At 45.9% G+C, this 115,921-nt stretch overlaps 9 protein-coding genes across 9 annotated transcripts in view; 7 read left to right on the top strand and 2 right to left on the bottom strand.

Annotated features, from left to right (window-relative positions):
• Positions 1 to 19,798: 19,798 nt before the first annotated feature.
• LOC308157478 (beta-crystallin B3-like) lies at positions 19,799 to 21,616 on the top strand (the record flags this gene model as incomplete). Its single annotated transcript, XM_080531035.1, has 5 exons — positions 19,799 to 19,873; positions 20,105 to 20,223; positions 20,456 to 20,588; positions 20,982 to 21,124; positions 21,373 to 21,616. The coding sequence occupies 5 exons, from the start codon at positions 19,799 to 19,801 to the stop codon at positions 21,614 to 21,616; spliced, it is 714 nt and encodes a 237-aa protein (XP_080387161.1).
• A 4,527-nt stretch (positions 21,617 to 26,143) lies between these two features.
• On the top strand, positions 26,144 to 27,849 carry crybb2 (crystallin, beta B2; the record flags this gene model as incomplete). The annotated part of the gene is made up of 5 exons (XM_080530844.1): positions 26,144 to 26,206; positions 26,452 to 26,570; positions 26,973 to 27,105; positions 27,241 to 27,383; positions 27,681 to 27,849. 5 exons carry the CDS (start codon positions 26,144 to 26,146, stop codon positions 27,847 to 27,849), a joined length of 627 nt encoding a protein of 208 aa, XP_080386970.1.
• A 561-nt stretch (positions 27,850 to 28,410) lies between these two features.
• On the top strand, positions 28,411 to 30,583 carry ctu1 (cytosolic thiouridylase subunit 1 homolog (S. pombe)). Its single transcript, XM_080530839.1, has 3 exons — positions 28,411 to 28,566; positions 29,046 to 29,546; positions 29,740 to 30,583. Exons 2-3 carry the CDS (start codon positions 29,051 to 29,053, stop codon positions 30,273 to 30,275), a joined length of 1,032 nt encoding a protein of 343 aa, XP_080386965.1. The 5' UTR covers positions 28,411 to 28,566; positions 29,046 to 29,050; the 3' UTR covers positions 30,276 to 30,583.
• A 2,089-nt stretch (positions 30,584 to 32,672) lies between these two features.
• pxnb (paxillin b) lies at positions 32,673 to 46,661 on the top strand (the record flags this gene model as incomplete). Its single annotated transcript, XM_080532674.1, has 11 exons — positions 32,673 to 32,801; positions 40,576 to 40,784; positions 40,871 to 40,959; positions 41,102 to 41,241; positions 41,481 to 41,673; positions 41,821 to 41,941; positions 45,200 to 45,361; positions 45,495 to 45,668; positions 45,792 to 45,873; positions 46,065 to 46,213; positions 46,395 to 46,661. Exons 1-11 carry the CDS (start codon positions 32,789 to 32,791, stop codon positions 46,659 to 46,661), a joined length of 1,599 nt encoding a protein of 532 aa, XP_080388800.1. The 5' UTR covers positions 32,673 to 32,788.
• A 5,885-nt stretch (positions 46,662 to 52,546) lies between these two features.
• LOC308158931 (piwi-like protein 1) lies at positions 52,547 to 63,034 on the bottom strand (the record flags this gene model as incomplete). Its single annotated transcript, XM_080532648.1, has 20 exons — positions 52,547 to 52,663; positions 53,145 to 53,292; positions 53,403 to 53,528; positions 55,728 to 55,881; positions 56,047 to 56,117; positions 56,218 to 56,321; positions 57,344 to 57,544; positions 57,649 to 57,721; positions 58,066 to 58,253; positions 58,484 to 58,598; positions 58,723 to 58,840; positions 58,942 to 59,068; positions 59,166 to 59,274; positions 59,514 to 59,711; positions 59,825 to 59,905; positions 60,555 to 60,676; positions 61,273 to 61,487; positions 61,649 to 61,777; positions 62,232 to 62,334; positions 62,966 to 63,034. The coding sequence occupies 20 exons, from the start codon at positions 63,032 to 63,034 to the stop codon at positions 52,547 to 52,549; spliced, it is 2,568 nt and encodes an 855-aa protein (XP_080388774.1).
• A 2,673-nt stretch (positions 63,035 to 65,707) lies between these two features.
• Positions 65,708 to 67,736, top strand: LOC308158634 (tubulin alpha chain, testis-specific-like). The gene is made up of 5 exons (XM_080532314.1): positions 65,708 to 65,843; positions 66,104 to 66,252; positions 66,360 to 66,512; positions 66,682 to 67,209; positions 67,434 to 67,736. Exons 1-5 carry the CDS (start codon positions 65,723 to 65,725, stop codon positions 67,725 to 67,727), a joined length of 1,245 nt encoding a protein of 414 aa, XP_080388440.1. The 5' UTR covers positions 65,708 to 65,722; the 3' UTR covers positions 67,728 to 67,736.
• A 1,182-nt stretch (positions 67,737 to 68,918) lies between these two features.
• On the top strand, positions 68,919 to 88,580 carry gcn1 (GCN1 activator of EIF2AK4; the record flags this gene model as incomplete). Its single annotated transcript, XM_080531428.1, has 58 exons — positions 68,919 to 68,936; positions 69,624 to 69,726; positions 70,440 to 70,503; positions 70,775 to 70,906; positions 71,111 to 71,219; positions 71,417 to 71,515; positions 71,648 to 71,782; positions 71,892 to 71,960; positions 72,131 to 72,239; positions 72,494 to 72,568; positions 72,748 to 72,876; positions 73,056 to 73,106; positions 73,363 to 73,461; positions 73,552 to 73,725; positions 73,852 to 74,004; positions 74,199 to 74,291; positions 74,398 to 74,473; positions 74,635 to 74,794; positions 74,890 to 75,079; positions 75,254 to 75,378; positions 75,574 to 75,752; positions 75,949 to 76,042; positions 76,312 to 76,425; positions 76,521 to 76,719; positions 76,857 to 77,006; positions 77,307 to 77,488; positions 77,667 to 77,747; positions 77,893 to 78,036; positions 78,126 to 78,250; positions 78,449 to 78,638; positions 78,789 to 78,859; positions 79,434 to 79,599; positions 79,769 to 79,963; positions 80,134 to 80,380; positions 80,492 to 80,613; positions 80,770 to 80,884; positions 81,055 to 81,234; positions 81,361 to 81,581; positions 81,703 to 81,771; positions 81,869 to 82,007; positions 82,225 to 82,421; positions 82,574 to 82,716; positions 82,867 to 82,984; positions 83,117 to 83,332; positions 83,498 to 83,662; positions 83,775 to 83,936; positions 84,119 to 84,211; positions 84,463 to 84,606; positions 84,799 to 85,068; positions 85,218 to 85,331; positions 85,438 to 85,668; positions 85,799 to 85,992; positions 86,094 to 86,208; positions 86,529 to 86,625; positions 86,827 to 86,975; positions 87,126 to 87,236; positions 87,430 to 87,651; positions 87,817 to 88,580. 58 exons carry the CDS (start codon positions 68,919 to 68,921, stop codon positions 87,940 to 87,942), a joined length of 8,013 nt encoding a protein of 2,670 aa, XP_080387554.1. The 3' UTR covers positions 87,943 to 88,580.
• A 342-nt stretch (positions 88,581 to 88,922) lies between these two features.
• rab35b (RAB35, member RAS oncogene family b) lies at positions 88,923 to 96,115 on the top strand. Its single transcript, XM_080532616.1, has 6 exons — positions 88,923 to 89,195; positions 91,869 to 91,919; positions 92,192 to 92,315; positions 94,906 to 95,030; positions 95,172 to 95,296; positions 95,782 to 96,115. Exons 1-6 carry the CDS (start codon positions 89,144 to 89,146, stop codon positions 95,908 to 95,910), a joined length of 606 nt encoding a protein of 201 aa, XP_080388742.1. The 5' UTR covers positions 88,923 to 89,143; the 3' UTR covers positions 95,911 to 96,115.
• Positions 96,116 to 102,485: 6,370 nt separating this feature from the next.
• Positions 102,486 to 115,921, bottom strand: part of bicdl1 (BICD family like cargo adaptor 1) — a gene marked incomplete at both ends in the record, with an annotated part of 21,414 nt that continues 7,978 nt past the window's right edge. Inside the window, 11 exon segments of the mRNA XM_080532574.1 lie at positions 102,486 to 102,674; positions 103,020 to 103,078; position 103,081; positions 104,319 to 104,439; positions 105,018 to 105,148; positions 105,334 to 105,477; positions 105,612 to 105,830; positions 105,929 to 106,108; positions 106,476 to 106,622; positions 107,998 to 108,009; positions 108,471 to 108,587. Of these exon segments, the coding sequence (XP_080388700.1) occupies positions 102,486 to 102,674; positions 103,020 to 103,078; position 103,081; positions 104,319 to 104,439; positions 105,018 to 105,148; positions 105,334 to 105,477; positions 105,612 to 105,830; positions 105,929 to 106,108; positions 106,476 to 106,622; positions 107,998 to 108,009; positions 108,471 to 108,587 (1,320 nt within the window).

Genomic DNA, 115,921 nt, shown 5'->3' with positions numbered 1-115,921 from the left:
ATGAGGAGTCGGAGTGCACATAGAGAGAGGGACCGTCAGAGCTGGGTGAGTCATACTGCTCTGTTTTTGTGCACAAACACTGACACAATTTCTGAAACTCACAGCTGGACATGTTTAAGAAATTAGCTACTGCTACAGTGTTGTTAGACTGCTTCAACATTGTAATGATTTGCAGTAAGCCCCTTGATTCTATGTTACACCGTTGTTTGAGTTGTTTCTCACGGAGCACCCTAGTGATATGGCAAAGATGAGGTGTGTATGTGTGTGTCTGTGTGTGTGTTACAGTTGGGTGGAGGAGGAATGCAGTTAGTTCACTGGGAGAGGAGAATTGACTGCAGAGTACTGAGAGTAATGAGTTGATGAGTAATGTGAACGGCATGGCCTCACTCACTTCACTTCTTTCAATCATATCCACCCCTTCTAACCTCAAAGCAGGGAACTCGGCCCAATCTGGTTCTCAGGCCTGTAATTCCGGATTATAGGAGTGAAATAGTTAATAAGTACATGTGCTCACTTCGACAGCACCCTGTTTGCATAACTGAAGAATGTCTGGTGTGAAATGGCCCATAATGGTATTAGCATTCCTGTAGCCAAGCACCTGTCTAATACGTTTGTGTTTGTAATCCTTACACTACAGAGATCATCCGTTTACTGTACCATAGAAGGACAGACCAGCTAATGCAAACATTAGCCAGAAACATGCCAGAGAGTAAGCAAGTGTGTATTGTATATGTGAGTACTGAACACCAAGTAAATCCACTTACATGGCCAGGGCTCAAAAGAGATGAACATCTCAATGTGACTTCTCTGGTTAAATAAAGAGATGAACATCTCAATGTGACTTCTCTCTCTGGTTAAATAAATAGATGAACATCTCAATGTGACTTCTCTGGTTAAATAAAGAGATGAACATCTCAACGTGACTTCTCTGGTTAAATAAAGAGATGAACATCTCAACGTGACTTCTCTGGTTAAATAAAGAGATGAACATCTCAATGTGACTTCTCTGGTTAAATAAAGAGATAAACATCTCAATGTGACTTCTCTGGTTAAATAAAGAGATAAACATCTCAATGTGACTTCTCTGGTTAAATAAAGAGATAAACATCTCAATGTGACTTCTCTGGTTAAATAAAGAGATAAACATCTCAATGTGACTTCTCTGGTTAAATAAAGAGATGAACATTTCAATGTGACTTCTCTGGTTAAATAAAGAGATGAACATCTCAATGTGACTTCTCTGGTTAAATAAAGAGATGAACATCTCAATGTGACTTCTCTGGTTAAATAAAGAGATGAACATCTCAACGTGACTTCTCTGGTTAAATAAAGAGATGAACATCTCAATGTGACTTCTCTGGTTAAATAAAGAGATGAACATCTCAACGTGACTTCTCTGGTTAAATAAAGAGATGAACATCTCAACGTGACTTCTCTGGTTAAATAAAGAGATGAACATCTCAATGTGACTTCTCTGGTTAAATAAAGAGATGAACATCTCAACGTGACTTCTCTGGTTAAATAAAGAGATGAACATCTCAATGTGACTTCTCTGGTTAAATAAAGAGATGAACATCTCAACGTGACTTCTCTGGTTAAATAAAGAGATGAACATCTCAACGTGACTTCTCTGGTTAAATAAAGAGATGAACATCTCAATGTGACTTCTCTGGTTAAATAAAGAGATGAACATCTCAACGTGACTTCTCTGGTTAAATAAAGAGATGAACATCTCAATGTGACTTCTCTGGTTAAATAAAGAGATGAACATCTCAATGTGACTTCTCTGGTTAAATAAAGAGATGAACATCTCAACGTGACTTCTCTGGTTAAATAAAGAGATGAACATCTCAATGTGACTTCTCTGGTTAAATAAAGAGATGAACATCTCAACGTGACTTCTCTGGTTAAATAAAGAGATGAACATCTCAATGTGACTTCTCTGGTTAAATAAAGAGATGAACATCTCAATGTGACTTCTCTGGTTAAATAAAGAGATGAACATCTCAATGTGACTTCTCTGGTTAAATAAAGAGATGAACATCTCAATGTGACTTCTCTGGTTAAATAAAGAGATGAACATCTCAACGTGACTTCTCTGGTTAAATAAAGAGATGAACATCTCAACGTGACTTCTCTGGTTAAATAAAGAGATGAACATCTCAATGTGACTTCTCTGGTTAAATAAAGAGATGAACATCTCAACGTGACTTCTCTGGTTGAATAAAGAGATGAACATCTCAACGTGACTTCTCTGGTTAAATAAAGAGATGAACATCTCAACGTGACTTCTCTGGTTAAATAAAGAGATGAACATCTCAACGTGACTTCTCTGGTTAAATAAAGAGATGAACATCTCAATGTGACTTCTCTGGTTAAATAAAGAGATGAACATCTCAACGTGACTTCTCTGGTTAAATAAAGAGATGAACATCTCAATGTGACTTCTCTGGTTAAATAAAGAGATGAACATCTCAATGTGACTTCTCTGGTTAAATAAAGAGATGAACATCTCAATGTGACTTCTCTGGTTAAATAAAGAGATGAACATCTCAATGTGACTTCTCTGGTTAAATAAAGAGATGAACATCTCAACGTGACTTCTCTGGTTAAATAAAGAGATGAACATCTCAATGTGACTTCTCTGGTTAAATAAAGAGATGAACATCTCAATGTGACTTCTCTGGTTAAATAAAGAGATGAACATCTCAATGTGACTTCTCTGGTTAAATAAAGAGATGAACATCTCAATGTGACTTCTCTGGTTAAATAAAGAGATGAACATCTCAATGTGACTTCTCTGGTTAAATAAAGAGATGAACATCTCAACGTGACTTCTCTGGTTAAATAAAGAGATGATCATCTCAATGTGACTTCTCTGGTTAAATAAAGAGATGAACATCTCAACGTGACTTCTCTGGTTAAATAAAGAGATGAACATCTCAATGTGACTTCTCTGGTTAAATAAAGAGATGAACATCTCAACGTGACTTCTCTGGTTAAATAAAGAGATGAACATCTCAATGTGACTTCTCTGGTTAAATAAAGAGATGAACATCTCAATGTGACTTCTCTGGTTAAATAAAGAGATGAACATCTCAATGTGACTTCTCTGGTTAAATAAAGAGATGAACATCTCAACGTGACTTCTCTGGTTAAATAAAGAGATGAACATCTCAACGTGACTTCTCTGGTTAAATAAAGAGATGAACATCTCAATGTGACTTCTCTGGTTAAATAAAGAGATGAACATCTCAATGTGACTTCTCTGGTTAAATAAAGAGATGAACATCTCAATGTGACTTCTCTGGTTAAATAAAGAGATGAACATCTCAATGTGACTTCTCTGGTTAAATAAAGAGATGAACATCTCAATGTGACTTCTCTGGTTAAATAAAGAGATGAACATCTCAATGTGACTTCTCTGGTTAAATAAAGAGATGAACATCTCAATGTGACTTCTCTGGTTAAATAAAGAGATGAACATCTCAATGTGACTTCTCTGGTTAAATAAAGAGATGAACATCTCAATGTGACTTCTCTGGTTAAATAAAGAGATGAACATCTCAATGTGACTTCTCTGGTTAAATAAAGAGATGAACATCTCAATGTGACTTCTCTGGTTAAATAAAGAGATGAACATCTCAATGTGACTTCTCTGGTTAAATAAAGAGATGAACATCTCAATGTGACTTCTCTGGTTAAATAAAGAGATGAACATCTCAATGTGACTTCTCTGGTTAAATAAAGAGATGAACATCTCAATGTGACTTCTCTGGTTAAATAAAGAGATGAACATCTCAATGTGACTTCTCTGGTTAAATAAAGAGATGAACATCTCAACGTGACTTCTCTGGTTAAATAAAGAGATGAACATCTCAATGTGACTTCTCTGGTTAAATAAAGAGATGAACATCTCAATGTGACTTCTCTGGTTAAGTAAAGGACAGCAAAAAAAAATAACTTACATGGATGTTTGAGAAAATTGATTGCAGCTTTGAATTGTGGTGATAAAGCATGGCTGTGGGCAGGTCCTCGTGGTAATGTGTCTCTGTTTCCACCTGTTGGCCAATGTAGTGTAGTAATACATTTCTGGAACTGAGCCCTACACTTCTAATGAGGCTAAAGGCCTGTTTTAGTCATGCAGAGTCACTGGAGACACCAGTGTAAAATGCCCTGTATAGGATGAATTAACAACATTATTCACACCTCCACCTTTCCTCAGATTGTGGTCGTCTGTGGCTCAATTGGTAGAGCATGGCGCTAAAAACTCGTAGGTTGTGGGTTTGATTCCCACTGGGACCATACTGAAAAATGTATGCACTCACTGCAATGTAAGCCACTTTGGATAAAAGCGTCCGCTAAATGGCGTAGGTTATGGCGTAAGTGCTTTATAGATTCATTACAGATTGCAACCATTTCTTTTTTTAAATATATTTTTTATGCCATTTCTGCATTTTTATTGGGATGGAGAGAGACAGTAGAGATTTACAGGAGGGATGGGTGAGGGATACGAGGGATGACATCCAGGAAAGGTCGATGGCCGGAATTGACCCAGGGACCCAGCGATTACATGTCATGTGCCTTAGTGAGCTACCCCACCCAGGCACCCGGCATTTGTTTTCTTTTGGTAAATGGTGATGCTGCTTCCTGTTGATGAAGCTATGTGTTGTTGAACTATGGGAAGTGCTTGTCTATATTCTCTCTCGCTCGCTCTCTCATATGACATCACACTGGTGTGACCTCATCATTACTAATGCTGTTGTAGGAGAAGGCAGAGGAGATCAGGGCTAGAGGTAAAGGAAGACAAAGATGATCGTCTGGCTCAGAGACATGAAGTCCTACATATGGCTCTGCTGTGTGAGGCGATGGAAGTGGCTGTGGGTAAGTCAGGGAAACAAGGGAGGGGGCACTGGGGCAGACACAACTACAGTTATTGTCTCAGGATGTGACATGATGGCTGACACAGCATGAATGGTTTGCTAGCTAGTAGTGTGTGTTTGTTTAATATCCATTCACTGGCTGCTTTGTTACTGCTGTCCTCTGTGCTTCAACTGTGACTTCATCATTAGAATAGAGTGATGACGTAACAGTTTAGTAGTTTCCCAGTGAACTACCGCTAGAGATGGGTCCCTACACCTTTACTCAGATCGTGGCCGTCTGTGGCTGGGTTGATAGCCAAAAATGCTGAAAGATGCATGCACTCACTGCAATGTAAGTCGCTTTGGATAAAAGCGCCAGCTAAATGGCTTATATTATAAATCATCATTATAATATCAAGTGCTTTATATATTCGTTACAGTTTATAAATTCATTTACAGTTTAAATATGTTTTTAGGGCATTTCTGCTTTTTTGGGGGGGGATTGAGACAGTAGAGTGTGACAGGAAGGATGGGTGAGAGATAAGAGGGGTGACATGCAGGAAAGGTCGATGGCCGGAATTGACCCAGGGACCCAGCGATTACATGTCATGTGCCTTAGTGAGCTACCCCACCCAGGCACCCGGCATTTGTTTTCTTTTGGTACATGGTGATGCTGCTTCCTGTTGATGAAGCTATGTGTTGTTATGGGAAGTGCTTGTCTGTATTCTCTCTCTCTCTCTCTCTCTCTCTCTCTCTCTCTCTCTCTCTCTCTCTCTCTCTCTCTCTCTCTCTCTCTCTCTCTCATATGACATCACACTGGTATGATCTCATCATTACTAATGCTGTAGTACGAGAAGACAGAGGAGATTATGGTTATGGATTTCACTGAAATTGTGAATGTTAAGACACTGGTCACGAGTCACCTGGAGACTTCGATCAGAGGAAGTTAATCAATGTTCTTGTAAGGAGAAGCCCCCGCTGTGATTATTGATGGCCATATGAGGAGGGGTCTATGAGATTGTATAAAGACTGAGGTCTGAGTCTTGTTTGAGAGTTGCTCTCCAGACCAACTCGGCCTTGTTGCTTGCAATAAAGGTCTATGGGAAAACCAACAGCTCCTGTCTTTGTTATTTTATTTTAACGTATATTAGTAATGTTTTCCACGACGACATCAGGGCTGGAGGTAAAGGAAGACAAAGATGATCATCTGGCTCAGAGACATGAAGTCCTATATATGGCTGTTCTGTGTGAGGCGATGGAAGTGGCTGTGGTATGTCAGGGAAACAAGGGAGGGGGCAGACACAACTACAGTTATTGTCTCAGAATGTGACATGATGGCTGACACAGCATGAATGGCTTGCTAGCTAGTAGTGTGTGTTTGTATAATATCCATTCACTGGCTGCTTTGTCACTGCTGCTGGTTGTGCTTCAACTGTGACTTCATCATTAGAATAGAGTGACGAAGACTGCTTGGTTTTGGCTCCATGTTCACGAGGAAACCACCAGGGGGCACCAGTAGTCAGCTTTGCAGGTCAGGTTCTGACCCACTTTACTCTTGAGTGTTTTTGTGTTTTATTAATGCCTCTGAGGTGCCATTGTTGTGTTTTAGAGAAGTATTTTTATCTAAGCTCAGTGGGATGGTATCTCTTGTGAAGCTCAGAAAGAGAAAGGAGATGGGTTTCTTGGTTTGGCATGTCGTTTGCATGAGTCAGGGAGACATTTGTTAAGCAAACTCAACTCCGTTGACAGTGTCGTGATTCCTCATTTTTAGCTATGTGCTCACCACGCCGACAGACCTGCTGACAACCACACAATCCTAGCTCTCTCTCTCTCTCCCAGCCACACCTGTCTCTTCCTCTCCTCCCTCTCTCTCATTCTCTCACTCTCTCCTCTCACTCAGTCTCTGTTGTGTCTTTTCTATCAATTGTACAGTTACACCCTGATTACAAACATTCACCCATGATCTTACACTCATTCATATCTCACTACATATCATCCGCCCCATCCCTCCTGTGTGTGTCCCCCCCCCTCCCTGTGCTGACTGCCTGTGAGAACTCTCTGTCCCTCGCACTGCAAGCAGAAACAGGCAGGAGAGACGGAGCACCGCAGAACATATATCACCCTCCCCTCCTGCACTGCAAACCAGGGCCCTCCCCCCTCTCCCACTCCCTGCCTCCACTCTCCCCTCCCTCACTCCACTCTGTTTCTCCTTGAACGTAAGTCCTATAGCGCTGGGGACTAGGATCAGAGGACTGACGCATTTCTCCTCTACCTGCCCGTACCTGCAGGGAAAGAGGAAAGGGAAGGAGAGAGGCGCCGCACTCCCTCCGCCTCACGGGTTTGACCTTACCAAGACACAATCTCCTCTTGTTTCGATGGCGCTGCTCTGCTTTTGATGTGCTTGGTTCCCTTGGGGAATAGGAATGACTGCAGTTCTCTGTCTGCCACCAGCTGGACTGTTCATTCTTTAAAGTTTGTCCTCCAGGAGGGCCGGCAGCAGAGTGGGCACCATGGAGAGGTAGAGTGATTGGATGCTGTTCCTCAGTTGTCCTGGAAGTGTTAGTGGCCGCAGCAGTCACAGCTTCGGAAGCCTGCTGTCAGGTTTGATGTGCGAGGGGGGTGTGTGTGTCTGAGGGTGTGTGTGTGTGTGTGTGTGTGTGTGTGTGTGTGTGCGCGAGAGAGAGAGAGAGAGAGAGAGCAATTGGGAACAGTCAAACGGACGGACTGGGGAATCCGTTTTGTTACTGTAGCTCAGAGAAACATGCTGTGACTCTGAGAATGTTGCACTGCACGTCGAGGTGATGTTGTGACACTGCTTCGTCTGTGGATTTATTGCTGCCACCTTGCAGGCGCAGTGTGGTGCCAAGTGTGTAGATCTGAAGAACCTGTTTGCTGTCACACACCGTACGTAGTCTCCTGAATGTTCAACAGTTGTGGCTGTCTGTAGTAGAGCGCTGGTACCCTTTTGGTCCCCAGGCAGCTCCGTATTGGAGAACGTGTTAAGCATATCCTTTGCCCTTGTATGTATGGGAACAGACATCTCCGAGAGCAACAGAAAGCTTAAATAGAGTTCACCTTAGACCCAGATCCTGGGGGCCAGCCTGCCGACGATGGACTGAAATGGAGCCGTGATGAAGGCTCCGGTGGGACTGGACGACTGCAGAAAGCCTCACTGAGAAGCACTGAGAGACAGTGACGCTGGACAAGACAGAGCCTGTGGCCGGAGTGCTGCAGCAGTGCTGCATGTGTGAGGAGACACCACCGCATCTGAGTGACTGGGCTGTGTTTCCCCTGATACTGCAGCTGCGTTGACCCAGCAACGCACCTCAGCAATATCCAGGACACCGCGCTCTGAACCGCTACCTGCTCACTCACTCGTTCTAGACCCGAGTCATCGCTCCGGACTGATAGCGAGACTAAAGACATCGTCTGGATAACCGCTTGACTGAGTGCTCTATCCATACTCTATTCGGACACTTTGGGTCCTTTCTGGGTTGCTGAGCTGTGATGGAGTACCTCGGGGACAAGCTGTCAGTCGCCCAGTCGCAGGTGACGGGGTGGATGGGGAACGTGCGGCGCTCCCTGCAGGGGGCGCTCAGTTTCGTGTCCAGCGCGGTGGAGCGCGGCAGCCGGCCCGAGGACGGGGTCGGGGACTTTAAGAGGACAAACTCCCTGCGCTCAATGGCCTCTCGCAGCCGGGATTCTTTCCGCAGGTTCTCCCTGCGCAGCCAGCAGCGCCTGTCTCTGCGCAGACGCCCCGCTGAGCCGAGGACCCCCACCGCCGTAAGACTGATACACACGCACGCACACACACACACACGCACACCATACAACATAACACACAGTTGTTGACGTCTGTCCATTTTCACTTCACCTTCTCACCGACCTCCCCTTACCTAGTTACTGCCCGACCAACCAACCCCTAAACCTGTCATTGTCAAGGCCTTCTCTGTTTGTGTTTGAACGTCCCATCTATTTGTGCTGCTGTGTGAGTTCTCGGTATCTGATGCTGATAGTTGCTGACTCTCCTGCTTTTGTTAGCCTGCTGCGCACTTCCCCACTGCGTCTCATCTTTCTCTCATAATATCTTCCAGTCCCTCCCTGTAATCTTCTATCCCTCTCTTATCATCTTTGACATAACGCTGCCCTTTCCTTGCTCTGGCGCCACAGCCCCTGCTCCGACCACACCGTCATTGGCACCTCCTGTCACACCGTAAGGCTGGCGTTGGGTTTCTCTCCCTCCTGCCCTCCCTCTAAGCTCTGACATTTTAGTCGTTTTAGTCTGCCTCTAAGTAAAGAACCGTCAACAACTGGGTTGGAATCCATGTATGCATATATGTGGATACACCGCAATGGATGTATCTTTAGTTATGCCCTTCACGGTGTGACCTCATTTATGCAACTCAGGGTCACACAGGGATGGGATGGCGACTCTGGGGAGATTGCTTTCTTTAGAGGGTGACTGACTGATCCACAGATGGAACAGTATGTTAGTTTGAACACTGAGGCTAGTAAGGAGGATTCAGTCATGACACGTAACAGTTGGCCTGTTTCTATGCTGTTGACCATCAGCGTGTTGTGTACTCTTGAGTTGAGAGCAGCTGAGTTGATGGTGATGTGTTGAATGGTCAGAGTCCTGAGGCCAGTAAGACGGGGGAGAATGAGGTGGACTGGGGCCAGCCAACTAATGGAGCGGTAGAGAGAGAGATGGGGGGGGGGGGGGGGGGGACTGCTCTCCTCATTGGCTCCGAAAAGGGACATGGTTTCTGTTGTGTCGGTCTCTGTTTTCCCTATGTATCTGTGTCCATTTGGGGCTATGATTGTATTATTGTACTATGAGTACTATTATTTGCTGAGGAATGTGTTTTATGGTAAATGGAAGTGTGTGTGCGCGTGTGTGTGTGTGTGTGTGTGTGTGTGTGTGTGTGTGTGTGTGCGTGCGTGAATGCGTGTGTGTGGGTGATGCATACCTTGGAGCCAGCTGGTGGAGCCTCCCTGTGTTAATCCAGGTGCCATCTAATGGGCACTTTGCCCCCTCAGGCTGACAGCAGCCTCTCTCTCTCTCTCTGCCAGACCTCCTCAGGACTCAGTGGCTCATATCACAGGCAGCTTGTCTCAGGCCCGGTGGTCTTAAGTTCTTAAGCCCAGTCAGGATTTGACTGACTTTCTGTTCCGCTCCACAGCAAGCACATTGTACATGGCTGAGCCCTGTCTGTACCTCTGCTCTTATGTAATGAAAAATAACAATGCCCTTTTCAGGTTGTGTTTCTTTTCCATCAGAGGATAGTGTTTTTGTAACCGTTTGACATGTAGCCTAGCTGGGCTGGTTTGTTGTTATTGTAGGGAGATTAATGCAGTGCTCGTGGGAAACTGTTCGGGTAGAATATCTGCAGGATATCAACACTGGCCCGGCCTGTTTTTATAGCAAGGTTTCCCACTAAGGAAGACTCCACTTCAGATCAGGGTCAGAGCAGACGCTCGGGTCATCCTGGGTGTGATGTGTTCGTTGTACCTGCACTAACACCCTGCCCTGTGCCTTCTGCTTCCAGGCAGCAGCGGATGTTAGCTGTGTGTTAGAGCAGAGCAGAGCAGAGCACCTCCTCATTCACAGAGCTCAGTGCTTGGCAGCCGGAAAACGAAGCAAGGCTGTGATTCGCTCTTCACTAAGGGATCGCTTAGAGCTTCACAGCTATAAAAGGGGGTGTTGATAGCTGTTATGTCCTCTGTAGTGAGTAAACATCTGCAGGCTTGTTCGTGTTTCTGTGATTGTGTCACCGGGCCTAGCTCATGTTCAGAGATGGGCCTTCTCTGTGGGAGAACTTTCCAAGGCTTGGGCCGCTCCTCCACTTCCTCATGCCATGTGTCAGTCAATCTCCCTCGGTGATCGGGCCCTTTCTCTCCTCCCTCCCTCCTTCCATTCATCCGCTCATTGTTCTGTCGTTTCCCTTGACGCACCCTTCCTGTCCATTAAGGGAGGGGGGGGGGGGGGGGGGCTGCCCAAGGCTAATGTTATTAAGGAAAAGCCTGCCTCACTACAGGTCTGATTCACAGTGACTGGAAGCCTATTGGCTTGATAAGGTGCCGTCCGCTTCCATATCCCTGGGCATTGTTGATGGAAGGGCCGACACCCTCACATTGTCAACAAGGGTTTTGTGTTGACTCTGTCAGCCCCTGTTATTATTTTTGTCTCTCTCTTACTGCTGTTTGTTTGGCAGGTAACAGGCTAGTCTCAGGAGTGGCAGACAGCCTCCAGGAGGGTGTGTAGGGGTGTGCTGAAGTTCAACCACGTACACTGGGGGAAAGGTGTTGTTCAAGGAATTCAGATTACCCGAGATTTCAAGGGCCTGCTTATTCAGTCGTACATGCTAAGTCTTGTAAATTAGCTTAGTTTTGTGCTGTACTTTCCTAGCCTCTGGGCTACATTTACAGTCCATGATATTATAGAGGGATTAAGATGAAGGAGGGAGAGGTCTAGGATCTCGACCAATCGGAAATGCCTGGGGCAAGAAATTGCAGCGGAACTGTTGTTCCCTAACTTTCTTTTCTTAACTTATTGCACTCAGTCGGCCTCACTGTGTTACTGTTGCTAGCCTGCCGCTCTGTGTTTGTAAATAAAGCTCTCCCATCTGCACTTTAGATTAGATTAGATTAGATTCATCTTTATTGTCATTGCAGAGTTGACAACAAGTACCAGATAAGGAAATGCAGTTTAGCATCTAACCAGAAGCGCAGATAGTGATATAAAACATGATATAAACACATGACAGTGATAGGTACAGTTTGGCAAGTACGGTAGTATAAACTGTATAGAGGTATAAACAGTTATGAGCAGTTAAGGTAGCTATGTACAGTATGGTATGTACAGATGTATAAATAGTGGCTAGATCAAAGGAGGTATGTGCAAATGTTTCAATGTTCTGGTGCTCTCACTGACTAATCAAATCAAAGTGTATTCGTCATGTGCACAGGATACAGATATAAACAGTACACATGACATGCTTGTTCTGAGCTGCCTCTCTCCGGTGCAGTGAAATATAAAGGATGGTAATAAAAAGAGAACAATAACAATACACAACAGTAAAGTTCTAAAGACACAGTAAAGTACTAAAGACAGTAAAGTCCTAAAGACAGTAAAGTACTAAAGACAGTAAAGTACTAAAGACAGTAAAGTACTAAAGACAGTAAAGTACTAAAGACACAGTAAAGCCCTAAAGACAGTAAAGTACTAAAGGCACAGTAAAGTACCTAGCGTTAGAAGGCCTGGAAGGCCTAGGCATGTAGCAGGATTAGAGCAGGCGTGTTTAATGGACCACCAAGCCCACCAGTTTGCCTGAGGCCTCAGTCATGTGACCGTTATGATAAAGCCCGTGGTTTCAACTGTGAGCCTTGACTCCCCGCTGACAGATTTGGATCACAATCTGGATCTGAAAGCAGCAAACAAGTTTATGGACCTGCGGTGTGAATCAATTCATCAGTGTTCATCAAGGCCTGGGAAGCCTTGAAAGGAGGATGTCCTCTGGGTCAAGTGCTTTCTCAGATGTAGGGAGATTGAGCTGAATGCCCTTCAGACTGTTCTCCCTGGCTTTTTGGGTTTATTTTTTCCTGACAGGAAAGGCATCGATGATGAAGGACATCCTGTACTGTTGTTCTCTCCCTCACCCTCACTCTGTCTTCCTGGAACACACACACACACACACACACACACACACACACACGAGCCAAACACCTACTGTAAGGCCTATTACATTTCCCTCAGTCTTCCCCTCCAGTGCATCTGTACTTCACAATGTCAACCAAGTCAATAAGAGGTGTGTGTGTGTGTGTGTGTGTGTGTGTTTGTGTGTGGGGGGGGGGTGCGCGCGCGCAGGGTCCACATGCGTGCGTGTGTGTTTGGTGCACGCGTGTGTGCGTACGCTACCCTTGCGTGCGTGTGTACCCTTCCGTGAGCTCGAATGCGAGCGCAGGAGCGGTGTGCGTTTTTTTAGGACAGTGTGCCCTCTGTAGCAGCCTCATTAAAAGAGACACGGTTCAGTAGACCGCAAACACGCACTCAACCCACCAGTCTCGCTCCCTGTCCCTATGAGCTCATCCCATTACTTCTCATTATCCATCTTGCTATCACAGCCACTCAACCTCCACACAATGCTGGGCTATCAGCAGCCCTCTCTGCTGGCCAACGGTCTGTAGGGGAAACACTGTCTCTTGGCACCCGTTCACCATTCAGGCGTGGCAGTAGAGAAGACGGATCGAACTGAGAGCCAATAGGAAGCCCTGATATAGTCTGGGCCAGTAAAAATATTAGACTGCATTCTCCTAGGGATACCCTCCAATAGCACCTTTACTCCTGTAACAGGCCTTTCTTTTCCTCATCTCTCTCTCTCTCTCTCTCTCTCTCTCTCTCTCTCTCTCTCTCTCTCTCTCTCTCTCTCTCTCTCTCTCTCTCTCTCTCTCTCTCTCTCTCTCTCTCTCTCTCTCTCTCAGGAGCAGTTGAAGCAGAGTGTGGAGGGGGAGCAGGAGGGTAGGGACGCGGACGCACTGCTCCACGAGGCAGACAGTCAGTATGGGACCTGGGAAACTGGACTGCGCACAGATGATAGGTGAACACACACACACACACACACACACATATATACTGTATGCACACACAGACACATCTGTGAAAAATGCCATCCTCCTGTTATAGCATTGGTTGAGGTATGGGGCTGCGCCCTGCTTTCTATAACACAACCCTCTAGACCTCTATAACACAACCCTCTAGACCTCTATAACACAACCCTCTAGACCTCCAACCCTCTAGACCTCCCCGCTGAATGACTCATCCCTGCCTCCAAGTGCTGATTCATCCCTGCCTCCTAAAATATACAATCACACCCTGCAACGTAACACACTCCAGCAGGATCGATAATCAGTGTCGCATGGATGCAGCAAAAGCAAAGAGATGCAAACACTCGGTCGTGTCTTCTCCTGGAGCAGCAGTGACCTTTCGGACAAAGTCACTGAGCTGCGTCAGACTCTGCCTTGTAGAGCCCCAAGTGAGGTAGCCTCAGGCGGTGGGTTCTCTGTTCTCCCTCTCCAGAGCTTATAATAGCCATCTCAACCTGTTCTGAGGACATAGCCCCGCCCCCACTAGAGTCACCTTAAAGTTAGAGGCGCAGTACCGGATGATGATGATGATGATGATGATGATGATGATGAGTCGGGTAAACAGATACAGGATCTCCCTCAGTACTTTTTTTATGTACGCAGGAGCTTCGTTGCGCTCCTGACACCTTGTGGCCACAAAGCAGCAGCTGACTACTTCACACCAGCACTCAAAATGGCCCTGACGCTCACGCTTTTATCAGGCCTTGCTTATCACTGACACCCTGTGGCCAGGATGACGGGAGTTTACAGAAGATTACAGGAGCACTACTACAGCAGCACGAATCACACACATTTTGGGGGAAAATATGGGCGGGATTTTTTCTATTGAAATACAACTTGTTTTAAGTGTTGTGAAATGACATGAATGCGAATTGCGTATTTCATGGGTCATATCATTGTCATATGGTTCAAAAACTCAACTATCAGTAAACAATCTAGTATGTAACACAAACTAGTCTGGTGTTCATGTATGTGACTTTTTGCCAGCCCCTCTCGTTGTGAAATGAGGAGCATGAATCTGTCGAAGGTCCTTCATTGTCTGACATTACACAGACGTCCTGTATGAAACCTGATGCCCCCACAGTAAGCACACCGACAGGACCAGACAGGAGAATGACTCAGCTGCCTCTCTGTGTTCCACTCTGTGTCCAAGGAAGACTTAACGTAGCTGTACACACAACTAGACAACATCCACCCTACCAACATGACTATTACAGAAGTGTTTCCCAGAATAGAACTCTTCTCTGATCCTGTCTGCCTTGCCCTGCCGTAGCTTGACTCCTGCCACCCCCACGTCAGACAGCAACCTCAGCCCGTCGCCTAGGAAACCCACCCCGCCCCACACGCCGGGGGAACATGCCCCACCCGGCAACCTGGACACTCCAGACGGCCTCTCTCCAATGGCCCAGTCTGAGATCCAGCCGCTCCCCTTCCCTGAGGTAAGAGTGACCCTACCTGTAAGAGGACTTGTCAATGTAGTGACGTGCTTGGTGCATATTATACTCTGTTATTATGATGTTCAAGTCCAGCCAGATCAGTTTACAACGTTGTTAGGAAACGTTTCTTTCTTCTTATTTTTTTTTTTCAAAACTCCTTTTTTTTTTTTTTTTATCCCTGTGTATGTTCCTCAGTGTGTTTGGTGTGTTGACGCGCTGTATTTCACTGTGTGTGGTTGAACCAGGCCCCCATCGTGCGGCTGGACTCCAGCGCTCTGCGCTCCAGGGCGCAGCTCAGTAAGCAGCGTGGCCCGCGGTCACGCCCCACCAGGGCCGCCCGGCAGAGCGCCGCTCTGTCTGCTCACCCAGAGGGCCAGGCCGAGCCTGCGGTGGACTGGCGCTCCAGAGACTCCACAGGTCAGACTAGGCCTAACTAACTCACATACAGCTTAACTTTGTTGGCCATACTCGCATGCCACACTGCTCCGTAGCATATCTTTATGCTCCGTGGCATATCTTTATGCTCCGTGGCATACCTTAAGTGGTTTGAATGACTTTGTTGTGATTAGACCCATAAGACCCTTGAGATGTGCTTAGATGGCCAACGAGCTGCTCCGCCTGTCAATCACCACAAGTGTGGTGGACACGTCACTCAAAGAGGGTTTGTTCTTACTTCCACAGAGGACAAGGTGGATTCCCCTAAACAAGAGGACTCTGACTCTGAGGAGCAGTACAGAGGAGGAGACCCCCGCTCTGCTGCCTCCCAGCCCCAGAGAGTCCCCCTCTTCCCAGGCATGGACCCCTCGGCTCTCAAGGTGAGCCTCAACAGGACTGACGGTGTCTGGAAGGCGGTTCTGTCAAACTGGGCTCTCTTGTCAAGGGTGTCATGTGTCGTTGTCAGTCATACTGACTGGGAATGGTTTGTAGTTATATCTGTGTTTTTTTGTGTGTGTTTTTTTTCCTCACAGGCTCAGCTCAAGAAGAGAGGTGACTCTGACAATCAGACAGACGGACCTGTCCCCTCTCCCTCTCAGCTGTCCCGCTCTCCCAAATCACCCTTCCTCCCCCGGGCGTCCCGCGTGCTGCCGCCCACTGGTGGGAAAGAAAACGGGTAAGGAGGGGACCACTCTGGCTCTTCACCTACTGGAGCTCAACCTGCATCTAGCAGTCACTGTTGTTTGTTGGAAGCATGTACCAACTCTAGTAATCTACCACTGACTGATTCTGCTTCCCTGTCTGTGTGTCTGTGTCTGTGTGTCTGTCTGTCTGTCTGTCTGTCTGTGTGTCTGTGTCCTCAGGGAGGAGGCCTCACCACAGTGGCTGAGAGAGCTGAAGTCGAAGAAGCGCTTTAGTCAGTACGAAAATGACAGCTAGATGCGAAAGAGGTGAGCTCTCTCTTTCGCCATTGACTTTCCTTTGCATGCGTTTAAAATGTTGACGATTGTCTGATTGTCTGTTTTATGTTTCCCTCTCTAGGTTGCCTTAAAACTGAAGAATCTGTTGGAGAATTGGAGACAGAAGCCTTAACCTTTGACCCTGAGATGAGGGGAATTCTGCTGCTGCTGACATTTGTATTTTGTCATCTGTTTGTTTGTTTATTTTCTCTCTTTTCTTCCTGCCTGGGTTGCATACATGTGCATGGTGCCTTTTTTTCAGAAAACCTGGGTCTAATGGATTAAAACAAGCAAGGGAAAACATCTGGCTGCTCTGCTTGTCCATTTCACTGCTAGCTCCATGAGATCCTCTGTGTCAGGGGTATCTTTGCATAGAGACACTTTACACTCGCGTGACAGGGACACTATGGAAGGAGAGGAACCCAATTCTTTCCTGTCACGGTTGCATTTCAGGAAATGTTAGACTGTGGGACCATACGCCTCTTAACCTGGAAGTGCTTCAATAAGATGGAGGACACACAAGCACCTCCACCAGATATTTTTAATTGAGTTTTCTCTTCTTTTTTTTTCTTCTTTTTAAAAAAATTATTGTTTTCTGGTTAGTGTCTGTGTTACATGTGTATCTCTGTCAGTGGAAGGGTGTTGGTAGTAGTCACACAAGCATTGCCATAGGATAACATTTCTGATTTATTTTGATTTATCTTCATTGATCATAGAGAACAAAACACTGCTGAACTAATTGTCAGTCAGCTTGTATATTATGTGTTAGTCGTAAAGATGGTAGTAGTCATGATGAAATGATATATGTATTTTCACGGATATGAAAGAGTAAATATGGTCATTATGACAGGATAAAACATGTTTAGTTTTGTACTAAGAGCATTAAAGCATCACTACAGCAGAGGCTTCTATGCCCACTACTTTGATACGCTAAGTGAATAACCTCACAAACAAACAGAATCTATTATGAACACTATGCAGTCACTGTCAACCGAGCAGTAAAGATGAATGCTTTGTTTCAGTGTCTTTTCAATCATAATGTCTGAATATCGGTTTCCATTTTTGGAAGAAGGGAGGAGGAAGGGTTGAATTACAACAGCGAGTTACCTCTCTCACAATCACACTACTTTTGTGCGCACACACACACACCCACATCCACACTCACACTCCTTAAACTTGCATGGAAACACTAATCAGCCTGTTCTTCCTCCCTTTTGACTTCCTCTTTACCTCTACAGTGTAAGATCAAACTATTGAGTATGTGATGATGATGATGATGATGAAGAATGACTGAGTGAGAGGATTGCAAGGACAATGTTGTAACTGTATGTGTTACCAATGAGCCATACATTCAATGTGTATCTCCTGGCTTCTCTTGTTGTCAGGATGTCCGCAAACAGATATCCCATTTTGTCACCGCACACGTGCAATTTCCAGGCATTCTTTTTTGCAAAGATGTGCATGCACAATCTCACAACCATGCAGTGTGGATACCAGTCGGGATTGGGATGTTTTATTATCAGAGATGGAAATGTTGGGCGCTTGGTATTCTGTCTTGGACAGTTTAACAGGCACTTACCACTGATGACATTTAGATGGATTCATCCACAGAGCTGTCATGGTCCTTCTCTGCACATGGTCAGTACAGCAGTGTGGATGTCTAGTGGAGTGGTAGGGGGGGTATGGCTTACACTACTCCAGTGGGGAATGTGAGTTAACTACATCGTTTGACACAAGGGGGTTTATGTTTGCCCTCCATTTTGCTGCACATGATTTTGACTATTTGCACCCGTTGTTTTAGAGCTCAGAGCCCACTTAGGCCCGTTCCCCTGACCATGTTCGCCATGCTCCCTCTCCCTCACTTCTTCCATTAAGCACTTTTTCACTCGATACACTACAGCACTGACCTGTGCTCCGGCTGTTCTGTGCTCCGTCGTGCTCCCACTTCCCTCATTTTGGTAGACTGAATCTGGAATGCTAACTCTGTTGTTGTTCCTATGGCGTGTGTTCACAAACGTTTTACTTTGTCATGACTCGAGGGTTTATTTTATCGCTTTCTTTCTTTTGTTTTGTTTGTTTTTTGTAACTTGAAAGTAAAATATGTATATTGCACTGTGTTGTAAGGCCAGTGTCCAAAAGTGTAAATTCTTAATAAAATTAACTGAGTTGAGCTCCTGTGTTCGGTGTGTTTTGTTGCTCCATACCACACCTCCCCACTCCAGTTAGCTGTGGAGTGTTATTATCACCAAATGATGTGTCCCAGGGGATGCTTGGTCCAGGGGTATAAGAGAGGTTGAAGGTCAGGGTTTGGTCACAAGAACCACAGAATGGGGTCAAGAGGGGGTCAGTGATTCGTTTTTTGGCAAACAAATGGGTACCTCATTGTATATTTGTGGTGTTGATGTTCATGAGAGGGGTGTGAGGAGGTTAGGTGATGTCTAGACTGGGTGTGGTTAGAGTGTGTGTGTGTGTGTGTGTGTGTGTGCTCGTTTGTGCTGAGAGGGGCTGTTTTCTGAATCCTCTTGGCTCCCTCTCCGTGTGCCCGCACACACCACGCACTGGCAGCCAGGCGGACGGGCAGGGTAGCGTGTGCCAACACAGCTGCCTATTGAGAGGCAGCGTTATGGACACAATGTGAGCGACAGACTTGCTGTATCAACAGCTCCCCCTTTTCTGCTGTTGTGGCCAGAAATAAACCATAAATACCCCCCTGTCTCACCCCTCTAATGGCTCATCCCACCAAACACCAAGTTGCACCGAAAGAGAGGGAAGCTACCAATACACAGCAGGCATATCCAGGTAAAAACACAATATGGTTCTGCACAGCAGGCTTAGACGGGCTTTCTGCATCTGAATTATTACATTTGTTAACGGATTTCAAATAGATAGAAGGAAATCTCAAAGACTTACCCAGAGAGAGAGGTTTGATGGGAAGGAAAGGGAGCCCTGTTTGAAAGAGTGAGACTTTTGGGTAAGAGAGACAGTAGTGAAAAGTGACACTAAGGAGTTTGTGAAACCTTGGTAGGATTTGGTATGCTCTACAGTGAAGTAGTTTAACTTAAATGTGTGAGGTTTGTCGAATTTAATCTGAACGAGAGAGAGAGGTTTATAAGACTAACAATAGAAAATGTGAGGGTTGCTGGTATTATGATAGTGTGAGGGGTTGGCAGGGTTGGATATGATCAATAAGGAGAGATGGCGTGAAAGGGGGTAAGAGGTTTGTTTTCATTAGGGTGGGTTTAGGAGATTGACACAGAATCTCCTAAAATGGGCTGGGAATTACAAATACAGTGTGGCTTCCTGGGGCAAAATGAAGATGGCAGAACAGTGATCGCAGGCCACAGGAAATGACTTTTCCCTCTGGTATTGTGATAGTGTTGTTCAGCAGTGACGGTCAGTGTGTTGACATTAAAACTCTTTCTCCTTTGTGTGTGTCCAGAGAGAGGACCAGCGGACCAGGAGGATGTCGGAGCAGCAGAGTGCCCCTGAGCAGCTAGCTGCTGGGAAAAGCCAGGGTGGGGCAGGAGCCACATATAAGGTACTGGATCCTCCCCCTCCCCTTCTATCCTCTCCTTTCTGCTGTCGTCTCTCTCTATCTCTAGATATCTTCTGATGTGATCATTCGCTTTACTCTTTTCTCTCTTTCTTTGCCCACTACTGACTTCTACATGTAGCTTTTTCCTCTCCTTCTTATCCCTCTCCTCTCCTGTCTTTTCTGCCACTTTATTGATCTAAACGTCTCCCTCCTCCCCTCCTCTCCCTGGGCCAGGTGGTGCTGTTTGAGTTTGAGAACTTCCAGGGCCGGAAGGCTGAGTTTTCGGCGGAGTGTAAAGATGTATCAGAGAAGGGCCTTGAGAAGGTGGGATCTCTGCTGGTTGAGTCTGGGCCGTGAGTATTGGTGCATTGGCACACACACACACACACACACACACACACACACACACACACACACACACAGTCATACACACACACACACACACATTCATACACTGATAGTCAGCGTCTTTTTCTGTGTTTTTATTTGATTATAAGTGATACCTTGTGTTAACCTAGTTTTGCCAACATGACATGCTAAAGAGAGGTACTGTTCCTCAGCCTTATGACTGCTTTCTCCTTCCAGATGGGTAGGGTATGACCGCCAGGGGTTTGCAGGTGAGCAGTTTGTCTTGGAGAAAGGCGAGTATCCACGCTGGGACACCTGGACCAACAGTCAGTACAGCTACTCCTTCTGGTCCCTGCGACCTCTCAAAGTGGTGGGTAGCACTCACACAATGTCATTATCCTCACGGACTAGAATGTATCATTTCAACACTCTGCACTGACTGTCCATCTCTACATTTACTGATCGTTTCAACATTGACTGTCCATCTCTACATTTACTGATCGTTTCAGCAGTTTATTATCTCAGCAGAGATCATCCATCCCCACACTCAGACCATTTCAACAACTTGCTATCATCTGAATACTCATAGAGTATCAGACTACCACAACAGTCAACACTTACTGTCTCAGCATTCACTGATCACGTCTGTGTGTGTGTGTGTGTGTGTGTGTGTGTGTGTGTGTGTGTGTGTGTGTGTGTGTGTGTGTGTGTGTGTGTGTGTGTGTGTGTGTGTGGGGATCTTATTTCCATGTCCCGTCTTTAGGACAGTGCCGATCATAAGCTTCATCTGTTCGAGAGCCCAGGATTCGCTGGTAGGAAGATGGAGATTGTGGATGATGACGTTCCCAGTTTGTGGGGTCACGGTTTTCAAGATCGCGTAGCAAGTGTCAAGGCTCTGAACGGAACGTAAGAACTCTCTTTTCTCTTTTCTCTCTCAATGTCCCAACTGCTTTCTGTCCCTTGGTCTTTTACTGTTTCTCTCTGCTGACTGTTTCACCTTCTCTCTTGTCTTTCTCCTTAAACCCCATTTCAAAGATATTTCTCCAGAAATATGCTACTATATCTCTCATATTCTAACAGTCTCTTTTAAGCATGTTTTACTGGTTTACTGTTGCTGTCTTTTAAGACTCTCTGTCTCTCTTCCCTTGCTCCAGATGGGTTGGCTACATGTACCCAGGCTACAGGGGGCGCCAGTTTGTGTTTGAGAGAGGAGATTTCAAGCACTGGAATGATTGGGAGGCCGCAGCACCTCAGATCCAGTCGGTGCGACGTGTGCGGGACATGCAGTGGCACAAGAGGGGTTGCTTCACCGCCCCGGCTCCTGTCCCAGTCCCAGCCCCCGCCCCAGCCCCTGCCCCCGCGCCCCCTGCCCCCCCTGCTGCCGCCGGGGCCAGCTGAAGAGGATCCTGATCCACCTTCCCCCCCAGAGCTTCTCCATTGCTACCATCAGTGCCTGCCCTCTGCCTCACCCTAACCATGGCAAATGCTGCTCCTGCTTAGTGAGAAGTGCTATGTATGTTTCAATGGCGAATAAAATTTGTTTGACATGGAATTGATTGGGATGGTTTGTTTCACATGGGAATTGGTGTTTTTGCTGTCATCAACAAGAACAGACCAGAGCCAATACAGAATTGGTAGAATAACATATCAAGAAATATGGTACAGCACCGATTACACTCCAGCTCAATGTCAAAAGTGTAGAATTCTGTCAGCTACAGCTTTGGTTGTCTTCGAGAGGCAGTTTATGTAAGCCTTAATGACAAGGGGAATTTCAGCATTAGGAACACATGGTATGTTTGATAAATGCTTTGATCCACATCTGCAGCACATCACCGGAGTTGATGATGTCATCTGGAGAAATTCTCTCCCTGTAGTGTATGGTGTTGCTCCTGATCAAAAAGATCAATGTGTAGACTATTAATTAAAGACCAGTTGGAGGACACTAACAGTCATGTAACAATTGATCTCTGTCAATGTTTACCCTAAGATCTAGTGCAATTCAGCATCATTCAAGCAATTCATCATTATTCAATCTTTTGAACAATGATTGAAACGGGAGAGTTTGGAAGTAGTGCATGCACTAAGGTTATAGTGCATATTTCTGGGGTTATGAAAAACACATCCACCCACTCAATCACTCAAACAAACTCCTTTTATGTATTCTAATTAGGTCAAACACTTGGTTTCAATGACATCCCTTAAGATGATTATCTTATTATCTTAAGTACTGTATGTAAGTGTAGTTTTAAGGCCTCTTGCTAATACAGATATTTTCATTTGATATTGTCATTTACATGTACATTACATTATATTCTACATCTATGCCCAGATTGCCCACTCCTATCTACTTTGGTTTCCCCATCCATATCTTAAACTCAGTGCAGAGTTGAGGTGAAAGTACAAGTCTGCCACAGCTCCCCAACTGATACGGCATTCTGATGAGAGTTGGCCACTTTTGGGTGCTTGCCAATCCCTTAACTTTGGCTGAAGAACCTTCCTTTGGAGAGCAGGAAGCACCCTCTGAGGTGTTTCCTCTAAACACCCATTGGATTTCTTCAGCTCCATTAACGAGTTAAACTGTATCAGTAACTGACTGGCCAAAGGGACAGATGACACAAGAGACAACACATAATGAACAGTGATGTACTGAACATGTGTTATGTCGGTGTGCATTCTGTACCGTTCTAGAATGAACCTGACCAAGCAGGTGCGACGTGTCCAATTTGCACAATGAAATAAAAGATCTAGAGCTTAAGGTTTTATCTTTTTATTAAAGAAAAACATTTGACAGAAAAACAACAACCAAAAAACGGTAACAATCAGCATCTTAAAAGGCAATATAGTTATACAAAGATTGACAGGATTTTTCCATGAGGCCCGATGAAGGCTCCAAACATATTATAAAGCACTGCAGTTAGAATGATGTGACAGGACTTATATAAGGTATTGTATCTAAGGTCAGTCGTGGCCATTCAAGTGTGTGATTGCTCTAGGCTATTTTTGGATACTGTGTTATTCCTGCTGGAATCATAACCTTGAAGAAGTTGCACTGCTGTGCACTGGGCTTTCACCTTTTTGTTTTGCACATTCTGTTCAATGTTGTGAATATCTCAGCCCTGTGTGTCTGTTGAATATTTCCATGGACTTCATAGACTATAAATTAACTATGAACTAGAAATATTGTGTAGTGTAGTTAGTAGTGTGTGTGTGTGTGTGTGTGTGTGTGTGTGTGTGTGTGTGTGTGTGTGTGTGTGTGTGTGTGTGTGTGTGTGTGGGTGTGTGTGTGGGTGTGTGTGTGGGTGTGTGTGTGTGTGCTGGCCAATGGTTTAGGTGGGTATTCATTGTTTGAGATCTCCACCCACACAAGGCTAATATAATACGCTTGTGTCTGTAAATTACTGTATTACTCAGTATTCAATAAACAAGATCTCTACCAAAGGCATACAGTATCTTGTTCTGCTCTATTAATTTCCCCATCCTCACATGTGCATTTTGTCTCACTACACTAAAGAGAGGAAAATATTCTGCAACTCGTTGAGGACAGTGTACTTGGTTTATTGTTAAAACCAAAATACTGTTGGTTTCAGCGTGTAAAACCTTGATGATGGCGACACACCAAAACATAACCCTTAACCCTATTTTATAACCATTTTAACAATAGACAAGCACAAGACACTTCCAAGTCAACTTCCTTGACCAGTTGCTAAATATTTTCGTATTTCCTGTTTGCAGTTTTTTTCGTCCACCTTGAGGTAGCCACATTGTTCTTTATCTGTCTCACACTGCTAAACCTAACCCACTGTTATCCACTGCACGTTTTAAATCTTGAATTATGCCTATTGCCTTATTGTCTTGTGCTGCAATGTCAGGAACCGAACCCTAAGAATTTTACTCTCTTACACTTGTGTAATGTGACATAAGAATAAAACTTGAAACTTGAAAGTTGCACTGCAGTGAATCACATTCTAGTAACAACACTGCAAGTGATCTATGATCTCAGAAGAAGTGTCCTTCCTCTGTTTCCTATCACCACTGGACACCTCTCCTCCATCTTCTCTATCACCAGTGGACACCTCTCCTCCATCTTCTCTATCACCAGTGGACACCTCTACTCCATCTTCTCTATCACCACTGGACACCTCTCCTCCATCTTCTCTATCATCACTGGACACCTCTCCTCCATCTTCTCTATCACCACTGGACACCTCTCCTCCATCTTCTCTATCATCACTGGACACCTCTACTCCATCTCTATCACCACTGGACACCTCTACTCCATCTTCTCTATCACCACTGGACACCTCTACTCCATCTTCTCTATCATCACTGGACACCTCTACTCCATCTTCTCTATCATCACTGGACACCTCTACTCCATCTCTATCACCACTGGACACCTCTCCTCCATCTTCTCTATCACCAGTGGACACCTCTACTCCATCTTCTCTATCACCACTGGACACCTCTCCTCCATCTTCTCTATCACCAGTGGACACCTCTACTCCATCTTCTCTATCACCAGTGGACACCTCTCCTCCATCTTCTCTATCACCAGTGGACACCTCTACTCCATCTTCTCTATCACCAGTGGACACCTCTACTCCATCTCTCACCACAGGACTAAACCCATTACCTCCAGCCAGCGCAGCATTTTGTAATCTATAAACGTCTATAAACTTACAGCATTATCTACATTGAACAGGTGTAATCCTTGCATCCAGCCAGTGAAATGACAATCTATGCCCTCTTGTTTACAACACAAAATGGTGTGCAACTCTGCTCTTCTCCTGCCAACAGCTGACCTCTGGAATTGATATTCTCCGTCTTTGGCCGTGATGGGGAAACTTCTATGTTACAGCACATACTTACACTAAATGCCCTCTGATGGAGAGCATTGCCAATAATGACCAAACAACTTAAATTATTTCTCAACCATTATTCCTAACTGAGTAAACTGACATATACTACATTTTGTGAGTCAAATCAATCGCTTTTTCTCTGGCACTCTCCCTCTTCTATCTCTCATCATCTCCCTCTCTCCCTCACTACTGTATCAGGCATACAGGCAGCTCTCATTGTAAGTGTGGGACTCTTGGCACTGGGTGTGCTGAATCATGTGGATATCGAACAATGACCGGCTGGACGAAATTGACAACTAATGAAATAACTTTGAGGGGGCGTGAGAAGGGGGGCCAGCAAAGCGGTGACCCCCCCAGTCCTGCCTGTTCGGCCTATTGCAGGCTGATCTGGAGGGTGGCTTGGACACAGAGGACTGTTGGCAGAGTTTCCACCCCTGAGCGTGCCGTATATATTGAGCTCGGCGTGCCATCACAAACACACTGGCACAGACAGGTACCGGTAAGGGATTCACGTCCATCGCTCTCCTAATCATTCTGATTTTTATCTAATTTTATTTATTTTTAAAATCTTTTTTTAAACATACTCCCAACCCTTTTGGGTTAATGTACTTGCCATTTCCGGATACAATATTTTTTTTTGCATTATAGCTCCAAAATCTATTTCATTTGCAAACAAAAATATCAACATTTGGACAAATTATCTTTTTGCATTTCGGTGGCTTCAGTAAGATTTCTGCAGGGACTTGCATAAACCAATATATACTGTTGGTTTGTAACACCAAACCAAATGTTTGAACAAGCTGGAGTACTTTTGTGGAGGGAAAGGGGCAGCAACTATTGCTTGTATACTGTACATGAGAGAAAACATTTTTGTACAGATTTGAATTTCAGTGGTCTTTGCAGATTTTTTGGCAAACGTTTTACCTCAACTCCATGAAGCTGTAAATTACCATTTGGAATGTAAACATTTGCAATTAACACCTACTGGATCCTAAAATGTATTCTGGTCTCATAATTTCTCAACTATCCTTTCTGTGCAGTTTCATCATAAACCATCCAGTTCACTATGGCCACAGACCACCAGAACCCTGCATCCAAGCAGCAGCAGCCAGGGACCAGTGCTTTCAAGGTGAGGGGGAAAGGAGGACAGAGGCAGGGGAGTGGGATGTGGTGGTGGTGGTGGTGGTGGTGGTGGTGGTGGTGGTGGTGGTGGTGGTGAGGAATAGCACGGTGGAGCAAGGACAAGGAGACCCTATGGGATAGCTCAAAGCTTTTTCATGGCTTTTTCAGAGTAAAGCTACAGACAACATCGTCTTCATATATAATTTGAAATACCAGACATCTAAACTCCTTTGTCTCCCCCTCTCTCTACAGTTGATCATCTATGAACAGGAGAACTTCCAGGGACGTTGCCATGAGCTGACTGGTCCCTGTAACAACCTCCAGGAAGCAGGCGTGGAGAAAGTGGGCTCCATACTGGTGCTGTGTGGACCGTGAGTGTACCTCAAAGAGAGATAATATGGGAGTGAGAGAGTGAATGAGTGGGTGAGTGAGTGAGTGAGTGAGTGAGTGAGTGAGTGAGTGAGTGAGTGAGTGAGTGAATGAATGAATGAGTGAGTGAGTGAAGTAGAGTGGTAACTGTGAGAGAAAGAAACAGAAAGTCAGGCTTTAGGGGGGTCCCACCAACAACAGGTCCCACCAGAAGCTTATGGAAAAATCTACTTTGTTGTAGACAGAAAAAAAACAAAGCCATTGATTATACAATTCCATAGTGTAAATAACACATTTGTGCACAAGGCACTCACCCATAATCCTTTCTCTCTCATCCTTTACTTCCTCCCTTCAACACCTGATGCCCTCCCCACTCTGACCCCACTCTCCTTGTGCCTTCCCAGATGGGTGGGATATGAGCAGGCTCAGTGCAAGGGGGAGCAGTATGTGTTTGAGAAGGGGGAGTATCCTCGCTGGGATTCCTGGACCAACAGCAGGCGCAGCGACAACATCTTTGCATTCCGCCCCATTAAAGTGGTAAAACAGCACACCTCTATCTCTATCACAAAAACAGCCATCAGCCATTTTGTCTGTCGATTCTCTGTCACTGTCTCTGTCATCTATTCTCTGTCATCTATTCATTGTCTGCCACCATGGTTATTCCCTTTACAGGACAGCCAGGAGCACAAGATTGTCCTTTATGAAAACCCCAGCTTCGCGGGGAAGAAAATCGAGATCATAGATGATGATGTCCCCAGTTTCCACGCTCATGGCTACCAGGAGAAGGTCTCCTCTGTTAGAGTTCAGAGCGGCACGTGAGTCTACGAGAGCAATTTCTGCCTCCATATTCCTGTATATTTCTAGGGACAAATTCCTGGACACAGATTAAGCCTATTTCTAAACTAAAAAGGATCTTCAGAAATCCTTAATTGAAAGTGCAATTTAATCCATGACTTGATTTGGCTAAATCTGTGTACGGGAAACTGCCCCATATACATACTGTATATTGCCATTTCTCATATCCAATCCAAAGAGCATATTTACCTAAATGCATTTATCCTTTTTCTGTCCCTCATCCCTTGCCCCTCACACCTCTGCTCCTTGGGTACCAGCTGGGTGGGTTACCAGTATCCCGGCTACAGAGGCTTCCAGTACCTGTTTGAGAAAGGAGAGTACAAGGACAGCGCTGAGTTCGGGGCCCAGTTCCCTCAGATCCAGTCCGTTCGACGCATCAGAGACATGCAGTGGCACCAGAGGGGAGCTTTCCATCCCGCCAACTAAGCTTATGACTCATTGCTACACCGAACCTTGACCCCTGCGACCTCACTCCTTCCCATATGCCCTACTCGCACCCTCACCTACTCAAAATTGCATTTTGATGCCTATTGCCATTGTTATAGTAGCACCATCCTCTAAAGCAAACTAATAAATCTTTGTTGCTTACATTTCAAGTGGTTTTGTCAATTGTATTTTGGGTGTTTTGGGGGGGGGGGGGGGCTTTCCTTTCCTTTCTTTTCGCAATTTCGCAGTTGCAATGTAACTAAAAGATAGGGTGATTGGATGAGAAGAACCATTAGAATGTTATGGAATATACATCTGAATATGACTCCCAGTTAAATCTTCAGGGATCAGGGATTGACTGATTTGGCCTCATGATTTCAGCGGTATCATAATAAATGAGGGGAAATGTTATTTTTATTATTAATAATAATCATGTTATTATTATAACAGTTAAATATGTAAATAATAGGGCATGATTCAGTAAAACGCAGTTACGTCAGCGACCAGCATTTTCTGGGTTATTGACATTCGACGTCATTTCCTGCAGTGAGCAAAGCCGGAAGAAAAAGAGTTATAGACGAACATGAGGTTAACTGGTAACAAACATAAACGCTTATATTGTGTCAAATTTAGTTATGACATAAATAAAGACTTTTGAGTGCTGCCGGACACTCCGACGCGACATTTTATACTTTCCTGCGAAATTTGATGACGCTTGTAAGTACTTTCAGCTTTTGCAAGCAAGCTAGCTAGCTTGTGAGCTAGCTAACGGTAGACATTTCAATGAGGATCTATGGGACTGTAGCTAGGTAGCTACTAGCTAACTTGACAAATTGCTGCAAGTGCTAGAACTATAATATAGATTTCCCTGATTGATATGCTACTTGGCTATTATTACATTCATATACATTTAGTTGGCATTTTATCTGTGCTATCAATACAGTAATTAGTTAATGTACAGCTACATAATAGTATTAGCAAAGAGATTATACTATTATACTGCAGATAATTTAAACTCTGCTACGAATTTATAAAATAGGAATTAGGTAATGTTCTAATGCTTATGCCAGCTGATTCAGCTGAAATTTGTTAGTTTACCATAATCTCTCTTTGACACAATATAACTTGTAGGCGTAGCTATTACACACTGATACTGTACCAATAGGCCTATATTTATTCATATTTTATCTACACAGACAAGATGCCTATCCTCTGCAGCAGCTGTGCTGAGAAACGTGCAGTGTTGAAACGGCCAAAGACTGGCCATTCACTGTGCAAAGAGTGCTTCTTCTGGGCCTTCGAAGAGGAGGTGCATCAGACAATAGTGTCAGCACGGCTCTTCAAACATGGAGAGACTGTGGGAATCGGTGCCTCAGGTGGGAAGGACTCCACTGTGCTTGCACACCTCATGAAGGTCCTCAACGAGCGCTTTGACTATGGCCTCACACTCTTGCTACTGTCAGTGGATGAGGGCATCACAGGTTACCGTGACGATTCCTTGGAGACAGTGAAGAGGAACCAGCAGCAGTATGACCTGCCTCTGAAGATTGTGTCCTACGAGGAGCTGTATGGCTGGACAATGGATGCCATCGTCAAGCAGGTCGGACTAAAGAATAATTGCACTTTCTGTGGAGTGTTCCGAAGGCAGGCACTGGACAGGGGCGCTATGATGCTGAAGGTTGATAAGATATGCACAGGTATTTCATATCAATCAAGCTTGTTTTATAATCATATTTGAGGTGCCATCTATGTAGACCTACTTTGAAACATAAATGGATTGATACAAGTGTTATTTGTGGTGATCTTTTATTATTATTATTATTATTATTATTATTATAACAGAGGGTCACTCACTAATCTATCACTGTGTGTGTCTGGCTCGGTTCTCAGGTCACAATGCTGATGATGTGGCAGAGACAGTTCTGATGAACGTCCTCCGAGGGGACATCGCCCGCCTGCGTCGCTGCACAGCCATCAGCACAGCTAGCGAGGGTGAGGGGGTTGTGCCACGCTGCAAGCCCCTGAAATACGCCTATGAGAAAGAGATTGTGCTATATGCCTATTTCAAGAAGCTGGACTACTTCTCTACAGAGTGCATCTACTCTCCCAATGCTTACCGTGGTTACGCTCGCACCTTCCTGAAGGACCTGGAGGCAGTACGGCCCAGTGCCATCATGGACGTGGTCCACTCTGGGGAGAACCTCTCTGTGCGGGAGGATGTGCGGATGCCCGTGCAGGGGACCTGCGGCCGCTGTGGTTACATCTCCAGCCAGGCACTATGCAAGTCCTGTGTGCTGCTGGAGGGCCTGAACCGTGGCTTGCCCAGGCTGGGTATTGGGAAACACCACCGCCTGCATGGGAAGATCCTCTCTAAGACGCCTCTGACCAAAGAGGAGGAGAGGAAACTCAAGGCTGTCGATTTCTGAAAATCAGCAAAAGATCTCAGGTTCACTGTTTCTGTGAAGTGACACTTATGTGAAATCACAAATGACACAAAAACATTTGTGACGTTGTTTTAAAGATTCAGCTTGGAATTGGAATATACTAGCTTGATACCCATGTCAGCCACGAAACAGCAGTAAGGAGAGAAAAAGAAAAATATCCCTCTCCCAAAGAGTTGTGGAATTAATCCAAATGTAGTTTACATGCTATGCTGCTAGTGCCATTCCATTTTGAAACCAGTTTTATCTTATTATTTAAATGCAAAACAAATCAATTTGATGGTATTTGTTTAATAAAGTTATATAATATTTCTATTGCCTCCTGATTTATACCCCCATGTTCACTCCCAGGTTTTAGCAACCTGGGTGTGTTTTTTCATTCAAGGTGATTTAGTAAGGTTGTTTTATCCTACATATTCTGTCCCACATGAAACATTATTTTTAAGCCTGATTACATTTACATTTACATTTTTGGCATTTAGCAGACGCCTTATTCCAAAGCGACTTACAATCAATACATTTGAATACTAAGCATGTGAATCAGCAGTCCACCATTCGTTGCAGGAAGAGTACTCTAGCTCGGGCCCGGGGCCACTGATAGAAGGAAAAACCTTCTCCCTATTATCGCCTTCTACTAAACCTTTCTTTTTTCTTTTTTTTTTATATTACTGGAGAAACTGAGAAACAGTACAAGGGGGGCAATAGAAGTTCTTAGGGACACAGTAGAGGGGAAAGCGGGTGTCTTTAGGAGACGTAGTGGTGAGGGTCAGAAGATGTCTCAGGAGGAGCAGTTAAGATGTAACCTGAAGAGATGGGTCTTCAGTCTACGACGGAAGATGGGTAGTGACTCTGCCGTTCTGACAGCCGTGGGGAGCTCATTCCACCAGCGGGGAGCCAGTGTTGTGAAGAGACGTGATCGGGCAGCCCGACTGCTGTGTAGAGGAGGTGGGGCCAGTCGGCCAGCCGAGGTGGAGGAGCGGAGTGAGCGGGCAGGGGTTTGGGGGGTTACCATTTCCTTCAGGTAGGCAGGGGCTGTCCCTTTAGCTGCCTGGTATGCAAGCACCAGGGTCTTGAATCTGATGCGAGCTGCTATCGGGAGCCAGTGCAGGGTGCGAAGGAGAGGGGTGACATGCAAGTATTTGGGGAGGTTGAATACCAGCCGGGCAGCAGCATTCTGGATGAGCTGCAGAGGTCTAATGGCTGAAGCGGGGAGCCCAGCCAGGAGTACATTGCAGTAATCCAGGCGGGAGATGACCAGTGCCTGGGTCAAGAGTTGCGCTGCCTCTCGGAATGGTCGTATCCTTCTGATGTTGTAGAGGAAGAATCTGCAGGAGCGAGCCGTTGCTGCAATGTTCTCCGCACAGGATAGTCGGTTATCCAGGATCACTCCATGGTGACCAATGACCAATCATTCAGAAGATATAGGTGTTTAGTTGACCCAGAGACAATTGCTAACATAGCCCTGATATGCCATAGAGAAAATTGCATACTCTAGGCCATGCAACAGTTAAGCCTAATGAATCACAAACTAAGAGTTCTCTGTATATATTCTGCTACAACCAACCTGGTGGTGAACTTTTTGGACCGCTGCTTGCATTCTCAACACGAACACGTTTTGTCGACCGCCTCTTCAAGTAGACAACTCGAAACGCTTTAAAAGTTGTACATCTAAGATGAACATATTCAGCAGATCTGCGGTTCGAACCCCGGCTGGCCAAATGTCGAGATGTCCTTGGGCAAGACACTGATTCCCAAATTGCTCCCAATGAGCGGGCCGTATGGTAGCTTGCCAACTTTGGTGTGTGAATGTGTGTGTGAATGGGTGAATGATAGGCCATTGTAAAGCGCTTTGGAATAAGGCGCTATATAAGTGCAGTCGATTTACCATTTAACATATCCCATGATACGATTTGAGAGAGCACTTGGTGATTTCTTGGCGGCTCGGTAGATAGATCGTTGCATATCCTAGTATGCCATTTTCTTTAGGGCATATCAGGGCTGTGGCTAACTATATAATGCCAACTATAATGCCATAATTTAATTATCACCGTTCAGTTATCCACGTTGTTGTTATCTAGAGGAAACGAATGAATTTTAGGTTCACGAATTCGAAAAAAAATCTGCTTGACAATTGCAGGAGACCAATTTCTGAATTGAATGTCAAATACTGTTGAATGCTGAATTGTTCTTGTAACCGTTTATTTTTTCAGTCGCCGAAGAGGTAATTGTTTTCATAATAACAATGTATCAACTTGGTTATGGTCGCTAGAGGTCACTCTTTATCAAAGTTGGACATGGTGTCTTTACGGGTTCTCTCCCTGTGGGACGCGCGTGCTGGTGAACGAGGCATGCACATCACGGCGCGGTCCCTCACTTAGGACCGACCCACTCCTTCGGTAGCAGCTGGAATCCACGGACACTGAACAATAATCACAGTATTACAGAGTCAACTTACAAGTAACAACTTTACACAGCTAAAGTCAGGACCGAAATACAATATGGACGACTTAGGTAAGTTATGGAGTCCTTTTCTCAGCTGTTTCACTGTCCAGCGTAGCGGAACGTATGGTTGAAGAGTAGGGGAGCCTACGACTACGTACGACGAGGCTGCAAAGATTTCCAAAATCTTGGAATAACACACGGCCTTCCTTGATCAACCCCTGTCTGGTTTAGAGTACTGAAATCGTTAGGAAAACCACCCACTTAAGACCTGTTTTTAGCCTCTTTCCCTGAGTTGTTCTTGCCACTCCTCGATCGGAACAATACTATTATAGTCACTTTTGTCCAATCTTATTCTATTGAATGAAGCCAACTCTTAGGCAAACCTCTTAATTGTTCAAGGCTCTCTTTTTGTTCAAACGGTTAACTTATCTACCGATAAGTGGAGGACATTTAACTCCACCTCTCGGCTTATTACAATTCTTTCAGACGCATGTCCAAAGAAGGCTAACCCACTCATTGTAGGCTACAATATATTTTGTCTGTCTTCACAGGCTGATTTTTGTGTGTGTGAAAAAGATGCTATTGAGTAGAGACAGTAGTATATTTGTTGTTTTGTGTATCTATCTATTATTTAGCTGGTAGGATGGAAGTTCCCCAATGCTCAACTGATTCCAAGAATAACACCAACTATTCCATTACGGTTTGAAACAAATGTGTTACTAGGAGTGAATTGCACTATGAGTCATGATGAACCCAGATTAGTAGAAGTACTTTTCAGTAATCATTCTGCGGTGCCAGTTTTCTGTCTGTTCTGTGTATTTATGGCTCTTATGACCCTTGACCCCCTGCCCAAGGCCTAATCTTGCCAGTAGTAGCCTACATACTCAGACATTACAAATCTACTGCAGTATGGGTCTGCAAAAGACCTTGAGTGCATACAGACGCCCATCAAAGGTCTTCACACAAAGGAACACCTGGAATCAGCCTGTTCAAATAGTGCAACATGCATGCTGACGTGTGTGTGCAAAAACTGTGGTTACATACGTCAGTGTGAATTGAGGATTTTGCTGATGTTACTGATTGCCAATCTGCATAGAGAATGGTTAAATCCCCAGTCATGCTACCATTTAGCCGTCAGTCTATTTTCTGTGTCATGCTGACTGTCACAGTCCATTAGCCCTTGACCTTTGCCACTGCACTCCGAATTCCTAATTCTGTTTTTAACAATTGATCAGGTGGTCCTTTTGCTACCTGTCTAGGAAGGTTGTTATTGAATGAATAGGCTTAGATGTTGCTGCAGTTTTTGTGTTTTGTGAGCCTATGCCAAGCACTGTATTCAACGTCCCTAAACAGCAGGTCATTGAAACCTTTCAATTGTTTAAGTGGAAGGACGAGGGACCACATTGTGTGCTGGGTCTGTTCTGAGAATACCTCCGTAGCACATTAGATGCTAAAGCTGCCCCGGGCCCAGTGAAAGGGCTGATTGTTAACTGAAAGGGAGCCTGCCGTCTCACTTATGTCGGGGGAACGGCAGGCTGAGGGAGGGGGAGAGGCTGCTGTGGAATGTCTAACATCACTGTTTGTCAGGGTCCAAGGCCAAATACTCACTGGGTCATGGCTCACCTCCTCCCACTACTCACAGTTCCACGCACACTACCCCTGAAGAGAGGACTTAGGCTAGCCCCTCTCTCCTGCCACCCCTCCTGGTCTCTGCTTCTGTGATGACTGTGAAGAGTATATGTAGTGTTGTTGAGTAATCTGATCAACCCCCATCACTGACCCCATCACTGACCCCATCCCCTCCTCTTTCTCTTTGGCCCTGAGTGTGTAGAGATGTCTCCATTTCTACCCAAGAGCAATTGGGGTTCTTGTAGTGCGGTGTGAGTCACTGTTATGTAATAGAACTATTAGTAACTCTGTCTGAACGTTCTGGAGAAGAGACTCTTCACTGAGGGCGGTCTCGCACAGCGCTGACCAGGTGGCGTCCATTCCCAGCATGCACCATTATTGATGTGGCCCCGGGCTGAGCCCATTCCCAGATGTGAAGGACCACATGTGACACAGTGTCAGTGTCAGATGGCCCGTCTCACTGATGCGTTTGATGTGTGCACTGTGTGAAGTCGCCACTCCCCTCTGTGTGAAATCCTCAGGTTACTGTTAGATTCAGACTCAAGTGTTGAGAAACACTGTTTCCCAATCCCATTTTTTGTCCCCTATTCCCTATCCTGCCCTATGCACTTGTTGAGATCTGAGAGGATTTGATAAGTGTAGGTCTAAACAGGTCTAAGTCCTTCTTGCCCTGTGGTAGATCAGGTGGAATATTAGCCATATTGCTTACTTGTTAAAAGTCTGTTAAATGTCCTCAGATCTTCACGTGCATAGGAGTAAAGGTCTAGGGATTGATTTTGGATTGGGTGCGTGACTGACTCAGGTGGGCTGTAGCACATCCACACAGGTTAAGAGGGCAGAGTATTGAATGATGGGTAGTGGTTTCATGTAGGTGGGGAGATTAGCTGGTAGAGAGGACTGCGTTGGAGGAGAGCACAGCTGCCTTCTGTTAAACAGGCCCTTCCTACACACACACACACACACACACACACACACACACACACAGTCATATTCTTTCAGGAGATGTGGACTGCATTAGTTAATTATCTTGTGGAAAAATCCCCTGGATACTCCAGGGCACCAGAGCACCGTGAGCTTTCCGAGATCTAAGTAGGGGGGGTCTCAAATGTTTATGGTGTTCACCGACCACTTTCTGAAACGTAGCTGTGCTCACAACCCTTGGCAGAAGGTCCTTAGTGAGTTCTGTATTTCAGTATGTCAGCAGTGAGCAAGTGTTACCAGACTAGTCATCGCCTCTTGGGACCGGTAAGGGTTGGTGTATGCATACCCCTTTCGTAGTATGTTTGAGTGGGCCAGCCTTCTGGACTAATGGGAGGAGGGATCGTGACTGTAAATCAGTCCTCGATCCTGTCTCTGCTCCACACCCATCCTGCTCTGAGTCTGGGGAGGGGAGAGCTGCATGGCTGACCTCATCGCTTAGGCAACGAACCCTGCCTCACATCCTGAGGAAACAGAGGAAAAAACAATGACCAGAATCAGCGTTTAGGGCCAGGAAACACAGGGGTGGGTGGCGGGGGGGACGTCGGTTTGTGCTACTGCTGTCGTGGGGGTGTTTTTGACGAGCCTAATAAAAATCTCACACACAGTTTCCTACAATGCTCTTCTCTCTCCTCCCCTTCTGTGTCTCTCTCCTTTTTCTCTATCTCTCTGGCTGACCATGTCCCATTTCCCACTCTCTCGCCCTGCTTTCTCTCTCGCGCTCTCTCTGGCGTTGTTTCTTGGCTCAGAGCACAGGGCTGATTATTTTCCTGACGGGTCAGAGTAATGGTGCAGGAATCTGTGTTCCTGCTGGATTCTTCCCACATTAGTCAAATTGAGACACCCCAGGGCATGTTGTTCAAAGAGCTCAGTGTGCCTGCTCTGTGTGAACTCCAAGGGCAGGGTTTGGAAGATGGCTGGTTGTTTTTGGGGGTTAGTGTGTTTTCAGTGTTGGTGCACAAACAGGAAAGAGTCTGAGACAGGACTGTCTTTCTTCGTGGTTTCCATGGCCCTTCCAATTACACTCGCGGTACTCAATCACTGTAGATCAGGCCTACTCACCCATCCCGCTCTCTCAGACAGGAACCTATGTATTGGTGTGAGGTTGTCCTCAATTTCTTTATGTGTGACTGTGTGTCAGAATGGTCTTTCAGATTAGACTTCCTCCTGTTATCTGATTTACTGGCCTGTGGGGAAGTACTTTTATTTTTGGTCCAGCGCTCTCTTCAGGGGAGTGTCATCTTTCCAATATGGGTCTGCTTGGTGGGTATTTTTAGTGATGTTTATTTTAGTGTCATTGACCCCATCTTGCTTCAAGATCCTTCTGTCTTTCTCTGACACCTCACCACTCCCTTTCTCTGTCCCTGTATCCCTCCCTGGAGAATGTCTTCATATTCCTCGTTCGCTCTGCTCTGTCTCTCCCTCTCCACCCACCCTCACTCCCTGCTATTCTCTCTGGTATCTCTCTCCCTCCACCCCTCTCCCTGGCCCCTGGCCCGCTTGATAGGTATAAATATCATATTGGGGTAGGCCTGATGGATAGTATTTCTGCATGGGGTTCTTCTGGCCAGCTCTGCTCTTTGCTCCCCAGCTATAAACAGGTGAGCTCAGGACCTTGGTGACCCTACTCTGGATCCCACAGTCTGTTAATATGTAAGATTAGCCTGCCCGTCCTTTCTGCCTGTCTGGCCTGTTTCCCTGGGAAGCATTGCTCTCTGGGAGTGGGTAGGCCTAATAAAAACATTGACGGCTCTCTTTTCCTGGAATTTCAAGCATGCTGTACTTTGTTGACGTGGTCCTGTAATTCCGTAATTAGCATAGCATTTCCCTTTCTTCTTTTCTTTCCTCATACATTCCTGGTCTCCTCTGTCTTCTACCTCCAGAGCCTTGTCGTAGTAGAATTGAAAGAATAAGGATTCTGATTCACAGATGGTATTACAAAGAATTGTTTTGCATTCCAAGTGAGTCAGTGTCACCCTAGGGCACATGTTTCTGATCTGGACTCCTGGGTAAGCCCAAACCATCCCATTCTCTTCTACTTTTTCCCTTCATCTCATACCCCCCCCCCCCCCCCCCCCGTCCTTGCTTCTGCCACCCTCTCTCTCACTCTGTCCCTGCTTTCTTCTTCTGAGGCCGTCAGTGGAATGTGTGGAATTCCCCAGACACCTTCCCGCCCATCAGATAAAGACTGCAGGACTATGGTAGGGACTGGCGGAGGGGACTATCGAGACAAGAATGCACACGTACCCACCACCGAAAGAATGCACAATACAGTACTATGCAGTATGCACTATGCACACATTCAGAAGCTGTTTGTTTGAACATCATACAAATTAGTTTTGCAGGAATGCTTTCAGCAAAAGTGAATCACCATAATAATGTATGATGCGCATATATTGTAGGTCATTGACAGTTGTGTTGTGTTCAACAAAATATTTTTTAGCCCCAATAACATAAACAAAGATTGTCTGTAGAAGTTAACATTCTTGTATAATGAACTCTTAGTAGGTATGTCTGGAAGGGATTGGACTTTACCCATCATGGCCCTTACCCCCCTTTGGTACGGAAAGATTAGTTTGATACGTGGCTTACAGTACTTTTGTATTCTGCTGCTAGGCTAATTCCCCACAGCCCCTACAATCAATCCCCATATCAGACTCAACGCTGCCCCCCTCAGGAGGTGCCCAATCATGCCAAATAAATAGTGGGCACATTCCAGTAAGCCATGAAGCCATTATGTTTACAGGCAGATGAGTGGTAAAGTTATGGCTCTAAGATTGGCAATAGATATACCCTCTGCTCATTGTGACTCTAGTTGAATAATACCTTTGCTGGGTACCATTTTTGCTATCAGGAACCCAGACGTTAAGCCTCTTAGTAGTCAATATAGATACCGAACCGTACACATCCATTTACGGATTGTTTTAGCCTAAACACTCAATCTGATTTAGATTGAAATCCCTCCCAGATTGGCCAGTCTAGGTTTCTTGGTTTTGCCAGAGTGACGGATGTAGCAGCAGTGGGAGGGTGGGCGGGGTAGAGGGACCCCACTCTGGCAGGACACGGAGGGTCTTGGCTGTGTCTACAACTCCCTTCAAAGGGAAGAGATGGTTAGGGCTGCCTTTACTGCCAGGAGTAAGGTCATGATTTCTCTAAGGCATATCGTACCTACATAGTTATGAGGATCATTTGTTTGATTATTAATGACAAGAACCACACCATTGAATAGTAGCGATAATAATACATAAACTAAAGAGCCGTTTGGGAAGCAATTGTGAATTCCGTTATTGTATGAGAGATAAAGTCAACTTTAGTAAGACCTTGTCCAGCATGTCAGCGCCAGGTGCAGATTATTTTGAGCTGCTAGTTATATTTCAGCACGTTTGCACAGACTTACTTGCTGAGCTTACATCTTTAAATAGGTTTTGCTCCCATGTGGTTGAACTGCATGTCTTAAACATTTCGCTACTGTCGGTCAGGGTCTCTGTGTTCTGAGTAAACAACTCCTAAACAGTGGAGGATGTTCTGTGGGAGGACGTTGGAGTTAAGTGAAGGCTCTGTTATCAGATATCAAAGTACTTGAAATAAAGTTGTTATGGAATGTAGCCCTAGTGTTGTTGTCCAATACTACATTATGTAAACTTTGAAATGAACGCTTCTTTTTCATAGTTTTGCCTTAAAAAGCAATAGTCTAGTCAGTTGATTTACATGGGTTAGGGTTATGCCTAACCTGCCATACCTACTACTATAACACAGTAGACAATACTGATAGACAAGGACAGCTTCTTATTTGACCAAGAGGAAGCACCATAGTGAAAGAAGGTAGGAAGAGTTTAGGCTTAAGGAAGAATCAAACAACTAAGCCTACACTGTGTCTGGTGTCCCTCCTAGACCACACCCTCATCAGACTGATGACACGTTATTCCCCCCTGCGCCCCTCATTCGCTCACTGTCCTGGTGCCTGCTACTCGTACACACACACGCACACTCATTGGGTACGGAACGCATCAGGTGGAATATTGTGAGTATGGGGCATCGGCAGAGGTTGAATACTATTTGAGGTTACTTGTAGAACCTGATGTTTGGGTAATATTGTATATTATAAACTACTAATATATATTATATAATATAAACTGCATGTTGCCAAGAATGTTTATGTTTTTGTCTTACTGTTTGCAAATAGATGGTGATTTATGTTTAGCCTAGTATCTGGAGAGACTGCAGTGTCCACCTGTGGTCTTAAGAGTAAGAAAACGGCTATTTATGACTAAAGGATCTATTTGACTGTCAGGTTGTTTACCTCACACTGGCACCCTAACTTATAGACTTTACTAATTGGCCATTTGCTGTACAGTTCATCCATGTTATTGTTTTGCTGGTGCCTTTCTCATAGCCTGGCTGCTTGCTCATAAAACATACGGTAATTGATTTGATTGGCTTGGAATAGAGTTGGTTCTGTTCCATAACGCAGACTATGAGGATTCCCTTTGCCACTACCATACAGCACAGGCACACACTTTACAGACTATTCTTGACTGACTGAGGATGGATGGAGTGGGTGATGTAAGTGCCTATTTATCACTCAACTGTAATACTGTACCCTCCAAAGCCCTGGGCTGGATACAGTACATGCCTTGTGTCTGTCTTTCTGTCTGAAGCCTCTTGGTAAGAGAGAGTTAAGTTAAGCAGGGATATTTTTAGAGCCCCAGAGAATGATTGATGGGCATAGAGGAAGTCTATGGTTTTAGAGAGCAGAAGCGTTAACCAGACTACGGTAGGTTTAGAGTTGACCCTGAGGCATTGTAGGCCATGCCACGCTGTGATGATGACAGGGCCTAACCTTGGTGTTCAGAGGGTGCTGCAGAGGTGCCTTTTTTGGAGTGAGGGGACAGTTTGGAATGAGAGACTGACTCATACGCACAGGCATTGTCACTTTACAGACACCTGCTCTGTAGACGTCAGGCAGGGAGCCCAATAAGCTGACTGAATTTATAGGCATCCACACTTGTTCTGTTTTAAAATCTTAGGCAAATAAAAAATTTACTACGAAAAAGTCACAGGAACATGTTCAGGACTGCCCCAGAGCAGCTCTTTGCCTTGAAAATAATGAAATGTCACGCTAGGAGTAGTAGTCTTTGTATGGTTTGTTTCTGTACAGTATGTCATTGAGTACGCTACAGCTTTTTAAGTGTTAAATCATAAGTAACCGTGCTGAATTAATCTTTTTCCTCCTCAGACGCTTTGTTGGCGGACCTGGAGTCTACAACGTCCCACATCTCCAAGCGGCCTGTGTTCCTGTCTGAGGAGACCCCCTACTCCTTCCCCACTGGAGGGAACTCCTACCAGGATGTGTCCGTCCCACCCCCAGTGCCTCCCCCGCCCTCTGCTGAGGCTATGAATGGCTCTCTGATAGACCCCCTAGACTCTCACCACTCCTCCCTACAGGTGAGTCATGGACATAGACCCAAGGACCTTACCTTCATGATGCAGTGTTCCAGGGTTTATACTGAGTGTTGTCCTCACCTCTGCAGTCCTTGGGCTCCCTTCAGAAGAGCTCATGGTCCAGGGACAGTAGCAGCCCCCCCCCCATGTCCCACATTGAAGAGGACCATGTCTACAGGTATGTATGAGGGACCCTACAGTATGGACAGATTACCCTCCAGTCAAACTGGGCCATCTGTCACTCTGAGTCTGCTCGTTTTGCACTCTGACACATTTGACTCTCTCTCTCTCTTTCTCTCTCTCTCTCTCTCTCTCTCAAGTTTTCCAAACAAACAGAAGTCTCCTGACCCCACTGCGGCTGCCATGACCTCTGCACTGGGCAGCAACCTATCAGAGTTGGACAGGCTGCTCCTGGAACTCAACGCTGTCCAGCAGAACTCTCCCTCCTACCCCACCACAGGTACACAGCAGCATCTCCACCTATATATAAAGATGACAATAAATCTGAGCCTTTAAAAAATAAATACAAATACAAACCGGTCATACGATCTGTGATTGTGTGGTTGTCAACGGAGACCTTGCTTTATCTTGGCGTACAAGGTTTGGTGTGAGCTGATGTGTGTTTCTGTGCACCGTACGTTCATTTGAGAGATGTTTCCATTTCCAATCCACCACTGACCACAATCCACCTCTCTTCAGAGGAAGCAGCCCCACCTCTGCCATCCTGCAGCATTACCCACTATGTCCAGGAGAACGGGGGTACCCCCGACATCCTGGTGAGCCCCCCCCCTCTGGAGAAGCCCAAGAGGAATGGGACTCGGGTGCTGGACGAGGCCCGGCCCACTGTAGAGAGTCTGCTGGATGAGCTGGAGGGCTCTGTGCCCACTCCCAGGTAATGGCCCCTCTGGGCTGCCCTAGCGGCCGGGTTCTCATTTAGATGTCCTGGAGACATGGACATACCAGTTTGTTCCATCACTTTGTTGAGGAGGTCTGGTGGATTTTTGTGTGATAATGGAATTTGCTTTGTGTCCTTCTGCAGCCCCAGCCCCTCTGTCCTCCACAGTGAGTTAGACACGCCCTCTCAGCAGCAGGCCAGAATCTCTGCATCCTGTGCCACACGAGAGCTTGACGAGCTCATGGCCTCCCTGTCTGACTTCAAGGTGCACAGCCGTGTGTGTCTGTGTTTTGTCTGTGTTTTGTCTATGTTGTGTCTTGGTCTGTATTTATCATCTCATGAGAAATACCTTTGTTACCATCTTTCTCTATTTTCAAATCCCCTTTCAATGTCACATTCTGATCTAATCTTCTCTTCCATATCTTCTGGTTTTCTTTTCCTCTTTCCTCTCTCTCCGCCTGTCCTCTCCTCTCCTCTCCTCTAGCCCAGTTCTTTGGGATCAGCGAACTCTGACCCCATGCTTGATCAGGCAGGAAACTCCCACAACTGCCACAACTCCCACAGCACTCTGGAGATCCATCCCCCTCTCACCCCCTCCCTCCCTGCTGCAGCTCTCCTTTCCTCCCCCAGCATCCCCCCTCAGCCTTCCTGTGACTCCCCTCTCTTCTCCATGCCTGCCGGTTTTGAGCTGCACATAGAGGAGGAGGGTAGGGAATCGAGGATTGCTGTGTCCCCTCTGAACCACTCGTCGTCAGCCCGACTGACCTCCCAGAGCCCTGCGTCCTCGCTCTCTGCAGCGAGCGACCCAGACCGAGATGCAGTCATCGACGTCTCGGCCTCGTTGCTCTCCTCTCAGACCAAGTCTCTGGTCGTCCTGTCTCACTCCTCCACTGCCGTCTCCAACCACTCTCCTCCCAATGCTTCTAAACCCTCACTGACCTCGACCACCCTGGACCAGAACCCTTTTAGAAGAAACAGTCCCACTGTAGAAGTCGTTACATCTACTGTAAGTAAGCTCTCCTGTTCTCCTGTCAAGAGCCCCAGCCCCCTAATAGACCTGGATCTATGTTTCTCGACTCCAACCACCGCGAAGAGCATCACTCCTCTCCCTGTCTCTACTTCCAAGTCCCCTTCTCCACTCCACTCTCCTGCTACTGTCACCAAGTCCCCCACCCCGTCTCACACTTTCTCCAAAGCACCCTCGCCATCGCCGGCCAGAGCCACAAAGTCCCCCTCTCCCCCGACCCTGACCAGCCCGAGGATCTCCAGGAGAGAGCAGCTGGAGTCGGCTCCTCTAGCCCAGAGGGGCAGCCCCCTGGCAGGGCAGGGCTCCCTGGGGAGGGAGCCCTCTCTGGACGAAGCCTTGGATAAGCTGCTGGCCATGAGTTTCTCCAAGCTGGAGAACGACAGAGCAGCACAGCAGAGGGAGGCGCCGCACCTGAAGGGGGAGGTAGTGCACGAGGAGCCCATCCTGCCGGCAGACAGAAGGGACATGCAGCCTGACACAGGCACACAGGATGGGTCTGTAGACGGGGGCCCGGATGGGAACATGGACGGCCAAAGTGAGCTCATGGACTGGGCCGATGTGGAACTGAACATGTCTCTCCATGATGGAATGGACAGTAGCATGACCTCTTATACTGAGAGGCCGTATACAGACGGGAGCATGACCCCCATGACGGAGGCCAGCTGGATGGATGAGTCCATGACTGAGTCCTCCTGCCCCGGGACTCCGGATGTCCTGGACCTGCCTCTGCTGCAGCCCTCCACCATTGACAGGCTCTCAGCATCTGGACATGTATGGCACTGCCCCCCGTGGCTCACCACTGTCCTAGACCGCACAAGCCAACATAACATAGTCAAAGCTTTTAAAACTGTTAGTCATACAAGATTGTGTAATTGTAGCCATTGCCACCTTCGAGAGATAGATACAGGGAAAAATGGATTATTGACCATGTGCTATGCTATGCAATTAATCTGCACCAGTGCTGGATATATTTGCTGCTGCTAAAGACCATAGATCTTTCCAGACTGCCTGTAATATTTGTGGGCATGTTTGTTTTCGACTGCATCCTATGACTACCACACAGGCTGACTCAGGCAATTAGAACCATGCTCCTTAAATCACACACCCCTCTTACCTGTGTAGCATGACGCCCTTACGATGGACCACTATGGGGGACCTGAGTGTATGTTTGTGTGTTGTTCATATGATGGCTAGTTGGGGGGGGTGGGGCGGGTGGGGGGGGCTGGGAGGGGATCTGAGCATGTGACAGCAGCATGGAGTGTGTGACACTGAGCCCACTGACACTCACACCTGCTGTTTGACCCTGAGTTGGAGTGGTGCTTCGTCTGACTGGGCTGCCTCCCCTGAACTCACCCACTCACCTGGACTGCAGTTGTGTAACTGGCTCCTGGTGGACCCCTGATGGATTCGGGTGTCTGATAAGGTTTACCATCCACCCCCCCCCCCGTTCTGCTCCCAGCTGAAGTCAGTGATTAGACGCACCAAAGAGACCCCCAACGTGCACCCCATGTACCGAGAGGGCCACCCGCGGAGGAAGGTGGGCCCCATCATCGTCAACAAGAGCAGCTCACAGGACAGGCTCATTGAGGAGCTGCAGGGGAAGCTGGGTATCGGCCGCGCGGAGCGCCGCCGCAAGCAGCCCGACGACTGGCTCACGGAGGGCGTCATCGTCATGTCCAAGCCCCAGCGTTTCCGTGGCGACGGGGGCGGGGGCGAAGTGGATAAGGTTGGCCTGGATAATGCTAAAGAGAAATCACTACATCCCACATTTTCCAGTCATTTGTAACTTCTCCCAGATTTCCTTTTCAATTCTGTACCTTTCTTTCTTTTTGGTTTTCTTTCTCTCTTGCTGTCCCTCTCGTTGTCTCTCTCTTCTCCTCAGATCATTATTCCCCCTGAGTCGCCTGTCCTACTGAGGAAAGTTCTTCCCTTCCCTCACACTCCCCCAGCTCCTCGCCCTCCCCCTACCGTAGAAGAGCCTAGGAGGCTATTTCCTTTTAGACAGCCCCCTCTTCCCATACCACCACCACCACCACCACCACCGCCACCCCCTCCTCCCCCTCCCCCCTCTCCCCCTCCACAACCTCCTCCTGTCCAAGTACCCGTCCGCTCCCCACCTAAACAGACTGTACAACCTCCACCTCCATCCCCACCCGTCCCAAGACAACAGCCCCCGGCCCCAAAGCCAGAGCCCCCTCCGCCTGTTCCCAAAGCCCCAGTCCTCCCCCCACCAGTGGAGCCTGCACCACCACCCGTTCCCCCCAAAGTCCTGGTGTCCATTGGCTGCCAAACAGAATACGACCCTATCTTCCCTCCAATGCAGGCATGAATCTCCGTCTCCATCTTTCTGTTTCTGATAAACCTGATAGAACGTTGGATTTCTTTTCCTTTTCATTTCCTGTTGTGATCTCATTAATTGTTCCCTTAAAGATGTGTACTGTAAGTGTGCTGCCCTCTCGTGTCCCTCCTCTCCTCTCACCCTCTGTCCTCCTACAGATCATGGCCCAGGGGAAGGGTGGGGTGCCCGGAGGACCCCCGACACAGGTCAACAAGCTGGACAACATGCTGGGCAGCCTCCAGTCAGACCTCCACAAACTGGGTGTGCAGACAGTGGCCAAGGGGGTCTGTGGGGCCTGCTGTAAGCCCATCGTGGGACAGGTGAGAACTTGGGTGGGCCTGGAGGTAGAAGTAGGGGCCTAAGCCCATACGACTGCCCTAAGATGATGGTCTTGTCCCAGAGTTTAGTTGTTAAGTGTACATACTTTGTCCGTCTGTCTGACTGTCCGTCCAGGTGGTTACTGCCATGGGACGCACATGGCACCCTGAGCACTTTGTGTGCACACACTGTCAGGAGGAGATAGGCTCTAGAAACTTCTTTGAGCGTGACGGGCAGCCGTACTGTGAGAAGGATTACCACAACCTGTTCTCCCCACGCTGCTACTACTGCAATGGACCTATACTGGACGTATGTAAAACACACACACACACACACACACATTAGTATGTTTGCCTATTGAGTAAAGGGGCTGTCTAGAGTAACAATGCCACAGGGAGCAGGGAATAACTGTCTCTTTCTTTATGTTTGCAGAAAGTTGTGACAGCGCTAGACAGGACATGGCACCCTGAGCACTTCTTCTGTGCTCAGTGTGGATCATTCTTTGGCCCAGAGGGTGAGTGCTGTCTCTCCCGTCCTCCCAAGTCTAAGATCATTCGCTTTTCACTCACCAATATCTTGACCTTTTGATTACACACACTTTTACAGCAGGTATCATGTTCACATAAAGTGACTCTATATACACTAAACATATTCTTAGACTCTACCTCTAGAACTCATAGGTTCTTCCCATGTGTCTCCTGAAAGGCTTCCATGAGAAGGATGGGAAGGCCTACTGTAGGAAGGACTACTTCGACATGTTTGCACCGAAATGTGGCGGCTGTGCCCGGGCCATCCTGGAGAACTACATCTCTGCGCTGAACTCCCTTTGGCATCCGGAGTGCTTTGTCTGCAGGGTCTGTGTCCATCTAGTTTCCGCATTTAAAACCGAGCGTGTCTAGATGTTCTCCGTCCAATGCCAGATCTGCATAACTGACTTAACCTCTCTCTCCACTCTCCCCTCTCTCTTACCCCTCCCTCCACTCTCCCCCCTCTCTCTCTTACCCCTCTCTCCCACCCCTCTGTTTGTGTATGTAGGAGTGCTTCACCCCGTTTGTGAACGGGAGCTTCTTTGAGCACGACGGCCAGCCCTACTGTGAGGTGCACTACCACGAGCGCCGCGGCTCCCTCTGCTCCGGCTGCCAGAAGCCGATCACCGGCCGCTGCATCACGGCCATGGCCAAGAAGTTCCACCCCGAGCACTTTGTCTGTGCCTTCTGCCTCAAGCAGCTCAACAAGGGCACCTTCAAGGAGCAGAACGACAAGCCCTACTGCCAGGGCTGCTTTGTGAAACTCTTCAGTTAGGGAAGAGGATGGATGTTCAGTGCATGTGATTCGTGCGTGTGTGTGTGGGGGGGGGGGGGGGGGGGGCTCACGAAGAGTGTGTGGAGGAGGTGACTGTGTAGATCAGGTGTAGTGTGTTTGAGTCAGATGGAGTGTATTTCAGAGTGCCTAAAGGGGGTCTTTGTTTAAATGATTGATTGTGTGTGTGTGTGTGTGTGTGCCTGCGTGCGTGCGTGTTGTGTGGGGGTAGTGTGTGGGGGATTCCAGCATTCTCCTATCGACCCCTTGAGTGTAATGGACATTCATATCAGGTCTAGGCCTGTCTGCTCTCTCTGTGATGCTCAGAATAGCGTGTGACTTCAAGCCCAAATAGTTTAGCTTTGCTTTTATAGTTCGGGTAAATGCTGGCTGAACACTGTAGGAACATTGAATACACATGACTAGTGTTTGAAGTTGTTGCTCACTGGTTGAGTTTGTCTCTTGGAATCCATGTTAAATGTATCATGTTGTTAAAGCAGGGAGCAGTTGACCTGTCATAGTTTTTTTCCGTTTTTTTTAATCATATGAAGCAAAGGCGTCTGTGATATTTTTTGATTTTCTGTGTGAGTAACTGAGAGCAGAAGGACAGACTGATGATGTCATTGTTGCATTGACTGGAAATAGGCTGTATTCATAATCAGTTATATTTTTGACAGGGTCGTGTCATCCGACCCTTTTGGACTCGTTCTCAAACGCACCTTGTATATACATACTCTCCCTCCCTCTGACATGCACTCATTAACACCCCCACACAAGCATTAGGTGTTTATGACAAACAATACTAATGGCGACATGTTACAATGTATAACAATATAACTTGGACTCACCATAATGTTTTTGAAATAGGAGTCATATAATGCAACAAGTGAGCAGATGGGGAATTCTAACTCCCTTCTTTTTTTCTTTAGCCAGTCCTTCAAATCTTCTAGCTGGACTACTGGAGTTGTCTGCATTAAGTTCATGAAACAGTAGTGCAGGATAACGGAGCATGATAAAATGCTGTTGAGATGATAAAACTTAGAATATATTCTGCATACCCTAGGCAGTTCAATTGTACTGTGAGAAAAGTTTGATAAAGAATTTCAAGACAAGCTTGACCTCTCAGGTTCCAAACCAGTTTAATCAAGTTTCCTTCTGACAATAACTATTTTTGTGAAATATATTTGTGTACCACATTGTATACAAAGCGCTGGTCAGTTACCGTTCATGCACAGGATGCAGCTTAATAACCACTCATTTGGAGATATCCTCTGGTCAGACATGTTGTAGCTGAGATACTTTTCTACTTGTCCATTTCTGTGACATTGCTGTGTTGGACAGCAGATGTGAAGTTATCATGCATTGATCTTTTCACTGTCTTTTGTTAAAAAATGAATAGAAGTATTGCACAAGGCCAACCCGTCATGTAATTACACATATGTACAATGTAAACAATACTGAGCTGTAAAAATGACATGGAGAACTTTCAATTCAATAACACCTAGATTATATCTTATTTCAATGGGTGTCTTTTTTGTGCCAATATAGCAATGCAATGTCTTTTACACTGGTGAAACCAGCAAGATACTGTTTATAGACTGGGAGTCCTGGACTATTTCTTCAGATCTCTGTCAGTGAGTCCACTGGATAATGTGTTGATATTGGTCTGATGGTGGTCTCTGAGGGTGTGACTCTACAGCCAAGGAGGAGAAAGGCTTGTATCCCTCAGCATCTGAGTTGTATCTACTTACACCGGTCGGGTTGTGGGCTTGTACTATTGATCCATCATGAGGTTGCATTGCTTAATTTTTATTGGGTCTGCATCTTTTTCAGGGATTTACATCCAGAGCCTTTCTGTAAATCTCATTGTGTTTTATTTAAGAAATCAAGTAACCACTGTCTACTCAGAATCCTTTCAGTAGACAGTTATTTAACCAAAGCGACTATTGTTGTTGAAATTATTGTGTCCTTTGTCACTTTTTTTTTTCTCCTTTCATTTGAAAAGTACTGAATACTGATCCAACTCATTTCATAGAGGCTGATTACTCAAATAAAATCTTTTTTGGTACCCAAGTGTGTGTCTGTTTGTGATGTTCTTTTATTTCAGTGGATTGCAGAATGCAGCCTAATGTATATTTCTGCAGCAAAATAATTCACGTACAATTTCAAGCTCATTTATTCATTTTTCTAAGACAGCTGATTTCATAATTGGTTAAAAGTGGGTGGGTGACTGAGTCGTATACAAATCCACCTATCAAGGAATGTTGATTTGGATGGGATTACCAGTTTATGAACTATTTCAATAGTGTCCGACGTCATCATCTATTTGTAGGAGAAAATAGAGATGAGGGGCGAAGAAGTTTAAGTATTAACGGGGGTCTGAATATCATCAACACAATCAATTGGAGGACATTAGTATGTAGTATCATCACAAACGTTAGTGCAACAGTTTCAGATTCAGTAACGGTCCTATGCATAGATATAGTAACGGTCCTATGCATAGATATAGAAACGGTCCTATGCATAGATATAGTAACAGTCCTATGCATAGATATAGAAACGGTCCTATGCATAGATATAGTAACGGTCCTATGCATAGATATAGAAACGGTCCTATGCATAGATATAGAAACGGTCCTATGCATAGATATAGAAACGGTCCTATGCATAGATATAGAAACGGTCCTATGCATAGATATAGAAACGGTCCTATGCATAGATATAGTAACGGTCCTATGCATAGATATAGTAACGGTCCTATGCATAGATATAGAAACGGTCCTATGCATAGATATAGAAACGGTCCTATGCATAGATATAGAAACGGTCCTATGCATAGATATAGAAACGGTCCTATGCATAGATATAGAAACGGTCCTATGCAGAGATATAGTAACGGTCCTATGCATAGATATAGAAACGGTCCTATGCATAGATATAGTAACGGTCCTATGCATAGATATAGAAACGGTCCTATGCATAGATATAGAAACGGTCCTATGCATAGATATAGTAACGGTCCTATGCATAGATATAGAAACGGTCCTATGCATAGATATAGAAACGGTCCTATGCATAGATATAGAAACGGTCCTATGCATAGATATAGAAACGGTCCTATGCATAGATATAGAAACGGTCCTATGCATAGATATAGAAACGGTCCTATGCATAGATATAGAAACGGTCCTATGCATAGATATAGAAACGGTCCTATGCATAGATATAGAAACGGTCCTATGCAGAGATAGAGAAACGGTCCTATGCATAGATATAGTAACGGTCCTATGCATAGATATAGTAATGGTCCTATGCATAGATATAGTAACGGTCCTATGCATAGATATAGAAACGGTCCTATGCATAGATATGAATGAATGAATGAATGAATGGACTTTATTGTCATTGCTACAGTACAGGTACCAAACAACGAAATTTAGGAGGGGTGGCTCCCCTGGTGTTAGGAAAAAAAAAAAAAAAACTTAAAATCACAAGAAGGGAATGAGCTGGTTTACATAAATAAAGGCTATGTACACAATCCACTGTACTATACTGTACAGACAGTCGACTAGGGTTGTCATATTGCACAACAGTATTTTTTCACGTCATTTAAAGTGTCACAGTTTGCAGGCTTGAAATGTACATGTCTGTGCCTCAGCACCACACCTGATTCCTTCAGTCCAGCAGCTGCCATCAATCCGTCCAGACTGTCCAGGGACTGTCCAGACTGTCCAGGGCACAGAACTTAGGTCTTTGCTGTGTTCAGGGCCTGGACGGCCCTGTGGTAGAAGCAGTTCTTCAGTCTGTTTGTCTTAGCGGCCAGGGTCCTGAACCTCCTTTTCGAGGGCAGCCTGGTAAAGTGTACGTGCCCAGGGTGGGTCGGGTCCCTGGAGATCTTTGAGGCCTTCCTGAGACAGCGGGTAGTAACAGATATAGTAACAGAACGTAACATAAAGACAGATATAGTAACGGTCCTATGCATAGATATAGTAACGGTCCTATGCATATAGATATAGTAACGGACATAATAACCCTAGACTATTGTATTTATTTTACAAGCACAACAATGCAAACAAACAATTAGATACATTATGTTTAACATAATGTTGTTGTCTGTCAATCCTTGCATTTTAGAGTGCTGCATGAATTTGAGAAGGGTTATATTTTCCCAGTCCCATCTAGCTGTCAAATCTAAATGATCATGTGCAATGTTGATTTATTTCCCCCACAGATTTGAGTCCCTTTTTAAAGAACTTACTGAAAGGTAATCAACCCTATGTCAAGGGAACATAACATGATATGTTATATGCATACATTTCACTGCAATTTCACAAATGGACCCCTGCTGATGCATTATTGGATCTGTGTTAAGCTCAAAGTCAAAACCAACTCTATGTTACATTACAGTTATTATCTAGGTAGGACATAAGCATTTTCAGGTTGGAACAAGGGCACAGTGTACTGAAGTTGACTGTTAAGATCGCAACAAAAATAATGTTATAGCCATAACATGTATAACCACAAGACAGGGGTGCAAACTGGTGATGGCCCAAAAAGGCGACACTTTTTGAGCACTAGCGGTGGTAGATGGATAGCGCTAGCACTGATGGTGGTCTCACCGGCGGTCCTAACCTTAACACCCACATAATTATGTTGAAAACAGGTTGTTTACTGTGACTGTCCTCCACACTGTCTAGAATTGTACCTAGCTGCATGAAGCTAAAAGTTATTTCAACAGCAGCGGAGTTTAGCAGACAGGAAGATTAGTTAGAAGAATAGTCATCATGTGACTTGGATGAGACGTAGACCCCCCCCCCCCCACCAAATATATTTTTTGCAAATCTACACGATTCACGTGGATGACCTATTTTGAAGTAAAAACCTGCTAATTTAGCAGAAATGTGACAAGTTTGCCCCCCTGCATATATGAGGTCATCACCACAATGACTGTAAGGGCACTAATAAGTAAAGTATTACATTATTTTTCTCTCCACCTCCTTCAAACCAACCTCATTTGCCTCCTGAGTCTTTTCACTCTCTCATTCAACAACAAACGAAAAATAAACAAGGACACAATCTTCACAAACTGTTACCCTTTTTATTGTAGTCCTCAAATAAACTGTAACGATAAAAACAACAAGGTGGTAACCATAATAATATTTAAAATGGTAAAAGAACAAAAACATTAGACTGTAAGAAATTAAATTAGATTGCCATCTTCGATGCCGTCCCATGTGTCAAAACGTGTGTGGAGCTATTGCATGTCCTTATTTGGGCGAAAAGAGAGAGGGCAGAGGGCCTCTGGGAACAAATTTGTGTTTGCAATTGTCCAGAAACCAATCAGGAATTTAGGAGGTACAGGATGGGGCATGGCCAAATGGGGGAGAGCCAATCACAGGCTAGTGTTAGGTCACCTGAATGCACAGATGCAGAGGGGGACAGGGGGACAGAGAAACCAATCAGGCTTGGCATTATTCTGCTTAAGCATCAACACTTCATAGTTAATAACAGTCTCTCTGGTGAAGTATAGAGCAGCCTGCAGTAGAGATGCACATCAGTAAGCCCTGCTGCGTGCACGTACACACACACACACACACACACACACACACACACACGTAAGAACATAGAAATTGAAAGGGAAGAACAGACATGGTTCTAAATTCCACATAGTTTTTAAACATGGACCCACCAACATCAACATGAAACATAGTCTAACAAATAAAACCCATTGGATTCTTGAGTCATAACATTGTTAACTAAAGCAACAACCAGTCAAACACTCCAAACCTCAGCCACACATACGACGAGTCCTCATCTCCATACTCTAGGATCTAGAACTCTGCTATGAATAACAAATGTCCGCTCTACCCAATGTAGCTGCTCCCCTCTCACAGGTAGTAGAGGAAGTCATCCAGCTTCATGTTGGGCTCTCTGTGGATGCTCTGTCCCACCAGGAAAGCAAGCTTGTGGGCATACTGGCAGGGTGCAGGCACTCGGATGATCCCCTGAAATAATTGGGGGAGACAAAATCAACGACAATTTATGCATCAAAAAACAACTTGCATGCCTGAAATGGGAAAACCATATGTAAATACAGTATGTTTGATTTCATAACCAATATGGATACGTATCAGTAGGTTTAAGATGTGTTTCAATGTGAACTACACCCTGTTCATGCCTGCATTTGAATTACTGACCAAGAGAATAGTTTAAGCAGACTTTTACCCTGTAAATTTGTGCATTTGTTGTTTTCATTACTCTAAAGTAGACATATCCACACACAAAGAATCATGTTATAAAACAATCTCTGAGTAAATATATCTCGCTTTGAATGCCCTGATGTTCCAAACTCCCAAGATCCCCCCCTCTCTCCCCGTCACAACAGACCTCACGTTTTGATAGCTATGATGCAGCTGCACACGAAATAATGAAAGTTCGGGTAAACCTCCCCTTTAAAACTACTACTGGAAAGACAACCCAGCATACCTGCCAGTTGAAGTACATGTGGCAGAGTTTGTAGGTCAGTTTCTGCATGTGGTCAGGCTTCAGTCCACTGCTGTCATACACCACATTGTAGTGGGTTGGGGAGACGCTTCCCTGTCTAACAGCTTGGCTGACAATGAAGAAGTCGTACCTGAAAATGGGAAATTGCAACTGTAGCCACCGTTTTAAGACTGGATAAAGCAGACATAGCACATCTCTGAAAAAACTACATATTTTCTGAATTGCGTATTGAATCGATACCATTCTGGGCGGGTGACCTCAGTGTCGATGACTGTTCCAGGGGGTGGGTTGGCCATCTTGCCGCCAACTTGGGCAAAGAACCTGGAACTGATCCGCTTCTTCACAACCACCACTGTGAGTTTGGGTCTAGGAGGGGAAGAGAGAAAATACGATCAGAATGATTGGTGATTTAATGTGTTAAAGGGAACCCTGGTTATTAAGACACAGTGTTTCCTCTATATGCATTGATTCGTGGCGGGCCGCCACAAATACATTTTCTCCGCCACTAATTGATTCAGGCTGCGCAACGAGAAAGGCAGCGAGGAATTATGATCGGAGAATAGAAAAAGAAAAAGCAGATTTAAGCTAGATTTAGGCCGCTTTCAGACCTACATTTCGTTCCGATTTCGTTCCGATGTTGCAAATATCTGACTGTTTTTCCTGAGAAGGCTGAGGTCTTTCGGTGTCTGCAACAAGCTGCTGCAAATGTTTTATCAGTCGGTGGTTGCCAGCGTTCTGTTCTTCGCCGTGGCCTGCTGGGGTGGAAACATCTGTGCCAGGGATGCTGCGAAGCTAAACAAACTGGTGAAGAAGGCCAGCTCTGTGGTGGGGACCGGGCTGGACAGCCTAGAGGTGGTGGCAGAACAGAGGATGGGGAAAAAACTGGCGGCCATGCTGGCCAATCCCTCCCACCCAATGTACTGCGAGCTGGCGGGGATGAGGAGCAAGTTCAGCCACAGATTTGTTCTCCCCCGTCAAAGTACAAAAAGATTTGGACAGTCCTTTGTTCCAGCTGCACTCCGACTCTACAACCAGGCCCTGCAGGGTGGGGGAGACCTGGAGCTGGAACTTTGGAACTTGGAACTTTTTACTTATTGAGCCTGCACTGTTTTATGTATTTTATTGAATGTTTTCTGTTTTCTGTATTGAATGTTTTCTGCCCTAACTGAGCTGTTTGACAACAAAATTTCCCCATTGGGGACAATAAAGGTTTTCAATCAATCAATCAATCAATCAATCAAATAACCTCGTCGGCAACGCGCTTGCAAAGCAATTTTGTGATTGGTCAGAATTTAGCGGATTTCAGGAAATCCCTCTCCTCTCCCTTCGCCCGTCGCCGGTCCCTTTAATCCCGTATCCTAATCGAAAATGCAACATCAGCGACGACTGTGGGTTATTGCATTTACTGCTGTTCTCTGGTTCATGTGCTTATACCAGTGCTCAGTATACAAGTATTTTAAATGAACATTCGTAATGTAGTCTCTGATGTTCATGGTCAACTAAATCAGGCTATTTTGTGAAACAAATAATGTTCCCGCAAATGGGTTAACCGAGCAGCCTCGCACCTAACGCTAGCATCGAACTATTCATAGCATAAACGTTGGTAAATGTCATAAACGACACAGTATTGGCAGGGGAAAAGAAGGGGAGTCGAATTTTTATTGACAACGGATGCTGGAAAAACATGCAGCTAAAATTCAGGGAACATTTGGACAATAAGAGACACAAGGTGTGGTCGCATGGTCTAATTACAGGGCAATATGCGCGGGGCAACAATTATCTATAGCCTCTAAAATCACCACGAACAGAACGGCAGAGGTACGGGTAAGCAGGGCTCATGTCGGTGTCATCAAAGGTAAAAGTTGGTTTTCTTTAACTCAGCTGATAGCATTACCTTGCTGTTGGTTGTTTACCGAATGCTCCATCTGACTGTCACACTGTGATTTTACTTGTGTAAACAGTTAATGAGTAACGTTAGACGGTTTTGTGCGTGTACTCTCATGTAGGCTTGCAATACTTTGTATTGATGAGCTGATCTTTCATTGTGACTGTAAGTCGCAAGTTTATATTCTACGGATGTTGTTCAGTGCTGTATGCGCGTTCCCGGTTCCCTGTGTACTTCATATTCGATGAGCTGATGATCTTTCTCTGTGTGTGTGTGTGTGTGTGTGTGTGTGTGTGTGTCTTGGGCGTATCTGTCAGTCACATGTATATGTTCAGTGCTGTATGCGCGTTCCGCATGTTCTGCTGCAGCTGTAGGATATCTTGGTATTTGATCACCTTCTATATAAAAATCACCGTTTTTTTTATGTTGCCACCCTTTCGTTTTTGGTGAAATTACGTCTTTGTTTTGAGCGCCAGTGCGCGTTTCATGTGCGTGCAAAATTTTTTTTTTTACCACTCCGCCACTAATGTGAAAAATCCTAGAGGAAACACTGAAGATATGTAGGCCTTAATACGCTCTAATTGCCATCTCGTACTAAAATATGTTGGTAGAAAGACATGAACAATTTTGATTATGTTAGAAATCCTCAATTAAGGTGTAGGTCCTTAAGGTCCTCTTACGTGTAGTCCTTTCCCATGGTGCTGATTGAGTCCAGGATCTGTGGCACTTCGTAGTTGACCACACTCTGCAGCATCCCGTCCCCCACTCCGTCTCTGTAGATAATGATGCGTGAGGGCAGGCACTGGTTGTGCTTCAGCCAGGCCTTCAGTGCACCTGGGAAAGAGAGCCTGCACTTAGGATACTAGGGATCATTCTCATGCTTCTCTGAGGGATTATGTTGAAAAGAAGACTTGGAAGACATTGTTACAATGTGGCAGTCAGTGGTCAATTTTGATATGGTATCTTATTTGAAATGCTTTGTTGTTTCATTGAACTTGCCTTGCAAAGCCACTTTCAAGCCATCCATGATCTCCTGACCACGGCTCTGAACCACACACTTGGAGAACCACCTGGAAAACAAGAGGAATCAGTTGGTACTGGCTACCAACATTGGTGGTAAAGAGCACATTCATAACCCAAGGCCATGCTTCTCCATGCTCATCCACATACCTGGACATGCCCTTGTTGAGACTGGCCACCAGAGCTCCAATGGACCTATTCCCTGCAGCTATGTCGTGGTAGCAGTCAATGCCCACGATCATCAGCTGCTGGAGCTGTGAAACAGAGCTGAAAGTTACACCTTACAAAGTTTGGTTTAGCACATGCTTCTATTGAGATACATGGGGTGGAACATAAGATTGTGGATGGAGATCACATAGGTGTGAAATGTGTGGTTGTAGAAATAGAACACGCTGTAGAAATTGTACCTGCACCCATGTGAGGTAGTCAGTCAGATAAATGTTATCCACATTAAAAAGGGAAAGTTTATCCAAAATTCATGTTCATGTGTATTTCTGGTCAATCCATAATGCATACCGTCTATCATCATTTCAAAACGTATCATAGCTATCAAAACTCAAAGTCTATGTTTACTTCCTAAAAAAGCCCCAGAGTTAATATAATCTGGAATCGGGAATCTTGAGCAATTTGGAACATCAGGACTGATGACGGCATTCAAAGCGAGATATCTTGACCGTTTATATATATATACTGTATATCTTCATCGTTTTGTTTTTTTGAAATTAGTTTTTCAGATTTTATCCCCTTTTTCACCCAATTTGGTATCCAATTGAACCCAACCTAGCATCCAATTATCCCCTGCCTATTGCGTAGGATCCGCCGCACGACCCCGTGGCCGGCAGTCCCAGAGGAGATCGCCAGGCAGACTAGCTGACTGGCTCCTCGAGCCCAGCACCGTTATTCCGGCACCCCGGGGGCGCTGTTGCGCGACGGATCCTTGTCCGGAAATATTCCTATACCGCCCTCGGGAGCGGCCGCTCAATATGCCGCTCCCTGTGTGTGCCCCGGCCATATCCGGGTCTGGCGAGCTGGGATTCGATCCCAGTCCCCGGTGGGCAGCTTGCACTAGTGGCTAGTGCTTAGACCGCTACACCACCGCGGGGCACATCTTCATCGTTTTTAATGTGTCTATTGAATAATGAAAACAACAAATAATAAAATTCCACTTTAAACTTATCATGAGCATTGGTCTGTATGTGCACAGCCGTTTTTTTATATACTGGGCCCCAACAACATTTGTGACTTTGGGTTTATTTCAATTCACTGTGCGACTTACTGGGATCTCCACACTCCAGAGCTCTCCTCCCATCTTGCAGTTCATCTGCAGGGCAATCTTGGTGGCCACAGTCATGACGACCTGTTGGCGGGAAAGGGTGCGAGCCAACACACACTGGCTGGGGGTGGGACAGTCCACACACAGGTACTTCTTCACACTGTCATACTTATCCTTCCTGTTGCTGGGGAGGATCACCACCACCTGAGGAGGTAACACACATGCTTTAGTCCTCATTCAACACCTAGAGGTGGTTACCTGGACACAGATTAAGACGATTGCTAGACATGTTATGCTCAGAGACTAACCATCTGGGTGGTCTCTGTAACGTTGTGCTGCAGAGCCCTGAGCAGAGACTCCTGGCGGTCCTCGTACTCCACCCTGTACACAGACCAAAACTGTCAAAGCACTGGGACATCTAACCAATGGGACTTCCACTGATGATAACATGTTCATTTTCAGATAACACCCAAGTATGATTGGCAAAGAATACTCAAGGCTTTGTAAAACACCTGTGGTACAATACTGCAGCTTAAAGTGCTCATTAACTCAAGCTTGGAACCTTAATTCTAGCTGTGCCCATTCACAGCTGGACTCACCGTTGTAATTAACTTAGGTATCATATGTTGCTCCCTGCCACTAGGTGGTGCTATAGCACTGTGTGTGTGTGTGTGTGTGTGTGTGTGCCTCCTTCCAGTCTCCTCCAACCCAGAGTGAGAACTCACATAACAGGCCTCTGCATGCGGATGCCCATGGGTGGGGACACCTTATTTAAGCCGTCCAGGAGGGCGTGGGCTACGTCAGCGTTGCGGTGGGTAAAGAACATGATCCAGTTGTCCAGTGGCCGGCTGCTGATCAGGGGGATCCCCCTCATTTCTTTGGACCAGTCTGCTGCCCAAGCGTTGTAGTCGTACTGGGAGACAAAAGAAAAAGAAAAAAAAAGGGTTTTGAGTTTGTTGCAATCACAGATTATGACAGGCATATAGGCCTACATGCAAATACATGACCAGCAAACATTCTTGTTTGGAGCTAGATCAGTACATGTTGCAGTAAAACAGAAATGTTTAGCAAGAGCTTCAAACTGCAGGTAACAAGTACTGTAATAAGCCACACTGGGGACATCATTTCTGATGTATTCAATACCGATCTGGATCCTTGGATAATCCTCTCAGTAGGGAGGACTCTGCCTGTGAGGTTCAGGAGTTTGTTGTCAAAGTTGAGCCCCCAGGTATTAATTTCAGCCTCAGCCTCAGGGTTCCTGCAAGGTGGTCAGTTTTGCAATCAACGTTGTGATATCAATATTGTAACCACTTAAAGCTGGGGTGTAGAGTCAACATTACATCAGTGCAAGGCATAGTCAAACCATATAGAGTGTGACGTACTTGTGGATGTTATTGACAAAGCGATTGAGACGCTGCTCCCTCTGCTCTGGGTTCAGTCTGGTGTGGGTGGCCAGGTCCTTCATGATGTTGAAGTCACTGCGCATCTTGTCCGTCAGGCCTATTAAAAAAAAAAAAAAAATAGCAGTGTATATAATACTAAAATAAATACTGTCCATAAGTAGTGTTTGTGAGGTTTCTCTAGTGTCAAGTCAGTGGTACCTGTAAGGTAGCAGAACTCAGGGATGAGCATGGCTGGGCCAGGGGGCGGCCCCCCAGAAGGGCCCATCTTCTTCACATGGCTTACCAGAAGGGCCTGCCGGTTGTCGGTGATGTCCAGACTATATTGCTGAATGAAAGTGTTAAATCATAATGAGTTCAGTGGTTACTGTGACACATGGTCAGTGATATGGTCTGATAGTTTAAGTTAATGAGACAACACCTACAGTTTTGTAGTATTCTTTGAAGGAGATGTCAGAGTCCCCTCTCTTGAATGTGTTAGTAGGAGTGTGGTCCCATGCGATATCATCAATCCTGTAGGTCTTGTTATTGTACCTGAGAGAAAAAATTCCCATAGACAGTTGGTTGTTATAAATGTGAATGTTTCTTTGCAACAATGTAAAAGTGGTTATTATAAGGTTGAATAAACATTTAGTTTAAAAAAAAAAAAAAAATATGAATATGCACAAATCTAAGTAGAGCTTAGTGCTTAGTACCTACTCTGCATTACTGTAAAGCGTTACCGTAGAGAAACAACAGTTGTATCTCTGCGTTCATCTAGTGGTGGGTCTTACTTGGTGAGGACAATTTGGCCCACCAGCTCCTTGGTGCAGGCCTCCATGAAGCGCTGGTCCCCACACTGCTGCTTGAGATTGCCCATGAAAGCGAGCACTGTTTCACTGCGCAGCACCTTGTGGCTCACATCCATACTTAGCATGATGCCCGACTCATACTGCAGGATGGTGGTGGTGAAGCCAGGCCAGATGGTCAGTCTGAAGAGCACATGCATACAACATGCCACACAACGAAGGACACAACAACATCTTTATTCTGTCTCTTTTGTCTTTATGGGTAAAACCACTGCCGAGACAGGTAAGGCACAGACCTGTGCTGTGGGATATTGAGTGGTTCATTTGGGTCGTAGTAATGGCGTCCAATTTGTTGCATGTTTAGTATCCGCAGCACCCTAGAACAAACAGAGAAAAACATTTTTACAGACAATGACGGAATAGAGACCGACAGAGAATGAATGAATGAATGAATGAATGAATGGTCTTTATTGTCATTGATATAGTACAGGTACCAAACAACGAAATTTGGGAGGGGGGGCTCCCCTGGTGCTAGGAAAAAAACTAAAAACAAGAAGGGAAAAGAGCTGGTTTACATAAATAAAGGCTATGTACACTATCCACTATACTATACTATACAAATTAAAACACTGTGCTGTACTCTATGCTATGCTATACCTATTCTAACATTTCCTATCTCTGAACCTTATGTACCCGAGGGTTGTCATATTGCACATAGTGTTATTGCACATTCATTTAAAGTGTCGCAGTTTGCAGGTTTGAAATGTTCACAGTTGTGTTTCAGTATTGCACTTGATTTCAATCTAGTAGCTGCCATCAAATTGTCTAGATTGTCCAGGGCCTAGAACCTAGGTCTTTGCTGTGTTCAGGGCCTGAATGGCCCTGGGGTAGAAGCTGAGCTTCAGTCTGTTTGTCCTTGCGAACATGGTCCTGAACCGCCTGTCCGAGGGCAGCCGAGCAAAGAAACGTGAGTTTGTGTCTTATTATAGGTCAACACAACCATAACCTTTCACTGGGTGCTCTGACCTTCTGAAGATGATGTTGTAGAACTGCAGGCACACTGGAGAGGTGGGTGGCAGCTCATTGGTCAGAGTGATCGTGATCTGGACATCCTCTCCATGGTTGGTCCGAGACTGAAGTACAGTTTCCTACAAAATACAATGGAAGCTCTGTGTCAAGGTTTCTCAATGAATTACAATTAGAACATGCTTCTCAAAACAGCATGTGGGAGCTGATCCATTAGATGTTGTGTGGCCTGTAATTGTCCTGTGGCTTCTATGTGCTTGAAATGTCGCTGCCCCCATAAGTGTGTATGTGGTGTTTGTTGTAGCCCCTTCAATCACCTCAGCTTGCTTGTCAAGTGTGATGTTGGGGTACCTTGTCTCAGCCACGTGTTCTTAGAATATTTAAATGTTTTATTTTAACTAATGACGTTACTTTTCAGGATGCCATGTTGCAACTGGCCGGGGACTTCAGCTGAAAATTAGCCGACTAGGCTAACGCTGCCTTTTTTACTGTATTTTATATGGTTCATGTATTTGGATTGTCCTCGATATAATAAACTAATAAACTAAACTAAACTAGATCATACTGTAGTTAGTATGTTTTTCACTCTTGCTCCAACAATTAACAGTTAACTACTTTGACAAGTTCTTACATGCCGTTTGGTAAATTATGATCTTAGTCTATCACAAATCCGAGTGATAGAGCCATCAGAAGAACCGAACCCTCTCGTGTACTGTACCCGGTTCTCAAGTCTGTGAGGCAGGAAGAGGAGGGCTCCATCAAAGGTGCGGGCTGAGCCTAGCGTCTCGTTATGATGATACAAGAGGGCAGAACGCAGGCGGCGGGACTCTATGGGGGGCTTGTAGTCCACATGGTACTGGTAAAGCACCCACTGAGGGCGGGAAAGGATGCGGAAGAAGTTGGCTTTCAGTTGAATAGGAGAGCCAGAGGAACCTGAAGACATATCACAGATGACAGCATTATATTACAGAAAACAGAACAATGACATTCTTCTGCAATGGGTTTAATGAGGATTTCATACATGGATTTATCATGTTGTTCATTATTCTAAAACTACACTATAATTGTGACCATGTAATGGCTGGCTAACACACCAGTCTTGGATTCCTTGACATGCTCCATGGCCTGCCTGGTGTTGATTCCTACATCATGGAAATCACCACGGCGTCCACCCCTCTCTCCGATCTTCACCTGCTGAAAGCCTGAAGATATCTTAAGAAGATCTGTGGAAACAAAGGGCAGAGAAATAATGCAGTTTCACTCACTCTCATTTCACATTAAACACATTGATTGAACACATTTCAAATGTAAAATGTTAGGCTTGACTACTGGTATAGGAGAGGAATAATTAAAAGTAAAAGTGCACTTAAGGCTTGACAGGTAGACCATATGCGCAGAAAGACATGATTAATCAATGCTTGCAGTAACGTTTCTGTTCACTGTTTTCGTTCCCTCAACTCTCAAATCCGCTCGCCATGAACAAACATTTGAACAAGTTACAGAAGCAACTGCGTTCCAGACAAACTCGACCTCCAACTCAATGGAACGCATCATACACTGAAAATTCACTGGTGCATATTGAACCGTGGATGGCGAACCATACAGTTCAATATAAACAGAGAACCGTTGCACCCCTAATATGCATTAGCTACTTTAAATGACCATAGAACACAGCACCTTCTGAGGACACAAGTCCCGGGGCAATGTTCTGTCTTCCACGACCCACAAGTTGACCCTCAGAAGTGGAGTGAACTGGCCGTGCTTCCTCCTGAGGGGGAGCCTTTAAGAAAAAACATTAAAATGTAATCAAAAATACTTTATTGAAAGCCCTTACCAGTTCCTATAATAACTCATGTTTCATATCAACAACACTCCACAAAATGACTGTGAAAACTCATAAAGGTAAGTGAAGTAATCTTAACCACTCAATTAGCAGTGCAAGAGCATTCAAATACAGTCAGAACTGAATTAATGATATGCCTAAAAACTATTACAGTGACAGAATACAATAGTGACCTTATAAATTCAGCATTACATTTGTTGTCTTCTGGCAGAGATGCCATCATAGGATTATTTAGCCTGATCCATTCTCATCCTATTATATTTATATCGAGGATACACTACACAATTTATAAAATCTTCATACCGGAAAACCTCTGACATTTTGTGATCACCCTTGCCCAAATTATTGTGTCTTGCTGTTGCTCTCTCCAAGATCAGGGGTTCTCACATCACACATTTAAATGTATACATTTACATAAGATTTGACCATCAAGACCCTACAGTAGCCTCAATTCATACAGCCATGTTGGTACAGCCATGCGTAACGGCGAAATCCTGTGGGCAGAATTAATTCCTACAATATGTTGGTAATTGATGTGTATAAGGATTCTTAATGAACTCACCGACACCGCCCCTGGTGGCCCAGTCTCTTGACCGCGTGCAAGACCCCTCGACCTTGCTCTGGCTCGACCCGTCATTTTAGGTTTTGGATTACGGTAACACTGGAGTGGAACTGGAAGAAACATACAGATTAAACTTCTCATTCTACAATTTTAACATAGCAAAGTTTGACATGACTACCACGTGTACATTTGAACACAGTTAAAGACAGTCACGAGCACATGTCGCGACCACATACTGGCGCAAAGTGCTGCTGCACGAGGCAAGAGACCAGACGTAGCTAGCTAACTAACAACCACTTTGTAGTTCATAAATTAGCTAATGGAGTCATCGTTGCTTCTGTAGTCTACAGTTAAAATTCATTGCTTTAGATGTATTAATTACTAACTGGCTAATATTATTGAACATTTAAACATTGCGTTAGAACAGGCGGCCTGTCTAAACTAGCTCGCTAAAATCACAACTGGACTTGAAACCATCTCGTGTGGTTTCTCAATTAAAAGCTTATATTCTTTAATTACTTTGACAGTGATTATCTGGCAGCATGTAAGGTCATAAACATCGTGTAGCTAGCTCTATTTTCTCACAGAACACCTTAGATGTACTTACATGGTGACTTGACTTCTTTCAACTCTCAATTGTCTGTGAGACGAACTGTGTCAGGTGATTTATAGGGCGCATCACCCTGAGTATCACTGCGCACGTCATACAATTCTCCTGTCATTCATTGGTTCACAGAATACTGAATTCTATAAATATTTTATTTATTCAATACACGGGCATTATTTTCGACTCAAAGGAAGTAAAACAAATGTCTTACTATACACTGTACATATACTCTTTGTATAGTAGGCTTACTAGGCTATACAGTTGGGTAGGAGAGAGAACTATATTTTGGTAGTGTAATAGCGCAGTAATCACTACGACCATGGACATTTCGGGAGACAGCTCCCTCCCCTTTTCATAATCTCGTCACATGCGATTTGCTCCAATCTAATTATGTCCACTAGTTGGTATAGTCCGGTTAATATGTGAAAAAATAGTTCACTTTTTCATAAAAGCACCAAACTTGGTACACTTGTACAGTTTGTTGTCCTGAAAATTTTCAGACGTGGAGCCCTCGCAAAAACTCTTCCTAGTGGCCATGGCGGGCATTTTCCTTTCCGCCATAGCCGCATTGTGCTTCATATCTCCTCAACCAAACATGATAACACAGAACAGGTGATGTCTACCCCCATGTTTTGAAGGTCAAGGATTACAATGATACCATATACAACATCATAAAATGTTCTGGTGAATAGTTAGTGGTGAAATCAGTGACGTTGTGACTGAGAATGATTAAAATGAAATCGCAATATCTGAGAATATGCATATTCAATTTTCATAATATATTTCATATAATAATTTATTTACTATAGTTCTCTAAGTCCAGAATTGTCTATTAGGCTATGAATGTAGGTATTTCAGTTGTTGCACCTTACTTGGAAAGTGTTGACAGAGTGGATGTGGTGTGGGACTGCTATGAAGCATTAATTAATTAACTAAAAATTAAATTAAATTACAATTAAAAATTATAATTAATTAATTAATTATGAAGCAAACAGCTTAAAGTCCCAGACAAGACAGAAGCGAGGAACGGGCACAAGAACAAGAGTGGATGGAAAAAACTAGATAGACTAGTGCAGAACACAAGAGGCAGATGGAGAGTAAAACCCAAAGCTGGGTGTATTTATTGATTCCGGGGAATAGGGGCAGAGCTTCTATAGTGAAGCAGGCAGATCAGGAGGGTCAGCAAGCAGGGCAGGCAGGTAGAGAGGGCAGGCAGGGCAGGGCAGTGCAGGCAGAGAGGGCAGGCAAGTTCACTCCAAAGTGCTCTTAGATGTCCCCAAAGATCACGTGATTTGAAGCCCTATTTTATGCTGCAGAGAGTGCCATCCATCAGTGACGCCATCTCTGACTGATTGGAGTTCAAAAACAATACATGGGGCATGACTCGCATGTGACATGACATGATACATAATAATAATAATTATTATTATTATTATTATAATAATTATAATAATTATAATTATAATAATTACTTAATTTCGAAGAAAAACAAATAGGTAGATTGATCCAATCAAAACAAGACAACCGAGTAACAGCCGTTAATGAAGTTTACTTTTGAAAATCCAATTCATGGTCCAATGGTAAAAGAGAAAATATTGATTGATGGGACTGAAACATTTATTTGTACGAAATAATAGCCAATTGGGTTAAAAGGGGGCGGGTTCTTTGACGCACCTATACGTGTGAGCAGCCGTTATTCATGTGACATATTTGGCCATTATTCATCGCGAGTAACGAAGCCAGTGAAACAGGATTGTGTAAATTAGCTAGCTAGCAACAGGCATTATTCACTAACTAAAAAACGTATTTCTGTCATACACAGTTACTACTTTGAATCCTCATCAACATGGTAAGTTTTACTAGCTAGCTAAGGAGTACATTGTCTTGTGGTTTTCAAAGTAGGTAAGCTAGCTAGCCGGCTAGTAAGCAAGTCCAGTTTAGCTAGCTACTAGCCAGACATTGTCTTAACGAAGTAAATCTTTCTGTGGCAAATGAACGACATTGAATGCGAGATTGTGGTGTCTCAAAATCGATTTGGTTTTTTCTCCCTCTAGCGTGAGTGCATCTCCATCCATGTCGGCCAGGCCGGAGTGCAGATCGGGAATGCCTGCTGGGAGCTGTACTGCCTGGAGCATGGGATCCAGCCCGACGGACAGATGCCGAGTGACAAAACCATCGGCGGGGGGGACGACTCCTTCAACACCTTCTTCAGCGAGACAGGGGCCGGAAAACACGTCCCTCGGACTGTGTTTGTGGATCTGGAACCAACTGTCGTTGGTATGGTTGAACAATTATGCACTTATTCTCAGAATAGTGAATCTGAATCTGACAGAATCTGCAACAACAACAAAAAATCGGTGAACTTGTTATTTCTAGTTCATGTGCATTGCAACCTAATGTTAATTAGTTACAGGTGCTTTTTAGCTAGCGATAACAATGCTAAACTAATGCTTAGCCAGCTAATGAGTCCTGGTATGTAATGTAGTAAATGTACCAATGTAATGTTAATGCGCGAGCACGCTGTGATGTGTCTGCAGACGAAGTCCGCACGGGGACGTACCGGCAGCTTTTCCACCCGGAGCAGCTGATCACCGGTAAGGAGGATGCCGCTAACAACTACGCCCGAGGCCACTACACCATCGGTAAAGAGATCGTGGACCTGGTGATGGACAGAGTTCGCAAGCTGGTTAGTGTTGTCATGATTTTATTAACAATTGATTGTGGTATTGCGCTTTAAACCTGTTAAAGGCCTGATTCACAAACCCTTCTGCCCTGTGATTTGACTGTCCCCAGTCGGACCGGTGCACCGGGCTGCAGGGCTTCCTCATCTTCCACAGCTTTGGCGGCGGAACTGGCTCAGGCTTTGCCTCTCTGCTCATGCAGAGGCTGTCGGTTGACTATGGCAAAAAATCTAAGCTGCAGTTCGCCATTTACCCTGCTCCTCGGGTATTGCAGTGCTTTGGGATCACCACTTCAGTAGATTATTTGATGAATTGCAGTAATTTATAATTTATTTATATTTCCTGGAATTAATATATCATGATCCGTAAGTAAACATTTTTGGGGGAGTATCTCTCTAAAAGTTATTTTCTCTACTCCTTTTGTATGTGTTCAGATCTCCACAGCAGTGGTGGAGCCCTACAACTCTATCCTGACCACCCACACTACACTGGAGCACTCGGACTGCGCTTTCATGGTCGACAATGAAGCCACCTACGACATCTGCCGCTGCAACCTGGACATTGAGCGGCCGACCTACACCAACCTCAACCGCCTTATCAGCCAGATCGTCTCCTCCATCACTGCCTCACTGCGCTTCGATGGAGCGCTCAATGTGGACCTCACCGAGTTCCAGACCAACCTGGTGCCTTACCCCCGCATCCACTTCCCGCTGGTCACCTACGCGCCTGTAATCTCAGCTGAGAAGGCCTACCATGAGCAGCTCTCTGTGGCAGAGATCACCAACGCCTGCTTTGAGCCCGCCAACCAGATGGTGAAGTGTGACCCGCGCCATGGGAAGTACATGGCCTGTTGCATGCTGTACCGTGGGGATGTAGTTCCCAAGGATGTCAACGCCGCCATTGCTACCATCAAGACCAAACGCACCATTCAGTTTGTGGACTGGTGTCCTACAGGCTTCAAGGTAAACACCCATTTGAAGCTCATGATTACTGCAGTGGACACTGATTTTTATTCTCCCAAAAAGTGTTTTGTGTGCAAATTAATCATGATGCCCACTTGAAAAAAAACAAATAATTTTGGTATATTTATTTACTGCAGTTGATATGTCTTTTAACCATCACCTGAATTATTTTTGTCAAGTATGATTGTTGGTTTCTCAACTGCTTTCTTGTGCCCTTACTGCAGGTGGGCATCAACTACCAGCCACCCACTGTGGTGCCAGGGGGAGACCTGGCCAAGGTGCAGAGGGCGGTGTGCATGCTTAGCAACACCACGGCCATCGCTGAAGCTTGGGCACGCCTTGATCACAAGTTTGACCTGATGTACGCCAAGCGTGCTTTTGTCCACTGGTATGTGGGCGAGGGCATGGAGGAGGGAGAGTTCTCAGAGGCCAGAGAGGACCTGGCAGCCCTGGAGAAGGACTATGAGGAGGTCGGAGTCGACTCTGTGGAGGGAGAAGCTGAGGAAGGGGACGAGTGACCCCACTCATTCAACACATTTTGCAGTGTTCTCTGCTGTTAATTATTAATAGGAGGTGGTGGCACCCTCTCAATGATATTTGGTCTTTTCTTTGATACTAACCTCTGAACTAAATCTGTTATTAAAGAAATAAATACAGTATAGCATGTCATGTTTATTTGCGTCCATGACATTTTTATTAAAATATTATTCACTTATTGTAAATCTTCCACACAGTGTTCTCTGCTGTTAATTATTAATAAAGTTATGTTTTGTCCATATGTTATTTGTTATTTTTTATCACGTAAAAAGTTTATGTTAAGTAAGGTATTCAGCTTGGAGTTTATACTTAAAAACGTAATATATTAACGGTCCTATGCATAGATATAGAAACGGTCCTATGCATAGATATAGTAACGGTCCTATAGATATAGTAACGGTCCTATGCATAGATATAGAAACGGTCCTATGCATAGATATAGTAACGGTCCTATGCATAGACATAGAAACGGTCCTATGCATAGATATAGTAACTGTCCTATGCATAGACATAGCAACGGTCCTATGCATAGATATAGAAACGGTCCTATGCATAGATATAGAAACGGTCCTATGCATAGATAGAGAAACGGTCCTATGCAGAGATATAGAAACGGTCCTATGCATAGATGTAGAAACGGTCCTATGCATAGATATAGAAACGGTCCTATGCATAGATATAGAAACGGTCCTATGCATAGATATAGAAACGGTCCTATGCATAGATATAGAAACGGTCCTAGGCATAGATATAGAAACGGTCCTATGCATAGATATAGAAACGGTCCTATGCATAGATATAGAAACGGTCCTAGGCATAGATATAGAAACGGTCCTATGCATAGATATAGAAACGGTCCTATGCATAGATATAGTAACGGTCCTATGCATAGATATAGTAACGGTCCTATGCATAGATATAGAAACGGTCCTATGCATAGATATAGTAACGGTCCTATGCAGAGATATAGAAACGGTCCTATGCATAGATATAGAAACGGTCCTATGCATAGATATAGTAACGGTCCTATGGCACCTATGCAGAGATATAGTAACGGTCCTATGCATAGATATAGAAACGGGGATGTGCGTCTCTCCACCAGACGCGTGGTGACCAGGCGCTCGTGACCCGGACGTAGCACCACGAACTCTTCCTAGATCGAGACCGGCAAGATGGCAGCCGACACGCAGGTTTGTTTCGCTGATGTGTAAAATGGTGCTCAACCCTGTTGGATCATTTTGTCTACAAAGCATTGTTGATACATAAGTTATGATATGAATGACGATACTCTGAATAGGACTGACTTTATGATTCACTTCTTAAAACATCGATATTAGACACACAGCCAGCTAGCCTGGTAGCTACGATAGCTAGCGACGTTCTCCCACATCAGGCGGAGAGAACACGGAGAACGTGAGCGTTGGGTGGGATAAGAGTGGAGATAACTATGTAAAACCTTTTACGTTGCTAGCAGTTGACTTGTCAGTATATTTTCTTACGCACACATATCGCAACGTGCGTTGTCAACAGTAAGATGGCCGAGTTTTTAACCAGCCAAATGTAACTCCCTCTCATGATGCCAATAACACATGATCATGTTGCTCTTTGTTGGCAAGCCCAGAGGTATTCAACTTGATAGGTAAACGTGCTTGGCTTGCACCATTTTTCTCTTTTGACGTATGCCAACTACCTTCCCTTTAAATGTTAGCTATGTCCAACGCCCTGCAATCTGCTGTTTGGCATCAGTTTGATGAGACAGACAAAAACCATTCAGAGCAGATTTAATGTCTAATCTGGATTAATTTCTAAAAGGATGATAATGTAATACACTTCAAATATTGCGACATCTTATGCTATGGGTGCCTGTGTTACACAAGGTTTCGGATTCACTGAAGAAGTTTGCAGTGAAAGTGACCACAGCCAGTGTGAAGGAACGTAAGGAGGTCCTTGGGGAGTTGAAGCAAAGTTTAAATGGCAAAGGTAAGTAGTAGACAAAGGCCTCAACTACGTTTACATTCCAGTGTTGGCATTAAGCAGATGCCTTTATCCAAAGCGACTTAAAACAAATACATTTGTCTAAGTAAGTGAATCATCTATCCATCAGTCATCATAAGAAAAAGTAATCTTTGCTATGACATGGGGCCACTGGCAGTTACAATGCTAGAAGAAGGAAGGATTTTTTTTAGTAGAGAAACTCTACAGGGGGGTAGTGGGGATGAGGAGGTCTTTGGGAGGGACAGTTAAAATGTAGCCTGAAGAGATGGGTCTTACGTCTACATCGGAAGATAGGTAGTGACGCTGCAGTCCTGTCAACAGCGGGCAGCTAGGAACAGCAACCGTGGAGATGTTTAGGCCATGTGACTCATGCATCCTCATGTGAGGATACACACAGGGAAGAGACTCTAGTTGCAATGTTTGTGGAAAGCATTTTAGGCAAAGTTGTAATATGATTGAACCCTTCAAAGTTTGACACAAGGAGGAGAAGCAATGACTGGTGGCGAATGCTTCACTAAGATTGGCTCAACTGTTAAGTGTCTTTTGATGTCAGGATTAGTACAATATGGTTCAGAAATTAGTACAGTGTCAATCAAGTATATGCAACAATAGCAACTTAACTATTAAAGGTATATTCAATTTGTAAGTCAAAACAAGTCAGTAAAAACTAAATAATGATACCGAATGTCTCTTTACAGAACTACCAGAGCCAGCAATCAAAGGACTGTGCAAGCTCTTCTGCCTCACTCCACACAGATATAGGTAGGTACCATCTCTTTCTGAGTCATATCTCCTCACTTCGCTACCTATCTACAGTTACTACTCCTTCTCCTGAACTTTACTAATTCAACTAACTCAGACTTTATCTACTATTAGTTACTATCCATTTTCCTCCGATTGTGTCTGTTAGGATACTACCTCATCCCACACTTACTAGCTTGTGGTGTACTGCTTCTTAGCATTCCTCAGGTAAGCTTGGGGACATGTTGGTATTTTTTAGCGTTAAGGTGAAAGCATACATGCACTGTTTCAGGGATGCTGCCTCTCGACGAGCCCTCATCTCTGTCATCCACCTGCTGGCCGAGTCTCAGCCGGACATCCTAGCAAGCAGCCTTCTCCACTGCCTCCTCAACAGTGGAGTTATCAGCAAGAATGGGTCGCCCAGGTAGGCCATAGGGATAAGAAGAGAGAAAAGACTTACTGCTGTATATGCACATTGCACCGTTTTATAAAATTGTTAGACTACATGTTTTGAATGTCTAATAAATTGTATACTTAAAAAAAAGAAAAAACAACCTCATTCATGAAGTACCAAAGATCTGCTTCCCCTCACTGTATGTGTTTTTGCGGTATGTTGTCGTGGTATCAGTAAGAGCACAGGCTCTGCTGCCTTCACTGGGATGGCCTGGACCTGCCTGCTGGTACGCACTGTGTTCTCTGCTCCTGAGAAACGAGAGGGTGCTCTCTGGAACAAACTGGTAAGTGAAAGAACTCATTCTGGTCAGTTTAATCTTTTAAAAATCAACATCTTAAGCATAAGTTATGGATGCTTTCTAGTTCCACACCGTTGGTGATGCGGTAAACAAAATATGTTTGCCTTTTGTAAATTCCACCCTATTTTCCATTGTGTTTTACTACATTCGCCCTGCAATGCCCCTCTCTCTTTATCTGACAGATAGAGGTTCAGAGTCTGTTGCTGTCTGAGGTGGTGGGTGGAGCTCCAGCAACAGCCCTGAAGTCAACCCTGAAGAAACTGAGCCACCTTTGGAAAGAGGTGAGGCTTTAGAGTAGGGGTCACTTATTTGAGTTTCGCTAAGGGAATAGGTGTGATGGCCTGCTACACTGTGGCAGTGTGTCACCACTTTGTGTGCTGTGGTTTAGAGTGCTACTTTGTTCTTTTCACCAGAACCCTGGACTGGCAGATCACTACATCAGCACCCTGTTGAGTCTGGATCAGAACCCCAGCTCACTGCCGCTGCTGGGGGTGTGTCTGGACTTCTGCACGGCCCAGAAGGACATTGCCACCATAGAAAAGCATAAGGTGAGTCTGTCAGTGGATTGCGCCCCATCAGGTGAATTAATTTGTCCGAATGTTTTTTAAATGCCAATCATCTGGATGATCCGTAACCAAGTGTGTATGCTGTTTTCAGAGTGCCCTCCTAGACCTGTATGTGAAGTCAGTCCTCATGAGCAAGAGCAGACCCCAACAACACATACTGGTGAGTCGACCTGGGCGTGGTTCAATATTGTGAAATGAATGTGAATGAATTAAAGAGAGAGTTTGTGGTTATATTGTGTGTATTGTGAAGCAGGCTAGCTTTTTGGATGTTTCCCATCTTGTATTGTAGATAAGGTTCTCTGTGTAAGTTTGTGTTTGGCCCCCCCGCAGGACAAGTGTGGTTCCCTGCTACGCCATGTGTCCCACTCTGAGTTCAGAGAGCTGCTGCTGCCGGCCCTGCAGAAGGCCATGCTGCGCAGCCCAGAGAACGCCATGCCCAGTGAGTAGAGGAGCTGCTGTATTCGGTTGTTAAGTCTGACGTCAAACGTGACGTTTAGCAATTTCCGGGTCCAAACCAGAAATTCCCTGACGCTTTCTGTGTCAAATTGGGGCTCTTGTGTTTTGTGTATAATCACACACTCTATCCCTAGGAAACACTTGCACATACTATACTCACCCAATTCCTATCCTTGTCCGTGTTCAAAGTGGTTGTGTGTAAGGTGTACTGACCATGTCCTTTCCTATCTCCCGCAGCCGTTTCCTGTCTCCTGGCCTCCGTGACCCTTGACCTTAGTCAATATGCCATGGATATCGGAAAGGGCATTGCAAGTAAGTGACCTTTATGGATGTGGAAAGCATTTGGCTGCGTGTGTGCGTGTGTGCGTGCGTGTGTGCGTGCGTGCGTGTGTGCATGTGTGTGTGCGTGTGTGTGTGCGCGTGTGTGTGTGTGTGTGTGTGTGTGTGTGTGTGTGTGTGTGTGTGTAATCAGGCTGTGCTCTGTGGTGCAGGCCAGCTGAAGGCCAACAACCCCCAGCTGATGGACCAGGCGGTCCAGGCCATGCAGAACCTGGCCCAGCAGTGCAGCGACCCCAGCGCCGTGCAGGAGGTCGTCACCCACCTCTTCAGCATCCTGGGAGGTAAGAATGAATCTCTTCACCAAAGGAAATGTGGGTTGGGCTCAGTGTCGCTGTATTCAAGAGAGTTTTTAAAAACGAAAAAAAGTGTAAATATTGCCCAAAACCCCAATGGGAATGAAATGTACAGTACAGCATCTCTGCACCCTGGGCTGGAATGACCCAACTGTGTGTGTTTGCAGGGTCAGAGGGCAAGCTCACGGTGGTGGCCCAGAAGATGAGCGTGCTGTCAGGTAACTTTGCTCTCGTCACCTTCCTCTCACATCAGTTCCTCTTTTCAGTTTATAAAGCGTCTTTGAGTGTCTAGAAAAGCGCTATATAAGTATTATTATTATTATTATTATTATTATTATTATTATTATCAACGCAGAGGTCGTTTCGTGCGGTCAACGCTCATGACTGTACAGTGTACAGTCTAGCAGACAGGGAGGTGTTGTCTCGTCTGTCCATTTGGACTTTTTTGGACTTATTTTGTCTTGACGTCTCCAGGGATCGGCAGCTGCAGCCATCACTCCGTGTCGGGCACCTCCAGCCAAAGTCTCAGCTCTGCTGTCGCTGTGCTTTTTATCCCTTACCTGCAGCAAGAAGGTAAAAAAAATAAAAAATTCTATCCCTCCTCCTTCCTCATTCCCTTCCTCCATGTAGCCGTGGTCTCATGCTGGGTTTGTGTTTTGGCAGTCCACGAGGGGACCCTGGTGCATGCCGTGTCAGTGCTGTCTCAGTGGAGCGGCCGGCTCACCGTGGAGTTCCCCGGCGCTCTGCTGGACTGGCTGAAGAAGGCCTTCACCCTCAAGATCTCCACCTCCCTGGTCCGCCACGCGTACCTGCAGGCCATGCTGGGGGCTTTCAAAGGTCAGTCAGCCACAATGTGTATGTGTGTGTGTGTGTCGTTTTCTTCTCTTTTTTTCTACTTCCAAATGGCATAAAGAAAGCAGGAGACGTGGTGTCATGCCCTGTTCCATCTCTGCCCCGTTCTAGGTGACACTCTGGCACAGGCGTCCGTGCTCGTGCCCCTCCTCCTCCAGACAGTGGAGAAGGCAGCGGCCCAGAACTCCCAGTACGCCCTGCTCACCGAGGGCGTGGCCGCGTCCGTTCTCCTGAGCCGACTGTCTCTGCTGGAGACGCAGACAGGTGAGACCGGCGTCACGGCCGACAACACAGTTTTATCAGATACATTAAGATCCACCTCCCCTGTTTGGTCGTTGAAGGAAGTTGGTCGTTGGGCCTTGAGCTCCTTTAGTTTGGAGAATGTTTAGGGGTCAGGACAGGAGAAGTGCACAGGGGAATGGTGTTGACCATCGGGGTGTGTTTTGTCTTTGCTGCAGAGGCCAAGTTGGCAGGGTTCTGGAACCTGATCCTGGATGAGAAGAAGCCTTTATTCACCACCGAGAAGTTCCTGTCCCAGGCTACTGATGATGGTGAGGCATAACTGTACTTTGACATTTCTGCAATACAAGATCAGTCAAACATGTTTGAACACATGGAAAGATCTTTCATATTAAATTCCCTCCTCTCTTACCCCAGCCCTATGCACAGTCCTGCTGCTGTGTGAGAGACTCTTCCTGGACCACTCCCACAGACTCACCAATGGCAAATCACAGTGAGTGCTCTCTCACACAGCTCTGCTCTGACACAATGTTTATCCCTACAGCATTACCTTATTAGTAAACCTTACTTAAGTCTGTAAATTCTCATCCCAGATGTTTTTCCCTCTGTGGTGCTTCTTTTAACGGTCGACTCATCACTCTTCTCTTCCATCAGGATGTACCACCGCGCTGCAGTGGCCGTGCTGCTCTCTCGCAGTTGGCGCGTACGGAAGCTGGCGCAGAAGACGGTGAAGAAGCTGCTCTCTGCGCCGGGCGGCTCTGGCCTGGCTCACAGCCTTCTGGGAGAACTTCGAGTGGTCATCAACAGACACCAAGTATGAATATTTGACAATGAAGATGATTTGATAGATATATTTTTTTCCCAGCAACCTATCGTTATTGACTGTGGTATGCTGTTATCTGTCCCTAGGTGTTGCCTCAGGACGCGCTGCAGACAGAAACAGGGGAGTTGTCAGAAGTGGGTCGTACCTACAGCCCTCCCCGTGTCCTGATGCAGGCGCTGTGTGTGTTGTGCTCCGCGGCGGGCCAGTGGAACGACCCTGCCGAGGCCGACAAAATGGCCATGGAAACCCTCGTCATTACCCACCATCCATCCATAGGTCTGTGGGCCTGTGCTAGGACCAGGGGGGGCGTTAGGAGTCACAATGCTAGAAGAAGGAAGAATTACTTACACATTTTTTTTTAATACATGGATCACATATTCTTTCCCTGGGCTAACTCTCTCCTCTCTTCCTCCCCCTCCTCTCCACCTCCTCCCTTCTCCTCCGGCGTAGTTGCAGCTCGTCCTGGGCTCTGGCCTCACCTGCTGTCCGCCATGAAGATCAACGCCACCGAGTTCATAGACAAGAACATGGAGAGCATTCTGCCACGCCTGCTGGAGGCCAACGCTGACAACCAGGTCAGAGACTCAACCCCATATTGTATATATATCTTCATATCATAAATCAACACTCTCATACTTGCCTACCTAGCGATGGTTTCGCGGTTCCACCTGTTGCGCTCTGTGATTTCTTTAAGACAAGCGGTCCGCCGCTGTCCTGTACCCTGATTGGTTGTGTGATGGGTTTGGCCGTCATGTGCTCTCTCTTGTCAGGCGGTGAGGAACGCGGTCGGCGCCCTGTCCAGTCTCTCCCCCACCAAGCTGCTCCCGCAGGTGATGGAGCGTGTGAACCAGTGGCTGTCCAACCCCGGGCTGCGGCAGGTAACCCGGGAGGAGTATGCCATCATGCTCACCCCCGACGGAGAGCTCTACGACAAGAGCATCATCCAGAGGTACAGCACCGCCACCTACCTCACCGTGTGTCACAAAGGGTGCAACGCAGTGGTGAACCACTGTAGCTCGACTTACAGCAGTGTATTGATCCGCTCTGTGTGTGTTTTTTCCCCTCATGTCAGTGTTATTGAGTCATTTCATTAATATCTCCTCTCTCCCTTCTTCTTCTTCTCCCCCCCTTCCTGCTCTGTGCAGTGCCCAGCAGGAGAGCACCAAGAAAGGCAACCTGAAGAGGGAGAACAAGGCCTACTCCTTTAAGGAGCAGATCATTGAGCTGGAGCTGCAGGAGGTGGGTTTATCACTGGGTTTTTCACTTTTTTTTTTTTTTTATCAGTGTCTATTAAAAAAAAGAAAAGATCATGACAACTGCCAATCTTCCTGCTACGACTGGTGAATTGATGATTCACTTGCTTAGTCAAATGTATCGATTGTATGTCGCTTTTGAATAAGGCGCCTGCTAAACGGCAAAAATTTAAATGTTATCATTGAATCAAGTGGCGTTACCACAGTGGACACCCCCTTCACTGTCGCCTGTGTTGATGTTGTTGTTGTTTTTAGGAGATCAAGAAGAAGAAAGGCATCAAAGACGAGGTGCAGCTGACCAGCAAGCAGAAGGAGATGATGCAGAGCCAGCTGGAGAAAGAAGCCAGCATCCGCAAGAGACTACAAGCGGTAGGTCCATGGTCCCGGGTTCTCCGGTTTCTGAAGCGTTGCACCGTGTCGTTTGGACTGGTTGTTGATTGACTCTTTTGACCGATCCCTGACAGCTGGACACAGAGCTGCAGTGTGCCATGGGCCTGCTGGAGGCGGTGTTGATGGAGAGGTCCCCGCATCTCTCCTGGCAGCTCCCAGAGATCCTCCAGGTCCTGCTGCCTCTCCTGCAGTCCCCCCTGGCCGCCCCGCGCGTGCAACCTGCCTTTCTGGACATCGGCGTCTGCCTGATGCCCAAGGACCTCAACCACTTGGGTAAAGAGAGCGATGCTTTACATCCTACCCTCCCCTTTTCCTCCCCCCTTTTCCTTCGTTCACTCGCCCACACCGCAGCCTCCTGTCATCACCTCCCTGTATCCTGTGTTTACACTCTCTCTCCCCCTCATCTCCAGCGATGCTGGTGGGCCAGGTGACCCTGCGTCTGCTGAAGCCAGAGTGTGATCTGGACCGGGCCTGGGGAGAGGAGGATCTAGACACCGCCACCCAGCGCACTGTCCTGCTGCTGCACACACACACGGTCCCACAAAGAGACAGCAAGACTGGTAAAGATCTCCATCTCCACACAATACACACACACACACGCGCGCCGTACACAGACACGCAGTATACATCATATGCAGAGACCATCCATACACTGTCATATTGTCACCTTCTTAAAATAAGAAGGAAAGGAAAATGATGTCTTTGCCTAAATATCATATATTCTAGATTTGGTTCCGTTTATTCTGTTTTTCGCAAAATGTTAAAATATTACGTAAGTCATTATCTTAAGAAGGTGACGATATACAACCCTGCAGTGAGTAGAATGTGTTGTCCTAATGCTGCCTCCCTGTTGTGTCCAGGCATGGTTCCCTTCTCTGCCCCGGCCTTCTCCTTCTGCTTCCCGCTGCTCAACACCGTGCTCAGGGAGTCCTCCGACAACGCAGAGGAGTTAGAGGCCATGCAGGTCCGCGCTCTACAGGTCATCAACGAGCACGCTGAACTCCGCTCCACCAACGACAACCCAGACACGCTCATCGATGAGGTAATGGTGTCTGTCTGTCTGTCTGTCTGGCAGTCTTTTCACACACTCCTCAGTGAATGAAATGGGCTCTCCCTTCAATCTGTTCTGTAGAGTTAGCTATTCTAGAGTTAACCTAGTTCTAGAGGGTAACCTAATGTCCTGTTCAGCTGTGTGATGTGTATGTTGTCTCGTCTCTCAGCACGGCCCTGAGCTGCTCCCTCGTGTCTCCATGCTGCTGCTCCTGACCAGGGTGATCTCCACCGCCGCCCCCAGACTACAGGTACACAGACCCACACGCCTACACTACATTTCTAGACGTTTGCGTCTTCTCAGAGAAAGGCTAACCGTAATACAACGTGACAAATGTGTGTCACCTGTATGAGTCGTTGAGCTTCTGTGTGCTTGTGTGTGTTGTTGTGTCTCAGGTGCTGGCGGCCCAGAGTCTGACGGCGGTGTGTGGCAGCGCAGGCGGAGGGAAAGGCTGCGCTCTGGCCGAGCAGGCGGAGATAGACGTCCTCCTGGAAGCGCTGCTGTCCCCCTGCTTCTCCGTGCGCGACGCCGCCCTCAGGGTGAGCACCAAACCTGCCGTGTGCGTGTGTGCGCGCGTGTGTGTGTGTGTGTGTGCGTGTGTTAATCTACCATCTCGCTGTCTGCCCAGGGCCTGTTGGAGATGGAGCTGGCCCTGCCGACAGAGAGTTCTGACGCCAGCGGCCTGAGTGTGTTACGCCGCCTGTGGGTGTCCAGGTTTGATGTGGAGGAGGAGGGCAGAGCGCTGGCTGAGAAGTGAGTAGCTGGCTCATGTCCTAGCAAAACATCATATTAGACCCTCGCTTCACAAATGCTTGGCTTGGGGGGGGGGGGGGGGGGGGGATGTCATATCTGGTGTGAGTGACTTTTGTGCATTTGCTGTGCAATACTGCAGCCCGCCTCCCCCTGTGGCTTGGCTACAGTGACTGAGCATCTGCCTCTCTCCTCTCCTAGGCTGTGGGAGTCCCTGTGTCTGGAGCTGGTCCCCGAGCTCTGCCCTCTGCTCATCGGAGACGTCACCCACCACGAGGAGGCCGTGCGTACGGCTGGAGCCGAGGCTCTGTCCAGCGCCGTGTCCGAGTACCGCGACCAGTCCCCCACTGTCCTGGGCCAGCTCACTGAGCTGTACCACGAAAAACTCTACGTGAGTCTTCCTCCCTCCCTTGGCCAGCTCAGGAATAGCTGTCAGTCTGAGTTGTGTAGTGTTGGAAAAGAGAACCATCACAGTCATTGTAAGAGAGTTGTGTTTTTCTTTATATTAATATATAGTTATTTTTTTACATGTTATTTACAGAGGCCCCCACCTATCCTGGACGCTTTAGGACGAGTCATCTCTGAACAGCCACCTGATCAATGGGAGGCCAGGTAAGAGAACGCACTGCCATTCTCTACTGAAACTGAGCGTTTATTCACTGGTCTATCAACACTACAGTTAGAATGGGAATGATTGACATTGGATTAGAGTCGACCCTTGCAATATCCAACTCATTCCTATTGGAGATGATTTTTGCCTGTACTTTGGACAAGCTCGTTCCTACACAGCATCCCATCAAAAAAAGAAAGAAAAAACTGTCATAGAAAAAAAAGTGCTTGATCACTCCCTTTCAGGAAAGCAGGAGACATTTCAGAATAAAAGTCTGAACCTTTTTTTTCTGACTTTTATTCTGTCATTTTATAAGAATAGCCTTGAATTATATTTGAATTATATCCAAATATGATTTATCCCACACTGATCCATGTGTGGAGAGCAGAGAAGTGGAACAACTAACTTTCTTTTGTGTATGCGGGTGTCTTTGAGTTGTTTCTTGTTTATATTATGAAATGAAATAAAATGTATTGTTAATTCAGATTTATTCTCTCTCTCTCTCTCTCTCTCTCTCTCTCTCTCTCTCTCTCTCTCTCTCTCTCTCTCTCTCTCTCTCTCTCTCTCTCTCTGCAGGTGTGGTATCGCCCTGACTCTGAACAAGCTCTCCCAGTACCTAGATGAACCCCAGGTCACCCCTCTCTTCCTGTTCTTTGTCCCTGACGCTCTGAATGACCGTCACGCAGAGGTCCGACGCTGCATGCTGGACGCTGCGCTCTCCGGCCTCAACACACACGGAAAGGTCTGAGACACTGCAGCTCACTCCTATATGTTCATTATTAGCTCCCCCATACAACCAGATTGACCCACCCACCTTTACCTGATTGCTCTTCTCTTGACTGACCTCTTCTGACGTTATGCAACGTATCCTCGTTGTAGTTGACCGGCCTGTGCTCTGTGTTGCGTTGCAGGACAACGTTACCTCCCTGCTCCCCGTGTTCGAGGAGTTCCTCAAGAACGCCCCCCAGGACGCCAGCTACGACGCCGTACGCCAGAGTGTGGTCATCCTCATGGGCTCTCTGGCCAAACATCTGGACAAAAGCGACCCCAAGGTCAAACCCATCGTGGCTAAGCTCATCACGGCACTCTCCACGCCCTCGCAGCAGGTACAGGACAATCTCCACCAACTCTTCTATACAGCAGTCCTTGAAACGCTTGTATTGATATTATCTCTAATTTTTTTATGTCCAAGCCATGTATCTGTGGCATTCGCCTCAGCCGCGCTGAAGTCGTCACTGGGGGGGTGTTTAATATGGTGTTTAATATTGTCCCTCAGGTCCAGGAGTCTGTGGCCGGCTGCCTGCCCCCCCTGGTCCCTGCCATCAAGGAGGATGCTGCAGGGATAGTGCGTAACCTCCTGCAGCTGCTGCTGGAGAGTGATAAGTACGCTGAGAGGAAGGGGGCGGCCTACGGCCTGGCTGGCCTGGTCAAGGGCCTGGGCATCCTGGCCCTGAAACAGCAGGAAATCATGGCCACGCTGACCGACGCCATCCAGGACAAGAAGAACTTCAGGCGCAGAGAAGGTAAAGTGACACCGGGCCAGTGGGTTAAAACCCTGCTGGGTTTGTTTTTTGGTTCCTGTTGCTATATGTGGGTGAGGCGTTTTAACAGTTCTTGGTCTGCCCTCTCCTCAGGTTCCCTGTTTGCCTTTGAGATGCTGTGTAACATGCTGGGGAAGCTGTTTGAGCCCTACGTGGTCCATGTTCTGCCCCACCTCCTGCTCTGCTTCGGGGACGGGAACCAGTATGTCAGAGAGGTACAGCGGCTTTTCATACAACCCTATTTTCTCTCATTCCATTCTTACCCCCCTCCCCCTCACCTCATCCTCTTATATTCCATTCACTCCCATTCTTTCACCACTTTTGTCACCACCTGCTGGTCTGTTTAACATCCCTGCCCTCACTCACCCCAGGCGGCAGATGACTGTGCCAAGGCGGTGATGAGGAACCTGAGTGCCCACGGGGTGAAGCTGGTGCTGCCCTCCCTGTTGGTGGCGCTGGAGGAGGAGTCATGGAGGACCAAAGCAGGTAAGGGACCACACTACATCAGGGGGCCTTTTTAGAAAGCTTGCCCCACACTCTTATCAGCCTATTTAGGAATATTTCTGTAGTTTCCTCCCAATATGAATCCACCTCCCCTTACCATGTCCTCCCTTCTTCTCTACTCTCTCTCTTTCTCCCCCTCCCCCTCCCTCCAGGTTCTGTGGAGCTCCTGGGTGCCATGGCTTTCTGCGCCCCTAAGCAGCTGTCGTCCTGCCTGCCCAGCATCGTGCCCAAGCTGACAGAGGTGCTGACTGACTCCCACGTCAAAGTGCAGAAGGCCGGCCAGCAGGCCCTCAGGCAGATTGGCTCTGTCATCCGCAACCCTGAGATCCTGGGTAAGGTCCGAGATAAGGCTGTAGAAAATAAGACGACCAAGACCCAAGTCTCATTCACTTGCAGGCTTAAGCACAGATTTGTGTTTGTTAGTTCGACTCTTAACAGTGCTTCTGTCCTCCTCTCAGCCATAACCCCCATCTTGCTGGACGCCCTCACCGACCCGTCCCGCAGGACCCACCACTGCCTGCAGACCCTGCTGGACACCAAGTTTGTCCACTTCATCGACGCCCCCTCCCTGGCCCTCATCATGCCCATCGTCCAGAGGGCCTTCCAGGACCGCTCCACCGACACTCGCAAGATGGCCGCCCAGATCATCGGCAACATGTACTCCCTCACCGACCAGAAGGTACGCAGCACCACTGCCACGCCGTTACATAGTTGTGTGTGTTGATCCTCTCAACCGCTTGTGTATGTATGACGGACCCGTGTGTGTTTCTCATGGTTTCTAATGTGTCTTTGTGTTCCAGGACCTGTCCCCATACCTTCCCAGTGTCATCCCTGGACTCAAGGCCTCTCTGCTGGACCCCGTGCCGGAGGTGTGTGGTGTGGTTCAGCTCCACAGGAAACATGGTCACTGTGGTTTGGTTTCCTCATGCTAACCCCTCCTCTCCTCCCCTCCTCTCCTCTCCAAAGGTGCGTACAGTCTCAGCCAAGGCCCTGGGTGCCATGGTGAAGGGGATGGGAGAGTCCGCCTTCGATGACCTGCTGCCCTGGCTTATGGAGACCCTGGCGTCTGAGCAGAGCTCTGTGGACCGCTCTGGAGCTGCCCAAGGTTGGTTCCTTCTCCTGCCTGTCCTTCACCCACCTTACCAGCAGAGGGCAGCACACAAAGCAGCAGAAGCGGTTGCTACGATGTCTCCCCAACCGCCACAAGTGATGTTTCATAGTGCATCTGTAGACGTTGCACTGATTTTTTTTTTGCATTGATGGCACTCAGATCTGAGTAGTAACTGAGCCCCCCCCCCTCCCCCCATCCTCTCTCTCCCCAGGTCTGGCTGAGGTGATGGCAGGGCTGGGAGTGGAGAAACTGGACAAACTGATGCCAGACGTGGTAGCGACGGCCTGCAAGGTGGACATCGCCTCCCATGTCCGAGACGGTTACATCATGATGTTCATCTACCTGCCCCTTACCTTCGGAGAAAGGTTCACCCCCTACGTCGGCCCCATCATTCCGTGCATCCTCAAGGTATGGAGCTGTCTTGTCCCACACTGTGGTGCTCTCAAAATTACTCTCTCTCTCTCTCTCTCTCTCTCTCTCTCTCTCTCTCTCTCTCTCTCTCTCTGTGTCGAATTGTATTTACCAACCTCCTTATCTCCTCCTCTGCTGTGTGTTTCCAGGCTCTTGCTGATGAGAACGAGTACGTGAGGGACACGGCGCTGCGGGCCGGCCAGCGCATCATCAGCATGTTCGCTGAGACGGCCATCCAGCTGCTGCTGCCTGAGCTGGAACAGGGCCTGTTTGACGACCTGTGGAGGATCAGGTTAGACCGAAACACACAAAACACAAGAGGGCCTTTTTTATTTTCAAATGTTATTTAGTCCAGGACTAGGCTGTGTCTGGGAAGCCGGTCCAGAGTGTGGCATGCTTTACTTGTCGGTGATGGACAACCCTGCCGTGTTCTGGTCCACAGGTTCAGCTCAGTGCAGCTGCTGGGAGACCTGCTCTTCCACATCTCTGGAGTTACAGGCAAGATGACCACAGAGACCGCCTCCGAGGACGACAACTTTGGAACAGCACAGTCCAATAAGGTATTCTGTTTTTCGCCTGGCCGTTGTATGATATTCACTACTCAATGTATTGTTACGGCAGATTTCCAAATGATAAATGTAGACTGTTAAATGGATGTAGTGTTGTTGCTAAGCTCCTGTCATCTCCCACAGGCCATCATTGGGGCCCTGGGTCCGGAGCGCCGTAACCGGGTCCTCTCCGGCCTCTACATGGGCCGCTCAGACACCCAGCTGGTGGTGCGGCAAGCCTCCCTCCACGTGTGGAAGATCGTGGTGTCCAACACCCCCCGCACCCTGCGAGAGATCCTGCCCACCCTCTTCACCCTGCTGCTGGGCTTCCTGGCCTCCACCTGCCCTGACAAGAGAACGGTAAGGGCTCCACACCCTCTGCTCTCTCACGGCCACCAGGAGTCACACTTCCCTAGTTCAACTCTTGTTTACATGCACAGTGTCTCAAGATAACTCCCAATTCCAGTACAGTGCATATCCATGAGAAACACAATGTTGACTCCGTATGTGCTTGTGTGGTGGTAGATCGCTGCCCGGACCCTTGGAGACCTGGTGAGGAAGCTGGGAGAGAAGATCCTCCCAGAGATCATCCCCATCCTGGAGGAGAGTTTGCGCTCGGACAAGAGTGACGAGAGACAGGGCGTGTGCATCGGCCTCAGCGAGATCATGAAGTCCACCAGCAGGGATGCGGTCAGTCGCTGAAAACGCTGTTGTTCAATCATCATTCTCCTTCTGAGAAGGTTTGGGTTAGTGAGCCTGTTATGGTATGGAGCGTTATGGTGACGTGTGTGTTTATGTCCAGGTGCTGGTGTTCTCAGAGTCCCTGGTTCCCACGGTGAGGAAGGCTCTCTGCGACCCTCTGGAGGAGGTACGTGAGGCTGCAGCCAAAACCTTTGAGCAGCTCCACGCCACCATCGGTCACCAAGCGTTGGACGACATCCTGCCCGCCCTGCTCAAGCAGCTAGTGAGCTATGCGTGTGCACACCCACACACAAATATTTGCACTCCCACACAAACCCGCTTCACGTCTACAAACGGTGTGTTTGTATCCATACATGCAATACTAAAGCTATTGTGGAGAGGACTGGCTGTGAAATAGAATGTCAATGTTAATATGTCAATATGTTAATATGACTCTGTTACCAGGACGATGAGGAGACTTCAGAGTTTGCCTTGGATGGCCTGAAACAAGTGATGGCAGTGAAGAGTCGCTCTGTGCTGCCTTACCTGGTGCCCAAGGTGAGCTGTCCACACATATCCCTCCTAAAGACCTCTTCACCCTCACTACCCCCCTGTACAGTTTCTCTACTGTAAAGGGGAAAAAAAGAGCATAGATGTATTATTCTTATGATGACTGATGGATAGATGATTTACTTACTTAGACAAATGTATTTGTGGGTCTGCTGAATGTAAAAAATGTTAATGTAATGTCTGACCATTCGTTTGTGTGACTGTGTACTGACTGCTGTCCCCCTCTCTCCTTCCCTCAGCTGACGACCCCTCCCGTGAACACACGTGTGCTGGCCTTCCTGTCTGCTGTGGCTGGAGATGCTCTCACACGCCACCTGGGGGTCATCCTGCCTGCGCTGCTCTCCTCTCTCAAAGACAAGCTGGGCACTGAGGAAGGACAACAGGTAACCACAAGATTCTCCACCATGGCTCCAAAGCTTCAGCTTCACAATCATACTAGATTACCTTTCGTGGTGGGGGTCGGTCTATCAGCAGTCATGGAATGATGCAGCAGAAAATGCAGACCATTTTAGCGGTTATAGATAAGAGCTCTTATGTATCCAGGCTCATATAGAAGCACTGTTGTCCCCCTCCAGGAGCTGTGCAACTGCCAGACAATGATCCTGTCGGTGGAGGACGAGGTGGGCCAGCGCATCATCATAGACGACCTGCTGGACGCCACACGGGGAGCGGACCCCGGTGTCAGACAGGCTTCTGTCACCATCCTCAACGCCTACTTCGCCCGCACGCGCCTGGACTACAGCGTGCACACGCGCAACCTGCTGTCCGGTCTCATCCGCCTCCTCAACGACTCCAACCCTGAGGTCCTGGTCCAGAGCTGGGACACCATCAACTCCATCACCAAGGTTACCACCACCACCACACTGACATTAACTCATCCCCCAGTGACTGCGGTGCAGTACAGAGGTTATCTATGCCACACAGTGGTTATTTACACCACATTTGTGTGAGAAAGTAATGAAAGTATCCTCGTTTTGTTTGTTTGTGTGTGTAGAAACTGGACGCTGGCAGCCAGCTGGCTCTGATTGATGACCTGCACAGAGACATCCGATCGGTCGCTGCCGAGGTCAAGGGAGAGACCCTGCCTGGGTTCTGTCTGCCCAAGAAGGTGAGGCTTGTCCTCCTGAAACAGCCAGATCTCAAAGTTCTACAAGGCTTACTTGTAAAAACCTCCACTCACCTCCCCCTCTCCATCTCTCTCTCCTCTTCCTCAGGGGGTGACCTGCATCCTGCCGGTGCTGAGGGAGGGGGTGTTGACGGGCAGCCCGGAGCAGAAGGAGGAGGCCGCCCGAGCCCTGGGTGGAGTCATCAAGCTGACCTCGCCCGAGGCTCTCCGACCGTCTGTGGTCAACATCACAGGACCGCTCATCCGTATCCTGGGTGACCGCTTTGCGTCGACCGTGAAGACCGCTCTGCTGGAGACACTCACCCTGTTGCTGGCCAAGGTCAGTGCTGTTGGCTGTTGTTGAGTGGGGGGGATCCGCTGTTGACTGGGCCTCTTGTATGTTCCCTGCTTAGAGGTTGATGGTCGGTGTCTGGCTGTGGCCCCTGACCCTGTTCCCCTGTCCCCTCCAGGTGGGCATAGCCCTGAAGCCCTTCCTGCCCCAGCTCCAGACCACCTTCCTGAAGGCTCTGCAGGACACCAGCCGGGCGGTGAGGCTGCGGGCTGCAGAGGCCCTGGGCCAGCTAGTCTCCATCCACAGCAAGGTGGACCCCCTCTTCACTGAGCAGCTCTCTGCCATCCGCATCGCTGAGGACTCTGGAGTCAGGTACGCACGGCTCCGTGCCCGTCTACAATGAGCAGCAACACTCCCAGCAGTTGGATGTATTCTCATCGAAAACTCTGTCTCTGTCCTCTGGCCTCTCTCAGGGAGACCATGCTCCAAGCCTTACGGTTCGTCATCCAGGGTGCAGGGTCAAAGGTGGACCCAGCCATCCGCAAGAACATCACCACCACATTGCTAGGCATGCTGGGACATGATGAGGTATGATTTTACGAGTAAATTCACTGCAGCAGCCTAAGGCTCTGTGATAGTTGCTTCAATGTCTAATAATGCAAAAAATGTTGACTTGTCTGTCATAAGGTCATACACAGGGCCATTTTTCAGTCATCTTAGAGAGTGCTGTCATCTTAGAGAGTGAGTGCTGCACTGCTTTCATCAGACCTAACATCCGGCAGTCTGGGCAGGATGTGGTTTTATGAACAGGTTTTTTGGGGCTTCTTGTTAACCAACTGCATATGAAGACAATCGTGTGTGTGTGTGTGTGTGTGTGTGTGTGTGTGTGTGTGTGTGTGTGTGTGTAGGATGCTACTCGCATGTCTTCTGCAGGCTGTGTTGGTGAGCTGTGTGCCTTCCTGTCTGAGGAGGAGCTAAGGACTGTGTTACTTCAGCATGTCCTGGGTAAGCACCTAGATACTGTCACGCCATGCCATCTCATACAGCAATAAAGTAATAATAATAAAGTAGTTAAATAAAGTACTTTCATTTTACACTTATGAGAAGCTAATTTGTTCATACTCTTCTTACACACAACCCTTTGTCCATTTAGACCATGTTAAAGACATTACCTAAGCTATTGAACGTCACTTTTCCTTTCCTTAGCTGACATATCAGGCGTGGACTGGATGGTGCGTCATGGCCGTTGCCTTGCTCTGGCCATCGCGGTCAAGTCTGCTCCTGAGCAGCTGTGTGTGGAGGAGTACAGTGCCACTGTGACAGAAGCCATCCTGGCCAGCGCCACCGCAGACAGGGTGAGAAAATGTATTTGGTCAGTGAGAGTAGTGGCTACTGCCAGCTACTCTCACTGTTCAACCAAGCTGTGTAAGGATTGGCTCACCAAGCCCCCCTCCCGCGCCTCTCCTTTCCCTATCTGAAATACTGTGTCCTGTCCCCTCCTCCAGATTCCCATAGCCACCAGTGGGATCAGAGCCCTGGGCTACCTCATGAGGCATCAGCTCAGGACAGAGGGAGGTGCTGCTTTATCACAGCGCATCATCACACAGTTTGTCAAGGTAACGCAGGAGTGTGTGCTCCTTCAGCTGTGATATCCGTTGGATAGCTTTTTTTTGCACATGCCAGAAATATTGATGTTTTGTTTAACACTTCCAAGCATAATTTGTTAGAACAATATTTAAGAACAGATGTTGTGAAATACAGCTATGTGGTATGTCAATGACCTCACCTCTCTCCCTGCCCCCCCCGCAGTCTCTCCAGAACCAGTCCAGTGACATCAGGCTGGTGTCAGAGCGGGTGTTGTGGTGGGTGTTTAAGGAACCAGCTACGCCCTCTCTGGAGCCCGCTATGATCAAGCCTCTGCTGAAGAGTCTGCTAGACAACACCAAGGACAAGAACACCAGCGTGAGAGCCCAGAGTGAACACACCATCGTCAGTCTGCTCCGACTGCGCCAGGGGGAGGAGACCATGCAGGTCAGTGCTCAGACTTGACATGCACACACACACACACACACACACACACACACACACACACACACCTACCTACACCTACAAGTAATCATCCACACAGTATTACTATGGAGACACTTAATATTATCTTACTATCTCATCATGTGCTGCATTATTTTGTGCTTTCAGAGCGTTAGCGCCATCCTTGACTCTGCTAGCAATGATCTGATGTCAGAATGTCACCGCCGATCCCTGAAGAAGATCGCCAGCTCGTCAGACTCCAACGAGGAGATCGACGACACCATCCTCACGTGAGGGACAGGACTGAACCAAACATGATCAATCTATACTGTTGATCAATGATCAAGCTATACTGTTGCTCATATACTCAGAAAAGACCTCCACATCAGTCGAAAGAGAAGATGTTACCAACACCTTTGAAGAGCACTCTTACACACACACGCATACACACACACATCTCAGTTTTCTCATTGTTTCCCATGGACCATGGAAGAGTTGGATAGAGTATGGACTTGCAACCCTGCATTTTCCTCCGAGAATTTCTTAAATTTATCTCCTTGTTTTAGTGGCACTATGAACCCCAATTTATTAATTTTGTTTTATTCCACACTGTGCGGTCAAAACTCTTGAATGAGCTTGCTGCATAATTGAAATAAAAGTATGTTGTGCCAATTCTATTTTGACATTTAAGTGTATTTAATTTCCCTCTTATTTTATTGGATATATTTGGAGCATCGGTGAAATCAATCAAAGCAACATAACTTCTACCCCTTCCTTTCCTCTTGGTTTTATCACTTTACTTTTGTGTGTGTGTGTGTGTGTGTCTGTGTGTGAGAGTGTTTTGTGGGGAAAGCAACCAGCTGTTATGGTAAGTTGATATTCTTATCTATCACGGTTGTAAAAAGACAATGCAAATAAAATATTTGATTTGACTATGGTTTTCACTGTCTGAATAAATCAACCACTGGGAAACATTTGTTATGGGCAGTAGGTGGGTAATGTTGAGAAACGCCTTTGGCCTGCATGGGACTAAATGAAGATTTAAGCAACGAACTGAGGTTCTCTGCTTCCAGTCAGTGCAGGTGTAGGCTAGGTGTAGTTATTTAGGTAAGGAACACATTGAAGTGTGCTAATCTGAAGTCAAGTGCCCCCGAAATCAATGGGCTCGGGTGGATTTGTGGGACCCGCGACTTTGTCGTGCGTCTGCGCAGTGAGCCTGGGTCGCGTAGGGTTGGGTGCAGCAGTCACTACCAGAGAAGGGAGCGGAGTTTCCGGCTATTCGCAGCGGAGGGAGAAGGATCGCTGACACCGCGAAACCCCGTGAAAAAAGCCGCCGGCTCGGGGGGCAAGCAGTTGGGCATCAGTAGATCTCATTCCCGTTCACACCGGGGGGCAGAGGGCTGGTGAACTACGAGCCAGGGGTTCGGGCAGCAAAGTCGAGAGGAAGAGCAGAGTAACGGCAAAAAGGCGGGGGTGACCCGTACCAACTACCGGCATGGCCAGGGACTACGATTACCTCTTCAAGCTGCTCATCATCGGTGACAGTGGTAAGCGAAGGCCGGGGATGCGTGACGGGAAATGGGCCTTATTATGTTTTTGTGTGAAGAGTCGTAGAAATGTAGGTCGAGGTTCAATACTTGATTTTTGACACATTTTCAAATCGACGTTTTTGTTACTGAGTCTTGTTTTCAAGATGCACGTCAATATCTTTTTGTATCGAGCAATAAGAGACTAGCGATGCCAGGGCGGGGGTCGGGGCTCCGCAGGGCTGGGCATGTCAGCCGATCAGGCCGGATGTCGCTCCGGGACGGCTAGCTGTGCTCTGTGCCTCTGAGAACTATTCTATTCGAACAATTTCAGACATTTGACAAGGCTAGCTAGCGACGGAACACTATTATAATTGTGTAAACATGCGCCTTGTATACTATAGCTAGCTACATTTATCTTGTAGCTGAAGTTGTTAGCCGGCTGGCTGGTGTTGTGAAGTTGATAGCCTGATCCTGACAGCTAACCAGCTAGCTAAGCTAACCTCTCTTGAAGTTGTCAACCAGCTGCTCTGACGGTGGCAACCTGCACTTTATGATAACCACATGTGACCTCCACCTAGTTTATCTGGTTTATCTCGGCGGGGCCGTTTTAAAGCCGTTTATTTCGCATCGGTAACAAAGTGCTTAGCAAGTAATTGCATGCATGGAGCTGTGCATGCTCGCCTTGGCTGACAGCTGACTGTGTGGTGGGATAGATCAGCTATGTGGATTCACATTTTGTTACATGCAAATCGTAAAGTGCACAGGTATAGATTAGGTTCCTATGTTCTGCTGTTCTTCAATCACTTCCATTCAATGAGCCCTGACTGATTAGGCCTACATATTCCTTAGCTATTTGATGATTCTTAGCTCTACTAGCTTTAGTATTAAAGAGCCATGAACACTTTGTACCTTTTTACAGAGTAAATAGACATATGCAGAAGACAGACATGTGATTGCCTTTAAGCTGTTGTAAAGATGCTTGCGTACAGGTGAAAACATGCTACAGCCTCATAAGTAACTCCACATCCACAATCAATGAGCCATCATTCTTCGGGATGCCTTTGTCGGGAAAGATCATTGCATTCATTGACACTCCCGGTCCTGGCACTACCCCATCAGCTGGCTGACCACAATCAAGGCAGCACAGCCCTCTTACTACCACAGATACACAGGGGCCAGTGTCCCCTCAGCTGCAGCCTGGAATCAGTATTGGCACCGCTGCTCTCTGATTATTCAGGAAAGATAATTTTTTTGCTTATTGTTGACTTGGCCAGGGATAATGGTAGACAATGAGTGAATACCAAAGAGTAGATAGATGTTCACCACAGAATCCCTTACAATGGCAATACCTTCAGAGACTGGGCTGCACTGATAAGAGTCACGTGTGCCATTTGGACTAAATTGAAGGGTGTTTTGCCAGTTAGACCAGAGATGGACAAGCCAGGTACCAGGGCTTTGTAAGGTCTCACCTTGATGTGCTTAGTTCATTATCATTCATTGTATAAAGACTGAATGACCAGACTATCCAGTAGGGTCTTCCAAAACAAAAGCTTTTCCCTGGCTTACAACAGGGCCTGTTTCACAGACAAGGCTTAAGCCTAGTCCTGGACTAAATCACACTTGCAATGTAAAATCTCCATTGACGATGCTTTTTAGTCTAGGGTTAGACTTTTAGACTTAAGCCTTGTCTGTGAAACTGGCCCATTAATGGTTGACCTGTTATTCTGGCCCAGTCTGGTTTCACTAAGCTTGGGTTGGGGAAGTCAGAGACATTGCCCCCCCCCCCCGAGACACCTAAAGAGGGATATATGCAGTAGTGCCCCGAGCTTTGGCTGGCCCAGGGGCTCTCTGTGTGTGATATGCATCAGACAGTGTGAGCATTGCCAATCGATTAGATTAAAGACAGCCAAGTTGCTCTATTGCTATTTGCTAACCGACCTATACATTCACACCATCAGACTGTGGTTTTTGGTGGCCTACTAGTGGAACGGATGTTCCACCACCCACAGAAAGGACACGTTCAGCTGCTTGTAGCAGTAAGTAGAGAAGTAGAGCTGTTGTGAACCTACAAGACAGACAGGTATCTGTGATCAGAAGGATTTATTTTCTGATTGGCTTTTAAGTTGTGACTCATCAACCATAGGTGAACATGATCACGTCACGTTACACACAACTAGCAACTCATTCCTCTCCCTGGATCGTTAACTCATCTCTGACATTCAACTCGTCACCTGACAGTTAGAGAACTCTGAGAGCGTGTTAGGCCCAGGCCTATCCTATGGCTGTTTAGTAGCCTACTGATGCTATGGTCCGCACCAAACCACCATTTTCTTTTCATGATTATTGACCTGCTATAGACACTGAGCAGTTAATCATTTCGCTTTCACTTTCCTTGTGCAGCCATCTATAGCATTTGTGAAAAACAAACCTGAGGACATCTGATACATCAGATACAACATCTGTTACTTACTTTACATATGTTTTACAAAACATGACTGAACGCAACAGAAATACAAATGCTTTTGTTCAACCTACTCAAAAAGCCTACTCAAACAATGTAGAGTCCTCTGTGTAAATGTAATAATCAATGGTGGTAAGACGTGGTGCAGTTGTCTTGTTAAATCTGTGGTGTAGCTCGTAGGACGCCTTGGTAACCTTGACACTGATCCTGTCCTTTCCTCTCCATTTTAGGAGTGGGGAAGAGCAGTCTCCTCTTGCGATTTGCAGACAACACATTTTCAGGTAAGAGTTCATTCCACTGCCTTGAACTTCCTACTGGGCCAGCTGTAGCTGCTGCAGATAATTGATAAACAGGAGCTAGTTAATTATTTTAGATCTGTCTCTGTAAATGCTACATTTGCCAAGTTGTTCAATCTATATTGTGTGTGTGTGTGCGTGTGTGTGTGTGTGCGTGTGTGTGTGTGTGTGTGCGTGTGTGCGTGTGCGTGTGCGTGTGTGTGTGTGTGTGTGTGTGTGTGTGCATGTGTGCCTGTGTGCCTCCGGGCGTGCTGCAGGTAGCTACATCACCACTATCGGAGTGGACTTCAAGATCCGGACCGTGGAGATAAATGGGGAGAAGGTGAAACTGCAGATCTGGGACACGGCAGGACAGGAGCGCTTCCGCACCATAACCTCCACGTGAGTAGAGACAGGAGACACACATACCACAAGTCCCATGATCCACACAACACTCTGCATGTATGACTGCCATTTTTACAGTAACATGCAAGTCAGATAAATGTGATTAATAATTGCTTTTGAAAGCAGAGCTAGAGTAGATTATAGACCATCTTTAAAGATTATTTGAGCAAGTCAACCAGAATAACTTTCAGCTCTTTTTGGAAACTGGATGGAATTCCCCACAGAATCCAAATTACAGATGTTGGTCACAGCGGCTCTCAGCCACTGAGCATGACACCGCAGTGAAGGTTGTCTTTCCCATGTCCTTCACTTGGGCTTTGTAGTTCTACTCAATATGTCATCTCCATGGATTTGCTGTGTGTGTATGTGTAACATTTGTGCCAACTACCGGTAGTTTTTTTTTTCTTTTTTTTTTTTCTTTTCTTTGAACAATCCCTTGTCCTTCCTCTCATGCTCTCATTTTCTCCTCTACCTGTGTGTACCGCAGGATGTTTGACAGCCAATTACTCATGTGCAGTCCCCGTGTTTCCTGGGACACAGGCATTGGAAAGTCTGTATTGGAATATGGGCATTGGCTTTTTATCGATTGTGTCACGAAGCCAAACATTCTCTGACATTCTGGTCTGAATTTGTACTTGTTTTTATCGAACGACGATGACTATGTTCTCACGACGTGAGGGTGTCTCAAGCTGTTGTGGTTGAGTCATCGTGCTCGGCTTCATCCTGCCTCATCACTTGAATGAGACGTGCATCGATGACTAGCCAGTGTTGCTGAGCAGGAATGCTGTGTCAGGTGACTTGTGTGAGCTAGCAACCATCCAACTCTCAATGCTCAGCATGACATGGATAGAGCAGCACAGAGAAGGTAGCTGTCACCCATTAGGACCGTGACCAGGACTGAACAGCACTCTGAAATGATTTGGCTGTCATTGCTCAGGACTGTTATGACACAGATAGTGGCTATAACAGAAACCTTGCGGCCATTTCACTCAAACGAAGATAATTTTTACTTCAGTTCAGTGTAATAACAAAGGTATAGTTTGCGTGCAAACCTGAGCAATGCAAATGTTTCAAAAGCCTTTGGCAAATAAAGCAATCCCCCCCCCCCCCCCAGAAACAGAGCTCCTGGTTCTCCCTCTGGTTTTCCCTCCACAGACTAGAGTCAGCATGCTAGCTGAGGGGACCTGTGAGAGGAGGTAGAGAGTGTTTTGCTTGTTTTGGTTGATTGTTAATTCTGCAGAAGCAGAGTGGCATGGTGCCTCATTAGGTCTAACTGAATTTCAGGATAGAGATCACCCCAGAGCCCTGCATGCTGGAGTGGGAAACCCCACCTCTCCTGGTCAACCCAGGGAGGGTGTGGTGTGTGTGTGTAACCCTATGCCCGTCTGTCTATCTGTCTGTCTGTCTGTCTGTCTGTCTGTCTGTCAGTCGCTGTCCAATAGCTGCCATATGTCTGTGTGTGTTTGTTGTGGACACCTCCCTATGTATGCAGTCTCTTCACTGTGTGTGTGTGTGTGTGTGTGTGTGTGTGTGTGTGTGTGTGTGTGTGTGTGTGTGTGTGTGGGGGGGAGTCTGGCCCCCATGCCTACTGTCCGTTTGTGGATCTCCATTCATCTGTGCAAGAACCCCCCCGATGCCTGGCTCATAACTGCTGGGCTGTGTGTGACAAACTCGGACAACATTACACCCCCACTCTGTCAGGCCAATGAGAAACACTGGACACCCCCCCCACACACACACACACACACACACACACACACACACGCACGCACAATAAGCCTGTCAAAGGACTCTTTGTGTGTGTTTGGCGCAGTCCAGTTAGACTAGGGATGCTCCCTCTCTGGGGCCTGTCAGACGTTTTCAGAATCTGGGTGCAGGTTTCCTGCCACTACTGTGGCTGTCGTCCTCTCCTGACCCTCAGTGTCCGTGCATCAGTGTTTACCATCGTCCTCAGGACTCTCCTCCTTTCTACTCCTAGGAAAACTGTCATGAGTGTCTGCTCCTGTTTCCTGCAGGCTTCTGCCCCTCCTTCCCTCCCTCCCTCCTTCCCTCCCTCCCTCCCTCCCTCCCTTCGACACACCCCTTCACTTCTCTCTTCCTTACTGGAACACGACAACTATTAGGGATGGTTGATGTCTGTGAAACATGCCAATTGTATGTCGGCCTACACATTTATATAGATCATGTATGTAGGTCTACACATTTATATAGATCATGTATGTAGACCTACACATTTATATAGATCATGGCCTTCCCACCCTTCTTTGCATGGTGCTGCAGCAGACTGGAGTTTACTAGACATCGGTATTTCAGTTGATTCTGGCCATTAAGGAGAATAGTTTCAGTCTACCAGGCCAATCAATAGGAGGCATTTTTCCTCCAACAGGCATGTCATAGGCAGTCCTGCTCTTTTGTTCTCTTTCATAATTATTGTTTTCTCTCTTTTCCCATCCCATTGACTGGTCTCCTATCTTAGAGAAGCCCTGATTTTCTCTCGTGTGAGCTCCCCCTGGTGGACAGTATATGTTAATGCTCATGTGTTTGAAAGGCTGATTTGTCCTCTCTCTCTCTCCGTCTCCATCTCCAGATACTACAGGGGAACGCATGGGGTCATAGTGGTATATGATGTCACGAGTGCAGAGTCCTTTGTCAATGTGAAACGATGGCTACATGAAATCAACCAGAATTGTGACGACGTGTGTCGAATATTAGGTGAGTCCTTCTGCGTTTCAATCAACTGACAATACGTTATTGTTGCTTTAACTTAACCCTGTCAGCTGAACAGAAGAGCTTGCCAAATAACCGTTATCTTAAACAATCCCCCCCTCCCCCCTCCTCGTCCACCACCCCCAGTGGGAAATAAGAATGACGACCCCAACTCCAAGGTGGTGGAGACGACTGACGCACAGAAGTTTGCAGAGCAGATGGGCATCAACCTCTTTGAGACGAGTGCGAAGGAGAACATCAACGTTGAAGAGGTACTCCATTGTTCAGGGACGTTCTAGTAGCGGAATGGAAGAGGACATTCTAGTTTTAGTAGCGGAATGTAAGAGGACGGAATGTAAGAGGACATTCTAGTTCTAGTAGCGGGATGTAAGAGGGTATTATGATGCAGTTTCTATGGCATGGGCCTTGCAGGTGGGGTTGGAGTAGACAAGGGTAATAAACTTTGGCTGCGTTCGTAGATACGCTCTGGAAATCTGATCAGCACTCATGGAATGCCTCTTGTCCAATCAAATTACTTGATCGCTCTATAACGTTGAACCCAGTGTGCGCTCCGGTGCTCTCAGCAAATTTACGAACGCACCCTTGGAATACCGACATGAACATGGATACTTTTATCTTTTTATTTGTTTTTTTAATCTTTTTATTTGTTTAAAAAAAAATCTTTTTCTACTGTTTTATATGGATTTTTGTATGCTTATGGTTGATTCCTTTCTTTGTTGGTCTGTCTTCCCTACAGATGTTTAACTGCATCACAGAGTTAGTGCTAAGAGCCAAGAAAGATGTGATGGCCAAGCAACAGCAGCAGCAACAGAACGACGTGGTCAAACTCACCAAGAACAGTAAACGAAAGAAAAAGTGCTGCTAGCGAACTCAAAGCCACTCACAAAGACCAGCAGCGTCTGCTCCAGAGAACACACACACAGGATGGGACTCCAAGCATCTAAATTAAGACAAGCTAAAGATTTAATAAATATACAATGAAAAAAAAAAAAGAAAAGGTCCCCTTTGGACAAACAAATCATCAAGACTTTAAAAAAAAAAAAAAATGTACAGATTTTATTAGAAGTCAGATCAAGTTTTATTTGGAATTCAGCAGATGGGCAATATTTAATAGAGATCCTCCTTTCTTGAAGGATCTGTAAGCTGACAGCAAAGCGCCGTAGTCCTCAGATTTCTATATAAATATACAAATATTCTTACATCAGTATCTGTTTTCTCCTCATTCCACTTCACACGGGACATAACAAATCAAGTGAAACTGCACCTGAAGAGGAGGACTCACCTTTTTAGATTTTTCTTTTTTGGGTGGGGGGTGGTCAGGGAGGGGGTGGTCAGGGGTCTAAAGAAAAGCAGGTATGGGGAGGGATTCTCAACCATTGTACATTTTTCTTTTCACTTTTCAGACACCTGTATTTACCATGTCTCATGCCAACAGATCATGAACTTCTAGTTTATTTTTGTCTTTTGACTTGATCATGATGGGGGTGGGGAATCATGAGGATGATGATGATTGATAGGTGACCTTTAGCAACTAATCCAATGGACAGAACTGGTGACTTCTATCTTATTTTTGTTTTGTTTATCTTTTCTATTTTTTGCCAAGCATTTTTCTCTCCCCTCTAACCTCCAGTAGTGTTGATGAGCCAACAACCTATTTTTAGAGTGATGGTCAGAGCAGTGAACCACTCCCATGACCCTGGGACACCAAGCTCTTCCATCACCAATCACTGCAGTCTTATTGTGCTTCAAGTTTGCTTTTAAACATTTTCTTCCACTTAAAAAAAAACGTAAAAAAAACCTGACAACAAACAATGATACTGCCAATACGTTAGAATGAACGAGTAAGAAGCTCTTCTTTGGCTCCCCCTTTTGGACTATTGCCATAGAGGCCCTCTGGGTGTAGTAGAGTCTGAGGTAAGGGTAGGGTGCATGGTGCTCTGGAGGTCCTGGTAGTCCTCAGGGAGAGCCCAGTGCAGCTCTCTCTCCAGCCACACTCCAGCCCTGGGCCTCTCTCTGCTCCCATGCACCCAACACCCTCATATCAGCACCTATCACAGCTATGGACTCAACCCCCTTTATTTTCGGTCACTTGTGGGGCATTTTCTACGATAATGGACTTTTATCGTCAGTGCAGTGCCAGGAAGGTGTTGGCAGGAAATAAGAGGTTTATTGTAGTCAGTGCGGTGACCCTGATCCATAGCGAACTGTGATTAGCCTATTGTGTGTGTTCAGCACGTAACACTTTCTTTGAAGGGGTATGTAAGGTCCACATCTGACATGCATCTAGTGTTCATAAACTGTCAAGGAAAATCCAAGCTTGCAAATATTCTTAAATGTTAACAAATGTTCATGTCTGGTGTCATGTTTTTACCTACGACTCGTTTGCGATCTTGTTCACCCGTTCAACTGAAGTGTTACCATCCATTGTTCTGCTTGACTGAAGGTATGTGGCAGCGCAACAGGTTGTTCCCTGAGGGTCTGGTAGGGGGGAGGAGATGGGCCTAGCCCTAGAGATGTAGCAACAGGAGCCCTGGTCTCAGCACTCCTACACACATCTGCGCCCTGAACACCTCCCCCTCTCTCTGTGTGGACGGTCGATAGAGGCCGAGGTGATCATGAAGTGAGTTAGCGAGGTCGCCGGGGGTGACCCTCACCAGGCAGCCGTAGGGGCACAGACGTACAGCGCGGTGGTGCCACAACCTGAGAGCCAGGCGATGCCACCAGGCAGTGGAGACATGGTATCACATCTCAGACTGTATGATTTCTATTCATTAATGTGTATGTATATATAAATATATTTGTGTGTTTATATTCAATATATAGAACATACACACATATTCGCACACATAACTGTGCATGTATTGACATGCCTTGTGTGCTATGGTTGAACACACTTATCAGCTGTGGTTTGCTGTACACTGGAGAAAAGAGATGTACTGTTCATTTTTCCCTACATGAATTTAATCAATAATAAACGTTTTAAAAGAATAAATATTTGACACATAATGACTGATCTCTTTTGTCAGTGATTTGAGGCTTGGTCTAAATTCATTTTGAACTTATGTCATCTTGCTTTTTGTGAATAAAAGCTGTATGGGAGAAATGATGCACTTGAATGTCTTTGAAAAGTTGTCGATTCACTCCTTATGGTACACATGAGCCTATATGAACTTTGAGTAAATCATTAATGTAGCTGGACTAAATATAAGTTAGCAAGTGGACCTTTGTCCATTCACAGCGAGGAGGATTCCCTGTTCTGGGTGTGACAGGTGCCAAAGTAAGAACACTAAAGCCAGTCTCTTTTCTTGTCCCTTTTTTATTTTTTCACAGTGGCCTCCACATATGGAAACACATTCATTGGATGCACTCCTTCCTTTGAAAAATTGCTATAAAAATTACATCTCCTATACAGTGCTTTGATATCTTTCCCATTACTAAAAATAGTAATTTGCTATGAATATAAAACCATACACTTAAACACTTATGTCCCCTGTCTTTATACATAAATATTATGTATCTCTTTATGAAAGATTCATCCGTATAGAAAAACTAGCTTGTCATGTCATATGTACAATATAATTGATTTGAATGAGGATGATTAATGTGTGAATACATAAAGTTTATACTTACACACATACATTCTCACTGTGCACTTCTTTCAAACTGCATGTCCTTATACAAAGCTTGTGTTATGGAATCTTCCTGTCTAGTGTTGTGGCTGTGTCCTCATTCAGTAGTCTTATAAATATTACAATATCCTCTTACTGCCGTGTGCAGTATTCATACGTGTCTTAGGTGACTCATGCAGGTGTGTATTCATTCAGTAGCCTTAACCAGACTGAATTTTGCTTTTCAATTCAGTCTTGGGAGAAGGATCCTTGAATTGTTACTTTTAAACTTTTAAACATCTATCATCATGGATCTATATGGGGAAACTGTATTATTTCTTAGATATTAACAGAAAGCAACAGTTCATAACATATACTGAAAATGTCTATTCTATTCTAAAACTTTTAATTTCCGATTATCCCAAAATTGAAATAGGTTCCCAGAAATTCTTTAGACCTTATTAAATTACTTATTTTGAAAATGGTAGGAATTTTGTAACCCAAACAGGGATGTTTGTCATTGGTGAGTGAAAAGCACACACACACACGCACGCACGCACGCATGCACCCACACACACACATACACACACACACACACACACACACACACACACACACGTGCACACAGAGCACTATGACATTCACCAGAAGCACTGCCTATCTGACCCGTAAGGACAAGTAGATGACTCACTTCATGGAGTATCTACTTTTACCACAACACTCTCAACACAACACAACGACTCACTTCTGCATCAGGCTGTTCACCACAAATAAATTCAGGACACAGAGTAAAATGGAACATGAAAACAATAGTCAACAATGTAATTTGGGACATGACACACTTATCCATGAAGACACAAGTAGATTACATAAGATTAAACCAAAAAAAACTAAAAACTACAAACTAAAATACATACAGAAGTAAAGGTTGTTGTTAAAGGAAGAAGACGCATTATATGTAAGACTAACATTCAGGGGGGTATTCCATCAATGTCGCTAAAGGAAAATCCAGTGTTTTGAGTCTCATAAGATTTACCTTTAGTGACGTTGATGGAATACCCCCCAGATCATGGGAAGAGTTGTTTGATCCATGTTCAACCCTAACTGGTTGGCCTGCAGTATTGGTTTTTTCATCACCCAGTTCAGAGGCTGCAGTCTCATTATGTGTAATAGGCTTCACCCCACAGGTAGACAGCCAGTGTCCTTCTTTACACCCACCTCACCTCAGATCAATAACAACATCCCAGCTCCCAGAGAGGCAGCTTCAGGACATAGTCTGACACTATGGAAGCAACTCATTATTATTAACAGTGTTAAGCGTTTACATGTCCCTCACCTAACCAAATCCCTCAGAGGACTATTCAAACATGAAAGAATAAATGCTGTTCGTGAATTGTTCCCTAATTTGTCTAGTATTGAGTTTTTTGCAATGAAAAACATGAAAGAATATAGTGCTCATACATGTAGTTGTTCCCAGACACAAAATGCCTGTTGCCAGCCCAAATGCCTGGAAGTGCTCAGCAAGTTAATGATTATTCCCCTTTGTCTTGACTTTGACTACATGACTGAACTGGGGGATGAATTAACAGCCTGGCTAGTGAATGCTCTTGGATCAAACTCAGGTAGGCTGGTTAGCCGAACTTGAACTTTCTCCCACATCTCCCACAGTGGAAGTCTGAGTTAAATACACACATCTTGCGTTTGTACTTGGCCAACAGATCTGAACAGTCAGAAAAAGAACTGGAAATGTAAATCTCATATTTCATCACTTCATCACCACTCCTGTCCTACTCCACAGAGATCCCAGTTTATGTAAACACTCAAAACACAAAAGCAAAGCTACAATGACAATGTAGATGGTATTTTTTTCTAAAAAAAGTACATTTTCATTGCAAAGGTATGCATTTATAAATATATTCATTTCATCCAAACCTACTTGACTCTGTATAAAAAAATCATTCTTTGGGTTGATCAACCAACTCCCTTACCAATTGAGATGGCGAGAAGACATCTGCATAGCTTTGCTCAGGTGCTCTAAACAGGACTTCCAACACTCGAGACTGCCACTCTAAGTCATTCAAGTGGGTTCACACGTGTCACACACACACACACACACACACACACACACACACATTATACATGGAGTCACCGATATCTCTGGCCTAAATGGAAGCCCACTATCATACAGTTTGAAGCAATGGGAATGTAGACCTCCTATATGACTGTGATATAAACTGTTTAAAGCACTCTGTAGGCCCTGATAATAGAATTTTCCTCTGCAACTGAACTCGTAGTACCTGACTGAGTGGGTTTTGAAAGCAACATTACACTATTTCTATATTCCTGTTTCAATTGATGGTCATTTCAAAATTAATGATAGCACAATATGTAGGCCTTTGACTTGCAAAAGTTAGGCACTGCAGAAATATTGACATACTATTTTGACTGCTTTCTCAAGCTAATGTAAACAACTCTGAAGATTTGGTCAGCTAGGAAGATACATGATTGACATTGTGTATACAATGATTGAAAGTACAGTTACATACCACTCGTTATGTCTTAATGTATGCTGTATGGTGACATGAACAGTAGAAAAGGTCCACCCGGATAGAGGCTGCCACCAAGTTCCACTGGCCCAAAGTTTATTCAGACGTCAGAGATACACACGAGGCATAGATAGATATCTCCATGGAGAAAGACCCGTTATCAGTTTCAATAGGCTTGAATTCAGACATCCAGTATTTAGTGAATGTAACAAGCCCTTTGTCTCTCTCTGGTCCCTTGGCGTTAGTTTCATGGAGGTAGCTGAATGGAATAGAGTGCAATGTACAATGTAATATGTGCAAATGTTCTTATCATTACAATGTTTAATGTATGTTGAGCATTCAGTGTAGTCCTAATTATCTCCCTTAGTTTTTAGTTCGTCTTCTTGTAAAGTACATTGTATTGCATGTATGAAATGTGCTATGCAAATAAAGCTAATTGATTGATTTGATGTGGGTGTATTGATAAATCAACTACTAGATGCCACATCAAACTAATTTCGTCAAATCTGTCCGACTGTATGGACTGGGAAGAAGGCCTCATAGTATATCCCTGAGCATATGAATAAACCTGAGTGATCTCAGTTAGCTGGAGCTGTAATGCTGCTTGCCACCCATAGGCTGGTCCTTGACCCTCAACCAACATATCCTCATCCCCATCTCTCTACCCCAAGGCCCTGGTGAGTCCCTTAACTCCAGCACCTCCCCAGACTCCTTGGCCTGTGACTGGGACACAGGAGCCAGCCCTACTGTATGCATACACTCCCCGCTCTGGAGCTTTGGCAGTGGGGCAGAGGGCACTCTAGGGAGGCACAGCCGGGGGAACCTTCCACCCTGGAGGTAATTTTGTGTGACCCTGTTCATGTTAGCGCAAATAGATTGTAGAGGGATTGTATACCGAGGGCAGTCTTTACTGTGCAGTGCTGCTATTTACTCATGTCTCAGTCACTCTCACTCTCTATTCTTCAACAGCTGTCAGAAGAGTGACACAGAAAGTGATGAGTGACGGGACAGATAAAGTGCAAAATCACCCCTGAATCTCATAATCCCCTCCTGTCTTGTTAGAGGGAGACGCTGCTCTCAATCTTAGTCTTTGGCTATGTCTTGTCTCTACCTGTGTACTCTCTCTCTTCCTCTGCTATCTCTGTCTCTGTCTCTCTGTCTCTCTCTCTCTCTCTCTCTCTCTCTCTCTCTGTCTCTGTCTGTCTCTTTCTCTGTCTCTCTCTCTCTGTCTCTGTCTCTCTCTCTCTCATTCTGCATATCCAGTGCTAGGACAAGTCCAGTGGGGCTCAGTTCTTCTTGAAGAAGGAGAAGAGACGCTTCTCTCCGTCGGAGGAGAGGCGGTGGGCTCGTCTGGAGGACTGAGCGGACGGCCCCCCGCGGCCCCCCGAGGACCCAGAGAGGGAGTAGGGGGTCGCCCTCCACTCCTCCTGGTGCTTGTCCATCAGCTGCTGATCGATCACTCTGTGCATATCATCCTAGGGACCGACGGAGAGAGTGACAGAGAGGATGAGTGAGGGAGGAGGAGAGAGATAAGTGAGTGAGTGAGTAAGCGCAGCAGTATTGAGATAGCCAGAGAGAGGGGATGAGGGGATGTCTTATTTTTTTTTTAGAAGAGATAGAGGAGACAAGAGGGACGTGACAGATTTGAGATTTGGGTTCGAGAAAAAGTGGGTTGGTTTCAGAAGGTGGTCAAAGCTTTCAGATGGCGAGGTGGAATGGGTGCGCACATTTCTGCTTGAGTCAGCAGACCATGGCATGGAATGGCTCAGCGTGGCATGGAGGAGCTGGGCACGAGGCGAGATCGGCACACCTAGGCTCACCTCTAAGGCAGGAGGGGGGTACCACAGGGGAGAAAGGGTGGTACGGAAGCTGAGAAAGACCACTAGATCAGAAACCACAAGAGCCACACAGTAAAGAGCCCTGAGGAGGCAAACTGCAGCCAGGGAAAGAGAGAGGAGAAAGCTGCTAGTTACAGGGGTGAGGAACGGAAGGGACGGGACAGACATGTACACTGAGTCCTCAATCGGTTAATAATTCCTTCAAAAGGGACTCACCATCAATTATAGATGAACAGAGTTTATATGAATAATTGGTGGAATAATTGCTGTTTAACGACCTAGATAGTTTGTAGATTGGCGACTGAGAGTACATGCTGTACATTGGGAGTGAAAGCGGTTACGACGTCTGGCTCAGAATTCAAGCTACGTAGCTGTGCTCTCAAACCCATTGACGTGTTTAGCATTTGGAATTAATAAGGAATCCTTTGATAGGTGAGTCGTGACTTGGCCAGTTTGCCATTGTTGATCATCTGTCAGGTGACTTGAGTCATCCTATTGTCCGTTGTTGTGAGAAAAAAAAAACAGTGGGTGACAGGATGACTCATCTCATTTGACAGATGATCATCAATAGGTTTTAGAGCACAGCTCGCTAGGTGACTTCTGAGCAGGACGTCATATCCTGCTTCTGCTCCCCATACTTTTACTTATTGTAAACACACATACAGTACACACAAGTACACAGGTTGGACAGTGAAAAGTTAGAGAGGACAGGATGGGGTGGGAAAAGATCACCGTATGCATTTCACTTAAACCCACAACGGTATAGCCTACACATGGCTGTGTAAATATAAAGAAGATGACTAAATGTGACAGCAGCTGGTACAAGGGAACTAATGTTTAGACTTTTATTCTGAAAAATGTAAATAAATGTCAACGTTGTTGAAAATCAATGACACACTCGCTAGTCAAGCCAAAACATTGCAATGCAAAGGATTCAGTGAGTAATCCTCAATGCTACCTAGTTAAGTATAACACTACTTTACATTGTTAGCAGGCTCACAAAACAAGCTATGTTAGTTGACTAGCGAGTGTGTCATTGATTTTCATCGGCACTGAAATGTATTTACATTTTTCAGAATAAAAGTCTGAACATTAAATCGGCTTGTTCCCGGGTTTTACCAGCTGCTGTCACAAATGTATCTGTACACATACAGAATGAGTTGGTCCATACACATTTGTAATGTCTACATAATACTTCTGTCTTTCACAGTAACAGTGTGTTCATCGTCTGACTCTACATCAAATATCCCCAGGTCTGATGACCTATGACCTCTGACCCACCTGCCAGGCCTCCAGCTGCTGTGATAGGTTCAGCTTCTGCTGGATGGCGTCCAGGAGCTGGCTGTTCAGAGACATGATGTCTATCTTACACTTGGCCAGCTCCATCTCCACCGCTTTCTTCCTGCAAGGCAGACACAACATCCCTCTCTTTAGTCTCACTCTGACAATGGAGTTTATGATTGGATCACTTGTTTGGAGATAAATGTAAAACAACTACTTGTTCAATAGCGGGAACACTCATATTGTCATGTTCACTACTGTACTTTATATCATTTTACACAATAAGCACATATGTGATTGTATTCAGGGCTCAGGATATATAGACCATGCTGTGTATGTATAGTAGTAGAGGGGATGAAGAGGCTACACCTAAACTGTCCCTCCTAAGACCTCTTCATCCCTTCTACCCCCATGTACAGTTTACAGGTTCTCTACTGTAAAACAATAATACATTTAAAAATCCTAATTCTTCCTTTATGAGTTTCAGGGGTCATTATGACCCCGCCAATGGCCCCTGGCCCTAGCTTAGATTACTTTTTCTTGCGATGACTGATGGATAAATGATCCTTACTATGACAACATTTGTCTAAATACATTGAATGTATTTGTTGCTTGCTTTGGATAAAGGCGTCTGCTAAATACAAAAAATGTAAATGTAATGTAATGTCTGTGTACTGTAGGTGTGCAATATTTCCCTACTTGGCAATGGCCTCGTCTCGGTCTCGTATAGCAGTCTGAAGCTGCTCACTTGGCTCCTTCACTTCAGACATGGCTCTAAAGTGCTCACTGTCCTCCCGGACAGAACACAGCTCCACAGAGAGCAGCGCCATCTGCAGGACAGAGGTGGAAAGACACAGGAGACGCACTTACCAGACAAGTAGCCCTCATAAATATTAAATCTAATGTATCTTGTTCTTGGGGGATGCTATACATAACGATGCTGTGTTATGTTATTATCTCGAAAAATGACATGGCGTTTACCTAATGATGGGGCTTCTTGTACTTAAAGCAGTACCTGATTATGGAGTTGGAGAAGCTCTTCTTGACTGCTCCGGGTTCTTTCCTGTTCTGCCTCATACATCTCTCTCATTCCTCTCAGCTCCTCCCCGAGCTTACGCACCTGATCCTCTAGTGCCTCCTCGTCGCTACGCGGAGAACCCTGTTCACACACAACCACCACAACACACACACACACACACACACACACAACACCACAACAAAATGTCAAGTCAAACCCTTTTCATTGGTCACGTGGAGTCTGTCTGTGTGTGTATGAATGTGAGGGTCAGGTACCGTTGACTCATTGCCGTCTAAGAGGTTCTGTGTGAGTCTGCGTAGCTCCAGTAGACTGGCGTGTAGGCTTCCTGTAGGCACGTCCTTGGCGGACGACGTGTCTGAGGACTCGTCCATGGATGAGTCTGTTGACAAGGCTGAGTCTGTGATGTCGTTGCCCCGCAGGTGGGAGCAGAGGGAGCGCACCTGACAGTAGGCCTCCCACAGCTGGAGGCGGAGCTGGACACAGAGGGAGAGATCTGTTTAGATACTGTCCACTGTGTGTGTGTGTGTGTGTGTGTGTGACTGTGTGTGTGTGTGTGTGTGTGTGTGTGTACCTGCTCCCTCTCCTGCTCCTGCTCCTCTTGCTCCATGCTCTGTTCTATCTCACAGAGTAGGCTGGAAGGGTGTGAACTAAGGCCTTGTAGACTCTTCTCGTCTGTGAGCTCCTCTAGCCGGGCGCTCAGATGTCTGTGAGACACGCGCACTTCCTGGAGCGCTAGCTGGCTCTGACGCAGCTAGCAAAAAAAACCACACAAAAACAGCGGTCAACAGAGCGGTCAACAAATACAGAAGAATACAAATGAATACCGCAAACTCCCAAACACCAACACCAGTAGAACATCTATACATAATACAAATCACCCACCCACACAACCATCCACCCACCCACACACAGAAACACACACACACACGCACACGCAAGCGCATACGCACACACACACACACAAACACACACACACACACACACACACACACACACACACACACACACACACACACATTGGCTCAGAAAACAGGAATATCATGCTTTTTTTGGTACCGTACATCTACTTCTCAACAACTCATCTCGATAATCATTTGTGGCCCAGAAGCCTTCCCCACCTGTAAGTCCTTCTCGTGGCACTGCTTCTCCAGCACCAGCGTCCTCTCCCTCAGGTCGTCCACCGTGTTCTGCAGTGACTCGTTCTCCTCTAGTACAACATGAACCCGGCGCTCCAGCTCTCTCTTACGCTGCGAGAGCATCTTAATCTGGCAGAACACAGGACCACCATAGCAAGGTTAGACATTGTGCTGTGGGGAGCCACGGTCAGAGAGATAGAGGAGAAACTCAGGATAGTTGGATGTCCTGATAGATATCGACACCTAATTTTAGCCGCTAGCCATTAACCTGTTTCTCTCCTGAGTGTGAGGAGAGCTCCAGTAGAATGTTCCAGAAGATTAAAGTACTCCCCCCTGGTGTGAAGAATGCTGTTGCCTAGCATAGGCGTAGGCAGTCGTTACCACCCTCATACCGAGGAATGTGATAAAGTAAAAACAATTTACATCCCCGATAACAGTCTATTTCTCCACCAGTCTATACTCTGGAGGCTCACATTGCACACATTTCTTTCACATTGCTTGCACATTTCTTGGGATAGGACAATCATTCTCCTGTAACACCATCATACTGCAGCCTCCTCCGCATTCTATTAAACAAACATGGATTCTTCTTCTTTTCTATCCCTCATGATTTGACCTACATCTGGTAACCTACTTCACAGCACAGAAGTGTGACATTGTCTACAGCTCACTGACTTTGAAACCATATAAGTGTCTTTGTCGCCATGTTTTTCTTGTCCCTGTGATATTGCGGTGCTGACCATATTGCTATGGTTTTGACACCGACATGGTTTCAACAGGGGATAGGGATAAACCAAATTTCTCGTCAATCCGAAGTCACATAAAAAAAAAAAACTGTCAGAATCGTGGGAACAGAATCATGGGAGAACACCCAGACATTGCAGTAACTGGGCTAAATATAGATCTGTAGCTCTTTTTTACCCAATTACAGCATGGTCTCTGCAGACTGTGCTTTCTCCCCCAATAATACCCCGCTTGCTTTGAAGAGGAGGCTCAGAGGTATAGAGGCTCAGAGGTATAGCTACAGTCATCATGTTATCATTCTATGATCCTCGTCTGGCTGGCACAAAACATTACTGGAATCCATGTCCAAGCTTCGGATGAATGTTTTTACATACACAGAGACATCACATGCGTCTTACACATGCTTTGCAAGCTTACGCTGATAAAATAGGGATAAGGAGAAGCAATGACTGAATGACTGAAGCTTCTGTAGATCTACACTAATTGACACTAATGAAGATGGATTTGTGGGCATAAATCAAATACAAGATAGATTCTCCCAGCAATTTACAAAAAGACCCAGCATACTGTATGTACAGTATTATATGTATGTACATACTGTACCCCATGCCTTTTTTCATCACCAGTAGTGATGTTATTATACCAGCAGTTGTTTTTTTGCAGTGAGCTTTTGTTCCAGTCCCTGTTGCTGTACTTCACAATGACACACATTTACAACAGCATGCAGCATGCAGCCCAGAGCCAAGGTTCAACCACTCACTTCTAGTCCTTGCTGCACCAGTCAGAAGGAAGAATTCAATCATGGTATTAGAGGAGGAGGAGGAGGATTAGGAAAGAATGATTGATAGAATAGGATGAAAAGAAGTTTGAGACATATTTGAACTGCCCTGATGCAGTGTTTGGAGGTGTTTGTGTCTAAACTCTAATGTTTAATCAGCTTGATAGCAAGCATAACATGGCCATGGTTGACAGAGAGTAGACTAGAGGAGAACTGTTAGTATAGTGGAATACTACGGACATACTCCCTAACCTAAACATATATCATATTCATTTTAAATCCACACAGCACGCTAAAAACATGATTTTTCAGTCAATTGAATATCTTATAATGATTTAGCCTAATAGTAAAACACATTCAATGTATGAGTAGTATACATATAAAAAAAAAGTAGTATGATATAAACAAGTTTCAAGAATGTGTCGACAGTAGACAGGTCCCCTCCCACGCCTCACCTCTGCCTGTAGGCTCTCTAACCGTGTCATGTGCTGGTTGGTGGAGACGCTCTTCTCTCTGAAGTCATCCCGCAAGGAGTGGACCTGAGTGGACAGCTGCCTCTCCACCTCTGCAGCCTGAGAACACATTAACACATACCAGACACAGCGTGTCAGCAAACAAGAAATCACACACAACAACGGCACCCTCCTTCGATTTTTTTTGTTCGAGCAAGGATGGAATTATCACACTGTATGGCAAACACCCAATGGCGAAACACCCAATGAGGTCGGGGACCACAACTGAAGATGTGTCGTACTGGTGGCACCACGTGATCATTGCCAAATTCCACTCCACCCAAGAGGACATCTCCAACTCCACTCATTCAATTGTTGTGCTGAATATTTAGGGATTTTAACAACTAGTCCTATTAAGAATCCTTGTATTTACTCTCTGAGAGCACATGAGGGTGTTGTTATGCTGCTACTCAGAAAGATTTGACCACACTTTGTTTTGCTCAGAGTTCAGACCACATTGCTGAAATATTCACAATCAATGTAGTTGTTATCTTCTTGTTATGCCTCCTCCACACAACCTTGAGCCTTGGTTTATACAAAGCCCCGGCCGTGACATTTTGTTGAAATACAACTGTTGCAGAGGCGATACTCTTGCAATTTACTGGTACAGTGTAGCACATGTTATATACTCAGTATAAAAGCCTATACTGTATACAGTGTTAAATGAAGCTCCGTAACCCTTCAGTAACCCTTCAGTAACCCTTCAGTAACCCTTCAGTAACCCTTCAGTAACCCTTCAGTAACCCTTCAGTAACCCTAGGCCCTTCGGTATGTTGGGTGTTGCTGCTGCCTGCTCCACAGTCTCTCTGGTCTCACCAGCGCTGTGGGAGTGACTCATCCCTCCTGAGCCTGAGAGAGCCAGAGCAGAATGACATCGTTCCTTATTCACACACACACACACACACACACACGCAGGCACACACCTACACGCATACATACAGAACATACACACACGCACACACACGCACGCACGCACACACATGCACGTGCACTGCACACACACACACACACACACACACACACACACACACACACACACACACACATATGCAGTACATACATACACACACCTACACCCACACACACCCACACACACACACACACAAACACACACACATGCACACACACACACACACACACACACACACACACACTCACACACATATACAGTACATACATACACACACCTAGACACACACGCACACACACACACACACACACACACCTACATACTGTATTATGCTTGGACTGATTGACACATTGTTACTTCTGAGTCAACCCTGTAAATGGTACATTTAGGCCACATTACTGTTCCTCTGAAAGCAGCGTTTTTGATGACTCTTAGCCTTTTTAAATGTAGAACATTCCATCCGGAGTCTCGTCCCTCCTTCTAGGGAGCAGGAGACTCCCGTCACTGCCAGAGCTCATTGGATGGTTCACATCACCCCACTGCCTGCCGGCCGTGCGCAGATCACACAAGTGAGACAGACAGGACCTCATTAGCATAAGTGAGGCTGCACTCAGGAAGCCCAGATTCCGATTATCATCACTGCCATAGCAACGGTAGAATCCTGAACACCACTCCTCGCACTCCAGGCGCTGAGGTGAAATATAAATGCTGTAATTTAAAAACTATCGATTTACTCACTGGGGGCCAATTCAACTCAACAGGTAGGCTAGATATCATGGTAGATAAAACAGGAGCTTACTGAGAATATGGTGGAGTAGAATATAAAGTATGGTAGTACACACACGGTATGTTTACATGGATGTCTGTACATTGGTCCCATTTTTGGTCTCATTCGACCTGCCCTAAACTGATAAGATAAGATAAGTTAAGATATTACTTAATTAATCCTCAGAGGAGACATTTGATTGCACCAGCAATACATGTACGGTACATATACAACACCAAGTACGGAATAAAAACACAACAAAAACACACAGACACTAAAAAGCAGCACATCAACAATGACTACAAAAAACTGTGTTCATGTTAAAAAGCCTCATAGCTGAAGGATCTGCGGAAACACTCTGTTTTGCTCCCAAGTCAAATAAATCGGTCTGCCCTTGCATGACGCTGCTCTGAGCAGATACTGTGGAGGGGGAGGCTGGTGGAAGTCTCAATGTTGTAGAGCTCCTTCAGGCTTCTCTTATCCACAATGGACTCCATATTGTCTAAGTGGGTGTCGACGGTAGATCCAGCCTAATTAATGCTTTCATTCCTCCCTAGAGATGTTCTCCGCCCCCCCCCCCTCCCCCCAGCAGATCACACTATGAACAAGACACGAGTCACAACACTGTTATAAAATCATCAAAAGACCTTCTGAGCTCATCTTAATCATCTGAATTTCTTAAAAAAATAAAAAAGAAGAGCCTTCCCGAGTCTTTTTAAAAACCACGGAGGTGTTCTCTTTCCACTGCAGCTAGTCATCCATCACCCCACCCCCCAGATATTTGTAGGCATGCACCCTTTCAACAGTGACCCCATTGATGACAACAGCTCATGTGGTTTCCCTCTTCCTCCTGAAGTCTATCACCAGCTCGTTAGCCTTAGACACATTCAGTTCCAGGTAGTTTTCACTGCACCATGAAATGAATGAAAATAGTTCCTCCTGTACAGAGAGTCTTAATGATGCGGCCAACCATGGAGGATGTTTCTAGGTGACAGGAGGCTTGTGAATGTTGCCTGCTGTGCAGAGGGTGAAGACGAATGGGGCTAAAACCCTCCCTTGGGGGGCGCCTGTGTTAGTAATGGTGGTGTTGCTGTATGCTGAAACAGAGTGGTTCTGTAGCCTGACCCACTGCGGCCTGTCAGTGAGGTAGCTTATGATCCAAGCCATGGTGGAGGGATGCAGTTGTATGGTCAGGGGATTGTGGGCTAGAAGGTGGGGCTGGATGGTGTTAAAGGCACTAGAGAAGTCAAAGAACACGATGTAGATTGTGGATAGCTCTGTTTTCCCCCCATTAGAGATTCTATAGAACATGAATCCAACACGAAACACACTGCACTTTCAAATGTCAGTTGCGTTCAAGCTGATTCCCTCTGACATTTATTTAAGACCAATAGAGCCTATTCAAGTGAAATTTGCACCAGACTGGTATTAACTCAAACAACCCAGACAAATAATCTAAACATTTATGTCCATATGTAAATAAAGTTATGTGTAATAAAGTGGAATTAAACAGGACAAAAGTATTGAACACATTAACTGAAATTAATTCAATACTTAGTGGAGAAGCCTTTGTTTGTAATGACAGCTTCAAGGCGCTTTCTGTATGAAGTAACTAATCGCCCGCGGTATTCAGGTGTGATTTTGGCCCATTCCTCTACACAGATTGTCTTTAAATCTTGAAGATTGTGGGGGGCCCTCTTGTGAATCTGGATCTTCAGATGTTTCCACAAATGTTCAATTGGGTTTAAGTCAGGGGATTGACTGGGCCATTCCAACAAGTTGATTTTCTTTCTCTGAAACCAATTGCGAGTTTCCTTTGCTGTATGCTTTGGATTGTTGCCCTGCTGGAAGGTCCACCCACGTACGTCTCATCCTCAGCATTCTGGTGGATGGCAGCAGGTTCATCTCAAGAATCTCTCTGTACATGGCTCCATTCATTGTTCCTTCAATGATATGAAGTCTGCCAGTACCACGAGAGGAGAAACAGCCCCACACCATGATACTTCCACCTCCAAACTTTCCACCCTTTCACTGTTCGTATGTTATTTAGGTGATGTGCAGTGCCATTTCTCCTCCAAACATGGTGTGTTGTTTGACAGCTAAAAAGTTACATGTTGGTCTCATCTGACCAGAGCACATGCTCCCAGTAGTTCACTGGCTTGTCCAAATGTTGTTTGGCAAACCTTAAACAAGCTTCAACATGTCTTTCGTGCACAGAGGCCATGGCGGTCACAGTTGTACTTTCAGTTGTACTGAAAGTTGTACTTTCTGTCACAGTTGTACCTGCTTCCTTCAAGTCTTTCTGGAGCTCTTTCCTAGTGGTCCTTGGCTCTTTGGCTACTCTTCTCCTATAGTATCCTTCTGACAGAAATCTTGCGAGGAGCTCCTGTGATGTTGCTTCCACTTATGGATAATGCCCCCAATGGTGCTTACTGGAAGATTCAGAAGTTGTGAAATACGTCTGTAGGCAATTCCATTTTCATGTTTTGCAACAATCTGGTCTTGAATCAGCTCTTAAAAGGTCTTGAGACAGCTCTTTGCTTTTACCCATCATTAGAGGGTTGTTGTGTGGCACCTTGGTAACAAAAAAAAAACTTTTATAGCCCATCAATATATTCTAACCCAGCTGACTTTAATTAGCACATGTTGGAGGTAGAATTGCCTCCTAATTAGTTATTTTTTCTAACTTTAACTTTAGTTTAAGTAACTTTTTCTTAGTGTGTTCAATACTTTTTTCCTGTTTCATTCCACTTTATTACACATAACTTCATTTACATATGGACTTAAATGTTTATATTGTTTACCTGGTTTGTTTGAGTTAATACCAAAGTCTGGTGCAAATTTCACTTGAATAGGCTCATTGGAAATACATTTACTGGACAAAATGTTTAAGTGTTCAATACTTACTGTATTTCCACCACTGTAGCTGTTTGGGAGGCTTGCCTCTAGGTGGCAGTGTAATGTTTGTAGGGTCTGCTGGTGGAATCTGTGCTTTGTCTGATGGATGTGTTTGGACTGCTCTCTACACAGCTGTCTATCTGAGTCCTGATGAGTCCTTTACAGTCAGTCTGCTGTACAGTGACCTTCACGTGACTCAAATAGCCAATCTTTCCATCCAGCACTGGACATCAGTGGGGGATTCAGTACCAGCATGGCGTTGTCTGCAGTGGAGGCTGGTGGAGGTAGAATCGTTTGTAATGCAGGGAATGGAATCAGGAATGGTATCAAACGTGTTTGATTAATCACTGTATATAAGCTATTATACTGAGCACAGAACCTATGCTACACTAAGCACAACACTGCATCAGAAAAAAGTATCGCCTCAATGCAACTATTGTATGTCAACACAATTGCAAGGCCCGTGGCTTTGTGTAACAAAGGCCCAAGGTTGTGTGGAGGTATGTGGAGGTATGTGGAGGTATTGTTGCATTCTTAATTCCATTCTGTGCATGACAAAGAGCCCTACCTCCGTTTTCTACCTCCACCAGCCTCCCCTTATAACACAACGTTCACATACTACATTATGTTTTTTGCAAGGCTTTCAAGGGTGAGGTGAAGTGAGGGGAGCTCTCCAACTGTTTCAGAATGGGCAAGTTACATTCACACTTGAATTCACATTCTCGAGTGTCTCACAGTAAGTGTCCTTCAGTAACTCAGACGGGTGGTAATCATTGATAATACATATGGTTGTAATACTGTAATACTATAGTGCTGGGAAACCAAAGCGAGGACAACCTGTCAAAACAACATGCGTTCTGCTCTGTAGTGCACCTGAAGCCCTACTGGCACAGACAAGTAACACTGACTCAATACAGTAAGTGTATGGTCACTGCAGCGCCTCAATATAACAAGAACATGCTTTATTGTGGCCCACCAAAATTATAGGATCACTTCCCTAGCATGATAAGCATATAATAATGATTAATTATTAAACTTTTAATTAGGCATGGGGGCCTACTGAGACCCAAGCTTCTTTTGCGGAGGAGCCCTGCTTACACACACACACATATGGTTCATTAATTCCATATCAATTCCAAGTCAATTTACACGAAAGAACGGATTAAATCATGTATATTCCTTACATACCCATGTATCCTTTCTAATGATCATCATCATCTAAATGAATTCACGCAGACTAAAAGCAATATTCAGAAACAGGTCATCAGTTCTCGCCTTAAAATTTTGCCTTAAAATTTTTAAGAATATTTTTCACATTCTACTAATGAGGCCAAGGCAGTGGCGGCTGGTGCTAAACATTTTGGGTGGGGCACAGGTTATGGGGGCATGCTCCACGGGGAAGAATATCAACTTTAAAATCTGGATTTACAGTCGATTTTAGCATGAGAATAGCTCTACCCCCCTGTACAGACCTCGCCATCCCCTCTACCCCCCTGTACAGACCTCTTCATCCCCTCTACCCACCTCTACAGACCTCTTCATCCCCTCTACCCCCCTGTACAGACCTCTTCATCCCCTCTACCCACCTCTACAGACCTCTTCATCACCTCTACCCACCTCTACATCCCCTCTACCCACCTCTACAGACCTCTCCATCCCCTCTACCCCCTGTACAGACCTCTCCATCCCCTCTACCCTCCTCTACAGACCTCTTCATCCCCTCTACCCCCCTGTACATACCTCCTCATCCCCCCTACCCCCCTGTACAGACCTCTCCATCCCCTCTACCCCCCTGTACAGACCTCTTCATCCCCTCTACCCCCCTGTACATACCTCCTCATCCCCCCTACCCCCCTGTACAGACCTCTCCATCCCCTCTACCCCCCTGTACAGACCTCTTCATCCCCTCTACCCCCCTGTACAGACCTCTTCATCCCCTCTACCCCCCTGTACAGACCTCTTCATCCCCCCTACCCACCTCTACAGACCTCTTCATCCCCTCTACCCCCCTGTACAGACCTCTTCATCCCCCCTACCCACCTCTACATACCTCCTCATCCCCCCTACCCCCCTGTACAGACCTCTTCATCCCCCCTACCCCCCTGTACAGACCTCTTCATCCCCTCTACCCCCCTGTACAGACCTCTTTATCCCCTCTACCCCCCTGTACAGACCTCTTCATCCCCCCTACCCCCCTGTACAGACCTCTTCATCCCCTCTAGTGAGTGTGTGAGTGTGTGAGTGTGTGTGTGTGTGTGTGTGTGTGTGTGTGTGTGCGTGTGTGCGTGTGTGTGTGTGTGTGTGTGTGTGTGTGTGTGTGCGTGTGCTGAATACATAAACAAACAAGCTAAAAGACGACAATAGAAAACGTACCATGCTGACGATATTACTAAATGTTTGAAGTAGCTTTTATCTTAGCTGACTCTCTTACCTTCAGGTCGAGTTTGTGTATTCTGGCTTCGCAAAACACCAACAGTAGCAGGCTAAGCACAGCCGGTGCGGAGATTGCGACCACAAACGAAGTTTGACTTCGGTAATAGGTCCAGTTGTAATATCCTCAAGTTGGGAACAAAAGATGCCTCCTTCTAATCCATTTGTTCAATTTGTTTACAGAAAGAAATCCTCCTAAATCCTCGGTTATACGATTTTCCCATTACATCACATTACTAGCCGCCATAGCGATGGTAAAGCAGGTGAACGAAGCTACGCCGGACATGACGTAAGCACGTACGATTCTTTGTGCATGTCCCAAAACCCCATAGACAATTGACCGAATGGCCTGAAGTTACCAAAATAGATTTTACATGCAAGTCTACGAGA

Source organism: Nansenia antarctica, assembly GCF_963989245.1.
Source record: "Nansenia antarctica genome assembly, chromosome: 5".
Taxonomy (NCBI): Eukaryota; Metazoa; Chordata; class Actinopteri; order Argentiniformes; family Microstomatidae; genus Nansenia; species Nansenia antarctica.
This window is presented reverse-complemented; position numbering and strand designations above follow the sequence as displayed.

Coding starts and splice junctions, on each gene's coding strand:
- ctu1 (XM_080530839.1), top strand. CDS start 29,051: ATGCCTATCCTCTGCAGCAGCTGTGCTGAGAAACGTGCAGTGTTGAAA. Junction 29,547..29,739: donor GGTTGATAAGATATGCACAG/GTATTTCATATC, acceptor CTCGGTTCTCAG/GTCACAATGCTGATGATGTG.
- rab35b (XM_080532616.1), top strand. CDS start 89,144: ATGGCCAGGGACTACGATTACCTCTTCAAGCTGCTCATCATCGGTGAC. Junction 91,920..92,191: donor TGCAGACAACACATTTTCAG/GTAAGAGTTCAT, acceptor GGCGTGCTGCAG/GTAGCTACATCACCACTATC. Junction 95,031..95,171: donor CGACGTGTGTCGAATATTAG/GTGAGTCCTTCT, acceptor CACCACCCCCAG/TGGGAAATAAGAATGACGAC.
- LOC308158634 (XM_080532314.1), top strand. CDS start 65,723: ATGCCGAGTGACAAAACCATCGGCGGGGGGGACGACTCCTTCAACACC. Junction 66,253..66,359: donor TGGACAGAGTTCGCAAGCTG/GTTAGTGTTGTC, acceptor GACTGTCCCCAG/TCGGACCGGTGCACCGGGCT. Junction 67,210..67,433: donor GGTGTCCTACAGGCTTCAAG/GTAAACACCCAT, acceptor CCCTTACTGCAG/GTGGGCATCAACTACCAGCC.